We start from the raw sequence: 118,239 nt of genomic DNA, 5'->3' as shown, positions 1-118,239 counted from the left end.
GAGGATTCCTGTTACTGCATCATTTGTTCTACGTTCAGCTCGTGCAGATGAGTGTTGCAGGCCGTGTTTCAAACCCCTGCCCTGCACAGCTCTGTCTTTCAGAAAGCGCCTTCTTTGGTCACAAACTTGGGCCTTGGTTCCTCCCTTAGTGGGCAGAGGGCAGTATGACACTACTGCTTGTCTGTTCTGAGGCAGGGGAGGGGGGGAGGGAGTAAAGTTACTGGTAGGTGCATTTGGCCTTTTAACAGCTTGGGGAAGAATTCAGTGGGGACAGAAGAATCAAAACTATGGATGATCTTGGGGCCTTCACGAGTGAGTTTGGGGTAGGAAATAGCAAGTCCCACATGGCAGGTACCCAAATAACTAAGCAACTGTGAGGATGGGAAGAAATACAGGGATACAAAAAAATCTATTATGAATCTTTTACCTAAAATCTGGATAAAATCTTTGTCATACATAGTATCAAACAGCATGATACGAGATGGGTGCTTTTTGTACTTTTGAAATTACTATACAAATGATTGCACATTAACTTTTAAGCAAACTTGTTTCCATTTAAATTGTTAAATTACATATGATTTCTAAGAAGCCAATTGTATAAATAGAAAAACTGGAGTCAGTAGAAAACATCATGGCAAATTCTCCCACTGTTGGGTCTTCCTTTGTACGAGTGGCCCTCCTATTTGGAATCATCAGATCATCCAACCACAATTTGGGGTCACTTCCTGGCCCTCTACTTCATCTCCCACTCTCCTTGAAATTGTTTTTCACATATTTTCTATTTACTCATGTATCTGCTCTACCCAGCAGATGTAAATTCCATGAGGAAGACCACCCACCCAGCCTTATCCCACCCCATTCATAGCACCTTGCTTATTAATAAAAGGCTGAGTGTAATTGTTAGTATGAATTGAAAGATATTTTTGCTTCAGGTATCCAACTGGAACAGCCGTTGTTGAAGTGATGTGAATTTTATGCTTTTTCCTTTTGTTCTGCCCTCTGTTCTGGTGAAGGTTTCTGAGCTGTAAACAAGTAGCCAAAAGGTGGGACCAAGGAAGGAGAATACCTGTTGTTACAATTCAGGGACAATTGTCAGTTTAGCACAGAAGGGAGACTGATCCAGAGATCTAGATTTGAATTCAGAATATCTGAGTTTAAGCCCTCAATTTAATAAGTTATTAAAGTCATCTAACTCCTCTGACCTTCACTTTCCCCTCTGCAATATGGGTATATATATTTTTAAAGCACTTTAAAAGGATAGCCATCAATGATAAAAATGGACTAAAAGCTGGAGCTGGAGCTTCAGAAGCAAAGGAAAAGGACTAGGTGTTTATCTAAGCAAGGTTGATCCACTTTCTAAGCCTAAGGAGAGACTGAGCTCAGAGGTTAAATCCAGGATAGACTTGAGAATGGTATAAGCAAAAAAACCCAAACTCCAAAAACAGGTAGAGAAGGCCAGAGTTGGAAGGGGTTTGGTCCAGGAATCCTTTAGAGATGGAACACATGCAAAGGCAGAAGTGACTCACTTGGGATCAATTACTCTTTGTGAAATGCATGGCAAATTTAGGTAAAAATGAACCATAAACTTTTGGCTTTCAAGAACTGATTCTGGCTGTGTTTTTAAGTAATGCAAAAAGCCTTTTACAGTCTCAAAGATTTGGCTACAAATGGCCATAAAATAAGATGCAATAGAGACTAGCTCGATGGAATATTAAGCATTATCTGTAGCTGCTGCTACCTTTTTGAATCTAATTGAAATTCAGTTAGGTGACATAACTGACATTTTAGTACAGATAAGAGGGAATCAGACAATTCTAAACCTGTCTGCCAAGATTCTAGAGGTAGCAAAAAAGAAACGTGTTACTGGGAAATTGAAAGGCCTTTTGCAATAATGATGTTATTTTCCAGTTGTGTCTGAATCTTTGTGATTCCCACTTAGGGGTTTTCTTGGCAAAGATACTGGAATGTCATTTCTCCAGCTTATTTTGCAGATGAAGAAACTGAGGCAAACAGGGTTACGTTACGTGATATGCCCAGTGACAAAGAAGTGTCTGAGGCTGGATTTGAACATGAGCTTTTCTTGATTCCGAGCCTGGTACTCCGACCACTACACTACCTAGTTGTCCAATTGTTTAATGAGGTAGAGTTTATTACTCATTTAATTCTGCAGTAACGTGGAAAGTGACTAGCTTAGAATCATCTTAGATGATGTTGCTGGCTGGATGAATTACAGACTATAAAGGCAGGCAAATTTTTAAAACATATGCCTACTTTTACCTCAATTAGAATCATGAAGCCTATGAAGAGCAGAAGCCAGTATGTGGGTTTTCACTAACATTTTGTTAACGATGAAAATTATCCCATTTTGAGCAAAGCATTACAAATACATTTGAACAAAGGAAATGCAGTATTACAAAGAGAATTGCAGGTGTTGAGGTATTCATGAAAGGTAGTTAATGTAAACTCGAATATACTATGCAAATAGAGACTGTTAGAATCAACTCTTGGAATAATGGCATGTCAATACATTTTATTCTACAGCAAAGATTACTGTTAGATGAAGTCTTCACCATCAATTTGAGGAACTAGTATCTAAAAGAAGCAAAGCAGCTCTTCCCTCATGCGTCATCCTTTTCCACTGGTATTAATCCAGGCCCACCACAGGACCTAGGTTCATGATGGCTGAGAGACCCTGGCCAAATGACTAAATCTCTTGGTGCTCTCTGAGTCACAAAGTGCTAAACTGCATTGGAAGAGAGAAGTTTCTTTCCCCAAGGATTCACCATAAAAATGAAATCACAGAGATCCACTCTGTATCCTCAGAGCATTTAATGAGCCACACTTTGAGAAACACTTCCCAAGAACTCAAAGTAAATTAGAATAAAGGGAGGGTTGGAATAAGTTGAAACACTATAAGAGGACACTAAAGCAAGCAGATCTAAAATATTTTAGATCTTTGAAAAATCCTTTTGTCAGCCCAAAAGCAGAGTTAGAAGTAAGGAAATTTATGAGGAGTTAACAGTTAACTACTTGAGTCTGCACCCTATTGAATGTTCACTTTTTTCCTGCTTTACCAATTTTATAGTACTAAATAATGAATATGTAGACAAAGGTTGAAAACAAAAGGATATAGCGCATTCAGTTATTCAAAATAAAACTCTTGTTCTGCAATCAGGAAAATGCCATTACCAGATTTGTTACAGTAAGATTTACTATAATGGGATTTGACCTGAATCAGTAATGGCAAAGATCATATTAAAATTTGCAAGTGAAAAAACATTTGAGTTTGATGAAGCTCTCTCTCTTCATGGGGAGAAAAATTCCAATTATGGATACTCGATACCCAAGTAGAAGAAAAATGCAGAAAAACCGAAAGATTGGGGTTGGAGGAAAGATGGTGAAAGCTAAACTGAACTCTTCAAACAGCAATTATGAACAAGTCCTAAAAAACTAACATAGCTCTTATATTGTCAGGGAAGTAATGTTTTTTATGTGATTCTAAAAAGACGTCATTTGGAAGCTGACAAAGGGTCAATAGAAGAAACAAAGGAATGTAATACAAGATAAAATGCCAATAACAAATATTAAGTATTTTTGGTCATTTTAAGATATAACATTTGGATATCTTCCATGTTTTCACACAATTTAAAGGTAATAACTTACTTGAGACTGAAAATATAATTGGTCCCAGACCTTGTAATTAAAAAACTTACCAAAAAAAAAAAAATCCAAAACCATTTCCAATAAATCAGTAATATATAGCCTAATTTACACAAAAATAACAATAAAAAACATTTAACTTAAGTAATAATCACAGTGAAGCATATTAACTACAAATAAGTGCTTTCATGTAGTTAAGAGTTTTTCTCCTTTCTGCACCCTTCACCCCCAAATATTTTCTACACTGAATGTGATTTATTGGCAGTTGATTGGAAAGCTTTTGTTTAGTTTTCAGCCTTCTTAAAGGCAATGTTCCTAACATTTGGAGGCCAAGGCAGAAAAAAAAATGGAACTGGATTGGTGCCAATCACCGCCCTACCCCCTGAACACATTTATACATTTTAAAATATCAACCAAATATATTTTTACTTTAAAATATGAAAGCAGGGGAAAAAAAAGATGGAATTGGAATAAAATAATCATAACAGTCTAATGTAGCATAGGAAACATTTTTCAAAGAAAGCTATAGAATCCCCATATTCCATTCATTTAATATTCCCTTGAAGGAAATATTCACTTTAAATATTAAATTGCCCTTCCCTAATAATTCCAAAATAAGTTTTTGAGACCTGGCTGGAATCCTTTCATATTTCAATTCTCACCAAACAGTTACTTGTATTTCTACCTTGTAACCACCAAAAGGGCTGTTTAATTAGTGAAAGGGGGACTAAAAGAAAAATTATGTAAAGGGAAAACCAGAGTAGCCTATGAGAGGAAAATCAAAAGTTAAAAAAAAAGTTTCATAAAAATGGAGAGGAAAAAATCATCAAAGATTATTGCAAGAACAAGAAAACCAAAGGTACTGAAGCAGAGTGGATGAAACAGTGATTGTTCCACAAAATGCCATAAAGGTCAGCCCTTTTGGATCTAACAGTCTAGATCTAAACAGTCTAATTATTGTTACCTTTTTTTCCTCTCTTTAACTCAATGAAATGTTAAGGGAGTTTGAGGGAGGGGGAATGCTTTTTACAATTACCAAACTAGCTAGATCAGAATATTTCCTACCTGGAACTCTGCTTTCTCCAGAAATTCCTGAAGACAAAAACTATTAATTTAAATTTTTTTCTTTTATTGCCCTTTTTTCCCAAATCCTGGTATTTCTATTCCTTTCTACACAAACACATCCCTTCCAATACTGTACATCTTGGCAGTGAAATGAAATGGCAACTTAGAATCCAAACACAGAGGCTCAGATAAAACGGGCATGGGGATAGGAATCCTAATTTAAAACAAACAAACAAAAAACCAAAAACCGGAGGATCCTGCTGTCCTACAGTCCTACAAACATCCTTAAGGCTCGAGAAGCAAAAATAATGCCTAGATTTAGCCTTTTCTGAAATTGATATGGAAAAAATGGATTCATGCCAAGCAGACAGGAAATACAAGAGAGTTCAATGGATTCCTTTGAACAGACACATCTCATTTCAGTCAAGTTAGCAGCAAGCCTAGGCCAGAGGCTTAGACTACCCCATGAGAGCTGCACTGCCAAGAAAAAATGGAATCCATTGGCATTATTTCAGTTGCCTCTTGAGTTCTGCTGGTCCCAAAAGATCCTTGGATCATTAATAAAAGCTGTGGATCTCCACATATGAGATTTCTCTGTTACAGAGAAAGAAAAGACTGCCATATTTCCTAAAATATACTAGGCTTGGTATCAGATGCCTCAGAGCCAGTATTCTCTTGCTGAATACCACACTCCTTTCTTTATCTAATGGAGTGAAAGCTGGGGACAGCTCAAGAATACCCTTCCCCCAATACCAAACCCTCCCTGATAAAGGGGCAGAAGCACGCCCCGTGGGCATTAGGCAGGTGCTGCTGAGGGCCCCATGTTAGATCAGAGGGTCTCAGCTGCATCACTTCACAGATCAGGTTATGGCTTCTCTTGGATAGCTGGTCTTGAGAAGGAAGGGCGAGAACACAACACTAAGAGCCCCACAGATTATCAAAGCAGTCTCAGGATGGGGCCAGGGCCTCCTGAGCTTCTGTCCTCTGGTTCTCGAGATGCTTTGGTCCCGGAGCAGACATCACGGTTCCACCTGCACCCCGATTATGGGTACCACCTCTTCTATCCACAGCAGGTCCAAGGGGGCAGAGGCTCCGGCTTGGCGACGGTGAATTCGGCGTAGCCGCAGAACGTACAGAACGATAGCCAGCAGCACCACCAGGATGCAGGCAAAAAAAAGGTAGTGGTTGTACACAAAGGAGAGACGCAGCCAGCTACCGTGGACCTGCCGGACGCCCTCCTGTCGTAGATCCCTGTGGGGAAACAACAGGAAGTTGGGAACAATAACGTTTACTTCCTAAGGCAAAAGCTTATTCTGGGCTAGAGACCTTCCCACCTCATGGGATCCCCGGACACAGGCAGGCGCCAAAGCTGTGAGGCTGCTGAGACCCAAGGGCCACAGGACCCCTCCAGGGTCACTGACACTCTTTTTGGCCATCCAGGCTCATTCTAACCAGCCTCTGGGCCTGATCTTTAACAACCCCCTTTGGCCTAAGGCCAAGCAGAGTTGGACAGATGACCGACCCCAAGCTCAGGAAGCACAGCACAACTTAAACCCCAATAAAGGTGTCCAGCTCTACCTGAGGGGGAGGAAACGTGTCTTATACAAAATGGCTCCTAAGGTCCACTGCACCTCCCGGTCATACACCAACTGGGCAGTTTGCAGGTTTGGGTAATCATATGGGAAGTGGAATCCTTCATGGAGGACTTGGTACATCCAGGCTGACTTAAAACACTGATATCTGCAAAGAGAACAGACCTATTTTTCATATCTTCCATCTGAACCCAATGCCAGAGAAAGGTGTCTTCCCCTCGCCTTCTTAGCTTTCCTAATTCTGAGTGAAACCCCCTTTTTACAGCTTTCCCATTCCCCCAGGGCCACCACCACCAAGGGTTTCATCTTTGCTTTTCTCTCACTAGTCCGGGATTCCTTTGGATGAGTTCAGGGCTCCCCGAGTCTCCTAGCACATACTCGCTATAATACCCGTTCACATCCTCTGAGCCAACCAAACCCCACCTCCCACCATTAACCCTCCTCCTGCACACAGGGACACGTGAGGAGATTCCTTACTTAAGTCGGTGTTGGTCTGCATGTGATGAGAAGAGGCCATTCTTGAATCTCTGAGTTAGCACAGGCCAGGCCATGCCGCAGTAGTCCTGGGGTGAAAACACAAAGAGGACGTATGACAACTGGGAGGGAAAAATTCCAAAAGGAGGATTGAGTTTATCCCATTTGTATTTATTTACTCTACTGATTTAAAAAAAAAAAAAATATGCAGCACAATGAAGTGGAAAAAGCGCAGAATTTAGAATTAGGAGGGCTGGACTGGAAGGCCAGACCTGCCTCTTCCTTGCTAGGGCTCAGGCCAAGTAGGCTGACTTCTCAGTTTCACCTCAAAGACTTGATAGGAAAAAAAAAAAAGCTTTGTAAACCTTACAATGTCAAGTGAATGCATCACATATACTGCATCTATTAAGCCCAGAAACAAATAACTAGGGGGGAATAGAAGGAAAGGGAAGAGGAAGGGAATAAACATTTATATAGCACCCACTATGTGCCAGGTACTATGCTAACAAGTATTATCTCACTTGATCCTCACAACAACCCTATAAAATAGGAACTGTTATTATATCCCTTTTACAGTTGAGTAAACTGAGGCAGGCAGAGGTTGGGTAACTTGTCCAGAATCACACAGCTAGTAAATGTCTGAGAGGCAGATTTGAAATAAAGTCTTCTTGACTCTAGGCACTCTATATCCACTACATCATGAGTTGCCTTCAAAAAAAGGTATTATACACATACAAAATACAGAGCTATTTTCCCCATGTTTCTAAGGAGGGAAAAGAGGTAAAATCTCCTACAATTATTGCATTATTAGCCAGATATTTTTGCACATTAGTTTTTCCTTTAAGAATGTAGAAATGATGCCATTTGATGCACAATTTTATATTGATATTGTTTCCTCATCTGCAAAGCCTGTAAGCATAATGTCTCAGCTTATTTCTCCTGAGTTGTGAATTTTTATTGTCATTATTTCTAAAATGAAAGCAATTCTACATTAAAGATACAGGAGGCATATTCTTCATTCTCAATTTTTTTTCTTCTATCACAAAAGATAAGACATGCATACAAATAACTGATAAATTTGGAGATGTTAAATATTTAAGAGATGTATAAAGAAAATACAAGGAGAGTTCTGAGATAGGAGAGACTATGTCCAGTGGAAAGATGGAAAGTAGTCTGGGAAGACTTACTGGAGATAAATTTCTCCAAGTAGAAACTGGGGGTTCAGGGATAGGAGGTAACAGCCAAGAGTCTCCATAAACAGGAAACACAAAAGGTGCAAATAAACTTCAATCATGTACCTGAGCAGCCTTGGCAAAGGTTGGACCATGATAGCGACCACCAATGCGCAATACATCTTCTGTGCAGTAAAAGAACTCTGAGAAGCCATAGAACTCGCTGTTGCTGAAGTCGATTGGGGACTGGTAGACACCGTTCAGAGAGGCCTGGCTGGCATTGGCCCGGGAGAGCAGCGGCTGCAGCATTTCCCCACATGCAAGCCAATCCCCTCTGCCTCGGATGTGCAGGACCCCGCTGTTCCTCTCCACCACATCCTCCAGGCCTACAGGTAGGCAAGGATCCAGGAAGGGAGTTTCTGGGGTCAGACCCGTCTGTTGGCCCAACAACCTGTCATAGTAACAGGAGGCACAATATTACCAGTTCTGTGTTTCTGCCCTACTCCAAGAAACACAATGGAGTTAACAGACATCTCTTGACTGTTTTTCTGTGAAGCAGACTGTAGTAGTGACAACAGCAGCTCACAATTATGTGGTGCTTTACAGTACATTTGATTATCACAACCCTATAAGACAAAGAAGGCTAATATCACTGTCTTCGGTTTGCAGCTAAAGAAACTAAGGCTCCTCTTTGTAGTGGCCAGAAACTGGAAACTGAATGAATACCCATCAGTTGGGGAATGGCTGAATAAACTGTAGCATATGAATAATATGGAATATTATTGTTCTGTAAAAAATGACCAGCAGGATGATTTCAGAAAGGCCTGGAGAGACTTACATGAACTGATGTCTGAGTGAAATAAGCAGGACCATTATATACTTCAACAACAATACTATATGATAATCAATTCTGATGGATGTGGTCATCTCCAGCAATGAGATGAAACAAATTAGCTCCAATAGAGCAGTAATGAACTGAACCAGCTACACCCAGCGAAAGAACTCTGGGAAATGACTATGAACCACTACATAGAATTCCCAATCCCTCTATTTTTGTCCGCCTGCATTTTTGATTTCCTTCATAGGTTAATTGTACACTATTTCAAAGTCTGATTCTTTTTGTACAGCAAAATAACTGTATGGAAATGTATACATATATTGTATTTAACTTACACTTTAACATATTTAACATGTATTGGTCAACCTGCCATCTGGGGGAGGGGGTGGGGAGAAGAAGGGGAAAAGTTGGAACAAAAGGTTTTGCAACTGTCAATGCTGAAAAATTACCTATGCATATATCTTGTAAATAAAAAGCTATAATTAAAAAAAAAAAAGAAAGAAAGAAATTAAGGCTCTGTGACTCTTCCAAGATCACACAGCTAATAAGCCTCCATCCATCTTGTGAATGGGTCTGCTCAGTGTACTTTCTATTCTACCAAGCTGCCATCCTCTCTCTGTATTTACTATATTTTAAAAACAAATGACTAAACAAAGCTCAATTCATAATAAGCACTTCCTTAAGAGTCCTAAAATCCTTCCTACAGAAACCCTGATTCAAGCAGAGAAATACTGAGAGATGCCTGTTCTCTCTATGGACAAAGATGGTCATTAAAACAGATGCAGCAAGTCAAATGACAAAGGACTCATTGGGCTTTATTAAAGACCTGTTAAGTACAAGATATGAGTCAGTATTAGCAGAAATACATCTTTGGACCACCCAGGACCTAGTTCAAAGCACAAACCCCAATACGATATTACCTATTTTTGGTAAAGGTTTCATTCAGCACCATATCTTCATAGCGTTGTCGAGCAAAGTTGCCCCCAAAACCTAGAAAGGTGGTAACATAGACCCTGTAGACATGCTCTGTATGCTGTACATCACAGCCCAAATTGAATTCAGCTAGCAGAACTTTAGCAGCTTCTTCCTGTTATTCAGTGAGAAAGGAAACAGCTTAAGTTAGAACACTGATTAATTTCTAGGCAAGGTCAACATGGGCCAAAATGCCTGACTTCAAGACTATGAATATACTTTAAACCCAGGGGTCTTTTTCATTCAAACATTCTTCTTATTTACATTTTAAGTCCTAGAGACCACCCACCACAAGGCCTTTATAATAAGCCCTCTTTAAAGTCTCTTTTAGGGGAATTCCTTTGTGATCCTAAGCCAAGAACAGGAACTAGAGTTGGATTAAGCTCTGTTTTATGGCACCAGAACCAAAGTTCAGTAACGTGCAGCCTACGTTCCATAACACAGCTGCATAAACCTCCAAGTCACACATCCTTCGAAGGACCCTTTAGTCCTCTGTTGCCATCTTGTTATCTATCTCTGAATATTCAGAAAAGACTCATACTCTTGCTTATGGAACACAGGCTTCTTCCCATCTCATTTTCTAGAATCTCACACCATCTGGAACTATTTGCATTTCTTGTTGATGTGTCCAATGCTTCCCCTCAAAGCAAAATCTAATAAGTCAAAGGAGATTTAAGGACCTGATACTATTAAGAGCAGCATTTATACAAAGCTTTAAGGTTTACATTATCTTATTTGGCCCTCACAATATCTGTGGAGTAAGGGGTTAATGTTATCTCCATTTTATAGATAAAGAAATTGAGGTGAACAGGTTAAGAAACTTGTCCACAATCACATAGCTTGTTAGGTGTTTGAAACAGATCTGAACCCAGGTCTTTCTAAGCATAAGTTCAGCACTTCATCCACTGTGCTACCTAGCTACCTCCGTCTGTATAAACTACCCAAACACTGGAACATCCAGAAATCTAAAATTTCCCCCATAGGAGACACGTACCTGTTCTGGAGGAAGGAAAGTAGGAGAGGTGGGAACCTCATAGGCAATTTGGAGAGAAGCTCCTCCCATATCTAGTATCCCTACTGTTCTCCTACGTTCAGCCACCGACTCCTGGGGACCCAGGGCTTCTGTATCTGAAAGAAAAAAAAGCAGTTTAAGAAGGCATTAGAAGAAGAATAAAAGCAATCAACATAGCAATGTAATCAATGTAAAAATAAAACAAGAACCAGGAAGCAGACTCCAGATATAAGTATAGAATATACTCAGAGTGGACCAGACAGATGCCAGTGGAGATTTAATAATCATCAATAGAGCTTTAGTCCCCCCAACGAGAGATCATCCCTTAACCCCTCCCTGGCCCACTTCTCATAGGCCCACACTAAATGAAGCACAAGACAACACTTACCATCTTCATGGTCAAATCTTCCTAACACAAAGTTGATCCCAATCCATGCATAAACACCTGAATGAGAAACAAAAATCTTTCACTTGAATCTCTCCACCTTATACCTGACATCCATTCCCCTGAAATCTCCACCAAAACATTCTTTACTGACAACCTGCCATAAGCTACATTTTCCTTCAAGAAAACATTCTCTCTATATATAATCAGATATCAATAATTTACAGATTTCATGGGAAAAGATGAGAAACTCTGACACCATACAAATGGCAACTATGTAAAATATAAACTCCAGGAAATTTACTCCTTTTTTCTTATAGAAAAGCAATTCGATGGAAACTTGGGTCTATAAATTTAACACCAAAAGTTACATTTTTATTTTCACTAATCTTTAACATTTCCTTTAATTTAAAAGTCTGAGCTGGGGTTCATAGGGTTTTGCCAGCCTGCCAAAGGACCTATGACAAAAAAAATTAAAAGGTTCGGAATTCCTGATGAAGGGGAAGTCATCAAAAGAAAAAAAAAAAAAAACCCAACCATTGCAAAGCAAGTACAGAATCAGAGTAAAGCATAGTAAATAAGTATTTTCTGTGTTCTGACATTTTCTCCTAGTTTGATCTAATTATCCACTTGTCATTTGATCTGGAAATCAATTATTGTTTCTGAAACCACAAGCTGATTCCAAATTTATCATTAGCTAGAATAATCCTCTTTATATACAAAATACCCTCAAGCACAGGGGTTTTAAACACCAGATTAAAATAAGCCAAATTCCTGCCCTACAATAACAATACCTGAAATAAAATGTCAATACAGATTCATATAACCATGGACAGCATGATATAGAAAAGAATTAAGAAAAATTATGCACATACAGAATGACAAAAATTATTTATGAAATGGTCTTGAATGCAAATCAGATACTGTGAAATATTTGACAATACAGCCATTTAAGTGAAAATCAAGTATATATTAAGCTCTAGTACCTTCTTGTTTTCCAGAGATTACTTCTGCTTGAGAGTGTGAAAAGAGGAAGTCAAACTCCAAGGGCAAATCTTTCACTAGGTCAGCCAGAATTGCTAACTGCTTGCTACAGGAAAGACAAGATCCAAAAAACGAACATTAATTAACTTTCCTTGTGCCTCAATCACCTAATCCTCTTATTTCAATTTAACCTTTATGTTCTCAATGTTTACTTTCTTTATCTATCTCTTAACTCCTGAAAAAATGTACCTCTAAGGTTAACAGTCTTTCAACATGGCTTCTACCAATCTTGTCCTAATAGGAGATGCAATAAAGGATTACGTACAAGCTTGGAAAATGAGACCCTGGCTCTGTGCCACCCACAGCCTAAGTTTGAATAAACTGCAGGAAAATGATGGCTCAATTCTCTGACCTATAAAATAATTATACCTGTTCCTAACTACTTCCAAAGAAAGCAGTGAAATCAATATATGGTAGTATTAAATTCATTTCCAGTGCCTCACACAATAAACAAAGTACCATGTCACCAAGTCAGAACCACTGCTTAATTTCATAATTGTATCATCTCCTATATATAACCTAAAAAAAAAAAATCAATCTTTTCTTTCTTAGATAAAAATATCAGCCAATGAGATCCTTTGCATTTTAATAATATGTAAATCTAAAGGTCACTATAACTCTGGTTTCAATATTTTTTTCTTCTAAAATTTTAAGCATACATGGATTATTGGATTCATGGATATTTTCAGATAAATACAACAGTAACACTGGCATATAAGACAAAAAACAATAGGAAAAGCAGAAGTACTCTGTTAAAGTTAAATGGTCTAACATAGGGAAGGTTGAAAAAAACTTGAACACTTGAGGTCAATACCATCAGATTCAGAAATTTAGGATAAGGGCGGGGAAAAAGAAAGGAGTGAATGGTAAAAAGAGTAGATGAAGGGGGGCAGAAGTAAAAAAAATTATTTATAAATTGTATTTTTGGTAAAGGGTTAACACCATATATATATATATATATATATATATATATATATATATATATATATCTCCATAACCTTAACATTATTTAATGGTTCATACATTATTATAATCAGCTCTTATTTCAAAGTTTACAATGTATCTTTTTTGTTATTTAAGTTTTTTTGTGAAGACAAATATATTTACAAATAATCATTAGGCTCATAAGGGAGCAGCTATCAAAATGTCATGACTTAAAAAGTTATCAAACTGTGCATACCCTTTGATCCAGCAGTGTTACTACTGGGATTATATCCCAAAGAGATTATAAAGAAGGGAAAGGGACCTGTATGTGCACGAATGTTTGTAGCAGCCCTTTTGTAGTGGCTAAAAGCTGGAAACTGAATGGATGTCCATCAGTTGGAGAATGGCTGAATAAATTGTGGTATATGAAAATTATGGAATATTACTCTTCTGTAAGAAATGACCAACAGGATAATTTCAGAAAGGCCTGGAGAGACTTACACGAACTGATGCTGAGTGAAAGGAGCAGGACCAGGAGATCATTATATACTTCAACAACAATACTATATGATGACCAGTTCTGATGGACCAGGCCATCCTCAGCAACGAGATCAACCAAATCATTTCTAATGGAGCAGTAATGAACTGAACTAGCTATGCCCAGAAAAAGAACTCTGGGAGATGACTAAAACCATTACATTGAATTCCCAATCCCTATATTTATGCACACCTGCATTTTTGATTTCCTTCACAAGCTAATTGTACAATATTTCAGAGTCTGATTCTTTTTGTACAGCAAAATAACATTTTGGTCAGGTGTACTTATTGTGTATCTAATTTATATTTTAATATATTTAACATCTACTGGTCATCCTGCCATCTAGGGGAGGGGGTGGGGGGGGGTAAGAGGTGAAAAATTGGAACAAGAGGTATGGCAATTGTTAATGCTGTAAAGTTACCCATGTATATATCCTGTAAATAAAAGGCTATTAAAAAAAAAAAAAACTAAAAAAAAACAAAACAAAATGTCATGACTTCTTAAACATTTTGTTAACTGTTAAAAAAGAAAAACAGAGCAAGGAAAATGTAACCAATAACAAAACAAAATGGCTAGAAATAGACAATCAGCTCAGGATACAATCATTAACCCGAGTTTCAGTTAAGAACGACCCTTAAAACTGGAACCTATTTTAGAAGCAACTGGATACAGTAGGCGCTCCCAGGGCCAGGCCAGCCTCTGACAAGTCCTGGCTGTTTAACATCCATGGGTCCTCCGCACTAATTCTCCCAAGACTTAACTCACAGCAAATCTGCCAAGCTGCATTAATTCAGGGAATGTCCTCATCCTGAAGCTCCCTACAATAATGAATTCACAAGTCCAGTTCCTGTCCTTAACAACATCAAATGCAATGTTCCTTATATTTCAGTATTAAATATTATCCACATTAGAAAGATACCCTGAGGGCATTGGGCTAAATAGCTATTCTCTACTGGATTAAACCGCCAAGGGGGCGCCACAGTGCAGAGTATGAGCCTGCACTCAGGAAGACTTACGTTCCTCAGTTCAAATCCTGCCTCAGACATTTCCTGGCTGTGTGATCCTAGACAAATCACTTAACCCTATCTGCCTCAGTTTCCTCGCGTGTAAAATGAGCTGGAGAAGAAAATGGCAAATCTCTCTCCACTTTCTTTGCTGAGAAAACCCCAAATGGGGTCACAAAAAACAACTGAACTGAGTCATGCAGAGAATTTGGGAAACAAAGCCATAAAACTACAGCATCTAATAGCTAGAAAAGGCCTTAGAGGTCTGAATCACACAGCTCTCGGGGAATTCAGATGACCTTGCCCAATGCTTTTATCTCACAGACAAGAGGATCCATTAGCCATGACAGGATAGCATCAAAAAGCTGCAGAGTAAGAATTCATATCCAAGTCTTAGAATCCCAAATCTGGTCTTTTCCCACTACCCCATGTGCATCACAATCTAGCCTGTGTACACATCATCTGTCCCTACTAGATAAGCTGTGGGAGGCTGGTCTCATTTATCTCCATATCTCCCCTAATATTCAGCAGAGTGACATGGCCTCCAAATGAACAAACTTCCTTCTAAGTTACTACAAATGTGCAAATCTTCTACAAGGAGGCTGGTGACATATTAACAGGGAGGTCACAACCAAGGCAAAAAAAGGACTATTTTTTTTTATAAGTCCCTTGTTAATTAACATCTATATTCAATGTTTCCACTTTAATGAAAAAAAATTACCATTCAAGATATGTGAATTTAATATAACATTATTGTTTTATACAAAATGAAGGGTAAACTCAAAGAAACATGGAAGAGTATATATGAACTTGTTCAGAGCTACATAAGCAGAATCCAGAGGATAAACAAAATGACTGCAACTACATAAGTGAAAAGGCACTAAAAACACCAAAAATGACCCAATGAACATATAATGGGAAAAAAAAAAAACACCTCAGAAAAGTGTGAGGACTAAAAAGATAGAATGTTGCATGCATTGTCAGATGAAGTCATTGAACTGTCTTTCTTTGTTATATTAGGGAGAAAAGGGATTGTTTCAGAAATTACTGTGATATAAGAACACAAGGTATAGTAAGATTTATTTGTGAGAAATGAAATTTCTGGCTCATAAAAGGTAATGAGGTGCAACAGGAAGGAGATTGCAGCAGGACAGGCTGAACAGCAGCAGATGACGTGTTCCTCCTCTTCACCTTTTGTCCTAGTCATCTAAGACGTGGAGGTGGCTGTGCCATTGGCCAAAGTCTCCAGATTCAGCACAGCCCCGCTGGCACACTCTCTTCCTTCACTAATCTTCTCTATCAACTACCTTCCTTCCCAGGCAACAGAATCTTGGGCTGTTGAGAGATGAGTCATGGGTTTCACTCTTACTCTTGTCAGGACTCTCAGTCTTTAGAGGCTACAATGACTTTCTTTTAAGACTGCTGGAGCCAATACTGTTACTGCATAATGAACATCTGGAAAATTCATCATCATACCTCACTTTCCCTCAGAAGTAATTTTAAAATCTTTTAAGATCTCAAGGACATCTCAAAGACATCTTCAAGAGATGTTCCTACTTCCTACTTAACCAAGAAAATGGCGATCAATAATAAGCTACCTTACTCCAGTTCCAGAACTCAAAAACTCCTTTATTAGCTTCACTTGCTCTAGACACACAGGGAACAAGTGTACTTTTGGTCAAAGTCAAACCCTCTACTTGTACCTACAATCCCATCTCACTAATCTGCTCTGGAAGTGGTCCCTTCAAGACAAGACAAAATGGTGGTGCTTGCCCAATCTGCCCCCCAACCTCTCCAAATTCCTCTAAATAATGACTCTAAACAAATTTTAGAGCTTTAGAATACCCCCGAAAACAAAGCAGAACATTTTCCAGCCAAGGACAACTTAGCAGAAAAAGTCTGAGGCACTAGGGTGGGAGTCTCGAGTGCAGGCTGGTCAACACAGCCCTGCCTCCTACGACAGTAAAAAGGACTCTATTATTGTAGGATATTAGATCTTACAGCTAAAGTGGGCAGGGACACTCCTAACAGGTTCAGAGCAGAAAAGAAGGCTTTTGGTCATGTCTCTAAAAGTATCTTTGAAAACAGCTGCACAAAATCCCCAAAGCTTGTGGCAGGGCCCCCTTCACCCTGGAAACAGAGCCCTACTTTAATAAAGAGTTAAAAACCAAATAACAGGCTAAGAAAATGAGCAGACAGCAAAAAAGTTTCTAACTATTGGAAGTGGCCTCTTCAAACTCTCTCCTCTTCATTTTTCCCCTTCCTCATTTGCCCACTTATCTACAATGTCTTCAAAAACAAAAACCTTGCCTTAATTCTGCTTGTTCAGGCGTCCCTTCCCCTTTCACTGCTAATTTTTAGAAAGGATCATCTCCACTTAAAAGTTTCCACTTTGAGACCACCCAGTTACTTCTGATTCTCTTGAAATATGGATTTTAACCCTATTGTTATTGAAACTTTTCTTCAAGACTATCAATAATCTCATACTAGTTAATTCTGATGAGCTTCATTCTAATTGTCCTTCCAGGGCTTCTTCTTTGATTTCTGTGATAATTAACACACATATACACTCTATCTCTCTCTTCCTTTTTCCATCTTCCACCCCCTCTGAATCGCTTTCTGACCTGTTTGCCTCCTGGTTTTCCTATCCGTTTCACCATTCTTTCTTCATGCAGTCATTAGAGTGTAATGGAAAAAGAGCTACCTTCGGGTTCATATCCTAGTTTTGCCATTTACTATTTTAGTGGCCACAGGCAAGTCAATGAAACTTTTCAGAAACCCATTTATTTATCTTTACCAAATGAGAACTAGCAGATATCTACAGCCCAGCCCCTTCACACTCTAGATCTGTGACCATTCTATCTATATCAAGATTGCCATTCATGCCCCGGGGATGATGTGAGATGTGGTATAGATAGAATCAACAATGGATACCAATAAGAAAAGTGAATCTCAGAGAGATTAGGCAGGATAGAAGGAAGATTTGAACCTCCATCCTCTCTTCTACTTTCAGCAATCATTTTCTGGCTCTCTCTAAATTTGGTAGCAATTATTTAATTTAAACCATGTCAGGAATTGTCAGGAATGACTTTATGACTTACTCAGGTGAACAAACAGAATTTACAATCAAAATTGACCTTACATTTTCCACAGTGGGGACTTATTCCAACAGTCAACATAGAACAGATTTAAGAACTCAAGTAGGCAGATTATGCATCTTAGATCGTCAGGTTCTTAATTAACCCCCCCCCCCCCCATCCTGAACTTTCTTTTTTTTTTTGGCTAAAGCAATTTGGGTTAAGTGACTAGTCCAGGGTCACACAGCTAGGAAGTATTATGTGGCTGAGACCACATTTGAGCTCAGGTTCTCCTGACTTCAGGGCTGGGGCTCTATCCATTGCACCACCTAGCTGCCCCAAACCCCCAAACTCTAGACAAAAATTAGTAATGATAATAATAGGTAACATTTAAATGGTTCTTTAAAAGTTCATAAATTATTTAAATCTTATTTGCCCTTCACCTAAAAAGATCAAATATATTTCTGGTTCTCTTTTCTTCATCCCACTACAGCCAATCAATAGCTTTAAATTTCTTTTGATTTACTCTCAGGTAACATCAATTTCACTTCCCTCAGATCTACTCATTCTGCCCCTCATATAAAATCTTAGTCATCTCTTATCTGGCTACAAGAAAAGAGGCCTAGTTGTCTCCCAGTCTATCAACAGTCTCCCCCCATTCAAATCCACCCTTTACAGCACTTTGTCAAATTCCAATAGAGATCTCTGAGGGGACATGTTGACTTAAAAAGTCACAAAGTTAACATTATGTTGTACTGTATTTTTACTTATTTTGCTAAACATTCCCCAATTATATTTGAGTTTTGTAATGTTCTGGTTGGTTTTCTGGAAGTCTTGCAGCAGCCTTCATTTCAGCAGAGTAATCACCACAAGAATAGTCAGGGATAAAGTCCAAATTCTTTACTGTCTCCTTGCCTGGGGCCCAGGCTAGCTTGGTCTCAGTGGAGGAAATGCAGGAGGACAGGCCAGCCATCACGGTGGTGTGAAATGGAATGAATCTGTGTCTGAGTCCGAGGGCTTGTGCTCCAGCCTCCAGCCACCACAAAGGTGGGAAATGGAACGAATGTGTCTCTCTGGCTGAGTTTGTCCCAGCTTATATGGAGTATATCAAGTATAAACCAATTCTTATATCACTACGACACCATTATTTGTTATAAGATAGATTAAATCAATCATACTGAACTAGAAAACTATTAATCACCATGCTAAACTAGATAAACATTGTCTCATCAATTCCACTGACTTAGCATCTTGTAAGAATCCTTGTTTCAAGTACAGAGTTCTAGCCCATAACAGAGTTTGGTTTCAGTAGATTAAAAACTTGGGGATTTAGAAGGTCCTTGCTACCAGTCAGTCTGACACTACTGCTTTACAGAGCTACTAAAATTTTCTTCCTAATGTTAGGGTCTGACTATAGCACTTCTCTAACTACTGCCACTCAAGGTGCAATAAAATACAATTTCCTTCTCCACAACACTACAACTACCCTTCCAGCTTTACTTCTCACTGCTGTCCTATAATATTAGCTTTATGTAGCATTTACTATGTGTTGGAATACATGGGAGAGCTGTTGGAATACACAGGAGCCACCTGACAGTGGCTGCTGGAGATCCAACCCGGAATGGATCTCCTCTTGTGAGATGATACAAGGAGACTGAGAGGCAGTTGCTGTTCTCTGACCTCTCTCCTCTTCCCTCTTCCTCCAATTTATCTCATTTCCAGTCTGAAACACCTGTGTCAGCAAAGGCTGCCTTGCAGCTCCTTCAGATGCTATGATCCACAGCTGTGGAGGTTCTCAGAGAATTGACCTGTCTCTTAACAACTATGTACCAGAAACTGTGCTAAGGACACTTTGCAAGTGTCCTTATTACACCCTTGGGAGCAAACTGCTATTATCCCCATTTTACAGATAAGGAAACTGAGGCAGACAACTTAAAGTGATTTGGGAGGCAGGTCAAATAGCTACAGGCGGCTAAAGTCCATTTGAACTCATGTCACCTGTCTCCAGGCCCAGCACTCTATGTACTTCATTACTGAACTTCCAAGGGACAAGACTAACATTTCTGTGATCTCATCCTACATCCCCCATATCCTCATTCCCTTCTCATCCTTATCTCTTGAAATTCTTGTCTTCCTCCCTTCAAGACCCCACTCAGGTGTCATGTCCTCTAGGAGAGCCTATCTAGACTCTCTATCCCTATACCACATCCACAGTTGGAAGTGATCTCCTTATATTTTTCTGGAGCATTTTGGATTTCTCCTTTACCAACTAGAATCATGAGTACATGTTGTCCTAATCTGCCTCTTGATGAAAAAACCTCTCATTTTTTCTCATTTTTGTACCTGCAGCAGCCAGCACAGTTCCTTACAGCTGGTAAAGGCTTAAGATATATTTATTGCACTGAACTGATTGTGTTTTGGCAAAAAGAGCTTAATTAGGGAGAAATACCAAGAAATGTAAAAATAAAAGGCCTTAATAAACTTTTTAAAAAAGATGTTGAAAAAAAGGATACAGGTGTGGCTTTTTTTTTTTTTTTTTCCCCTTTTGGTGCGATTTTTCTTGTTTAACCTGACAAATTTGGAAACTATGTTTAAAAGGACTATATGTTTAACCTATATCAGATTGCTGCTGTCTTGGGGAAGAGGGAGAAAAATTTGGAACATAAAATCTTACTAAAATGAAAGCTGGATACTATCTTTCTGTGTATTTGGTAAAATAAAAATCTATTGGAGGACAGGTGGGGGAAGGAGAGAAAATATTCTGAGGGTACCTTGAAAACCTCCAGAATAAAACAAAAAACATCTGTTGGTTTATTTGGTAAAGACCCTTTTTTGTAGGAAACAACTTCTAGGGGCCTCCTTAATGGAACAAAAATGGAAAGGAAAAAGAGAGACAACGGTTGAGAAAAGCCCAGGGGGGTAGAGAGGATTGGGTCCAACCGTGGCATGCGAACGTTTGCTCTTTAAAGGAGGCCAGGCCGAGTCTCAAGATCCATCAGCAGGGGGAGCAATATTTTCATAGCAGACCAGCCCCCTTCAACATTCTACATAAAATGGCTAAGTTCTTCCTAAATTCCTCACCGGCCCAAAGACCCCCGTTTTCCCCTCCCCACCCCACCCACCCCTGCTCTTCTCTTATTCTTTTAGGGGCCGACAGTCCCAAGCCATGCCGGCGCTCGGGAAACGCCAAATCAGCCCTCTTTCCTCCTCCTCTCCAATCCCGGGGCACTTCTCAGTCACCCTTAGCTGTCGGGGTCCCTCAGGCTTGGGTTTCTCCTCTCTTCCCTCTGTCTACTTGCCTCGGAGAGCTCAGCAGCCCCTAGAGATTTAATTACCACATCTCCGTTGAGGAGTCTCCAATCTCTCTCTCCTGCCCCAGTCTCTCCGCGGATTTACAATCTCTTAACTCTAAGGGCCCTTCGATATCTCCAGCGGACGCCCAGCAGATGACAAACTCAGCTTGTCCAAATGAACTCATGCCCTTTCCCTCCTACACCCTCCCCGCCTCCTAATTTCAGGAGAGGACTACACCCTTAGTCCCAGGCTCTTGGGCCTCCCCCGGGGAGTCCCCCTTCCCCCATCAGGCCCACACCCATGCTGCTGCCGCGCCTCCTTTCATCTCTGCCCCATCTCTGGAGCACAAAGCCTTCTCTCGGCCGCTGTCCTCAGCCAGGTGCTGGCCCTCCTCACTCCGTGCTTGATTACTACAATAGCCTTCCGCTGAAGCCTGCCTCCAATCTCTTCTTGCTCCAATCCATCCCCATTCAGCCACTAAAGTAGTTTTCCTAAAAAGTAAAACACGTGGCCCTATAGCTACTCTATGGAGTTCAATGGCTCCCTGTGACCTCCAGATTGCATACCGAATGCTCTGTTGGGCACTCAAACTCCTTCATAATCTAGCTTCCTCCAGGCTTACAGCTTCTTTCTCAAAACGTGCTATTTGGCCTTCTGGCTGATCCCTGAAGAAGACATGCCATTTTGTCGGCTCTAGGAGTTGGCTCTGGTTGTTCCCCATACCTGGAATGTGCTCTCTCCTCATTCTGCCTACTGCTTTCCCTGGCTTCCTTTAAATTCCACCTAAATCCTATCTCATTCAAGAGGATTTTCCCAACTTTTCTCTCTGGTAATTATTCCATATTTATCTTGGATATAATTTGGTTTTATTTGCAATTTGTATTTATTTGCAATTGTCCTTCCCTATTAGCGAGCTCCTAGTGCAGGGGACTGACTTTTTGTATTCCCAGTGAATATAAATTAGTGCCTGGCACACAGTAGGCACTTATTCAATTTTATTAAATGACTGATTGGACTAAGGTGACAAGTCTTCCCAGGGAGTATTTTCATCACAAAAGCAGAGCAGAGAATGCAAAGCAAACTGCAGTAGATGAGATAAGAGAGGTTGGGTTTAAGCAAAAGGCCTTGCAGGTGCTCCAGGCTTTCTCTAGACAATCAAGATCAATTCCCTTCTCCACAGCTAGGCTAAAGGACTCCAAAACATTGAATCTACATTTTAGTTTAAATTCTTCCTATTCTCACCTCTCAGGAAGAAGTCTCATGCCGGCTGTGCAAAGGATATAAAGCGGTGTCTCCTTGTGTTTCTTCACAGGCACATGAGCAGCAGCAAAACTCAGCAAAGGGCGAAGGTAATCACTGGCATGTTCTGGAGTTTCTGCCATTGCAGAAATCCCTAAACAAAAATGAAAATAATTTGTCACACATCAACATAATAGCTCAGTCCCAAAACACTTACAATTCCAAGAATCCTTCAAACTTCCCTGTCTATGAAGGGCATCACCAGCCCCTAAGAAGCCTCCTTTTAACTTGGGATCATTTTCCACTCTTCCCTTTCTCCCACCCTCTACATTCTATCAACTGGCAAGTCTCATCTATTCTTCCTTGGTAGCACCTCCCCTGTCTCTTTCTTTCCACTTTTCTTTGCCCTGCTGTTTAGGTCCTTATCACATTACACTTAGGGTAATTCAACAGCCTTCTAACTGGTCTCCCCTCACTTGCTCTCCACACAGCTGCCAACACATTATCTCTTAGGCACCACATCTGAAGTATTCAATGGTTCCCTATGGCCTTGGAAGAAAAAACAAACTCTTCATCCTAGAATTTAAGGCCTTCACAAATGGCTCCTGCCATGGGAAAAATGGATCAATTATTTTAAATTTAAAATTCTTATATTGATAAAACTAATGTAGTCAAGATTGAAGTAGAAAATTGGAAAAAAAAAACTTTCGTAGACAATCTCTGATAGGAGATAGTTGTGATGGAATACCGCTGTGATATAAGAAATGAGCTAGTTGATTGTTAAAAAAAAACTTCCACAGAAAGAACTGACAAATAGAAATATGCATGATATGGTCTTCCATATATGTACATGTCCATATGTGTATGTTTATAGTTGTATATGGATTTGTTTAAGGCTTCTGAAGGGAGGGTTGGGCAGGGAAACAAAAATATAATAAGATAAAAAGTACATAGCAAAAAAGAAAAAGAAAACTTAGAAGGAAGCACAGCTGAATGGCTTTGAAAATAATGTGCAGGATTTATTACATAGATTTTGTAAAATGGAAAGTTATTGTATGGCAATACTTCTTTCTTTTCTCATTTTGTATTTAAGTTTAAATGAATAAAAAATTAAAAAATAAAACCAAAAACCTATGTGCTAGTTCTTATCTCATGATGGTTCCTTTCATACAATCTTATGTATCAACCAAACTAGACTACCAGTTGTCCAAATTCAATTTTACATGTCCCAATGTGCATCTGCACAAACTAAGCATTTGCCTGGAATATTCTCTCTTTTCCTCAAAATCTAATCCTTCAAAGATCAGCTCATGTACAGCCCAGCTGTTAATTCTCCCTCTCTTTAGAATAACTTCTATTTAGTTATCTAGATACAAATTCTATTAGAATGTAAACTTCTTGAGGATGAGGATACATATTACCAAGATCTAGTGTGTAAGGCCTTGTAAGCAGTAAGTGCTTTAAAAACTTGCTGAAGGGGCAGCTACGTGGCATAGTAGATAGAGCACCAGCCCTGAAGTCAAGAGGACTTGAGTTTAAATTTGATCTCAGATACTTAATATTTCCCAGCTGGGAGACAAATCATTTAACCCCAATTGCCTCAGTAAAAATTAAAAGTTTGCTGAATTGATTTAAAACATAAATTTATAAGGATGCAGAACAAGAGACCTACTTTCTCTCCCCTCTCCCATAAAGCACTTATGAGGAGAAAAGACAGATTCCTTTTTTCTTTTCCCCTATCCAGTCCTAATTAATGTGGATATTTATCACCATAATAAGAAAATAGTCAAATTAATACCTGGTTTTATTTTTTTAACCACTGGTTGGCTGTTGCGATCTCTCATCTGTTTGATATCCAGCAAATCATGTGGGTTCCCATTATGACGTGGCCAGAAATAAACAAAAATTCTGGAGCCACTGCTGCCACAGTCAACCACAAGGCCATAATTCAGAGTTAGGTCTTCAGTATTTGTAGCTTCCAGTTCTCCTACTCGAGCTAAATACCTGAGAAAAGGGAGAGAAGGAGCTAGAGTTGAGCAGCCATGGAAAGCAGGAGCCAAATCCCCATATATTTAGAAAGCACAGCAAACGAGGGTTCCTGGAGTGGATTTCAATATCGATAACCGTACTGATGGATGTGAACATAGATTGCTTTACTGTCTACTCCTTTCAAAGCATTTTTACCAAGGGAATTCCCACTACCTTTAAAACTATTGTTCACTGACCTCTATGAATGGATATAAAGTAAAGTGAGAAGAACTTATTTATTCAACAACAGCATTATAAAGAAAAACAATTTTGAAAGACTTGATTTCATGAGTCAGTGTGCAATGACAATTGCAGAAGACCAAAGATGAAGCATGTTACCTGCCTCCTGACAGAGAGATAAAAGACTTAAAATGCAGAATGAGACCTATCTTTCCAGACATGGGCAATTTGTTCCACGTAACTATGCATATTTGTTTCAATGTTTTGTTTTTCTTCCTTTTTTGAAAAAAATATTCAGGGGGAAGGCAAAAGAGAAAAATAAGTACTTGTTAATAAAAATATACAATCAACTTTTAAAAAAAGGAGAATAGCTCAATTTGTACCACAATTGCAATAGCTATTACAGAAATCTTTTTTACCCTACACCACAGAGTACATAGCAGCCCCTAGTTAACATCATGTTTATGTGGGGATCTTCTGACACTCTTAAGAGGAAATATTTCCAGAGATGTGTATAAGGTATAACCTGAGAAATATGAAATAGAGCTAGAAGGTGACACTCATGTGACCTGGCAGGATTAAGAAAACAAGGCTTTCCTTTGGAAAGCACCATTTTGAAATAGTAAGGCCAAGAGTTCAAGCAAAGCCAGAAAACTGACAGCTCCCATAAATGACATCATCATTACTCTGAGATAATACCATGACTGAAACTGTTGCTTCATTTAATATTTCAGCTTTCTCAGAACCCAAGTCAAAAAACTATAACTATTGCAAATTCTTTTACAAAGATTTCATTATCACAACCTAAAAGTTCTCACCATGTGGCTCATATGTTGACAGAATTGGCTCAGTTGAAAGATAAGGAGTTTTTCACATTAAAGTATCTGCCTCCTCTCTACTAATTATAGATGGCTGTGTCTGGAAAAACCTAGCACTTAATAATAGTCAAATCTAGAAGACAAGTAATTTATTAATCCGTTTGCAAACCTCTGCATAGACATAAGAAGTGACAACAAAATATAACCAGGAAGATTTCCTTAACTTTTCATTGTTATTAAACTGTAAAACAGTATTATGAGTAGGTAGTATGTAGGATGAAATTACTGTTTCAACTTTACCAATGGCCTTTTTTTCTGGCCTTAAATAAGTTGTTAGGTATCACTGCACAATGGGTCCAACATATGCCTTTTTCCTACTGGGAGAGTGGAGTTTCCCATAAGTGGAGTTTCTGAAAAGAAATATAAGTAAACAAAAGGAAGCCTACACTCTTCTTCCCAATACAAAGTACAGACTTTGTATCAAAAGACTCACATCCCAGAATTGTTTACTGTCACCTTCAATGAATGTTGAAATATTAATCATCATAATTGAAGAATTTAATCCCCAAATATCTACGCCTTCCTCACTTCCCTATTTCTGCTATCCTTCTAAGTCAAATTTGCAACCTTAAAATCATACTTGCATCCTCTTTCCCCTGTTTTTTTATGTGGCTTTAATCATCAACGAATATAAGCATTCCAATATATAAACAACATGATAGGGACATAGTATAAGAATCTGTGACCTTCTGTTACTGTAGCACAGAAATGGATACAAAGTTCCAATTTATTGGATAATATTGCTGTGGGCCAGGATATTGATGGAAGTGGGAAGGCAGGAGTTAATCCTAATACTCCCACCATGCCAGCTGGTACAACTGGAAGCAAATGGTATAAGTGTGGTTAACTACAATCTTAGGCAGATCCCAGGTAGCCCATTCTGGGATCCAGCAGTAGCTTCTGTGAGCCAGAAGAGCACAAAAGCCCTTCTCAAGAACTTTGGCAGACAGTTCCTAAGATCCTGGGGGACCTCCTTGCTGATGGCTTTTATTGGCTTTTAGCTTCCTAAATTTAAACTTCATTTACTCCAGGACAGCAGCATATGTTTCTAGTAAAAGGACTGTTTACTTGAACCCTAGGGTCTGATGATTCAGTATAAGATGTGGAATGACCAAACAAACTGTGGTACAAGAATATAATGAAATATTTTTAAAAAATCATAAACCCCAGACATCTGTGACTCTTCCCATGCCCTCATATCCCACATGTAATCAAATGCCAAAGGTTTGTCAATTCTGCTTTACAATATCTTTTTGTGGCAGTTTCACTGTATCATACAAAACTATTTGCTCTTAAAAGACCTTCATAAATTGGCTTATGTACTTCTTCAAATATATTACACATCCCCCCCTCCCCCCCCAACACACTCTATGTTCTAGCTAACCTGGCTCATTTGATGCTCCTTGTACAATATCCAGAGTCCATCTCCACCTCTGGGCCTCTCTCTGCACAGAGTTCCCCTATTTGTGGAATGCATTCCCTCTTCCCCTCTAGTACCAGGATCCCTAGGTCCCTTCAGATCTCAGTTTGAGGGTCACATCAAGTTTCTCCTATCTCCCACTTCCTAGTCCCTGAATTCCTGAAATTGCTTTTATTGATCTAATATATGCTTTAAATCTACTTTTATTAGAACATGTTGTTCCCCTTGATAGAAAAACCAAGATCCTTGAGAGCAGACTTTCATTTTTTTGTCTTTCTATGCCAAAGAGCTCTCATGATACCTGGTACACAGAAGGTACACAGAAATAAATGTGATGATTGGCTTTTCCACAAGTAGCAAATTCTACGTGGATTTGCTCTAGATCACACAATCCTATGATGGCAAATGCTGTGACACTAAAACATACTCTTATTACCTACTTCTCCTACTTCCTTGGTTTTCAGCTTCTTTCTGTGGATTTTCTTTTCCCATGAGATTATAAACTCCTTGAGGGCAGGGGCTGTTTTTTCATCTCTTTTTTGTATCCCCAGGGTTTAGCACAGTGCCTGGTACTGTGCTAATAATAACTGACCTAGACTTCAGAATAATTTAGTCTGTGCTTTTTTGGTTTTGTTTCAGATAATTCAAGTTTCAGACAGTAGAGTTTATAGTCCCCATCAGGAAAGGGAACTCCTCCATTCCCCATTACTATTACTTAAATATAAATCCTGAAATCAAAATGGCCAAGTAGAAACAGAAATGAAGGGATCTTTCTTATTCTCCAAAAAACACATTTTTAAAGAATATATATTCATGTTCTAAGTAATTTAGATTATGTTAAATTAAAACGAGGGAAAAATGACAGAGGAAATTATTTCATAGTATCTACTAATCTGAAATAGGACTCATGGGAATGAAGCAGCTGGCAAAAATCTGTTGATGCTGAAAAAATCCAGTGTTCTTCACAGTCCTCAGGATTCCATTTCATCAGATTTTCCAATTCACCTTTGAGGCCAAGTTTCATAAGTTCTGTACTCACTTCATAGCCATTAAGGAATCACCCAATAAAAACAAAAAGGAGCTTCTGCTCCGCCCTCCTCCAATCAAAGAGCCAATCAAAACTCCCATTTTAAGTCTTCCCTTACTAGGTAATAATAATCAGGAGTCATTACTTTCCCAGATTTCTCTGAATTCTTTCTTTGGACTGTCCCCTGAATTGGGAGCCCATCCCCTTCTCAACTTATTACTATTCTGCCTCTTCTATAACCATACTCTCTCTTCTCTCTTATGTGTTATAATGAAGGTAACAACCATGCTCATCACCTCCTTTCCCTCCCTACCTTCTTACACCTGCACTAGTGCAACAACTTCTGAGGAATTGTACGCCTTTTTGGGAACATGGACCTTTTGCTCACGGTCCAGGGAAAGCCTATGGACCCCTTCTAAGAATGTTTTTTAAATGTATTAGATGAGAATACAGAGGATTAAATACATTGAAACACAATTGTCAAAGCATTTGAAAAAACAAGTTCATGGGCCCAGATTAAGGATGCATTAAATCCTGTCTCTCTCCTCTTCTTCAATCTACCCTTTTGATATACACCAATTAAAACCATTTCTTTAAATATTAGACTCCACGGATACTTCTAGTAATCTTCTCCTTGGACCCTAGGATTTAGAAATGGAAGAAACCTTAGGGGTAATTTAATCCAAGCCCTTTTTAAGTTCTACACACATCTTTAAAAAACTCCAATGGGATCTGAAGGCTTGCCTTTTAATTTTTTTTCCCACTCCAGAACACCTGCCTTCTTTTGCTGTTTTATAATTCAAAATGCTACTTTGGGTCTTTTCCAGTACTTATCTGTCTCCAATATTAGATTACAATAAACTCTAGGAGGACCATCCACACCTTAAATGAAATTAACTTTCATTTTCTCCCTATTCTTACTTAGTAGGGCATTCTGTTCACAATAGTGACCCTACAGACAGATGTTCATGATTGACAGATTTGATCATAGGATGTACTGAAAAGGGTCCTGGTCTGATGATAGCTTCTATTAAGTCTACCCAAAATCTCTCTGTCTTATTCATGCAAAGTTTCCTTAACTTGTCTTATTAGCTTCAGGTTATTTCTGATAGATCCTAGTTAAACAAACAACTGAACATACTCATTTGATGGAATCTTACTTACCATTTTTTCCTATTCTTCTAACTATACTTAGCCATAAATATCTGAACTATAGCTGGAAAGCAAGGAAATAAAACAAACTCTTTCACTTTCCACACTCAAACACTTTCCACTCCATCACAAGACTGAACAGATGTTACTAGCATCCATAGAATACCAAAAAAAAATCATGATTGTAGTATTAGCATCTTTGATAGCTGAATCTCTACAATATAGCTGGGCTTCTTTATATTTACCTAACTGGAAGCCTCACTCTGCCTATACTTTTTTTCAATGGCTTCTCAAGCACAGAATAGATTTTGTTACTAATAATTTTGTGAGGCAGACATCAGTGCTTCTTATCAGCATTAAATACTTTTGCTGATACTGCATTAGGCCAATTTCCAAAGTGAAATGAGATTCTAGAAGGAAAAAATGTACCAAAGCTTTAGGATCCCTTAAGTCCTCAAGTAGCTTGGACTTTCTTTAAAAGACATTGATCGCTGCCATTTGAAAAGCACAATTTTTCTCTATTCAGCTGAGTCAGTGAAAAGGTGCCCACTCATATACATCAGCATACACAGAATTGGAAAACAATGGCTTTTTAGTATCATTATCCTGAAAACATAACAGGATTAAACTGAACCATTACCCAGTATACAAAATCAACACCAATTATACCCCCCTTGGGGGGCTCAAACAGAAATCAATGATAGTATAAAACTCAATTAAAGTGGCAACTTATCAACACTTGGCAACCACCTCTTCCTGTTTGCCTGTTGGTGAGTCTGAACTGTCACCTTCAATGGAGCTCAGCTTCTCTGTATCCAGAGCTAATCACACTGTGGCTCAAAGTATGGTACACATTTATTATCTAATTTTAACAAAGTTAACTTAACCTCCTTGGGATTCAGTTTCTTCATCTGTCTAATGGAGAAAGCAACTAAATAAAAGCTGGCATTGATGTTGTGCTTTAAAGTTTGCAAAACATTTCACAAAGATGGCCTCAGTTGAGTCCCAGAAAAACCCTATAATGTAGGGAATAGATATTATCACTCCCAACTTAGAGATGAGAAAACAGAAGCTCAGGGACTTTTCCATGACTACAAAGTTAAGAAGTGTCAGAAGTAAGATTTGAACCCAGATCTTTCCGAATCCACTATGGCAAACTGACTTTTATGTGTACATCTATCTCAAAGAGCTTGGGTTGTATATCAAGTGAAATAGTTTACATAAAATTGAACTTTTATGCGTACCATCTATCTTAGAGAGTTGCAGCAGAGATCAAATGAAATAATTTACAGAACTGCTTTACACATGGAAATAAATAAAAATAAAGCTTCGGAAAGAACTCAGGACTTGGGAGTCAGAACACTTGGCTTAAGTTCAGGTGATGCTGTTTGGTCATGTGACCAAGGCCAATCACTTTCTCTCAAAGTCCCTGCATTAGATTGTTGGGATACCAGGAGCCATCTGCCAGTGGCTGCTAGAGGTCCAACTCAGACCTGTAAAATGGATCTCTTTATGTGAGAAGACGTTGACGATGATACAAGGAGACTGAGAGGCAGTTGCATTGTCTGATCTCTCTCCTCTTCCCTCTGCCTCCAATTGATTTCATTCTCAATCCACAAGGAACATGTATGTAAGTAAAGGTTGCTTTGCAACTCCTTCAAGTGTTATGATTCAGAGCTATGTATGGAGGCTCTCAGAGAATTGACCTGCCCCTTCACCCAGTTATGGTCTTTAACAATTTTCTGTTTTTTGTTTTATGAAAACATTTCCCCCCTCCTCCACTCCCCACAGCATGGTCAGTACATTTGTTGCATTAGCCGTTATCTGAGTCCGCACACTGGAGAATGCAAACAGCACTATCACTTCTGGATGGTTGTAGGATAAGACAACCTATAGCAGATGCTATAGGATCTTATCTTTATCTTCAGCAATGAAGATAAAAGGGAAAGAGAAATACAGGAACACTTCAAAAGTGGGGATTGAGAATAGGTGTAAAAAGATAGTGCATGTTCATGGTATAATGAATAGTTTGATTTGGTTTCAAATAAAAGAATGATAGGCTAGATGGCTACAACAGTAGGCTATTCCTCTGGAAAACTAACTCAGATACCAAGCCAAGGAACTGAGACTTTATTGACTAGGGAAGATGAAAGCCACTGAAGCACTGGAATATATCTTAGTGAGACAACATCTAGGCAAAGTTGGAAAGAAACTGAAGGTAGAAAGATTACTTTAGAGACTACTACAACAGTCTAGATTAGAGTGTTACCAGCAGGAATACAAAAGGAAAGAGCACAATGGGACACCAAAGAAATAGACTCAAAAGAATCTCTGGACTCATTGCATGTAAAAAAAAGGTAAGGGAAAAGGCATCAAAAAACACCCTCAAGTTTTAAGCATGAGTAGTTGGTATAATGGTAATGCCAAAGAATCTTTCATTTTAATCTTGAAATTCAACCCTGTTTCAAAGAATCTCTCATTTTAATCTTGAAATTCAACCCTGTTTCCTAGTCAAAGGAATGCTTCTTTTCCTGATGCATTGTAAAGAAGGGAATCCATGTTACTAACATCTACCCACACTACCTACATAGTCAAGCATTAACATTTTGCAAAAGACACTTTTCACTCTCCTTTCTCAACTACTCTTCTTCCCTTAACCTCAAGTCTCTAATCTTCAGCTCAACAATGAGTCTTGTAAGATCCTTGAGGGCAAGGACTGTCATGCTTGCTTGTATTTGTATATCTAGGACTTAGCACAGTGTCTGTTACATAATAGAAAGACTTCTCTATTAAGCTAAAGGAAGTAGGAGGCATCATTACACTAGCAGTCTTAGAACAAAGCAGTGCTTCAAATTATACAGAAATTTTCCTTCTCTAGGGAAAAAAAATAAGGCTATTGGGCAGGGAGCAATATTAAAAATGTTCCTTCTTAACAATAAAAAAGAAAAAAATATGCTGTGTGCAACTTAAATGGAGATGAGCATCTATCTCTAGACTTAGGATAGACATCAAACAATCAGCACTGGTCGGCCACCAAGATTTTCCAGCTTTGTAGGGTTTGTCAACACTTTCCCTCTGTTGCACAGTCTTAGAGAATTGTCACCTTCATACCACAGGGAAGCACCAGAGCAGGATTTTTGTGAAAGGGTTGCTCGTTATTATTATTATTATTCTTTGTTTTTATTGTCAATTAGAGAAATTCTAGATAGTCTAGACTGGAAATTCTACCCTGTGCCCTAGTTGGGAGGTTCTTATGATTCTGCTTTTTGGTGTCTAATAGCCACTCTTTCCTTTCACATTCCTGCTGGTAGTACTCTAGACTATATAGAATTTCTCTAATTCTAGATTTCTGATTTCTAACTCTAATTTCTCTACTATAGAATTTATCCTGTTGGCAATAATGACAAAATTTTGTGAGGGTATCTTTTGTCTTTACATAAGTTAAAAGCACTTTCTTATAACAGCAAATATACTTGATACATAATACAAACTATCCCCATTTTACAGAAGTGATTTGCTCCTAGTCAGTTAGTGCACCATCAGTAGGACTCTCATGCTTAAGTCTAGGGTTCTTTTTAGTATTTTACACTGCCTCACTAAACTATCAGAAAGGTGAAGTGCCAAATAAGCAACCATTAAATAAAATGAGGTATCGCCACATGTTTGAGACATTGTGTGTCTCAAACTTGAATTGTCAGCAGGCTAAAGATTAATGAGGCAAGAAATCTCATTAGCCTGTGTACAACAGTAGAAAGATGCAGAAAACAGGGTTTAAAGTTTCTTTGCCACAAATTAGATGTGTGATTTGGGCAGAACATTTTACTGTTCCCTATCTGTTGCCTCCTTTATAAAGCAAAGAATTTGGACAAGACAATTTCTAAGATTACTTTCAGTTCTAAAATTCTATAATTGTAAAGCGTCCAATAAGAAGGTTGCCACAATCTTCATAACTTAGAAAAGTTAAATAAAATTAATCAATCCAATGGGAGTCAGAGATAAATGGTTTGAAAAAGTACTAAAGTGATTCTTAAGTTCTGAATATAAGCTTTCCATGATAGTGTGAATAATATATTACATCCATATACATTATAATAAAATAAACATGTTAAGATAAGACGTATCAAATTGAATGATCATTGTCATAAAGTAAAGCTCCTTCCCTCAAAAATTCACCATTTCAAGAACATGAAGATAAATTCATGCAGGCTTCAGAAAGAAAAAATTAAGTACAGTATTTCGGTTATGTTCAGAGAAGCTCCAGACAGTAGTATCTTACAGATTTTAGGGTTAGTTTTAGGGTAATAGGAAAAACCTTTTGTGGCAGTTGATTGTATAAGAAAAAGTAATATTTCAGAATGTTTCATAGAATCATAAAAGGTTACAGTTTAAAAATTTTACAATGGAGTAATGGCAGGCCTTCATTTTATAGATAATAAAGAAATTGAGATTAAAGAGTTTAGGTAACTTGCTCAAAGTAAAAAGTCAAGTTAGAAGTGAGAGAGGTAAGAATTAAAATCCAACTATCCTGACTTCTGTCTTAGTGTCCCTCAGAAGTTGTATGTAATAAAAAACTAAAACTAAACATTATGTAAGTATAATTAACATGTTTGGCCCTGAAGAAGAGGTAAGAAAATTCTTTATCCTCTTTTCTTTGCAAAAGTTGGAGGCTATAGATGTGGAATATTGCATATACCATCAGATACGGCTGATGTGCTGGCTTGCTGAATTGCATTGTCTCTTTAAAAATCTGTGTTACAAAGGATGGTTCACTGGTTAGGAGAAAGAAGTATATATTTAAAAATAAAAATATTATTAAAAAAACAAAAGATACTATCAATTAAAAAATAAGGTTAAAATATAACTTCTTTTATCTTGGGAATAAAAAATGCATTTGTACAAAATTCAAATAATTTAACAAAGAAATATAAAGTCCAGTTATCTAAATGAAATAGCCTCAAAAGTATTCTTTGCCAGGAAAGAAAAAGGATTTTTTGAAGATGACTAGAACATCTAAACATGCCAAAGAATACTTTTAACTGCATTGCTAGCTACATCAGAAACTATAAAATATATTAAAATGGATATAACATTTCAAGGTTGTAAAGTATTTAACATTGATTCTTGCAACAATCCATTATTATTTCCATTTTGCAATCAGACTGACATGCTCAGCATCATACCACTAGAAAACTATTTGAGGCAGGCCTCAAACTCAGACCTTGCTGATTTCAAATCCAGGATTCTATCCACTCAATATACTACCTTCAAGGTCATATGTAATAAAATAATAGCAAAAAATAAAAGAATGAACTCTTTATTAAAAATTTTAAAAGTTAATTGTGAGCTTTCCTTATCTTTTTCCAAGGGGGGAGGGAAAGAGAGAGAATAGTATAAATAATTTTGAACCTTAATCCCTAACCTAAGAAAATTAGTTTTAACATTTGTATGAAAAATTGCATTAAATTTTACTTTTTTAAAAAAAGGCATCCCTAGAAAAGGTCAAGGGGCATAACTTAAATAGCTTATTAAGTTATTTGCTCTTAAAGTATTACTCTTAGTGACAAAGCTTACATTGATATGCTGATGATGACTCACCTTTCATACTGTCTATCTTGAGGTGAGGTAGAGCCCCAATGTCGAAAGTCCATTAAAACCATAAGTAGAAGGAGGCAGGATATGAGGAAAAGTCCCAGAAAGGCTACCCGCTGACGTGCAAATGGACTCACTGTAGGCACAGTAAAATACCAGGAAGCCGGGCAGAAATATGAAAAACTAATCCTGAAATAAAGTAAACCATTACAAAAGTTTAAAAAAATTCTTATGATTCATTGATGTCAATGGAAAATACTAACTCACACTCCAGTATGATCAAAGTCCTTGCTACAGATCAATAAGCTAACATTTAATAGGATTTAAACAATATTTTTGCCGCTTACAATGGGAAAGGCAATGTACCATAATAGACAATTAACCTGGAGGGGCAGGAAGACAATGTCAAATAGCATCTTGGACTGGCTATCTTGGACCCATGGCAAGTCACTTAACTACCTGAGGACCCTGGCAACTCTCTATAACAAAAATTAGCAAGAATAGCTGCCTATCTGTATTTGGTAATAGGAGTTTTTTTTTTTTAATCAGGCATTATACTTCACTAATTACTTTACATGATCTGGAATCTCCTGGCATATAACACAACATTCTGGTATAACTGAGTAACAAATATGATAACTGACTTACAGAGCCTATCAACCTGCCTGCTTACTTGCTGAACTTTCAACCTAAGCAGTAGGCACAGAGATTTGTCCAATTAGTGTATTTCTCACACTGCACAGTTTAAACAGCACTTATTCCATACTGTATGATGAGAACACAAAGATACAATGTGATCCCTGCCACCAAAGAAAGAAGTTCGTATTTAATAGGAAAGATGAAACAGGTAACATTAAAAAGATGCTCTAAGGTTCTCAGAAAGCTCCAGAGGGAGAGATCTTTTGGCTCGGGGAAGTCTGGGAGGAAGTCATAACTGAACAGTCTTACAAAGGGGTGGGTATGAGGGGATGGGGGAAGGAAGGCAGCACCTTGCCACAGGCCTGGAGTAAGCAAAGACAGAAGGTGGGCATACATTAGCAGTTCAAGCTTAGCAGCAGCAGCAGCACAGCTAGGTGGGAAAGGGGTCCTCAGCTAAAAGCTGAGGCTGATCCTGAAAGGGACTTTGAATGCCAGGTTAAGGAGTGTGTAACCTGCGATTGGAGGGACACACACTCACACGCACACATATAGTCTGGGACCCACACACCCATAGATACAATCATACAATACTCATACATCACACACTGTCTCACACCCAGACACAATTACACACACTGTCTGATACCCACAGACACAACTATACGATACAACCACACAATCGCGCCCACCCACACGCGACCCACATATAGACTCTCGATCACGCTCCCTCCCTCCAGTCACACACACTAGCCCACCCTGACACAAAGCCGATCAGCCAGATACAACCACACCACCCACACACACCCACACACACACACTCTCATAAAACTCGATCAGACATACCCAAGTTCTGGCACAAAGACCCCTCCTTCTCACACCTACCTGGCCATGAGCTCCCTCGGGGCGGGGCGGGGGGCTCAGCCCCTGTCACCTCCTTTTCTTTTTCCCTAGACAAGGAGGCTTCCTCGTCCCGGGCATCTCCACCTGTGCCAGCCTGATAGAAGACAGAAGGGGAAGGGCCTGGGCCGCAGAGCCCCGTCGGCGCGGCCCGGCTTCCGCGGCTCCTACGCCCACTCCTTGGGGAAGCTGTCACCAGCCCACCGGCGACCCTTCCCCGCCGCCTGCTTCCTCCGTCGGTGCCGAGACTCGCCTTTCCGCAGGCCGCCACACGCCGCCGCTCGTCCCCGCACGGAGGCCCGAATGCCGACTCAAAGCATCCCAGGTAGCAACACTCCCAACCCAGATGCTTTTATCGGATTCCCGGCCGGAAGAAGGGCCCCGACCGGCCGCGGCGCCACGTCCCCAAGGAAACGGTCAGGCACCAATGAGAGGCGGCCTCTCCCTCCAAAAGGCCGGCTCTCGCTAGACAGAACGCTGAGTAAACGGTCCGCAGCCAATCCACGGGAGATATTTTCTACAGCCCGCCCAGAAGAGCAACTCCGGCCAATCACGGAGAGCGTAACGGAAGCAGCTGAGAGCGTGGGAGGAGCCAGGGGACAGGTCTCCGGGATTAAAGACCTGCTTCCATTCTTCCATTTCCCCTTTAGAGCGCTCAGTCTGCCCTGGTTTGCCGGGTCATCCCTAGAGCGGCCCCGCCCCCAGCTCCCTCTCCCTCTCCTCCTCCTCACGATTCCAGAGCACCCTTCTCGGGAGCCGGGATGTGCAGGGGCCGTTCTGCAGGTGGAGTTCTTCCATCGAGTTTCTCCAGCTGGGAAGCCGCGGGCCAGGCCCCTGTTTTCCCTGCCGGCTCCCTAAAGAGGATGCACCATCTAACAACGTCTTGAGAATGATTCAAGTACAGCCGCGTGTTCTTACCTCTGGTAATCTGATAACTTAGGTTTTCAATAGAATTCCTATCCATCCACAAGTTAAAACAGATAACATTCACTAGAAAGGCGATCAAGAATAGCCTCCTTTAACCCAAGTTGCTATCAAGTTGCATACCCTTTGTTCCAGCAGTGTCTCTACTGGGCCTGTATCCCAAAAAGATAAAATGGAAAAGAACTCATATTTGCAAAAATGTTTGTGGCAGCCCTTTTTGTAGTGGCCAGGAATTGCAAACTGAGTGGATGCCCATCAGTTGGGAAAAGGCTAAATAAGTTGTGGTATATGAATATTATGGCGTATTATTGTTCAATAAGAACAATATATTCTTCTATAAGAGCAGTAGAATGATTTCAGAGAGACCTGGAGAGAATTATATGAACCGATGCTAAGTGAAGGGAGCAGAACTAGGAGAACATTGTACTTGGCAACAAGATTATTTGATGATCAAATGATGGAAGTGGCTCTTTTCAATAATGAGGTGATGCAGGCCAGTTTCAATGGTCTTATGATGATGGAGAGAGCCAAATATCAAAATAGTATTTTCACTTTTTGTTTTTTTCTCATTTTTTTCCCTTTTGATCAGATTTTTCTTGAACAGCATGATGAATATGGAAATGTGTTTAAAGAAATGAATATTTTAATCTATATCAGACTGTTTCTGTTTATGGGGGAAGGGAGGGAGAAAAATTTGGAACAAGAGGTTGTTGAAATATTGAAAATGTTTAAATGTTGAATGTTGAAAACTATCTTTGCATGTATTTGGAAAAATAAAATACTATTAAAAAATTTTAAATACCTTTTTAATTTAATCTTGTTAACAATAATTACTTAACAAATGTGTCACATATCTGTCAAATCTCCAAACTTCTTTTGTAGTTTTAAAAATCAAAGATGATCTATTTCTTTGTTCATTTGGTAAGGACTACATGGACTACTAGTATATCCCTCAGATTTTTATTAAAGGGTTACAGGTTTGTGTTCCAGTCAACAGAAGCAAAAAATAGGTTAAAATCATGTTCTTTCATCTATTGTGCTAATGAACAGAAAATCTTATAAACCAGATTTGGTCCTTTTTTCACCCTATATTGTATAAAACATGCTGTAACATATAGAACTCTAGATTTTGAAACTGATTTTTAACCACCTTTTATTGAAGACACAACTACATATGTAGTTGTAATTTTGTCAGGATGTTTCTATTCTATTCTCCCTATTCCTAGGCAAAGTCATCACCATTTTAACAATAAGCAGTGTTCATTTCCTCCCTTCATCTTCACCTAGGGAGTTAAGGGGTTAGAAGGAGTTAGACAAAACAAAACTAAAATAAACATAAAAGTTCAGTGGGAAGTACTACTAGCAAAGAGGGAACTTTTGAAGGACCATCTAAGTTAACTTATCTATCCTCATAGCTCTAAATGTGCTTCATGACAGAGCAAATGAGGAAAGAATCAGAGTTAGGGATTTTAGGAATTTAATCAAGGAGGAGAATAAGAAAAGATTAGGAATACAAAGAAAAAGAGAGAAGCAGCAAAAAGAAAATTGAGTAAATTAAAGGGGATAAAGTAAATTCAGTGACAAGGAAAAGAAGAAAATGGAGGTAGAAGAAGGGATGGTAGTTACACTAAGCTATACACACAACATGGTTCATAACCACTGGACCTGTTCAAATCTGCTACTTCTTCAGCATCTGGAGTCTGCAAAAAGCCAAAGACAGGTGAAAGGATTTGTCATAAGAGAGAATTTCTAGGCATATGTGTGTATACACACATACACACACATGTATATATACATACATATACCTTTCTAAACAACGTAATAAAGAAATCCTCGAGTAGGACAAATGAACTAAAATCAGAGCAACTATCTGGCTCTTTGGCAGAAAGGTGTTGCATACTCTGGCCCATTCTAAAATAACTTATGATTTTAACTACTACAATCTCTTCACTGTTCCCCCAAACACACCAACTTCATTTCACTTTGAAGGTTTTGCTTATAAAATGTCTTTAGCTTACCGTGCTTTTTCCTTGTCCACCCACACTTCTGTTAATTATTTTCTATTTATCCTGTATATAGTTTGTTTTCTATATACTTGTTTGCATGTTTCTCTCCCATGAGACTATAAGGTCTTTGAGGGTAAAGACTGTCTTTCGCCTCTCTCTGTATCCCCAATTCTTAGTACAAGACTTGTCACATAGTAGGCATTTAATGTTTATTGAATAACATTCAAGGCCCAACATATCACTTTTACATTATATTCCCTAACCATTCCAACTTATATTGCTTCTGTCTTCCACCTCCTATAATAATACTTGCTCATATGCTATCTTGTATTATTTGAAAAAATACTTGTCAAATATTATAAAAAAGTGGTCATCAAAATCATTTGGTACTGGCTAAGAAATAGAGTAGTGGATCATGATATAGGTTAGGTTCACATGAACAATAATCAATGACAATGTTTGATAAACCCAAAGATTCCAATTTCTGGGATAAGAACTCACTATTTGACAAAATTTGTGGGGAAAATTGGAAAACAGTATGCTAGAAACTAGGCACCAACCAACATCTACATACCAAGATAAGGTAGAAATGGGTTCATGATTTAGACATAAGGGGTGATACTATAAGCAAATTAGGAGAACAAGGGTTAATCTACCTCTCAGATCTGCAGAGAAGGAAAGAATTTATAACCAAACAACTAGAGAAGACTATGAAATACAAAGTGGATAATTTTAATTATGTAAAATTTTTAAAATTGTACAAACAAAATCAATGCAACCAAGATTAGAAGGGAAGCAGACAACTGGGGGAAAAATTTTACATCCAGTGTTTCTGAAAAGGGCCTCATTTCTAAAATATATAGACTCCTTATTTACAAGAAGACAAGCCATTCCCTTTCAGGTATTTTCACCTTTTTTGTTGTTACTGTTGTTGCTTTGTTTTTTTCTTTTTTTCCTTTTTGACCTGATTTTTCTTGAGCAGCATGATGGATATGAAAACATCTTAAGAGGAATTGCAACGTTTGACCTATGTTGGTATTATTAAATATACTGTCATGAGAATATACAGGAAACAGGCAGGAAAACCTGGTGGAGATCTTTGGGGTAAAAATAAGCTATTTCTGTCAATAAAAAGTTATAAAAAAATAAGGTATTTTATTATCTGCCAAAATATTAACAGCTGATCCAGTTAGCAGACATGATGGTCCTATGGTATTCCGCCTATTGACAGAATATATCTAGAATACTGTATTCAATTCCTGAGATTGTCCTTTAGGACAATGACAAAACAAAGAGGTTCCATAGGAGTGAAATCAGAATAGTAAAGTGCATCATATCTATCAAAAATGAAAATATATTGAAGGACCTAGGGATGCTTAATCAAAGTTAAGACTGTGGAAAAGGAGAATATGGAGAGAAGGGGTTCTGACTAATAGCTATTTTCAAAGTATGTTAAATGTTAATTTGACAAGGAATTAAATTTACTGTTGGACCCCAGAAGACAGAAGTAGGAGCACTGGATACAAATTATAATTTAAGTATCTACTATATATCAGGCTATGTTTCAGATATATGATCTTATAAAAACTATAACAAAGATGAGATAGCTGCTTCTGGATAGTAAGTTCTTCCTTACAGGAAGGCTTCAAGCAAAGGCTGGATTAGTATTATTGGTTGTGGAGTAGCACAGATCCTTTTGTCGATAAGACTACATGGCCAATGAGGTCTTTCCCAGCTCTGAAGTTCTATAAAGGTTATTCCTGTGCACATGTGCACACACACATGTATAAATTAAGTATTTACACACATATTCATATACACATACATACATATATGTTTAATCAACTGTGTAATTGTAGAATGAGGAAGAGCTGGTTTAACAGTGGATCATGTGGGAAGATCTGGCAGTTTTAGTTAACCACAATCTCATTATGTGAAGTAACAGAGTGATAAAACTACCCCCAAAGTTAATGAAATATTAGCTGCAATGAAAGTTGTGGAGTCTCATTTCCTTTCCTTTATGGAAAAATGTTTTGCAACTGTAGCCTACACTTAATGTATCTACTAAATACCTGCTAGGTATTTAGGCTGACCCTGTGCTAGGAGCAGGGGATAGAAAGACAAGAATGATCAGATATGAGAAATCTGTGAGAGAAAGCACTAACAAACTTTTTGAGATCAGCAATGCCTGGAAAAGAGGTAACACTGAAGATGACTAATGACTGCTCAACTAGTCTATTCATCCAGTAGAGATTCTGAAGGATAAATGGGAGATAGTTATGTGTCTCAGGCAAGGAGAACAGATGCAACATAAAAGATAAAAGATGAAGATGAAACGTAGGGCATGGAGAACATCATTCCTCACCACCCACTCCCCAATCCCTTGGAATCCAGTATCATCTTATTGAAATGGCTTTGGCCCATAAATGTATGGCTAGAGTCCCTGCTACTGGGGAGGCTGGGGCCAGTAGATAAGCTCGAGTTCGAGAATTCTGAGCTACAGAGGGTCAGAGTCTACGTGGAGTCCACACGAAATATTTTACCAATGTGGTTAAGTACCAGGGAGAAAAGGACCATCAGGCTGCTTGAGGCGTACAATAGCCCAGGCCAGGAAAGAACCACAGGGTAAAGCTTCCATACTGCTCAGGACTGGGATTGAACTGTGAAGAGCTCCTGGGTGAGATAAGGACACACACTCTCAAAATACATATTAAAAAAAATTTTTTAAAGAGATTAATTTTTTCAAAGATCACTAAAGACTTCCTCATAACCACATCTGATGAGTCTCTGCTTCCAAATCTTTGGCTGACAAAGTATAGAGGCATGGGTCAGAACAGAGTAAGGGAAAGACATTGCACATTACAAATAGTTGGGTTTATAAAATGAGTCCCAGGCCAAAAAGAATCACAAGATACATTCTCAATGCTATTGTTGAACTTGCGGTATCTGAAAATTGCCCTTGAAAAATTCCTGAGCTGAGGGATAGAAATTTAAGATATTTAACTGCGAAGGCAGAAAACTTTCAATTTTACTGAACACACACATTCCATACATTTTATAAAAACTCAATTTTTGTGATTATTTATTATGATATTCCATATATTTTGACAATAGTTTAGGTATATCTACAATTACTGGACAAACTTTGTTGAAATACATTTAGGATTTAAAACACCCTAATTCCACACATATGGGATGAGAAAGCTCTGACTTGGCAGCATCTTTGGAAATTTAACCCCCAGAACGTATTTGTGGAGGACATACCGTAGCTATCTTTCAGATGTTTGAAAAGTTTTTCACTTAAGAGAGAAAAGAGATATATTGCTTCTGAAGGCAGAGCCAGGAACAAAATCTATTAATTACCAGGAAAGCAGATTTTAGCTCTACAAAAGAAAAATTTGACATCCCAAATGGACTACCCCAAAATGTCTAAGTAGTGATCTTTACACATCACTAGTTCAGTCCAAACAGAGGCTGGATAATCATGGCATGGATATTTCAAGATTCATCATTGCGTAGGTGGTAAATGAGATTATTTTCAAAATCTATTTTTACCTTTCATTTTACTGAGTTTGCAAAAGGCAATTTCTATTATATTTCCTTGATTTATGTAATGCTGCCACCTGCTACATATGTGGCCACACAGGTTTTTATTCTATAGGGAAGCCCACTCTCTTAGGGGGAGATTAACATTGTAATAGCATGATCATTAAGAAATGAGGTGGATTTTCTAATGAGTTGTGGAAATCTCCTTACTTCAGTTATCATTCCTCATCTTGGGGTAGTAAGTTGATCTATTTCCATGCTAGCCAGGCTCCAACCACATAAGTGCTCTCACACTTGCCTAGATTTTTGGAATTTGAGAGATGGTGACAGGGAACAGATAAATTTTAGTCTTATACCTGTCCTAACTGCTAAAAAATGTACAGGAGGAGATAAGGTGTTAGGAGCAGGAGTAGAAAATACTATATTAATTCAGATAGATGTGCTTTTGCCACCACCAGCAAGGAGGGATGACTGTTCAGGTCCCATAGGAAAAGCCATTGCTTATAAGATTATGGTTGTTTTGTGAAGACAAGAATTTATCAAATGGTTCTAGATTGGTTCTGGTTACTATAGTAGGTGGTCCACTAATCAAGCAAGCATTTATTAGCTGTATACTATCATGTATTGTGTTAGATACTAGAGACATAAAAACAAAAATGCAACATTTCTTGGCAAGAAACTTACATTCTATTAGGGGAGACATATACATATATAATTATATAAAAATTTAATTACAAGGTAATTTTGGGGAGAAAGCACCAGCCTGTGTATAAAATGAATTTGAAGGAAACAAAGAATTTTGAAAGGAGATGGGTAGGAGGCAGTACATTCCAAGCACGGGACATAGCTGGTACAATGCCATGGGGAGTCAAGATGTAATGAACAGAAGTGGTGCTTATTGTTTTTTTTAATAGAATGGAGTCGATAGAGGCAAGAGTAGTGAAAAGAGCACTGGATGTGGAATATACAGACAGAATCTCAGCTCTGCTGCTTAAAACATTTGTCACCTTAGGTAAGTAAGCTAAACTTTTTCTGGGCTACTCTTTCTCCATCTGTGTGATAATAATGTTGGACTCAGTCATGTCAAAGTTCTCTTCTAACAAAATCCTATGATCCAAGCATCCTGACATTAAAAAGACCCAACATTTAGAGGCAGTGTAGCAAATAGAAATCAAGCTAGTCTCAAAGCTAGGTGACTCTGAGTTCAAATACTGGCTGATACATGCTGGTTGTACGAAGTCATGCTCTGGGCAGCTAAGAATATATGGTACTAGTTTGCACTGGCGAAGAGAGAACTGGAAAAGATGCCAATTTGCATTGGCACAAAGTTCCTGACCAGATGTTTTCTGAGCAATGAAATCATGGATCCCGTAGCTATTGCTGAAGCATGTTCTTAACCAGTCCCTCTCCTGAATCCTCAGTCAGCACCTTTTATTGTAATTCATCATTAGTCCTTATAGTTAATTCATCTACATGTCTCATTCCTCTCACTAAGCTATAAAAAAATAGTCTTATTCATCTTCCTTAACGTCTAATACATTAAGTTACACATTGGGAGCTCTTAATTCAATGTTAGCAAGAGAGGGGAGGAGGAGATGACATAGAGATTTAAGGAGAGTCTCTTCTTGCTCAATAAATTCTCCAAATGTCCCCAAATCAATACTGCTCTCAAAATAGTTATATACCCATCTAAGTTAAAAAAATAAATTGTCACTGACCAACATCATTCTTAAGAGGGCACCCCTATCTACTAGATTTGGTTAAATGTGGTGTTGTCAGGTCTTCAAAATTTCTCATCTAAACTGTATTCCTATAGACCATCCTTATCATTCCTCTTTTCTTTCTCTTTATTAACAAAAAGGAAGAGGCAAAGAGAGGGACAAATGGGAGACATGGATATATATTTGGTCATGTTAGGAGAAAATGAAAAAGTAGACCCGAGATGGCATGAGAAATTATGTATGTCTGGTGGTCTAGGCGTCCTATTTGGCTCCCCAGCATGTTAGCTGGCTCTTTCAGTACTTTCATTTCAAAGAAATCCAAGCTAGCCATGTCTTCATTTCTCTTTAGGCTGCCCCTCCATGCTATACCAAGAAAATCAGACATCAATTCCCTAACCCATTCCCAGATTCCTGAAATTTGGGAATACTGAGTTTGGCAAAGGTTCAGTCTCTCTCCTCCCTGCCTTCTTATTCCATCCAATCTTTCCTCCCTCTTTTCTGAACATCCACCCTCCTGCACCAAGCAAGTTCTACAATCACCTAGTTTCACAACACAGATGAAAACTGTCCCTTTATGTTGTTCTCAGGATGGCAGAAGTACAATGAGTCAGCCTACAATTCACAAAAGAAGTACATCTGGAAGGTCAACTCTCCTGCCAGGAAGAGCTGACAGACACAGCTCGGTGCCATGGGGCAAATAATAGTTGATACTTGTATGATTTAAATACACGACACTATCTTCATGCCTTTTCGTGGATATGGAATTCAGTAACTCAGCACTTCCAAATGAGAATGCTTATGCTGTTCCCTGTGTTTCCAACACACTCCTCCCTTTTTACCTCATAGAACCCCTAGTTCTCTTCAAAATAGCCCAAAAGACACCTCCTTTCCCGATTCCCCAGGTCCCCATCTCCTCAAATTACCTAGCTGGAGGTTTTGCATTTGACCTCCTCATCAAACATTAAGGACTCCCTAGGCAACTAGGGGGCTCAGGGGACGGAGCACCGGGTCTGGAGACTGTTAGAGCCGAGTTCACTTTCTGCTTCAGTCACTCCCTAACTGTGCAACTTAATTCACTGGGAAAGAAACGGGAAACCCCTGCATTATCTTTGCCAAGCGCATCCCACGCAGGGTCAGACGCTGCTAAAACCCGCCGCGTGCACACACGTGCTCCCCGCCGTCCAGGTCTCCCGATCCGGAAGGGGCCGTCCAGACGAGACAGATGCAGTGGGAACGGGGGTACGGCCCCGGCCGAACAGGCATCGGAAGCGCCTCCTCCTGCACAGTGGCCAAGGGAAGCGGGCGCGTTCCGGGGCCAAGCGGAGCTTCTCGAGGGCAGCTTCCCAGCGCTCGGCCCACGGGAGGCGCTGAATCGCGGGGGAGCCCCACCCCCGGGGGCGGCGGTTCACACAAGCCTGCAGGCCACGCGGTGCGTTAGGGAACCGGCTCTAGGTGTGCGGCCGCGGCCGGAACTTCACAGATAGCCCGCCGGCCGGCTCTTCGGCACCGGGAAGGGGCGGGGCCTCCCCTCCCGGGGCCAGTCCTCCTCCCTACCCCACCCCCAGCCCATCCCCGGAGCGAAAAAGGGAAGCGGCGCCGAACTGGCGAGCGCCGCCGGAGTAGCAACCGCTCGAGAGGCCACAGTAACGGCATCCCTAGGCGGTTTGACCTTGAAGCCCTCATCCCGCCCCTTACGTCATGCCGCCCGCAGCGCCGGTCGCAGAAGGAGCCACTAAGAAACCCGCGCCCGACTCGGCTTCCTCTCAGCGAGGCTTCCCTCTCTTTCTGGGGCCAACCAGATATCGAGGTGATGAAGTCCAATGGCCGCGACCAAACCTCCTGAAGGCTTGAGCCTATCAGTGCTCAGCGTGAAGTTCTCCCGCCCTCCAGAGGGGACAGAGGAGGGTCACTTGCGGAGAGGATCCAATCAATGGCTAATAAACAAGAAGCTCCGAAGATCAAAGGGGAAAAGGCGGATCCTAAACGCTAGCAACGCCTCAGGATGAAGGAATGACGGGTAGGTTCACCAATGGAATGCGCACGATTCCGGGACGCGAGGGCGGGGGTGGGGCTACCGCGGCGGCTGCGCCAATGGTTGGCTGGGGGGCGTGTCCGCGGGGGCCAAGCGGGAGCCGGAGGCCCCGCACTCGCTGGGCCGCGGCTGGAGCGGACACGGCGGGGCCGAGGGGAGGTGGCTGCAGCGGCGGCGGCGGCGGCGACGGCAGCGGCGGCGGTGGCGGCAGGGGTGGGAGCCGCAGCTGGCCCGGGTGGATGGAGCTGGAGGGGCGGGGGGCCGGCGGCGTGGCGGGGGGGCCGACGACTGGGCCGGGGCGGAGCCCCGGGGAGTCGGCGCTGCTGGACGGGTGGCTGCAGCGGGGCGTGGGCCGGGGGGCCGGCGGCGGGGAGGCCGGGGCCTGTAGGCCCCCGGTCCGGCAGGAGCCGGAGCCCGACCCGGACTACGAGGCGCTGCCCGCCGGAGCCACTGTCACCACCCACATGGTGGCGGGCGCCGTGGCCGGGATCCTGGAGCATTGCGTGATGTACCCCGTCGACTGTGTCAAGGTGAGAGCCGGACCGGGATCCCCCACCAGCACCACCTGGCCCCGACTGAAATCTCGGTCCCGGGTCTGAGCCGCCCTCCTGGCCGGCACCCGCCTCCAAGATCCCATTCGAACTGAGACCTGATGCAGGGACCTGATTTGAACCGGGCTGATGTCCGAACCAGGCCCGAGAGAGAGGTTGTGTCCAAAATGAGACCCGTCGGTTAAAAGGCCCGAGGTCTGATCGGGGAGCCCGAGGGGGGAGGGAGAAGAGACACCCCCGCCCCCAGTCTGCCTCGGTGATAGCCCCTCAAGCTCCCAGGTGGGGGGAGGGGTCTTCCAGCTGTGGGATGAGGAGGAGTGTCCCTCTCGCCCCTGGGCAGCTCTCTGCCTCCCTGCCTCTCCCAGGGTCTGGGACTTGGTAGCAGGGGAGACTCTTGGACGGTCTTGGTTTACTCACTGTAGGGACTGGGAGTCGGAAAAGCAGCCGGAACTCGAGGGTCCCCTTTGCATAGCCTGAGGAGGAGGGGGTCCCTGAACCTAATGCATTGAACATACTGTGCTGGACATGAAATTGGGCCCGAATCAGAACCTACATAGATGGATGCAGCTCCAACCGGGGAGGTGGGCGGGGGTGAAGGTGAGGAGAAGCCAGCATGTTTGAAGCATATTGATCGGGGCGAAACAGAGTATCTGAAGTCTGATTCACTTGAAGGCAGAGTCAGCCCCAGCAGAACCAGCTCCTGACCCCGCAGGCTAATTAATGAATCGAAAGTTAGATCCCCTGTAGAAGAGAGGCTATGGAGGCCGGCCGATTCTTACTATTTATTGGCTGTGGCCCATGAAGGAGCTGCCAAGGTGATGAATAAGAGGAGGGCAGAATTGGGAAAAACACTGTCAAATGGTGGGAGGAAGAGTAGTGATGACAAAACAGCAGGGTCCTGAGGTCCGCTTACAGCGCAGTCAGACGGTAGTTGACATCTGACCAGTGCTTTTCTCCATGTAATATTCCTTAATAGGGAAATGAAATTTAGACTACACTATTCTTCTATGTAAGTGGAGGATTGGGTTTTAAAGGTAACCTAGTTTTACATGTGTGGAGGATGCATGGTAAACAGAAGGCTCCAGGCCTCTCCTCTTGCGCCAATAGTGTTTCATATTTTCATTTGTAATCTGGACAAAGAAATAGAGAATGTGCTTATTAAAGCTTTATGAATGACAGTGAATGGACAGGAATAGCTAGCCCTTTGGGAAGTGATGCCAAGTGTGAAATAGAAGATAACCGAATGTTACTTGGGTGGAGAAGATTCTCTGCTAATTATTACCTCTGTGAACTTGGGCAAGTTATGTCACTTTCTGGGTCTCAGTAAAATGTAAATGAGAATGTTAGACTAGATGATTACTTGAGGTGATTTCCAGGTCAAAATCTCTGATTTTTGATGCCACAAATGTTAAAGATTCTATGTTATCTCAATAAACTGGAGAAATAGAAATGAATGCGTTGAACATTGTCCTAGGAAACCTGGGTGCTAGGCCCAGATCCAATCTATACCACTAACTAGCTGGGTGACTTTGGATGAATATTTATATCTCCTTGGACCTCAGTTGTCTTTATAAAGGATGAGGTGATCTCCAAAATCCCTTCCCAACATTCTATGCCCCTGGGAGGAACAAGTACCAAGTAGGGAACTACCAAAGAAATGATCATATACATACAGAACAGTAAGAGTCTAGATGAAAAAAGATTCAACTGGCCCTGGAGTCAGAAAGAGTTGAATTCAAATTCAGCCTCAGACACTTGACACTTACTAGCTGACCTTAGGCTAATCACCTAATCCCATTGTCTTGAGGAAAAAAGATTCAAACCCTCTTTGAAGTATGTTAGGCTAAAGATTAAGTCAATAATTAAGTTTGAAAAAGTTTGGGGGAATGGAATCCAGCTATAAGATAATTGTACTATACTTATAGGTTACTTTACCTAACTAAAGGTGCATTATTAATGCATTAAGGAAAATTAACTAGGCCAAAGAAGAGCAGTGAAAATCATTTGACAATTCAGAAAATAACTAAAATGAGTAAGTCTAAAATGAGATTTTTTTTTTCACAAGCAGACCAAAATGCCTGTCTTCAAATGAGAGGTGTCATCTTGCAAGGCTACTTTTGCCAGTTAATGCCGCCACTACTCAGAACAAGCTCCTCCAAGAATAGCTGTTGGGTCCCTCTGTCTTTTGAAACACCCTCCTAGGTGCAAAATCTGGGAAATGAGAGGTTGTCTTAAGTCATTCAGAAGAAAGCTTGGGGACCATCATAGTTCTTAAGTCTGAGTAAGACTATTTGGAGATGATAACAGACAAAAGGCTGATTTTTTTGTAGCCCAGAAACCAACCCTGAGGACAGCTTCCAGGCAGAAGTCCCCCAGGACTTTAAACAATGACAGCACTAATCAAGGGTATAGACCCCAAGGTGATTGTTTAAGGACAGTACTCGTTTTCAGATGGATGAATTCTAGAGTTTAAGAAAAGTCTCACCACTTGCTACTCTCATCTTGTTGATTTAGAGAAAATAGAAGTCCTCAGGGAAGTTTTACTGCCTTCAAAGGCTATTTTATGTAGAATCATTCCTTTTTCTTTCCCCTCGTGCTAGATCTTAAGTTATTGGAGAGAAGTAGGTTAAACATAGATAACATTTTGTAAGTGAGTGTTTGATCCCATTACAGAAGGGAAATGCAGTTCTCTTCCTTTCTCCTAGAAGTTTTCCCTGACAACTCTCACAGCAGACACATTTCAAATGGAAGAGGAAAAACAAGGGAAACAGCCCTCTTTCAACACATCCTTACCCCACTATGAGAGAGAACATTTACAGCAACTCTATAACTGAAAGCTATCACTTCCTCTTGGCATTCAAACCTGCACAACTCTCACATGCTTTATCAAGATCAGGTCAGCTTGAAATCTTATAAGGGGCATGAAACAGAAGATACCCAGGCTTATTGTGGCACATCCACAGCAAGGCAGAACCAGACATTCCACTTACAGCCCTGTATCTCACCAACAGTTGAAGGGTGTGTGATTTGGGTGTAGGAGCCAAAGGAGGATGGATCAAATGGTGTCCAAATCCTGTGAGTCTTTGGGCCTAAGAAGTGCTGGTTCCCATCTTTGTGTCTTCAAAACTAGTATATATTTTATCAGTGGGTCCTAGATTTTCATCCTACCCCCATAATCGCCATTATCTGGGCAAATGCCCACCCCCACCTTCTTCCTTTTGGGAATCCCTGGAAAAGAACACTGGCTTGGAGTAAGAAAGTTTGAGCTCAAAATCCAGCTGTTCTTTGTAACCATAGGCAAGTCACAACCTCCCTGGCCCTTAGTTTCTTCTATAAAATGAGGGTACTAGATGAGATGAATTCTATTGGAAATAACATTCATAGAGGTTGTTCATTAGTCCACTGATAATCAGCCTCATTTGAGGTGTAAACTCATCAAAGATGTTTTCCAATGGCATGGAGAAAGACTGTGCAAAGATTAGAATAGGGAAAGGCAGCATGGTGTGATAGAGAATGGATCTAGAATCCAAGAATTTGAGCCCATATGCTAGCTGTTACTATGATTTCTATGATCATAGGCAAATCACTTATGCCCGTGTGTTTAGGTTACTCTTTCCCTGGACTAGAATATCTCAGAAGTCCTTGTAGCATTCATTTTATGATCTTAGGACCTATCCCATACAAATCCTGTGATTCTCTATGATTATACTAACAAGTTAAGAAAGAACACACTAAAATCTTCCAGGTGATATAGTAGTGCGCCTGGAAGTAGAAGGCTACAAATTGCTCCCAAATTCAAATATCAATAACATATAAAATCCAAAGAATATGACTTTCTCCTTTGGTATTCTGGTTATTTGAATTTTTTCACTTATTAAGTTAAAAAAAAGTCTTTTAACATAAGAACAAATCCAAAATTGGGTATTTCTTTAAATTCAACAGGGTTATTGTTAAAATGTTAGGTTATTCATCCATAATCCGAATATATCTAATGAAATTACTTTTCATTATAAGATTAGGAGGCAGAGGAAGCAAATTGGAGTCAAGAAAACCTGGGTTTGGATTCTCTGTTAACTGTGTGACCATAGACAAATTGTTGGATTTTTCTAAGGTCTGACTCATCTCTGAAGTAATAGCAACTACATCACAAGGTTGCTGTGAGCCGTTAATGAGATAACATGTAAAGCACTTTGTAAATCTTAAAATGCTATGTAAATATCAGCTACAATGAAACCCCAGTTGGTGAAAAGAGGGAAATTTCCCCTGAAATGGTCGCATGACTGGAGATCTCACTTTATAGTCCCACTGGGCTTGAACAAGTATCTATATTTTACATTTCTAAAATGTTGAAGAATGGGAATTTAAATACATGTCACCACTTCAGGAGATTCACACTAATGGGGCCCTTCCTGGGGTATTAATAAAGATACTAGGTGATGGCTTTGAGTACTGTATTAACCAAGGCAGTTTTCTTCAGAGAAGCCAGAAGGCACTTTCACACTGAACACTTCAAAGTTCAAGCCCCTTCTTTGAGTCCACTCTTGGATAGGCCTCCCTTCACTTTCATGAAAGCTTGGACTCATTTACTTATAAGTTTGCATAGCCACATTCATTAGAGACCTTTTTCAGATTCTAAATGAGTCTACTCAGCAAGTGTCCACATTCACTAGAATGAGTCTTTTGAATGGACTTTAGATGTAGAGGGAGAGTCAATTTACTTATATTCTGATTCTCCTCTTCACTCACTCACTCCCCCTCCCCCCACCTTGTTTTGGTAATAATTCCTCAAAGAGAGAGTCAAAATAAATTATCCAATTACAAGTTCACCATAGTAAAAATAAAATTTAGAAATCTTACCTCCCCTACTTTCTTCCCAAATTGAAGAGAAGAAATAAAATGGAAAGAACACTGAATGTAGAGGTCAAATCAGGGTTCACATTCTGTCTCTGTAGGCAAGGCCTTTAACCTATCTGACACTTGTGTTCTTCATCTCTAAAATAGAGGATTAAACCTGATGTTCAAATTATATTCCAGCTCAAAATCTTATTATCTAGTGAACTAATGGCTTCTTACTTCCATTGATTATGACAATTTTATATTTATTTTTGAGGAGCTGTCTTTTTGATCATCTGGCTTATTATTCATCTTGTGCACCAGTTACCCTGTTCACTCAGTGTCATTTAGCTACTTAAGCTGTACATCTAAATAGTTCTTCCTCTAGGTGATCTGAAAAATTAGTAAATGTTTTCTTGTGTTTTCCATGGAAAAGAAAAAGCTTATTGTGATGGATGGTTCAGTATATCTTTGTATAATCCTCTGGAATTCCATCCCTCTAAGGGGTTTCAGCCATATCTATAGTGACCATTTGGAAAGGACTATAGAGGAATGTGGATTGCTGAGCACTCATTAGTGACCAGTTTATCTAGTTTCTCATAGACTCCACTTGCTTCTTCTGGTGATACAACTTTTGAATTACACCGAACTTGCACAAAGGAGCCAACTTGGCCCAGTGATTTGAAGAGAAGAAACAAAGAGCTAGGTTTTAAAATGTAGCGGCTTTAAACAGAGTACCATATTTAGACACAATTTGATTCATTGATAAATGTGCCTGGTGTCTTCTAAATCAGTGTCACCACAGTTATGCAATATAAAGATGTGATAGTTAAGTTGATTCCAGGTTCACATGGTATTTCATGTTTTCAAGTCAATACCACAAACATTTATTCAATGACTCCTGTGTGCTGGGCCCTGGGGTGAATATAAAAAGATGATTGAGATATGGTTCCTGGCCTCCAGGCATTTACTTATAACACTTATACTTACAACACACAGATGAACAGGCAGTGGTTTGGGCTGCAGAATGCTCTTCAGAGGAATACCTGCCAAGAGGATATTGTGGTCTGCAAGGGTTTTTTGGTGAAATTAACTTCTTAACTTACATTAACATTTGCTCATGTACCACACAGGAGGATTCTTAACCCATGCCAAATAGCTTTTTCTACCTATTTTCGGTTCACTGATGGCATGGATGAAAACTATTAGGGTTTTTGTTTTCCAGGGCCCCCAAAATCACTTTGGCATTTGGCCAACTAGTAACAGAAATTTCAGTGCAAATTCATTAAGAGCTGGGAAAGAGAGGCCATCTAGTCCAACCTATATACCATAGGAATCCCCATGCTGACATGTTCCACTTGAAAGACTAAAGGGAAGATGCGTATACTCCCTCCTGAGGCAACCCCTTCCTCTTTGGAGTGTTCTCATTGTTAGAGGAAGTTTTTCTTAACATCAGGTCTGAAGAGGCCTTTTTGGCCATTTCTCCCCGTGGCCTTTGATTCTGTCTCCTGGGGCCAGACAGATTAAATAGAATCCCTCCCTCACCCAGAAGCTCTTCAGATGTTTGAAGATAGTTGTTTTGACTTCCCTGAGGATTTTTTAGGCCAAATATGCCTAGTTTGTACAAATGATCCTCATGTGATATGGACCTGAGGATCTTTACCACCCTGGTTGTCCTTCTCTAGAGTGTCTCCATCTTATAAATGATCTTAATCTGTAGTAACTAAAACTGAATAAACACTCTGACTGATAGAGGCCTACACTACAGTAGGAACATCATCTCCCTCTTCCTGGAAGCTCAACCTCTTTTAACATAGCCTGAGCCCATATTATCTTTTTGTTTCCCACATCAACATCTGTACTGGCTCATTGAGCCTATAGTCCATTAGAACCCCCAGATCCTTTTCAGAACAATTGCTCTCTAACTACATCTCTCCTAACTTGTACTGGTAAAGTTAATTTTTTATATTCAAGGATAAGACTATATTTATCCCTTTTTCATCTTGATTGGTCCAGTTCATTGCTCCAGGCTATCAAGAGCCTTTTGAACTCTTTCTAACCATCCTCAGTTTTGTGTGATTCTGAAAATGTGATGAGCATACCATCTATACCATTGATAAAAATGCTCAACAGGGCCACATGTAGATTCTTTGGATACTCTACTGGAGACCTACTATACTGCCACTGAACCATTAATAACTCGTCTTTGAGTCTAGTCAGCCAACCAGGTCTGAGTCTTAATTCACATCCAATCCATATTTCTCCATCTTCTCCATGAGAATGATATGAGATATTTTATGATCTAGAACTGATTTTCAGGTAAAAGTAAATCACTTTTAGAGTTTCAGGAAATAGGGTTTCTGAATAAATCAGACCTATGTATCTTTTCTCCTTCTATAAAACAAAGTAGAATTCTATCTCTGTCAAGGTAGTCCCTTGGAAACCAAATTGCTATCTTGAGCTTTTACTTCTAATCCCAGATAAACTGAGGCATCTTGCTGCTTGTCAAAACCATTAGCCATTTTCTCATTAAATAGCATATGTGGGCAGAAACTAGGTGCTAGATAAGTATTTGTCAAATTGAACTGGAAATCCATTTTGTAGAAGAGCTCTCAGATAACTTGAGTTTATTTGAATATCAAGTATCTAATTCAGTTAAAGCTGGAGGAAACTTCCCTCTGAATTCCAAGGAACCTCCTTGCTCTCATGTGTATAATTCATTTAGAGATTCTCCTAAGGGATATATCTACAAAAGCTCAGCTGGCTAGAGCAAGAATGGATGCAGGGTTCTGAAAGACTGGACTATTTGGAGAGAATTGGATCCAGGAGCCAGGGGTCACTCTTGAAGACCAATAACAATTGGCACAGTGTGACCTTTCCACTAAGTGGGAAGCTTTGTGTTTCTTGAGGTCAGGTAAGGATGCCTAGCTCTGTGACATCATTACATCATTCTTCTTCTATAATTTCAGACCCGGATGCAGAGCCTACAGCCAGACCCAGCTGCTCGATACCGCAATGTGTTGGAGGCCTTGTGGAGGATTGTGAGAACCGAAGGCCTGTGGAGGCCCATGCGGGGGCTGAACATCACTGCAACCGGTGCCGGGCCTGCCCATGCTCTGTATTTTGCCTGCTATGAAAAGTTAAAAAAGACATTGAGTGATGTAATTCATCCCGGGGGCAATAGCCATATTGCCAATGGTATTGATCTTTCCTGTGCTGCAACCCCACCCCACTCCCAAGCTTTTCTTTGGTCTTTTTGCTGCTCTCAACATTTAACTGCTTCAAAACATTTTTGAACTGAAGTTTTGGGCAAGATTAGGCCAGATTAGAGGGGAAGCGCCAGCAAACCTTGAATTTCCTCGTGTGTTCTTAGAAAACCCATTGGCTTCAACAACAACTAGTAGTCTTTCCTTTTCCCTCTTCCCTGCACTCCATGTTCCTTTCTCATGGAGCCAGAGTTTCTAGTGCCATGCTAACTGTGGACACTCATGGAATGACCCATCTTTGTATCATTCCTTAAATAGGCAGTTGTCATGTCTCATGGGCAGGAGTACTTACAGGAGGCAACCAATTAGCACAGTACTTGGTGCACACTAGGTCCTAAATAAATATTTATTGACTGTACTTAGGAAGTAGGAGCTAGAAAGACAAGAGGTTTAATGTCCTGAACAATGACATAACTCTAAAGCAAGTTTTTGGAATAAATGTCAAAGCAATTTATAGGACAGGTAGTAAGACGTGTGTGGGTTATGTGAAAACAAGGACTTTGGGATATGAAGGAAACAAGCCAGATTAGGCCATAGCTTTAAAGTATGCTGAAATTTAAGAATTGATTGTGGCATATGCTAGGGAGGTTGTGGTTTGAGGGGTGAAGGAGAGCTACGGACAAAAAGACTCCCAGGCAGGAAAATCTAGGAATAGGAAGTAAGTGGTCAGGAAGCTACAAGGTGAGTCCTTTCCTTTGTGAAGTTAGCGTTACCCAGGAAGATCACATCCTTTCACTGAGATAATTAAACCAGCTCTTGGGTAACTCATGTGGCTTCTGCAGGGTCACAAGCTGTTTCAGTTCTTAAAAAGGTCTTTTCTTGGCACATCTTTGAGTAGTTTTCATTGGCTCTCCCTGGACCTCTTGACAGAGATTTGGCAATGCCAGGAAGGATCCTTCCCAGAGGACTAGATCAGCTGACTTTTACAGATGCATGTCCTTGTTGAGTTGTTGGGATCCTTCCATTCTAGATTTTAAAAGCTATTGATTTCTGATTCCTTGCCTCAGTCTAGCCTCACTTTCCCTTTTCTCACTTTGGATCAGCACACTGGATGACTTTTGGGATACAGTGACTGGTGTTTGGGTCCTACTTCATCCTAGGCTCTCAGTAGCTTACAGTGATATCCAGATAGAGGTATAGCATTATCTCTAAACTCTTTAAAGTTTGCAGCGCACTTGTTATTCCCCTCACTTTACAGACAAGGGGAATGAGGAATAGAGAAGTGAATTGTCCAGAGCCACAGAGCTAGTCAGTCCGAGGTGGGGTTTGAACCCAGGTCCTCCTGCCTCCAGCTCCAGCACTCTGCTCACCCTCTCCTGGCCTCACATGTGGCAGTTATTTTCTTATTTACAGGTGCAGCAGGGTGTGTAGCAACATTACTCCATGACGCGGCCATGAATCCAGCAGAAGGTAACAATTTTCCCACCTTTCTCCCTGACTAGGGAGTTGGTCTCTGCTCTTCTGGACTCCCTTGGCTTCTTGAGGGGAAGAGAGCTGGTGGGATCTCAATCTTCCACACCCTTATTGCACCTTGGGTCCCAACAGGACCGCTCCTTCATGTTGTCTGCTTGGTGGGACAGTCTCCTTGGGCAGTACCACAATGTGTTTCCCTGCGTCATTGGGGGGAGTCTTTGACAGGGGAAATACTGGACTTTGTAGAGCCTCCGTGGGGTCTATCTATGGGGAGGAAGCCTAGGTATAAGCATCCATGGAAGCCCAGGAACATCCTACTATTTTCTTCAGATGAGAAGTGAAAATAAAATCTTGATTCCTTTTCTTAGAGGAATATGCTTAAGCCCTTAGTCAGGGAGGTCAGTAGGGAACAGAGGCAACCACATAGCTATAAATAAATGGGGCTTTTCTGTGGCACAGTTGGGTTTACCTTGTGTTGCTGTAGCCCTTACTTGCTTGGGCCAAGGCCAGGTGCTGGGAATGTGCAGAGCTTAGCAACTTTGATAAAAGGTCAGGAGCCGTGAAGAGACACACACAGCTCTCCACATTCTCTCTCTGGGCAGGGGGAGGTGTTCTGATGTCAGAATTAGGTCCTCTGGTTAACTGCTCTTTTCCTTTTGGTACCAGAGTTCCTTCATGCAGCTTCTCCAGGAGGGAAGTAGGCTCTGTATTCAGAGTTAGCCGCTCTTATATCTGGAGAAGGGATTGTGTTTATTATTATTGTTACCAATAATAATTTCTTATAGAGCGCTTATTATCACAAAGGTCTTTACTTACTGTTTGCTATCAGTCTTTACAACAGTACTCTGAAGTAGGGAGTTAAGTACTAACCCCATCTGGCAACTGAGAAAACCGAACTTCAGAGAGATTGGGATGTGCTCAAGCTAGTAAGAGATAGAGCTAGGTCCTGAGCCCAGATCCAGTGACCCTCCACCACAAAGCCTTTGTTGCCTCTGAGACCATGCTTCCCCTATGTTTCTAGCTTGGATGTGGGTAAATATTAAAACAAGAGTCCTATGTTCTCCACAAGACAGCTTAGTCTTAAGTGATAAAGTCCATGAACATTAAAGATTCTTTAATTGGCCTACAAGTATTTGTAAAGACATCGAGTTAGAAGTGAACGAAGGATCTGCTACATCTCTGCCCCAGTCTCAGTCTCTCCTTACTGAATTGGTAGCTTATCCGTCTCTGTTTTTCTTCTCTTTCATTGGCTGTTCCGTTGGCTTGGGAATCTGAACCTGGATGCCACCTCTGCTGGGTCGGTTGCCTTCTCCTTTCTCCCTTTGCCATCACCAGTGGTCAAACAGAGGATGCAGATGTACAACTCACCATACCACCGGGTGACAGACTGTGTTCGGGCAGTGTGGCAGAATGAAGGGGCTGGAGCCTTTTACCGCAGCTACACCACCCAATTAACCATGAACATCCCTTTCCAAGCCATTCACTTCATGACCTACGAATTCCTGCAAGAGCACTTTAACCCACACAGACAGTACGACCCCAGCTCCCATGTCATCTCTGGGGCCTGTGCAGGAGCTGTAGCTGCTGCCCTCACTACTCCTTTGGACGTTTGCAAAACACTGCTCAACACCCAGGAATCCTTGGCTTTGAACTCAAATCTTAGTGGACATATCACAGGCATGGCTAGTGCCTTCAGGACGGTGTACCAAGTAGGCGGGGTGACCGCCTACTTCCGAGGGGTGCAGGCAAGAGTCATTTACCAGATCCCCTCCACGGCCATTGCATGGTCTGTGTACGAGTTCTTCAAATACCTAATCACCAAACACCAGGAGGAACGAAGGGCTGGGAAATGAGGCGACATCATACCAGGGCTTGGTACTGCCCTGCTCCTTCTGTCCTGTTACCCCATCTGTGGTTGGCGTTAGTCTTTCCGGGTCATGCTGGAGGGAAGGTGGAAAAGGCTCTTCTGAGGCTGTGGGTGTCGTCACCAATGCCACTTCTTGCCAGTACCTGTTGCAGCTCTCCTGCCTTTCCTTGCCCAGCAGAGCTTCCCCCAAGGAAGGGCAGTGTTGCACATAGCAGCACAACATCCACAACTTCTCGTTCGTCATCCTTAGCCAGGTGTCCTGCTCCAGATTATAGAGCAAAAAGTCAAGCTCCTCCTGGTTCCGAATAAAGAGGCTTCTTTAAATTAAATGGTTTTGTTGGGTTTGTCTTATAAAAGGAAGTAAAAAGTTGCTGGCCACTTTTGCTTCCATTCCAAGCAGTGAGTTAAAGGGGCATTGACTTTTGCTAGTGTTCTTCCTCGGCTTGTTTTTGTTTGGAGGAGAGAACTTGGGATATTAAGACTGCTGGAGACAAAGTCATTTGGTCTCTATCTTATTTTAGGATTTTTGCAGGATTTTAAGTTTTACTATGAAACTTGGAAGTCCTCTGGGAGAGCGTTCTATAATATCAGAGGCTTTGTGTATTTATATTTACATTGTTTTTTACTAGATGGTACGCTGAGAAGTTGAGCTTTTTATTTTAGATAATACCTAAGTGTCGTTAGGTAGTTCTTTAGTTTTTTGGTTTATATTGACCAGATTGCTGTGGAAAGCAAATTAAATGTTGGACTTGCTTCAAGGACCTGGGAAATTTGAGGAGCCAAACTTTTGGCCCCAGAGTGAAGTTCTTTCAGATTTGCAATATTAGGCCCCCTCAACTAGGAGAAAGGGTTTGGTTTTTTTTGTTTTTTGTTTTTTTTTGCCTATGGTGACTCAATGTGACAAAGATGGAAAGTGACTTGACATTTATTATAAAACAGCATTCTTTTGATTTTCTTTCCAAAGCCTATTTTGAGCCATGTTCTCCCATTAAAAAGTACTAAGGAGAAGAAGATAAGAATTCCAAGTAGTGGCTACAGGAGTTTTACTTATTTTTGAACGTGATGCTAGGTGACTTCTGGGGATTGGCTATGGGGTTGACGCCAAGGGAGCAGCACCAGGTGTCTGGTCCCAAGTGGCTTTGTGGAAATGAGCAAATGGGAAAAATGAAAAACTGAAATTCTTGGTTTTAGAGAAGGGGTTCTTAAATCTTTTTTGTGCCATGGACTCCTTTGGCTATCTCATAAAAACCTTTGGATCCCTTCTTTGAATATTGTTTTTAAATTCATAAAAAGCACAGCTAAAAAGGAAATATTAAAATAGTTATCAATTAAGTCCATTGCCCCAGTTCTAGAGAACTCCTCTTTTAGAAGGACTCGACTTTATGTGGCCTTATCCTCAAAAAGACAACCTGTGCCTAGTATATGATACTAAGTTTAGAAAGAGTGGTGATGAAAGGTTGTGGAGGGAGAGTTAACAAAGTTTGGAAACTGGTTAAACAAGGGAGAAAAAGGGATTATGGATGATTTGCAATAAAAAGCCTAGGTACTATTCTTGACAAATCGGGAGGATTAGGAAGAGGATGAGTTTCGGAAGATCATAATATTCTCAATTTAGAACTGGTAAGGATTTCTTATTTTACAGTGAAAAGAAACAGGGACAGAGTGAGTTAAATGATCCATCTAGTGTCACACAGTAAGTCTGAGTCAGGGTTTGAATACAGGTCTTCTCAACTGTAAGTCTGGTGCTCCATGCTGTCTCTGCTAATGAGTCTTAACATAATCTACCCTGGTCAAACAAAATATGAAGGATTGTGTACAAATGCTTTTGAAAATGGATTTATAGTTAAACTGTTTGTAATTTTTAATTTGCAAAACATCAACAAACCTGAGCATTTCTATAGATATTGTGAACAGCTTATTTAAACATACACACACACACACACACACACAAATATTCAAGTCAATATGAAAAAGGTCACAGAACTCTTTTCTAGATCCAGAAGTGTCCCTGTAACCTTTAGTTAGAGTTCCTTGCATTAGAGTTTTGAGCAGGAAACCAATTTTATGTGCTTTGAGGCCAATCACTACTGTACCCATGTCCAGAATGTGATGATGTCACAAGGCAAGGGAAAGCTTGAAATAACTGATGGTGCAGAAAGCCTCAGACCTGTGTTCAAGTCTCGCTTTTGACATACTGACTAAATGACCAGGTCAAGTTATTTAACTTTTCAGAGCTCTTAAGCAGATCCCTTTTAAGAATAGTTTGCATTGGTAAGAGTTTTCTGAGTTTCCATACTAGGTATTCTCTACACTAATGAAATTTCAGGTTCAGACCCATAACCTTCCCAACTTTTTACCTCTCTCCTCGCCCTTGTCCCCCCAAAAAAGAAAGGTGGAAGACATGAAGGTGAACTATTATTGTTGGTCATTTAGTTCTAGTCTAGCATTGGGATATAAATTTATCTCAACCAAAAGTATCTTGTTGGCTTTGAGTTGTCCCCAGAGCTGAGCTATTCCTGGGAAGCCATATTTGTCTTGGAAGTTCTTGGGTATCCAATACCAGTCAGTCAACAAGTATTTAGTGAGTTCTTTCTGTGTAGCCAAGATCTTGCAATGGAGTATTTAAGATAAGAATGACTCACAATTCATGCTTCTGGAATGGGAGGCCAGACTTCTTGGAAGATTGCAGAAAAATAAAAGATTAAATGATAAAGGGCTTTAGAGAAGGAGAGATGATGAGAAGGTAGACTAATTAGAAAAGATATATAAAAGGCAGGATTTTAGCTGGATCTTAGAGGATGATTAAGACTTGGACAAGCAGGAAGAAATGCACAAGAGGCAAAGATGAGGAAGGGAGGGGCATAAAAAGAATGGTGGAAATAAAAATATAGAGGCTAGAATTAATATACAAAGGGAATCTAATCTCAAAAGATCCTTGTTGGGTAGTTGTGGGTTAAGTGTGGCTATGTTGAATTTCAAATTGATTACAGAAATGTAGACTCTTAGGGTACCTTAGAGTTTATTTGTATCTGCTTCCCTAAACTGCAAGAATCCCCTCTTTAACTCTGCTGAAAGACAGCTTGATGGTACAGCATAAAGAATGTGGAACTTGGAGTCAGAAAGGCCTCAGGAAGTTCCTAGCTATATGACTTGGGGCAAGTCGCTTAACCTGTTTGTGAAAAGAGCAAACCATTCCAATATCTTTGCCAAGAAACCCTATGGGCAGAGGTCCGTAGGATCATGAAGAGTTGGATTGAATGACTCAACAAGAACAACATTGCTGAAAGATAGTCATTAGAGATCACTACTTTTTAAAGGTAGGATCTTCCAGTGGCTACTTATCCTTATTATTGAGCCAAAAGCTATCCTCCTGAAACTCCCGCCAATTGTTCCTAGTTTTTCCTCTTGAGTCACACAGTATGTGTAGTCTGTCTTTCACATAAAACCCTTCAAATAGTGTTTGAAAATAGCTATCATATTATTATAGGGTGGGGCCAGATTATGAAAAGACTTGAAAGCTAGGGCAGAGCAGTTTAGACTTGACTTGGTCATTAAGCAGCTATTGTAGCTTCTTGAGCAAGGAATGACATGATGAAAGTGTTTGGCGAAGGTTAATCAGGAAGTATATAGTACAAGAGGGATTGGAAAGGGAGAAATTGAAGGTAGAGAGTTCAGCTAAGACACTTGCAGTTATTCAGGACAGACAATTTCAGAAAGACAGGGAAGAATTAGTCAAATTTGGTGATGGATTAATTTTATTTAGGGATTTAATCCCAATCAGTGCCTTGCCTTGTCTTATTACTTACCTGTTTTATCTGAGTATTGTCTTCAAATTTAATTAAAAACACGAACTTCTCATATTTCCCCTTCCAGCAACTTATTCAATGCTTTATACATATGTTCAATAAAGACTTTCTGACTGACAGATTAACACAGGATATGAGTAAGGGGGATAGTCAAAAAGAGAACTTTTGACATTTCTAACTTGAAAGATGGGAAGAATCACAACACCATTGACAATGGTGAGGAAGCTATGAAGGGAAGCCAGTTTCCCTAGGATGAAACGATGAATTTTTGAATAGATACGCAGAGTTTGAGATAGAAGCAGGAAATTTAAGTGTATATATAAGATGCAAGAATTGGTGAAAGATAAGAGCTGGAGATAAAGTTGTAGAATCATATACACAGAAGTGGTCTGAGACCAAAAAAGAAAAAAATACATGGGAGCTTTCTGAGGAAAACAGAAATGCAAAGAACCAGAGAGAGTATTATAGTTACAGGGCAAGACAGGAAGAAGAGGAAGCAATATAGAAGATTGACGAGGGGTTGCAGAGTGACTATCTGCCCTCAGAATGATCTCTCCTTCCAAACAACTTCTAGCCCACTACAAATTGGTAGGAGGCCAACCTTCTTGAGGTTATGAGCCTCCTAGGGTTGGCCTAGAACCAACCCAAGTCCCAGAGTTGTGGGCCACTGATAATTTTACTGTGGAACAAGAAATCAGAATTAACCAAAAAATTACCCTATCAATACATAGATATGGAAGAAGGATTTCTGACTTATTACCTACCAACAGGGATTTCTTGATATGCAAAGCATATTGTCCACTTTGAGGCTCTAGAAAACTGGGCAATTATATCTGAATAAAGAAATCGATGAATCACTGAAGGTTTACCCCTTTGTAGCCAACAACTAAAAGCTTTAACTGGGTGTGGGAGAAAGCAGGAGCCCTACCCTTAATATCTCCAACATGAGTCTTCATTTAAGAGATGAACTTCACATCTGAGTGATTCCTGCCAGTGAAATGGTTCCAGAATGAGTTTAAGGGATTAACTAGAACCTGAGCAGACCTTAGCAAGCACTAATAGCATACTAACCCATATCATTAGTATGGTTGGAGAGATATAAGAAAAAAACATAGAGGCTTGTAAATGTCTGCAAAATTAGTAGAAAGCACAAATCAGCACATGAACATGTGCAAAAGAATATTACATGGGTGAACTAAATGTATGAATGTTGAGGAGCAATCAGTGAGTGGGACTAACTAAGGGAGGCTTAGTAGAAGGGAGGAATATGTAATTAACTAGGAAGGATACGGCCTAGTGGAGAGAAAGAAGGGTAGGAGAAAAGAAGGCCGTGGTAACAATGATATATTCCAAAAATGCCCACAGAGAGACTTTTGGGTAAAACTAAGGAGTGGACAGTTGGTTGTGAAGGCTAGGCTGAGTTTGGGTTTATAGAATAGAATCTTTTGCAGGAGAATAACATCATGGAAGTAATTCAGGAAGATTGTTCTAACAACTGTTGAGAGGCTAGTGCCATTTTCCAGGTGAGTTTTTTTTTTTTTTTTTTTTTTTAATCAGGACTGGTGGTAGAATGATGAAAAAGGGAGATGAAAGGAGGGGGAATAATAGAAATATTGCAGATGTAAAATCTATAAGACTTGATAATGGATTAGACATAAGGATTACAAAACACTAGATTTTTAACTATAGGAAACAGGATGAAAGGTGTCAGTGACAGGAATAGTGAAGTAAAAAGAAATAGGTTTAGGTGCAACATGGACAGATAATCTTGGTTTGAGACATGGTAAGTTTGGGGTGCTTCTGAGACACTCAGGTTGGGCTACTCTAGAGGCAGCTGAAAGTATGGATCTAAAGCCCCAGAGAAGTAAACTGGGGTATCCTCTATGAAAAAGTGAGAGTTGAAGCAACTGAGTAAATGACATTGTCAGCGGTAAGATATAAAGAAAAGCAAATATGGAATCTTGGAGAATACTCCTTAAAGGGTCAAGAAGAGGATTAGAAAAAGAAAAAAGTGGTTAAGAGATAGAAGAAGAACCAGGCAATACATTATCTTAGAAGCCAAGAAAGAAGAATATCTAGAAAGAAGATATGGCCATCAGAGTTCAAAGAGGATCATCAAATATGATAACTAGGTGATTTTTGAGCAGTTTCATCGGGGCGGGGGGGGGGGGGGGGGGGGGCGAAGGAGGGGGAAGAAAACAACTTTGCAAGGGTTGAAGGTAATGAGACAATGTAAGCATTAAGCATAGACAATTTCTTCCAGAAGTTTGGTAGCAAATGGGAGGAAAATTATGTGAAGGCAGCTGAGTGAATAAAAAGTCAAGGGAAAGCCTTTTTTAGGATTAGGGAACATTTGTGTAAGAAGATGGGAAGGAACTAGTAAAATTATGAAGAGGAAAAAGGAAGAGGCTTGAGAAAATATAGTTGATTAATGAAGGTCCTGGAGGAAACAAGGAATGCAATCTATCTTAGCAGAGTATAAGGTGTTGGAGGAAGCAAGAAATCGAATTGGTCTTAGCAAAGTAAAAAGATTCCTTTACCTCTAACAGGGCAGGGGGAAACGATAGGTGTTAGGCTGAGAAGTTTTGAGATACACTGAAAACTGAGGGAGATCCTATTAGGAAGGGCAAAAAAAAAAAAAAAAAAAAAAGATAGACATTGCAGGAAAACTCAGTGAGATTTGGTGATTTGGTATAACTCAGGAGAATAAGGAAAAGAAGAAATTAAAGGTGACTGGAGGTGGAGGAGGACAGCTAGAATATTGCTGGTGTCACTGATAAGAATGAGGAAGGTGAGCAAGACAGCCCACTAAAAAGAAAAGGTAAGCTGGGAACTTGCTGAATTTGAGTCAAGCACAAGGTAATAAGCAGAGAGATTGGAGGCAAAGTTCTTTGGCCAAGATCAGGTAAGATTATTGGTTTGGGTCTGAGAAGATAGGTCTTTTTCCTGCCTGGCTGTTCTCTAGTCAAAGACAGTGTTCTGAGGGGAGAGGATTCAGTGAATAAACACTTATTAAGCTTCTGCTATAGGGAGCACAGTGGATAGAGTGCTGGCTAGAAGTCAGAAGAATCATCTTCATGAGTTGGAACCCAGCCTCAGATACTTATTAATTGGGTGACCTTGGGCAAGTCAATTAACCCTGTTTGCCTCAATTTCCTCAATGGCAAGCCACTTCAGTATCTTTGTCAAGAAAACCCCAGAAGGCATCACCAAGAGTAAGACATGATGAAACAAATGAACAACAGTGTGCAATGACTGTGCTAAGAAGGGGTTTCAGCCCTCTCATCCTGGTTTATGGACTGTGAATGTGAGTCTGCCATTTTGTCTTTGTTCATTTTTGTTGTAGATAAAGGAGATTGAAGATGGTTATAATCTTGTTAGATCTGACAGGACAGAGAAATTGAGCCACCAGAACTGAGTCCAGGAGCTGGAATCCATTCTAGGATGTGCCAGGAGCCAGCCAGGGTGGAGTGAAGAGGACTCATCCACTCATTGACCATGACACTTTTGGAAGTAAACCCAATGTTATGTATTCTACATTAAGTCTGAACCCAGAGACTAAAGTGGAATAAGAGAGGGTGGGTCCTTAACAGGAAAGGTTTGTACTTCCCTTTTTGCTCTATTTTTTTCAGAAATATTCCTTGGTTGAAGGAGACACTGGAAGGCCCCACAAGCCATCTGGCCCAACAAAGGCTCATTTTCATTTGATAGATGAGTAAACAGGGGCTTAAGGAGATAAAAGTACTTTGCTTTAGACCACACAAGTAGTAAATAGCATAAAACCCAGGTTTGTCTGATTCCAAAGTCCAGTGTTCTTTCCATGATGTTAGAATGTAACTAGTGAAGATCCTATCATAATTACTCATTTTTATAGCACTGTTAGGTTTATGAAGAAGCTTCTTTAAAAAACAAAGCTTTTTATTTTCCAAACTTACGAAAAGATAATTTTTAACATTCACTCTTGCAAAACCTTGTGTTCCAAATTTTTCTCCTCTCTTCCTCTCACTCCCTCCCCTAGACAGCAAGTAATCTAATATATGTTAAACATGTGCAATTCTTCTATACATATTTCCATAAATATCATGTTGCACAAGAAAAATCAGATCGAAAAAGGAAAAAAAATGAGAAAGAAAACAAAAAACAAGCAAACAACAAGAAGGAAAATGCTTTGTTGTGGTCCATACTTAGTTCCTACAGTCCTCTCTCTGGGTGCAGATGACTCTCTCTCCATCACAAGATCATTGAAACTTGCCTAAATCATCTTGCCGTTGAAAAGAGCCATGTCCTTCATAGTTGATCATCATAAAATTTTCTTGTTGCCGTTTACAATGATCTCTTGCATCAGCTCATGGAAATCCCTCTAAGCCTTTCTGCAATCATCCTGCTGGTCGATGAAGCACCTTCTCCACAGCAACACTGCAAGGCTAGCATGCCAGCTTATTTTCATGTTACCAATGTAGAAACTGAGGTTTAAAGAGATTGTGACTTGCCTACAGTCACAGAATTCAGGAGCAGAGATGGGACTTGCATGTGGACTCCTTTCTCCAAATCTGCTTTTCTCCCCCCACATATTTTGATTTTGCTAGCTGTTCATAGGACCAAGCAGCAAAGAGATGGTAGAATTTTAACTTGAGTGCTGGTAAGTAAGTCCAAAGCACTAAAGGTGTAGAAAATTAACATTGAGGACCTGGCAGGAAATTCACAAAATATTAGGTAAGCAAATAAAAACAATTAGACACAGAGCCAACACATGAGAAGGCGGGTTTGCAGTTTGAATGACTCAGTCTCTCTGACTTTAACTTATTGTCATTACAAGCTCAATTACAAAAAGGGATAATTTAGCACAATCTTCTCTGGCTTTAGGCCACTCTCCCTAAGAAAATGGGTATGTGCACATGTATGTGAATTGTGTGATTTCAAAGACCTTCCAGCACTCTCCCAGTTGAAATATTCCCTTTGGTCTTTCTCTTAGTTCTTATTAGAGCTTGGAAAAACTATTTGGAAAAGATTTGAACACTAAGTTCTACTGTCCCTCTTTCCTTACCACCACCATTTTACTGTCCTTAGGTGGCTCCCTGATCACTTGTGACTTGATGGAACACAAAATAAATACCTACGTGTCAGGGGAAATAAGTTTTTTTTTTGACAAGTATCTGTGTATGTGTACATATGTGTATACATATATGTATGTTATGTGTATATTTTTAATTTTTATTTTAAAAAGCATAATAAAGGACTGACTTGTGGGCCCTGGCTATTGTAGACTCAGAACTAGCTGAACTTGCCCTCCTCTAATACTGAATACTCCTCTTACCTCTCTTTTGAATTACCCTCTTCCTTTCCTCTCTAGTTGTCTTAAGAACTTAAAGCTTTAGGAAATGAATAAATGGAAGAATAATGAAATTTCTGACCCTCCATGATTAGGTGAATTTAGGTTTTAGAGTAGAGAGTATCCAAAAATTCAATCCACCCCATTAGAGCATTAGCAATAGATCTCCATGGCAAGAAAAATGAAATGAAGCTTCATCAAAGTTGAGCTCTGCTTTCACTTCTCATCTCTCCTTTTCTATTTCATTTGGTGGATTTAGTGGGCTGACTGATGTCCATGCTCTGTCCTTGGGGGAAGGACTAGGAGTGGAGGGATCTAATTCCCTCATCCCTTCATTTCTCCCCCCTACACTACCAACACTAGGATGAATCAATTTCCTTACCTCCCCCTCTCTTTACACCTTTACCAAACTCCAGTGCTGGCTCATATTTGCCATGTAATCAAGCTCTATTAGAAACTCCAAACCACTAGTTAAGTTGGACTTGAATTGTTGCTATTAAATCCTTTCAGTTATATCCAATCTTCATGATCTCATTTGGGGTTTTTCTTGGCAAAGTTATTGGAGTGGTTTGCCATTTCCTTCTCCAGCTCATTTTACAGATGAAGAAACTGAGGCAATCAGGGCAAAGTGATTTGTCCAGGGTCATACAGCTAAGAAGTATCTGAAGTCTCATTTGAACTCAAGACTCTTTGCCAGGAAATCCCCAAAAGGGAGTCATGAAGAGTCAGTGTTGGTTACCCTCAACCCAGTTTAGCCTGTCTGCCAAGGTAGTGTTACCAGGGTGTGGTTTGGTATACATGCTCCTGCCTCTTAGAGTCACTCCTTAGGTAAACACCAAAGATGGATGAGCAGAGCTGAAGTGGGCTCTGAAGACCCTCACACCAGAGGTACTTAGTCCTCCCTGAACACCCCACGTGCCCCATTCTAACTCCAGCTTTCAACTAGGTAGAATTTTACCTGGTGAAGGTAGAGAACGGCAGGAAAAGTTATTCTAGGAGCAAGAAGTAGCCAAGTTATTGATTCAGTAACTGTCACTATCGGTAAAAGCAAAGCCAAGCCATAACTAAGGTGTGGTGACTGGAGTTTTGTTCCAAGGCACCAAAATTTAGAAGATATTGACAGCATGCATCCTCTAAATTTTGACAGTATGTGTATTTGACACTTATTTGCCAAGAATAATTAAAGAGACAACATGGATTAATAGATACAAGGCCAGCCTCAGATTAGGAAGACCTGGTTCAATCTTGTTTTCTTGGCCTCTTTGTGATACTAGACAATCTCTTAAACCAACAGTATCCCAGGTAAATCCTACTTACATTGAAAGAATAATAATTAGCAATTATAAAAGTAATTAGATTTGAAGATGTAGATCTGAACAAAAAAAATTAATTAAAACGGTCTATTTCCTCAGTTATTACTCTTTTGGATCCCATGTTATTTCCTTCCCAACATTGCCCTCTGCTCTTTTCTTATTCCTCAGCAGTTGGATCTTGTCATGCTCCAGTTGGGTCCCAGATCTCCTACCCTTTCTATGGGAGGAAAGGGGAAGGTATAATTCTGGAGAAGTCACATAACTGCCCATAACCTCAGTTTCCTCATCTGGAAAATGGGCATAACAATAATACAGGATTGGAGTGAGTTCAAATCCCCTTTCCCCTCCATAAGGTGAATGTTATCTCCCTCCCTACAACAGATCTATATACAAGGCTTGAGCATTCTTTCAGATGTATCCCCTCTTACCCCTGTACCCACCCCCCAACCCATCACTCCATTTCAATGAAAGTCAAAATTGGTACTTAATGGCTCCAATGACAAGTAGTTCAGTCTGGTTGGACCTCATAGGACTCATGAAAAGGGCTGAAGAACTTGTGGGAGACTGTGGAATTTCATGGTGCCTTAGTTTGAATCCCCAATTACTTAAGAAAAAGGCCCATGATTAAGTGTCTTTATTAAGCCCAGAGAGACTGAATCCTTCAGACTGGAACCTGACCCTTCTTCAATACCAGACCTACTTAATTTCAGCAGGAAAATTGGTTCTTAAAAGAGATAATGTAATGGAAGAAAAAAAAGGGGGGAAATAATCCACAAAGCCTATTTGGTTAATTACTAATTTCCCCCTTCTTCCCTTTCCCCAAAGAAAATCCTACAAATAAAGCAAAAAACAGTCATTTTACTTCCCACTTCTTTCTCCTTTATCACCCCCACCCACCCCACAAAAGTCTTTAAAATAAATAACAGGTTTTTACAAAAAAAAAAAAAAACAGGAAAAAAGGTGGTCTACCCACACCCTCCAACTTACCCTGATTTGATTTTAACAATTGGTACTCTGCTTTGCTGTATCCATTCCTTATATGACTATACAGACATGAGAATACTCTTTGATTTTTTTTCCCCAAATCCTGCCCACTGTTGATGTGACCATCAATTGTTACAGGATCAGCAATTACACACCCCTACTCCCCCAAACACACTCTCTCTACCCCCAATATATTTATGTTGACAATAAGATTCGAGGAATAATAGCTAATATTTATATAGTGTATGTATATAGTGCTTTGAGATTTACAAAGCCTTTTACACACACACACACACACACACACACACACACATATTTTCCTCATTTTATTATCACAACAACCTTGTGAGTTGAATGTTGTTATTTTCATCATTCCCTTTTTAAAAAAAGAGGAGGAAACTGAGGCAGAGAGAGCTTAAGTTACTTGCTTAGCTAGTCACATGTCAAGTAGGATTTGAATTCTTCCCAGCTGTATTGAGCCTGCAAAATTCCAAGAGTTTCCAAAATTAGATTAAAAGGTTATTGAGAAATATTTATTAAAATAAATAAAAATACAATAAATAAAGGTAATGTTAATTTGTGGTTCTTTAAGTCTATGTGTAGCCTACCAGGATCTGTTTGTATATGTGCCATGTTGTTCCAGATCAAGTTCCCTCATCTTGGTGATTTAGAATATAATAATAATAATAACAACAATAACAATGATGATGAAGATGATTTTATATATAAATATATATAACTAAGTTTAGCCAAGTACAGTACAAATGGGATCTCATTTTACTCTCAAAATGAGACTAAGAAGTAAATGCTTTTTTTATTCTTATTTTACGAATGAGGAAAACTGAGGCAGAGAGAAATTCAAGCATATCCAGGAGCAAATAGCTAATAAGTATCTGAGACCTATCTATTGTATCACCTAGTTATGATACTTATAGGATACTATAAAATCACTGACATTTCATGAAACACTAATGTTTCCTGTGTAAGATAAGGTCTGGTTGTTAATTGATAAACACCATTGCCCCTATGAGTGACAAGGATTGGCCAAACTTAACTCCAAGGGAAACTTCTCTTTCCACTTTGGTGGAGGGTAAAAAGATGCCCTTCAAGGACAGCCTGCAGCCCTGTTAGGGAGTAGCCAAATCCAGAACTCCACTGGATAGGACATCTCTCCTTAATTTTCTTATCTCCAAGAGAGGTATTGGGGCAGAATTATATCTATATACCACAGAACAAATATCTATAGTCTAATAGTATGATAAAGAATTTGCAGTAGAAATTGTTTTCCCTGAGTGACCTCGAGGGGAGGGGACCAGCTTAGCAGCACAATCATGGACTCATGGCCTCTCAGCCAATCAGGAGTCATATTTTCCTCCACTTGGGAAAAGTATGGGGTTTTCCCTCAGGAAAGCCACTCAGGCTTGGGCAGGACTGAGGTTATACTCACCATTTCAATTAAAATCTCTAAATTTACAAGAGGTTCCCATTTACTGATAATCATTTACTTAGCTTAGCATTGCCCTCTCAACTTAACAGCATTCTATTTTTCCAATTACATGTAAAGATAGTTTTGGGCCTTTATTTTTTTGACAATAATGATAATGATGTTTATTAGCACTTCAAGGTTTGCAAAAGATTTTTACATTGTTTATTTCATTTGATCCTCACAACAACTCTGGAAAGTAGGTATTGTTATTATCTTCATTTTACAGATGTAGTACTTGAAGCAAACAAAGGGTTAAATGACTTACACCACATCACAAAGTCAACATTCATTTTTTTCATTTAATTTTTTTCTCAACAGTATTTTATTTTTCTAAATACATGTAAAGATGGTTTTTAATATTCATTTTTGTAAAATTTTGAGTTTCAAATTTTTCTCCTTCCCCAAGACAAATTATCTTAAATAGATTAGACATATACAATCTTTTAAAATATATTTCCTTGTTAGTCATGTTGTGAAAAAAATCAGTACAAAAAGTAAAAGCCATTAGAAAGAAAAAAACAAAAATAAAGTGAAAATAATATACTTTGATTTACATTAATTTCCACAGTTCTCTCATTAGATGTAGGTAGTATTTTCCATCCCAAGTCTATTGGAATTGTCTTGGATCACTGTATTGTTGAGAAAAGCTAAATCTGTAATACTGAATCATCACACAATCTTTCAGTTTAGCACTTAAGGGCATCAAAAAAAAAACAAAAAAACCTCAAAAGGATCTTAGATCAAGATTATTCCCCTCATTTTATCTAGTCAGTAACTGGGACCAGAATTGATAATCAATGGGTCTCAATATCTTGGGGTTTACTGACTAGATTTCTTTCTTCAGAAAGGCCTTAAACCAAAACCAATCTGTTTTCTAATTGACAACTAATAGCTAAACCCTTTTTGGTCATTGTTTGGGTCCTTATTGACTTAGATCAAATGTAATTAGCAGACTTTTCTGATTTAGCCAGAAACTCTAAGGGGCTTCCCCTCCCAGATTAATTTTTTTTTTTAGATTTTTTTTTTTGGACTAGGTGAAAGAGTTGATTCTTTGCCTCAATTGCTACCTAGCCTTAATCACCATCAGCCCTCAGTCAAACTGACTTTGAAGACTTTAGTTTTAAAAAGGCCAAGGTCTCCCATGCATCCAGGGGCATCTCCAGTCATCCTAATCTATGTCTGGTCACCAGGCCCAGATGGTTCTGGAGAGGAAGCTGAGGCAGGTAACCTTATACAGCCCTCCCTCACTTAAATACAATTCATTTGCATGTCATGGCATCCCCTCCCAGATGTCATGGTCCTCCTGGAGACTTAAACAACAAGTTTTATGTCCTGCAGATTATTTCTGTCTAGATACACCCTCTCTCCCCAAATGACAACTCAGCTTTACCCATTTTGGACATTTTCATGCCCCATGATTGCTAAAAGGTGGGCACATACTTTGGACAAATGCCCCCAAGGTCTTCCCGTCCATGACATCAAAGATAGGAAACAAATCAAATGTGCCCAAGCAAGACCCCATCCCTACCTAAGAAGCCCCCCACTCCCTAAGAAGCAAAGTCTAAGTTGCTTTGGTGGGAAGAAAACCATCCTGATGTTCTTGTGAAATCAGGAAGAGCCTGAGATGTTAGTGTATGTAACCTGGGCATTACAAATCCTGAGGGCAGTGTAGACAAGGCTCTTCTTCCTCTTCTTACCATGGCCCTCAACATCCACCAGCTTCCCCCTGCTACTGAGAGCTGGCTGTATTCTTTGCCCAGGACCCCTCTTTCCCTGCTTTGCTCCTTCACATCCCCGTGGTCTCTAGTTGGTCCCTAAGTCATTTTCTTGGGGGAAACCGCACTCATAATAAAGACCTCTTGTTTTTGTTTTTTTACATCTTCATTTGCTAGCCTGTGCCTCAAAGTAAAGCAGCTGTAATAGCCTGAGACAGCATCCTTCAGCTTTCTGCAGGGGCCAGGATGACCCAATACACTACAGACACCTCAGCTTTTTTAGTGATATTAACCCTGCTCCCTCCAGCTTTGCAAGGACCATCCAACTTTCTCCTTCCTGGAGGAATATTCCAGCAATACACCTGTTCTTCCTATTTGTTCCAGATGATTGGTAGAAGCACCATGCTCAGCCAAATGCCAAAGCTTCCCTACTCTAAAAAAGTAAAAACAATATTTCCGCCCCTCTATCCGAATAAATTCAGGGGTGCACTTGAGGTGTATGGGTAGAAGGAAGGACTTTGAGAAAATAAGGTCAGAATAAGCAGGACAAATTTCTTGGTTTCCTGCCAGATACAAGGGTCCTTGAGAATAGAAAACATGCTTCCTCCAAAAGACATAGAAGCCTGTCTCCCAGGTCAGTTCAACCCTGTGTCTAATTAGACCTAGCAGGAGGTTCTGAACCAATTTACTTATAACCAGGCAGTTGATAAAGTTAGGATTATGCTCTGATATGAGTATCTAATTGGGTTTTAGTCCAGGATCAATGGTTCAAGTAATTAGGGACAGAGTCATCACTAGGAGGAGAAAACTGGGGCAAGATAATATTTGTAAGACATTTAGCCCAGTGTCTGACACATATTATTGTTGTTCAGTTATTTGTCATGTGCAATTTTTTGTGATCCAATTTTGGATTTTCTTTACAGAGAGAGACTGGAGTGAGTTCCTATTTCCTTTGCCAGCTTATTTTACAGATGAGGAAATTGAGGCAGAGTTAAATGACTTGTCCAGGATCACACAGCTAGTGTCTGAAGTCAGATTTCAATTCATGAAGAGGACTCTTTCTAACTCCAAACCTGGCATTCTATCCACTATGCCACCTAAGGATTACATAAAGGTTAACTATGATGATAATGCCTGGGCTATGGATTCCTCATTTACTTCCTATGGTCTGGAAACTGAAGTCTCCATGCTTCATGTAGATCAGTGATGTCAAACGCAAATAAAAATGGGGCCATTAAGTTTTATTTAAAGATCCCTGTGGGCTGTATATTGACTTAGAAAACCACATATTGACATTTTCTATGTTCTATTTTGGGGAAGGAAATGGCAAACCACTCTAATATCTCTGCCAGGGAAACTCCAAATGGGGTCATAAAGAATTGGACATGACAGAAATGACTGAGTGACAACAAATGTTCAATTGCATTTTATTTATTTTGCTAAATATTTCCCAATTATATTTAATTTATTTCAGGCTTGCATTTGGAAATGTGGCCCATTTTATGTTTGACATTCCTGATAGTAAAAGGACAGGTTATCTTTCCATTGGATCTAAAGTTAGATGGTCCTGTCTATCTGTACTGCTATTCCTCACCCCTCATCTTTTTAAAAATTTTTATCCAAAGTAAAAGATTTTCTAGTTACAGCTATCCACTGGGAGCCAGAGGAAATGAATCTGTCCAGTGTTCCCCATAAGTCAATCAATCAACATTTATTAACTATCTACTATATGCTAAGCACTATGCCAAGTGCTGGTCAGGATCAAGGCAAAATCAAGTAAAGGGGCAAGGGGAGAAGGGTCGCTAGTCAGAGTGGTCTGAACCCTAGTTAGAGGGCCCATGGCATAGCTGAGGAACTGGGGCAGTCGGTTAAGGCAGCAGGGCTCCTAAAAGTCTGGTGTCATAACTGTCAGCTGCACAGTTGCCTTGACAAGTCCTTGGAGACAGTTGTTGTGACAAGTGGGGGAGAGTACAGCTAACTTTCCTGGGTAAGAAGTTCTCTGAATTTAAAGGACCTTCGGTTATTTTTGATCAGGCATTCTTCTCTGGGGTTTTCAGCAGGTTTATATCATCAGAACTGGCAGAGAAGCCTTTGAGCCACAGAATAATCCCAAGCTCTGAGGACAGGCCCCAGCCTCTGTTCTGGGGCACAAGGGCCTTGACAAGGAACAATACAGCTCTCTGTTTTCTCTCACCCTGGTTGCCAACAACTGGTGGGAATAAAGGAGTCAGTAAGATCCCTTCCCCCTTTAGCTGCTGAGATTTGGGATTGGGAGATAAGCCATCAAAAGGTCACTTTTAACTCAATAAGTAAGAAGATAGCAGTCCAAATCATAAAAACATCAAAACTGGGAGAGACAGTGAAATAATGGTGGATAAGAGTGCTAGGTGTGGAGTCAGCACTTCAAGTCTCATCTTGGACACTACTATTTTGTTTCTCCACGTGCAAATCATCTTAACTTAGACCTGCACTCCTAGACATAGTTTCTAGAGATCTTGCATCCCTGCTTCCTTTTTTCAAGTCCCCCTTCTCCAAGTCAATCTATTGAGCTTTGGAACCCCACACTGGGGCTGAGCCTTCCTAACTGGTGAATGAGTGAATACAAATTCTTAGCCCACTATAAAAGGCCCCAGTTTATGTTTCATGTCCCATTCAGCCTAGGCATCTGTTCTGCCAAATCTTGTTCTGGGAATCAAATCGGTGTGGTTATTGCTTTTAGTTTCTTTTTCCTTTAAATTCAATTTTATTTCATTTTCAGTTCTAATTTCTCTCCCTTCCTTCTCCACATACCCCACCCATTGCAAAGGAAAGAAAAATAAAACCACTGCAAATATGTATGGACATGCAAAACAGATGTTCACATTAGCCATATTAAAAAAAACACACAAGAAAAAAAGAGAAAATATACTTTAATCTCCACTTAATCCATCAGTTCTTTATTTAAAGATAGATAGCAATTTCAAAGAGAACTTTGAAATTATGGGTAGTCATTGAGTCATTGTGTTGAACAGAGTCACAAGTCTTTCAAAGTTTGATTATCTTTGCAATATTGCTGTTACTATAGAATTCACCCGGCTCTACTTCCTTCATTCAGCATCAGTTCATAAAAGTCTTCCTAAGTTTTTCTGAAACCATCCTCTTCATCATTTCTTTTCTTTCTTTCTTTTTTTGCTAAGGCAATTGGGGTTAAGTGACTTGGGAAGTGTTAAGTGTCTAAGGTCACCTTTGAACTCAGGTCCTCCTGATTTCAGGGCTGGTGTTTATCATTTCTTATATAGCACAAGAGTATTCCATCACATTCATATACCACAACTTGTTCAGCAATTCTCCAATTGACGGACATCCTCTGTTTCCATTTCTTTGCTACCACAAAAAGAGCTGCTATAAATATTTTTGTACATATGGGTAGACACAACAGTTTTGCTGAGTCATAGGGTATACACAGTTTAATAACTTCAGGCATAGTTCCAATCCAGACATTAGTTGTGCTAGCCTAGGCAAGTCACTTAATTCTGTTTGCCTCAGTTTCCTCATCTATAGAATGATCTGTAAAAGGAAATGATAAATAGTTCTAGTATCTTTATCAACAAAACCCCAAAGTAGATCACAAAGAGTTGGTTACAACTAAAAACAACAAAACAATAAATAGTTTTGAATTACTTTTCTCTGAGGAAGTTGCTTAATTTTGCCACTGCTCAAGGTAACTCTAAGAATATTGATTACTAAACAGATGCTGATCTGCACTAATAGGGGCAATCTCCTCATTGGGAGCTATTACCCATTTACTATTAGATGTTTAATAAATACTTGCTGACTGAAACAGAGAGAAGGAAGACAGAGGTCTTTTTCATCTTGGGGAGATGGGAGGCTGTCTAGGAAAATTATAAGCAGAAGAAGTTGAGACTTAAAGAAAGGAGAGGACTAATTTTTGTTGTGTTGTATTTTGTTTTGAATTCAAGTTTGAGAAGAAACCATTATGATAATTTGGCTACAATATGATTACAGTAGAATTAATACCAGAGTGTGGAGAGACAGAGACAGACAGATAGATAGAGAAAAAGAAAAAAATGAAAAGGAGAAAGGAAGAGTATGACTTCTGAATGGGATTTAAATTGTGGAAATACCTAAATCCCTTATTTTAAACATTTATGTAACAATAGCTAACATTTATATAGCTCTTTAAGGTTTATAGACTAGGTCATATAGGGAGCCCTTGGAATTATAACAATTTGGATTTCTTCCTGATTCTTGAAAAGTTCACAGAGCTCAGCCTATCATCTCACAGTCTCCCAGCGTAAATCTTTGTCATCTCTGATCTTAGCCCTTGATATGAAGAATAAATTTAGGGACAAGATAAAATATTTCCTGCTCAAAACTCTCTGATGCTTAGCACAATGTCTGGCATAAAGCAGGCGCTTAATAAATGCATATTGCTTGCTTGTTTCTCTGAAGTATTCGCCCTGATTAAACTTTTTTTTTTTTTAATGTGGATACAAAAGACAATCAAAAGGTCAAGCAGATTGCCAAAAGAAAAGGATGTTTTAATGAAGGAGGAATAGGAGGAACTACACATAGAATCATAGATTTAGAGATGAGAGAGACCCTATGTCTTATGGAAGTCATTTGTCTACGTTCACACAAGGAAAAAGCAGCAGAGATAGGATTCAAACTCAGAACCTTCCTCCAAATCTTGCATCCTTTCCACTATCCTAATGTAAAAGGCATTCCAAAAGTCTTGTGAGTCAAGGTGCTACAAATGGGGAAACTGAGTCTGAGAGGTTTAGTATCTTGTCTAGGATCGCAAAGCTAGTCCACTGCCCTAGTTGAGCTGCTCTGAAGGAGGTCACATGCTCATAGGAAGAGATAACATATAGAGGGGGAAAGAGGTTTCAGCTACAAGTCAGAAGGAAGGTCACCATGATCCTTAGGGTACAGAAATAAGAGATAATAATGCATCTCCTTTAGCGTCACTTCCATTGCCAAATTCCCATCAGTTTGTGATGTTGGCCCACTTGTCGGTGCCAAGGATTTTGGTGATAAGAACTATATTTACAGCAAAGTTGGCTGCTATAGTCATTGAGGAAGCGGGGCCTCCAATGTCTGAAGAAACATTTTTTGGCCAGGTCCCATCACCACAGGGTTTGCTTTGCTGCATACTGACTGTAGGGACTGGGCGAGAGAGATGCAAAGTAATATTTTTCTTTCAAGAAAAAAAAGATCGCTTCCATCTGGGGCAAAATAGATCAAATAATAAAGATACATTATATCTATAAAGCATTTATTGCTTACAAAGTATTTTTATAGCCATTAATAATGATATTAATAGCTGATATTTATATAGTATTTACTATGTCAGACACTGTGCTATGAGCTTTGCAATTGTATTATTTAATCTTCACAACAAGCCTGTGAGGTAGGTATTATTATTGGTATCCGCATTTTATAGATGAAAAAACTGAGGGAAAAGAGATTAAATTACTATTATCATTGTTATTGGTTTTATTTCTTCTTCACTAAGCAATTGGGATTAAGTGACTTGCCCAGGGTCACACAGCCAGGAAGTGTTAAATGTATGAGCCTAAAGTTGAACTCGGGTCCTCCTGACTTCAGAGCTGGTACTCTATTCATTGTGGCCACCTAGCTGCCCCTATTATTCATTCTTGAAGACAACCATAACATCAAAAAGGTAATGCCATTTTGTGCAAGTGAATTGAATTTGAGTGATCTGTGCAAGGTCACCAGCCTTTTTTTCTTTTCCAGAGTCATCTGGGTCCAGTGGTCAGAGATAGATCAAAACAACTGGAGATGATAACAAAGGAACTGGAATTTTCTTATTATTCCCACATGAGGAACTCTGTAACTTCTAATCTTTAAAAAATTTTTTTTCGATAGTATTTTATTTTCTAAAAACATGTAAAGATAGTTTTCAACATTCATTTTTTGTTCCAAATTTTTCTCTTCCTCCCTTCCCTCTCCCCTCCCCAGGAGGGGAGTAATCTGGTCTCAGTAATCTGATATAGGTTACATATATGTGATTCTTTTAAACACACTTCCACACTTGTCATATTGTACAAGAAAACCAGACTGTTAGAATCGTAGTGTTAACTCAATGGAATCGGTAGAAACAATGCTTGAGTTTACACCTTTGAAAATTCACACATTGGAGTTCACAAGTATGGGAGATACACAAAACTTTGTAACTTTGTGAATTCACACCTCCCATAATCCCACTCTCAGAGGAAGAGTCAATCTTTGGGTTCATACCTTTAAGAGATCATATATAAGAAGCTTTTAGAGCTTCAGTCAGTGAGTCAGTGAGTGGAGGAGATTGAGTCGGAGTTGAGCTAGAGGCACAAGCTGGAAGAGCCAAAAGACAAGCTGCAAGAGCTCTTGGAACCAAGGAGGGAGAGAGGCCTCTAAGAAAGCTACCTGGGCCCAAGGAAAGAGACAAGACTTGGAAGGAGAAAATAAACGTTTGGATTTTATCAGCTGGCTGCATTTGAAGTGATTAGTACTTGGAACTGAAACTAAGGCTGCCTCCAGAAAACCTCCCCAAGAAACCTGCTTCTCAGGACCATCATATATTATATAAAAGAAGAGAACAGTACACCAGACCACATAGGAAAAAAACATGAGAAAAAAAACAAACAATAAGTGAAAATATTATCTTTTGATTCATATTCAGTCTCTAATAGTTCTTTCTCTGAATGCAGATGCATTTTCCATCAGAAGTCAATTGGTATTGTCTTGAATCATGTCATTGTTGAGAAGAGTCAAATCTATCACAATTGATCATCACATAATTGTTGTTACTGTGTACGATATTCTCTTGGATACTTATTTACTTCACTCAGCATCAATTCTTGTAAGTCTTTGCAGACTTTTCTGAAATCATCCTGCTCATTATTTCTTATAGAACAATAATATTCCATAACATCCATATGCCATAACTTATTCAATCATTCCCCATCTGATGGGCATCCACTCATTTTCCAGTTCTTTATCACTACAAAAAGTGCTGTCACAAATATTTTTTGCACATGTGGGTTCTTTTCCTTTTTTTATGATCTCTTTGGGATACAGGCCCAGTAGAGACACCGCTGGACCAAACAGTTCCATAATTCTTTAGGCACAGTTCCCAGAAACCCTTTTAGAGGGTGTGTGAAGTCAAAACCATAAATAATAGCAGTGTTTTAATCATGATCTTAATACATTTTAATTTCTGATATGGTAAATGTACTAGATATAAACCACATAAACAAAAACTCTTTTGGGGGAAAGGTCCCCAACAATTTTTTTATAACAGCCTTTTATTTTTCAAAATACATGCAAAGATAGTTCTCAACATTCACCCTTGCAAAATCTTGTATTCTGTATCTTCCTCCCTTTCCTTCTTCCCCTTTTCCTAGACAGTAAGCAATCTAATATAGCTTAAACATGTGCAGTTCTTCTAAACATATTTCCACATTTATCATGTTACACAAGAGAGGGTAAATGAGTCCTGAGAGCAGAAAGTTTGAAAATTCACTGTCTTAGAGAATTGCCAAGAGTCTTGAGAGATTAAGGCCATAGCCACACAGCCATCATTTAACATTAAATCAAAGTTTTTTTGGTCCCAAAATCAGCTACCTACTGTTAGACCACTCCAAATTTCCCTAACACAAGAAATAACAAAAATGATTTATCTTGCATTGCCATGAAGCCATCCTTCCAGAATATAAGAACCATCCACTGCCTTGACTGTGACACTTTCTTGCACTTTTTTTCAGAGGTGACCCTATAGACTGATCTTAAAGAGAATCATGCAGGTGGCAGATCTGTCATTTCAGAGCCTGAACATTAGCTTGATCCTAGAATGGAACAGGAGAGCAACAAATCAAAGAAGCTTTTTCCTTTCCACGTTTGATAGCATTCCTTCTCTCATGCACAAGGGGAGAAATTGGATGATAGGATAGTGAAGTCATAGGAGAAGTTACTAATGTTATATGTAACTTATGAAGAGTTTTGCCACAAGGCTTCTTTGCTGGAGAAATGTTTAATGTTAGTGCCTCTTATAGTTGAAAATCACAAAGATACAGAGACCCAAATGAAAAAAGTACAATATTGGCTGCCCTTTCTAAATCACGATACTTATTTTTCCATCTCATTCAAAGAGCTTGCAAAGGTTTCTGCTGAAATCTGGTTAGTAAATTTCCACTTTCCCTAATGTTAATCAGAAGGTCTTTGATTTGCATATTTTTAACAAATGGGTTCAACACTGAAATTCTTTAGAAGATTTTTAAGTGGATTAGAAAATATTGTTTCCAAGTTTAGTTTTTTTTTTTTAATGTGCACAATGAGGATTTTTAAGAGTAACGTGTTAATATAAATTTCAGCAACAAAAATCTACATTGTATTTAAAAAAATCATTAATGACAAAATAGGGGATAGAAATGACAAAAAATTAGGTAATTTAAATTACACAAAACTGAAAAGCTTTTACACAAACAAAAATGATAAAATAATAAAAATTATTTATTTTATTTATATTTATTTATTTTATTTATATTATTTATTTTATTATTTATTATTTATATTAAATGGTATTATATAAAGGTATAACTATAAAATAGTAAAATTAATTTTTCAGGAAGAAAATATGAAAGAAAAGTATACTAGGATCAGGGGCTTAGTGCCCCCAAAGTTTACATTTAAAAGTCAAAAATGTAATTCACAAATCATTATAGACTCATACTATAAATAGCATATATCTAACTCAGGTCTGAGTTTATTGTTATTAATTATAGACATGAATTATTATTTCTAATAATCTTGATAATTTCTGTTTTTTTTTCTTCTGAGTTATTGACAGATTTGATGAAATTGTTGTTTTTATGTTGAAACTTGCCAGTGGAATTAACAGCTTTGCCATTTTTCTTATTGTCCAAAACCCACATTATCTGTGTTATCTTTATTCCAAGATTTCTTTATAGCAATCTTTTAAATCCACTTATCTATTTTATGAGCCTTAGTTTAGAGAAAACCAGATAATAGGATCTAAACCCACTTGACCTGTACACATAAACTGCCAAATGTTGCAATAACTGAAAATGGAAGAGGCCTGGCCCTATCTTAGCTCCTTTATATTGTGGATCTCCCATTATTCCCTCAAGATGCCTCACATCTTGTATAGAAAATGTGACTGTCTTTCTATATAGACCAAATGAGGCTTCCAACATATTGAATATATATTAAATATTAATAAAATTTAATTCATTAAGATAAAATAGAAATTTTTATATTTTCTTCATGTATTCCAATGTATCATTTACCCCTCTTCTCGTTGTTTAGTTGTGTCCAACTCTTCATTATCTCAATTGGGGTTTTCTTGACAAAGACACTGGAGTAATTTGCCATATCCTTCTCCAGTTCATTTTACAGGAACTGAGGCAAACAGAGTTAAGTGACTTGCCTAGGGTCACATACACTAGTAAGTGTCTGAAGCTAAATTTGAAGTCAGGAAAATTAGTCTTCCTGACTTTAGGCTTGGTATTCTAACTACTTCACTACCTAGCTGTCCTACCTCTTTTCACAGGCCTATTCTATTCTACTTCCCCTTATTTTTAATTAAATTTTAAATTATTAAGCTTTTTTTTTCTTCCTTCCTACCCCCATCTCACATTGGAAGGAAAAAAGAAAAATAAAAACAAAGCCTTTGTAACAAATATGTGTACTCAAGCAAAGAAAATTCCTTTATTAGTCATGTCTAAAAATGTGTATCATTCTTTAGATGATATATTTTCTTTGTCAGGAGATGAGTAGCATTTTCTGTCACTAATCCACTGGAATCATGGTTGGTGACTTGTTTCTGCAACGTTTCTACAATTTAAGTCTTTAAAAACTGTTCATTTGTACCATATTGTTGTTATACTCTAAATTGTTCCCTTAGTGTTGTTCACTTCATCCTGCATCAGTTCATACCAGTCTTCCCAGATTTCTCTACAAACATATCTTTCATCACATCTTAGAATAAAATTTTATTACATTAATATAACATAACTTATTAAAGCATTTTTCCCTTAGTTTCCAATTCTTTGTCACCACAAAAAGGGCTGCTGTAAATATTTTGTACATATAGGACCTTTTCCTCTTTCTTTGATCCCTTTGAGTATCTCTGATCCTATTTTACAGATAAGGAAACTTAATTAAGGTAACAATGACTGAATTAGAAACTGATGTTTAAAAGTGACCTTCTTGTCTTCCATCCTAAACTTTCCCTTACCTCCTATCTCCCCTATTACTGTAGAGTGAAACACTATACTCCTAGTCTTTTGGGCTCACCCCCTAGGAGCAATCCTGAATTCCTCACTTTCTCTCCCATCCCTTAACTTGCTAAGATCTTCAGATTTCATCTTTGCAACTCCCTTCAATATACCCTCTTCACAAGCAGACTGATTTCAGAAAAGCCTGGAAAAACCTACATGAACCAATGCTAAGTGAGATGAGCAGAACCAGGAGAGTATTGTACACAGCAATAAGATTATTTGATGATCAACTGTAATGTCTCTTTTCTATATAAGGTGATTCAAGGCAATTCCAATAGATTTGTGATGGAGAGAGTCATCTACATCCAAAGGGAGAACTATGGAGACAGAATGTGGATCAAAGCTTAGTACTTTCATCTTGTTGTTGTTATTATATGCTTGTTTTTTTCTTTTGTTTTCCCCCCTTTTGATCTGATTTTTCTTGTGCAGCATGATGAATATGGGAATATATTTAGAAGAATTGCACATATTTAACCTACATTGGACTTGCTGTCTAAGGGAAGGAGGGAAGGGGAAAGAGGGAGAAAAATTCGGAACACAAGATTTTGCAAATGTGAATGATGAAAACTATCTTTGCATGTATTTGGAAAAATAAAATACTATTAGAAAAAAAGAATATTCCTTCTTCTCTCTTCTGACATTGCAGTGCAGATCCTCATCACCTCTCTCTTAGATTACTGCAACAGCCTACTATGGAAGTTTACCTGCCTCAAATCTCCCCATTCTACTCTATCCTCCATTCAAATACTAAAGTAATTTTCCTAAAGCATAGGTCTAATTATGTCACCTCTCCATTCAGTAAACTAAATTGACTTCCATATCCCTCCAGGATCAACTACAAAATGTTCTGTTTTGTAATCAAATGAAACCTAGCCCCCTCCTACCTTTTCAGTCTTCTTACTCCTTGTTTCCCAATTCATAAACATACATTGACACTTTTCTCCTGCCTGTTCCTTGAAGAAGATCCTCCCCATTTCTCAACTCCAGGCATTTTCTCTAATTATCTATCAAGCCTGGAACTGTTCTTCTCCTCCACTCCAACCACTGATCTCCCTGGTTTCCTTTAAGTCCTAACTGAGCCCCACTTTCTTTTATTTTTTGATTTGTGCATGAATTGGATTTAAATGAGGCAGACCTATACAAAGTCCTCAGTCTCACTTTCTCTTCCTTTTTTTAAAATTAAAGCTTTTTTATTTTCAAAACATATGCATAGATAATTTTCAAACATTCACCCTTGCAAAATCTTGTGTTGAAAATTTTTTCCCTCCTTTCACCCCCCTCCCTTAGATGACAAGTAATCCAACATATGTTAAACACATGCAATTCTTTTATACATATTTCCATAATTATCATGCTGCACAAGAAAAATCAGATCAAAAGAAAACAAAATGCAAACAAACTAATAAAAAAGTGAAAACACTATGTTGTGATCTGCACTCAGTCCCCGCAGTTCTCTCTCTGGGTGCTTCATCACAAGTCCATTGGAACTGGCCTGAATCACCCCACTGTTGAAAAGAGTCACGTCTATCAGAATTGATCATTGTATAATCTTGTTGCTATGTACAATATTCTCTTGCTTCTGTTTATTTCACTCAGTGTCAGTTCATATAAGTCTCTCCATGTCTCTCTGAAATTATCCTGTTGATTGTTTCTTACAGAACATATACTATAACATAATATACTATGTTATAACATAGTCATAACATTCATATACTATAATTTATTCAGCCATTCCCCAACTGATGGGCATCCACTTAATTTCCAGTTTCTTGCCACTACAAAAGGGGTACTACAAACATTTTTTTGCACACATAAGTCTTTTTCCTTTCCTTTCTTAATAATCACTTTGTGATATAGGCCCAGTAGAGACACTATTGAATCAAAAGGTATACATAGTCCATTGGTCATACCAATCCCACTTTCTACAGAAAATTTCCCCCAACTCCTCTTAATTCCAGAGCTTTCCTTCTGTTAATTATTTCCTATTTATCCTGAATATAGATTGTTTTGTATATATTTGTTTGCATTTTGAACACTCCCACCCCCCACATACTTGACTATAACCTCCTTGAGAATGAGCACTGTTTTTTCTTTTTTTATATCTCCAGTTACCCCAGTTATAACTCCAGTTACTACATACCACCTAGTTACTTGTTGACTGCCAAATTAGGAGCCAAGCCTCCTGATATCCAGACCAAATTATTTTTCTAATTTACTATTAATATTAATATGGGTCAATCCTATCAGTTCTGTTCCTGCCTTAAGCCAAAAGCAAGATTCATAGAAATTTATAGCTAGAAAGGACCTCAGAGCTTATCTACTCAATAGCTAATTATTGACATCCATTAAACCCTTGCTACATTCCAGGTACTATACTAAGTGGGTATAAAAATAGAGGTATACAAAAAATTATTGCCTTCAAGGATCTTACATTATAATGAGGGAAAATAACACATAAAAGGGAGCTGAAAAGGTGGACTTGGTAAGGGAAGCATGGTGGCAAAGTTAAGAGAATGAAGCATGGTTGGTTTTGGTCTTTCCTCAAAATGAAGGTTCTGGGAAGAACCTACTAATTTGTTGCAGGGAAAGATGGAGAAGGCAACCGAGGCATGGTGGCAAAGTCTGAAGAGTGAGGCATACCTGGTCTAGTCTATTCCCCTAATTTTATATATGAGGAAACTCACATCCATAAAGGAAAATGACTGAGGAGTAAGTAACATAAAGGAAAATGACAGGAATAAGTAACATGAAGAAAAATGACAGAGGAGTAAGTAACAAAGGAAAATGACAGGAGTGAGTAACATAAAGGAAAATGACAGAAGAGTAAGTAACATAAAAATGAGAGGAATAAGTAAAATAAAGAAAAATGAGCACAGCTATTTGATGCAGTGGATAGAATACCAGTCCTGAAGTTAGGAGGACCTGAGTTTAAATCTGGCCTCAGACACTTAACACTTCCTAGCTGTGTAACCCTGGGCAAGTCATTTAACCCCAATTGCCTCAGCAAAAAAATAAAAAAATGACAGAGGAGTAACATAAAGGAAAGTAACAGAAGAGTAAGTGACATAAAGGAAAATGGCAGGAGTAAGTTACATAAAGGAAAATGACAGAGGAGTAAGTAATATAGAGAAAAATGACAGAGGAGTACATAACATAGAGGAAAATGACAGAGAAGTAAGTAACAGAGGAAAATGACAGGAGTAAGTAACAAAAGAAAATTACAGAGGAGTAAGTAATATAGAGAAAAATGACAGAGGAGTAAGTAACATAGAGAAAATGACAGAGGAGTAAGTAACATAGAGGAAAATGACAGGAGTAAGTAACATAGAGGAAAATGACAGGAGTAAGTAACATAAAGGAAAATGACAGAGGAGTAAGTAACATAGAGGAAAATGACAGAGGAGTAAGTAACATAGAGGAAAATGACAGAAGAGTAAGTAACATACAGGAAAATGACAGAAGAGTAAGTGACATAAAGGAAAATGACAGAAGAGTAAGTAACATAAAGGAAAATGACAGTAAGAAATATAAGGGAAAAAGACAGAGGAGTAAGTAACATAGAAAGACATTCTGAACTTATATCTCACACCTTTTCTTCTGAATTGTTTCTGGCTCATATAAATGGGGACTACCTATATATAAAAAGCAGTATTAAATAGTGCAGCGAACAACTGCCTCTCCCCCAGGGATCAGGAGTTACCAACATTCTTGTTCACCAGGGAATCTCTTGGCAGCTCTATGGCATCTCCCTGATTCTCTGAACCCTACATGCCTCTTCTAGAATGATTCTTTCCTTTCTAAGTTGAAGCCCTGAACTTGGCTCTATTTCTGCCAAGACATGCAATGTCATTCTGACTTCTTTCATTTTGTGGGACTTTTTTGGACTTCTTGCTTTATATCAGTCATCAATTTGGCATGACAACTATGCAAGTGCACTGGTGATTAAAAGTCATTATTTTTTTTAATAGTATTTTATTTTTCCAAATACATGTAAATGTTAAGATAGTTTTCGATATATATTTTTGTAAGTTTGTGTTCCAAATTTTTCTCCTTCTGTTCTTTATCTCCCCCCTCTCCAAGACAGCAAGCAATCTGATATGTGTTAAATATATGCAATCCTTTTAAACATACATTTTTGTCATGTTGTACAAGAAAAATCAGACCAAAAAGAAAAAAAAATTAGAAGAAACAAACAAATAAACAAAAAGTGAAAACACTATGCTTTGATTCACATTCAGTCTCCATAGTTCTCTCTCTGGATATGATTGAAATTTTCCATTCCAAGTTTATGGGGATTGCTTTGAATCATTACAGGTCATTCTTAATAAGCCGTTGTCAGTGTCAGACAAGGAGCAATGTATCTAAGAGAAGTTGTTAATGGTCATAGATACAGGCCTGATACCATCTTGCATGATGGAAGGATGTTTGTGATAAATTTACAGTTATATTAAACTGAAGCAAGAAAGTGCCAATTTAGGGAGCTAGAAGGAAATTCCAAAAGATTGTGATGAGCAGGAAGATCAAGCACATTTTTTTAAAAATGGGTTACAGATCCAGCTGAGTACAGCGTAATTTGCAAAAGCATGGAAAAATAACTGAAAATATAAAATATGGTTCCCACAAGCTTTGGAGGACTTAAAAGTGAGTCTAATTTGTATTTTATATTGTATTTTATTTTTTAGGTTGTTGGAAAATTATATGTGACATTTCTTTTTATTCCCTGCTCTCTTTGAAGAAAGAAGGAACAATCTACTTTGTCAACCAAGTGATGTGGAGCTGGGAGTATACCAAAAAAATATACTATGCAATTCAGAATCAGTTTAATTGGCTGATAATGGGCCAAATGAATCTGACCTAGCACAACCAGTTCATGTCATTTGTGATTTGAATGATTCCCAAATTGGAGGGTGGCTTTTTGAACTAGGTCAGACTTGCCATTCTCTTCAAAAGTCAAGAGAAAATCATTTAATCCAGAACTAGAGAATCTAAGCTAGATCTAGAAAATAGGAGAGAATAGATATTAGAGTTTTAGGCATCCAAGGTCTGGATAGTTTTATTTATATTTCTAATCATCTTACATTGGTGCATTATTTATGAAGCTATATATTCTCTTCAGGAATATACTGGTGGGTTTGAAGTGTGAAGGGGTAGAGAGAAAGGAGAAATAACTAAGTATCTATTACAGTGGATGCTGTCACACCCTGCCTATATCTGCTTTGACATTTGAAGGAAAAACCTTTTTATGAAGAAAGATTATCCTCATCTGGGGCAGAAGAACCAGGTTCCAATTTCATCCACCTTCAGGAAGTCCAACAAACTCTTGGCTATCAGGGACTAACAGGTTAGGTTATTATTTCAATCCTGGACCACAGTTATAAATCCTTAGTTATACAAAACTTAACTGAATTTATGAGACCCAGTGTGCACACAGAAAACAATTGGCTTCTTACTGTGATACAAATTAGGTCAACATGCCACTTTATCTTTCTGGGCCTTGGTTTCCTTATGTAAAGTGAAAGAGTGAGACTTCTTGGCTTGTGAGGTCCCTTCCAGATCCAGGGTCATGATACTATGATAAGGTAAACTAAAGTCACACAACTAGTAGGAGGTAGAACAAGGAGATAAAATTCACTTTGAACAGAATGAAGAGAACAAAGTACACAGGTACAGCAATATTCTAACACTGATCAAATGTGACAGACTTGTCCACTTTGATCAATACAAAGATCTAAGACAATTTCAAAGGACTCTTGATGAAAAATACTAACCACTCCAAAGAGGTAGAATGCTAATGAACTCAGAGTACAGATTGAAGCATATTTTTGTCCTTATTTTTATGGTTTTTTTCAGCATGACTAATATGGAAATATATTTTGTTTAACTTCATATGTATGATTGATATTGTATTTCTTGTCTTCACAATGGGTAGGAAAGGAGTTGGAGGGAGGGAGAGAATTTGAAACTAACATAAAAATTAAAATAAAAAAATCCTGAAGATCTATATGTCTAAAAAAATTTCTCACTTTGAGCCTAGTACTCCTTCCATACGCCACTCAAAAGTCCTTTTTTTTATTAAAGCTTTTTATTTACAAATATATGCATGGGAAATTTTTCAACATTGACCTTGCAAAACCTGTGCCAAATTATCCTCTCCTTCCTCTCCCCCCTCCCCTAGATAGCAGGTAATCCAATACATGTTAAATATGTTAAAACATATGTTAAATCCAATATATGTATACATATTTATATAGCTTCTTGCTGCACTAGAAAAATCGGATCAAGAAAAAAAAAGAAACTGAGAAAGAAAACAAAATGCAAGCAAACAACAACAGAAAGAGTGAGAATGCTATGTTGTGATCCACACTCAGTTCCCATGGTTCTCTGTCTGGATGTCTATAGCTCTCTTAATCACTGAACAATTGGAACTGGTTTGAATCATCTCATTGTTGAAGAGAGCCATGTCCATAAGAATTGGCCATTGGATAGTCTTGTTGTTGCCGAGTATAATGATCTCCTGGTTCTGCTCATTTCACTTAGCATCAATTCATGTAAGTCTCTCCAGGCCTCTCTGAAATATTACTTCAGCAGTACTTTTTTTTTTAAAATCAATTTTATTTTGGTTTCAATTCTGAATTCTTTCCCTCAGCCTCTTTTTCCACCCCCTGAGAAGGCAAGAAAAGCAAAACTCATTACAAATATGTAGAGTCATGCAAAACAAATCCCAGCACTATTGATTTAGTCCAATTAAATTAAGAATTTAAATTAAAAAAAGAAAGGAAAAAGAAGGAAGGAAGCTACGTAGAAAGGAAGGAAAAGAGGAAGGAGGGAACAAAGGAAGCAAGGAAGAAAGAAAGAAGGAAGGAATGAAGGAAACAAAGAAAAAAGGGAGGGAGGGAGGAAGAAAGAAAGGAAGAAGGGAAGGAAGGAAGAAAGGAAGAAAAAGAAAAGAAAAACAACAAATGTTAACCTGCATTTGTGAATCCATCAGTTCTTTCTCTGGAGATGGGTAGTATTTTTTACCATGGGTTCTTTGGAATTGTTTTGGATCACCGTATTGATCAAAATAGTCAAGTCTTTCATATTTAATCAGTGTTAGAATATTGTTGTTCCTGTGTACATCGCTTTCTTCATTCTATTCAAAGTGAGACTTGTTCCTTGTTCCACCTTCCACCTCCTATTAATTGTATGACTTTAATCATAGCATAGCCATAGAATTGCAAGAGATCTCAAGGGCCAAGAAGTCTCACTCTTTTACTTTATATGAGAAAAGCAAATCCCAGAGAGATAAAATGGCTTGATGACTTAATTTATACCCCTAGTAAAAAGCCAATTGCTTTTTGTAACTGAGGTAGGTCATTGTGATGATCAGAGTTCCTAAGTTTCCCAAAGTTGATAATTTTGACAATATTGATGTTAAATTGGTCCTGTGGTTCTCTGCTTACTTGACTATGCATCAGTTCATATTCTGGGGAATTACTCCTTTTCTTAATAAATTCAATTATGAGACCCCATATGGGATCACAAACCACAGTTTAAGAATCTGGGCTCACCAACAACAGATTAATCTACCTTTAGCACCATTTTCCCTTCCTCAAATCATTTTGAAAGGTTTTGTGTCACTGCAGTTTGGTGACTATACTATACAGTATAGTGATTGTACAGTATAGTGACTATAGGTACCATATAGTACATAGTATAGTATGCAGTAGGGCTATAATTAAGGCAAAACAATGTCCCTGAGGGCTGAATATAATAATAACAATTTATAAGGGCTTTAATTTTTGCAGAGTACTTTATGCATATTATTTCATTTGATCCTCATGATATATAAAAGAGGAAGGAAAAATAATAGGAAATTCCTATTATTTTCCTTGTTTTACAGATAAGATTGGTTGGTTGGTTGTTGTCCTTTGTTCTCAAAGAGGACCAAAATGACATCAGTATGTTACAGTGTGTCCAACTAAGGCTGATCAATTAGATCAATATAAGCTCAAAATACCCTACCATAAATCCTCCCTGTGAACATTTGGGGTAGATTCTTTAACTATGCACATCTCACATTTCTTTTGAGCTAATTCAATTCTGCTTTGCTCATAGAGCACAGCACCTTCTTTGATGAGGGTATGCCATTGGGTGTGCCAGTATTTCCCATGTTGCGCAATCAATTCCAAAGTTCTTAAGAGAAACTTGGAAAGTGTTCTCGTATCACCTTTTTCTGACCACCATGTGAGTGCTTGCCCTGTGTGAAAATGGTCATTTTGGCAAGCGGACATTTGGTATTTGAACAATATTGTTAGCCCAACAGAGTTGCATTCTGCAGGGGAGATAGTACAGATAAGGAAACTGATGTTGAAAGAGGTTGAATTACTGGCCCGGGTCACTCAGCTAGCAATCTGATGCAGGATTCAAATTCACATTTGCATCACTCCTGGACTAGCCACCTAGCTGCCTTTAAAAGGTATTTAGAGAATCTAATCTCCAGGAGGAGAAATAGCAGAGCTTGATTTAGCACTCAGTTTTAGTGAAAAGAATTAGGAATGATTACACAAATTGTGATTCATGACTATAAAATAACTAACCTATAAGAAGCCATAAACATGATGAATACAGAGAGATAGTGGAAAGAAATAAATTGTTGCAAAATAAAGAAAAATGGAATATATATACATAGATATGTACATATACATACATATATACACAGTGAGAAAGAGACACACAGAGAGAACAATATAAATGGAAAGAATAGCAAAAAGGAAACAACCAAATCTGAATGGAATGAAATTGTAATGTACAAGTTTGGTTCCAAAGAAGAGTTATGAAAAGGCACTTCCCTCAATTCTTCATAGAAGCAAAGGACTATGGGTGTGGAGTACACTCTGTAATGTTATTTATTTTTTTGGTTAGCTTTGTTAAACTATTTTTCCCTCTCCATTTTTATCCTTTGTTATAAAGGACAACTCTTTGGAAAAGGAATACATTGAGAAATGTAGGTAAAACAAGATATCAACGAAAAACATATTTTTGAAAAATAAAAGAGGAAGCTAACAGTTGGCTAATCTCCTTCCTCTCTCTCTACCCTGCTTTGACTCTTTCCCAGATAAGCTCCTCCCAGGCCTCAGTTTTTACTAATAGGCCAGTGAATTTGTTTGAAGGACACACTGAACCTCCTGCCCTAGGTACATTTTATGTTACCACAGGAACAAAAATATCTAGTGATGACCCTACAAGATATTGTTCTGATTTCTCTGTCTAGAATATAAAGCCTTCCATGACCTAGTTTTATCTTACCTACCTGACTTCAATTCCTTTGAATTTTAATATCATTTCCTGTCCTGTGCTCCAGCTACTTTAGTCTTCTCACCACTCTGCTTAGCTCACCCTATTTATTGCCAATTTTGCATCCTTTGCTCATGTTGTTCCTCCTAGTCGAATGCCCTCCTTGATCCTTTCATAATGCTCCTTTCCCTGAGCCTTATTTTCTGTATTTTAAAACCATGTTTTCTCTATTGATCCTAGAACTTCCCTAAGTGCCTAGGGACTCCTTGCCCTGGAACAATCTACCACCCCTGGGGTCTGCTCACCCTGGAATGCTCCTCTGCAAGGTCTATCCCCTTTCTCCCATTGGCGACTTCTTCCCGGAGCCTCCATTTTGTGGGAAGGCCCAGGTTCAGCTTGATATCATTCATCTCTTGGACCTACTTCTGACTTTATGGATTTCCAGTCTATGGGGATGGGAGTGGAGTAAAGAACTTTCCCCTTCTTTCTCCCCCTTTCAGTTCCTTGCAGTGTATTTTCATCCATAAGAATGTCTTTCTTTTTGCTTATATTTCTATCCCAAGCACTTAGTGCCTGGCACATAGTAAACACTTAATAAATCCCTTCTCTTTCTCTCTTGTTTTCTTTCTCCCTCTCTTTCTCCCTCCCTCCTTCTCTTCCTTCCTCCTCCTTCCCTCTCTCCATTCCTCCGTCCCTCCCTTCCCTTCTTTCCTTCCTGCCTTCCTTCTTTCCTTCCTGTCTTCCTTCCTTCCTTCCTTCCTTCCTTCCTTCCTTCCTTCCTTCCTTCCTTCCTTTCCTTCCTTCTTTCTTTCCTCCCTCCCTTCCTTCCTGACTTCCTTCCTTCCTGCCTGCCTTCCTTCCTGCCTCCCTTCCTGCCTGCCTGCCTGCCTGTCTTCCTCTTTCTTGTCTCCCTCCCTTCCTCTTTTCCTTCCTCTTTCCTTCCTTCCCTCTCTTCCCTCCCTTCTCTCCTCCCTTCCTTTTTTCTTGCTAATTCCAAATTCTACCCAAGATATGTACAGGATAAGTAGGAAATAGCAGAGGGAAGATGATGTGGTATATAGCCCTTAGAATGTAGGATATAGCAATTTGGCCCTGGGAGTGATATAGTTGGAAATGATGCCATCCACACCATCAGCAATGATTCTATGAAAAGCTACAGGTCATGGATTTGGGGAAGAGTCAAAATTTGGATTTAAAAAAAATAAGAGCAAAGTAGTAGGTTGAACTCAGAGAAACATTCAAGATCCAGAAGCTTACACAGACCTAATAATCTACCTGTGACTTAGGAACACAGATTTAGAGTTAGATGGGACTTTATGAAGTCAATTCCCTTATTTCACAGATAGGAAAATTGACTTTTCTGACTTTCAATTCCCAGATAAAATTCTAGTTTCTGAAGGAAGTTTCTTCTAAACCCTCTTAATTCTAATATCTCTATTTGAATTCAAGGGGGACTCCAAAAATGTTGGAGTTCAAGATTGGCTCCTACCCATCTCCAAGTCACAGGGCAAAATTTATTATAATTGTAATGCCAATTAAAGTGGACTAAATCCCAAAAGAAGTTAGCAAAGACCCAGGAGCAGAAAATTAAATTTATAGGGAAAAGTTAGAGAAACCAGGGGCTTCATGTCACTGATATGCTCATTTTATGGTTTAGAGGTGGAGTTGAGGAGTGTTATGGTTCTGACTTTGTACACAGGTGCAATACCCATAATTCTCTGGGCATGAGTCAAAGAGTCAACATTTCTCCTATTGACTTGAGGCATACTCTCTCACAAATATATCCATCAATAGAGAAAAGAATAGATATACCCTAAAAATCACACAGAAAGGGGGGAATTCATAGGCACATATGAGAACAGGGCACTTACATGGAAGGAAGAATGTACAGGAGAACTTTCCAGAGGTGAGTTTTTAAGCCTGAAATGTTACTAGGTAAAGTGACAGACACCCAATTTTGTTCTGCTCATTATTGTTGCTCATTAGTCTCAGAAACCCTGTTATCACAGACCACCAGGCTTATCTGCCAACCAGCAATATTTGTGGGCTCAGCATTCTGGTCATATATAGTAATCTGGGACAGGATAGGACAGGAAGAAATACATCATTTCCATCTTCATCATTCCCAAGACCAGGTGAGTTATTGCTACATCCTAAGTGCTATACCACATCACCTTTCCTCTGTTATTTCCTACTTATTCTGTACATATTTTGTTTGTCTAATTTTTTAACATGTTGTTTTCCCAATTAGATTATGAGCTCTTTGAGATTAGGGACTGTCTTTTGCCTTGTTTTGTCTCTCTGGTTCTTAGCCCAGTGCCTGACACATAGTATAGAATTACACTATACCACACATATGGCAATTAAGTTATCATTTAATTGTTTTGAATGACCCTTTAACAAATTTTTAAATTCTGTGAGCACATCTACTTCTATTAATTTTTTCCCCCTGAGGCAATTGGGGTTAAGTGACTTGCCCAGGTTCACACAGCCAGAAGTGCTAAGTGTCTGGGGTCAAATTTGAACTCGGATCTTCCTGACTTCAGGGCTGGTGCTCTATCCACTGCACCACCTAGATGCCCCTACTTCTACTGTTCTTAAAAGAGTGATGAATACATAATAATTGCTCGATAAGTATTTGGCTAATTAATTTTAAAACAATGGCTTTATCCCATGATTAAAATTCAAGATGTTTCAGTACTCTAAGGACATGTGATTTTTATCTGTATGATCACAACCCTTGCTGAAGCAAACTCAATATTTTTATATGTTAGAAGACACCATTTTTGTGACTTGTCATGATAAAGTTATAAAGGAATATAAAATGGCCAAAATTAAAAAAAAACAATAAAGGAGAAATCACAACAAATGGAGAAGAAATAAAGAAAACTATCAGATTTATTACACATAGTTATATGCTTTTGCATATGGTAGCATGTCAAACTAGGAACTGCAATCAAACACTTGGGCAACCAAAAGATGAAATCCAGAAGCTGGTAGCATTGAGAAGCTCAACAGCCATGAAACTAATATACTATTCATTCTTCCTTCTATATAAGTGCCCTGGTCTCATATGTGCCTATGAATTCCCCCCCCCCCCTTCCATGTGATTCTTAAGATATATCTATTCTTTTCTCTGTTGGTGTATATATTTGTGAGAGAATACGCTCCAGGTCAATAGGAGAAATGTTGACTCTTTGACTCATCAATGAATCAATCAATAAGCATTCACTAGGTGGTTACTATGCATCCAGTAAGGTACTAAGCACTGGGACATGGTTCAAAGAAAAGGCAACAAATGGCTCCTCTGCTCACAAAATTGACTTTGTAGTGAGAAAAGGGACATACAAAAATCAGAATAAGAAAAGATAAATTGTAGAGCACAGTTAATATTAGAGGGAATGACATTAGACAAGAAAAAGCCTCCTGGAGGAAAATATGGTGCTTGGTGAGTGTTAAAGGAAGCCTGAAATTCTAAAAGTCAGAGATTGGGCAAAGAATATTTCCATCATGGGATGCCAAAGTATGGATATGAGAGATGGAATGTTGTGTGTAAAGACAGTAGTAAGTAGACCAGGATGGGTGGATTATAGAGTGTGTGAAAGGAAGCAAAATGTAAGAAGATAAGAAAATAAGATCTTATGATAATGTCCCAGTTGGGGTACTGACGGCAATAGCTTGTACCATTTTTTCTTGCCCAGATTAAGGAGAAGTCTGTCCATCTTATGTGAAGCTATTCCTTTTTTCATCCACTTGTGACCCTGCTGATATATTATTTTTCTTACTTAGTGTAATTATTCTGTATTTGGTAAAGGATATCTAGTCCTGGGAGCAGGAGGTATCTCAGATCAGATCAGGAATATCTGAGTTCTACTTTATTAGATGAGACCATAGACCATTTAATGAAGTACCATTGGCTCAGACCTCTATCTCAGTCTGTTATTGTATGTGGGAAAATTTTAATCTCCACACAACCATAAATACAGAGAAGCATGGAAAGACTTTTTAAAAATGTATTTATTCAAAATTTAAAAGTAAAATAAGAAAAAAAATAGAAAAAGAAAAAAATCATGTAGCAGCATAACATGAGGGAGAATTCAAAATATGTAATAATAAATTTCCACTTCAAGAAAGCATATATAATTATAGAAGACATTATATTTATGACTATTAATCTTTTCTCTGCTTTCTTGTAGATTTTCTTTTGTCCTCTGCTGTGCACTTTTAATTTTATTCTCTTTTTCCCCTTTCTTTCCCTCCATCCCGATTTCCCCCTTTCTTTCCCTCCACCCCCATTTCCCCCAAGCAGGCTACAGTCTATATTTATATATATATATATATATATATATATATATATATATATATATACTTGCACACACATAGACACGTGTAAAGTGTGTCTTTTTAAATATTTTCATATATATACATTTACACACATATATACATATGCATACACATATATCTAAAACAATATTAATATGGCTGACAGTGTAGATTTCTTTCTTGATTGAAACATTTTTAAAGTTTGATTTTGTTTGAGACCAATGATTACTGCCCCTAATTTTTTTCTAATAAAGTCTAGTCCTGATCATTATTATTGTGTTTGTGTAGATCTATTATTTCCCATCCCTGCTAACTCTTCTACTTTCAATTTTCCTTGCTTTTTACTTCATATTTCCTCTTTCCTCTTCTTTCCTCATCCTTTCCTTCCCTCTTTACCCTGTCCAATTAATTTATGCACTTCATCCCACTCCTTTTAATCTACATATCCTTCTATACCTAACTTTATCCTATTTCCCCCCATTATTTCTTTGTAGAATTTTTTTTAGGCTATCATATCCTTCTTGGTGTGTGTGTGTGTGTGTGTGTGTGTGTGTGTGTGTGTTATGTGAAGTTCCCTCTTTAACCCATTCCCAATGTGAGTAGGTTTTCACAACTACCAGTCCTCCTCCATCTAATTCCTCTGCGGAGTTTCTTGCTCTTGCACCTCATTCTTACAGCATAATTACTACTTTAATTTCTTTCCAGACAACTTTACTTTTTAAAGTCACATCATATTTATCTCTACACCATTCTTTCTTTTGTACTACCCAATTACTAATGTCAGTTTTAGATATATGGTTTTTATTTCCACCTATAAGACATAAATAGTTTTTCTTTATTGAGTCTTTTGATATTAGACTTTGAAGTTGGCTCTTACATGCTAAATTTTCTATTGAGTTTAGATTTGTCTGAGATAAAATCCTGAAAATCACTAAATGTCCATTTTTTTTCACTCAATATTATACTTAATTTTGCTGGAGATATTTTAGGCTGCAATCCTGGTTCTTTTGATTGTAGATATGGTATTCTAGAACCTTTGGTCTTTTATTGCAGCTACTGAAAAATCCTGTACAAGTCTGTTTGTAGCTCCAGCATATTTGAATTAGGTTTTTGTTGTTGTTTTTGTTGTTGCTATTGTTTATAAAATTTTCTCTTTGATCTGGGAGTTTTGAAATTTACCAGTGATCTCATATATTTTCTTTGTAGGCTCTTTTAGAGTTATGGTTGTTTTGTTGGGTTTTTTTCTGTCTCTATTTTTCTCTCTTGTTCTATAACTTCAGGACAATTCTCTGATTATTTTTTGTATTATTGTGTGAAGGTTCTTTTTTTTTTTTTTTTTTTTTTGGTCATAGCTTTTAGGTAGTCTCATTATTCTTGTTTTCTCTTCTTGTTCTATTCTCAGATCTGTTGTTTTTCTTATAAGATGTATCCCTGGAGGCAGCTAGATGGCGCAGTGGATAGAGCACCAGCCCTGAAGTCAGAAGGATTCTGAGTTCAAATCTAATCTCAGACATTTAAGCTTCCTAGCCATGTGACCCTGGGCAAGTTACTTAACCCCAATTTCCTCAGCAAAAAGAAATAAAAAATTAAAAAAAAGATGTTTCACATTCTTTTCTATTTTTTCATTATATATATATATATTTTTATTTCTTGGTCTCACAACTTCACTGGCTTCCCCTTGCCCAAATCTAATTTTCAAAGAGTCATTTTCTTCTTCAAAATTCTGGATCTCTGTTTCTAGTTGGTTGACTTTCTTTTCATAATCTTCTTGGGCTTTTTTTTTTTTTTTTGGATGTAGTTTTGTTGTTGCTGTTGTTTTTTAGTTTTCCTCAAACTCCCTCATTTGATTTCTAAAATCTTTTATTTTTTGAGTTTTTCTTTTTGGGTAAGAAGTAACCATTTTACATTACTCTTTGGGATAGGAGAAGCTTTTTAATTTCAGTATCCTCTTCTGATGATGAACTTCCCTATTCCCCTAGTGACTTTCTATGGTTGAGTTCTTTTTTTTCCTACTCATTTTTTAAAAAATAACTTATTAGTGAAATCACCTCTAGTCTTAGGGTAGGGGAGATGCTATCTCTTCACTTTAGCTCTCCTCTCTGACCTGGAACCCCAAACCAATAATTACACTTTCCTATAAGTGATGGCAGCCAACAGCATCCTTGCCTTGCTTCTGATGCATTAAATGTGCTGGTTTCTTCTTGATCAGGGCTGCATCTCAGTAGCAGAGTTGGACCTGGTGTTCCTCATCAGCAGAGATTCACTCAACCTTCCTACTCAAAATATCTATTTCCCAAGCTGTCTGAAAAGTAAAACTTCCTGTGGCTCTGGCTGAGGCTATAGCCAAACCCATCTGGCTCCTGTTTGCTGTTCCTGTGTAGCTAGCCTGGAGGTATTTTCACTTCGGACTGGTTATATTCCTATCCTGGGAACTTTCTTCAGGTCTTTTCTGGTTGTCCTGACCTATTCTGCCCTAAATGTTACTTTATATGTAATGGGCTGAGGCTTGAGTTGATGCACTGAGGTCCCAAGCACGAGAGGCTAAATAGTAATTAGACTATACTCTATTAATATATATGCTTGGAGAAAGAATGGCCCCCGCCCACTCTCTGTGCAAGTCCTGATGTGTTGTATAGGAAATGACGATTTTGGTGGGTGGAGGCACAGGGGCAGGAAGAGAGGCTGAGAAAGATTGCTGGCTGGGTTCTATTCTGGTGGCTGCTGGTCTCGTGGCTTCTGGTCTAGCTAGCTTCTTGACTCAGCTGCACACATTGCTATCGCCTATTCTCTTCTACCTCCGATCTTTCTTCATCTCCATTGAGAATAAAGATTGACGATTTTCCCCTAACCTGAATTCCTGACTCCGGCTGATTTTAAAATACGCGGTCATCACATTTATCACTAGCGTATATTTGCTTTGAGGTGCAATTTTGTTTTGTTTGTGGGGGATAGCTAAAGAACCTGGAATTTCCTAACTTACTTTGCCATCTTCTCAAGATTCTCCCCCTGGAAAGTCTTATATGAACTGATATAGACTGAAGTGTGCCAAACTAAGAAAACAGTATTCATAATGACTGTCACAACATGGTAATGCAAATGGAAAGAACAGTCACTACAAGATAACTGAATATTGCAGAATTCTTGATAAGCATGCCCCCCCCCCCCCCGAAAGATAGGAAAATATATCTTTCTTGAGTCCTTTTCAAAGGTGGGACATCCATGGATATGGAACATGGCATTCTAAAGTTTTTCATTATCTAGTTTGTTCCTTTTCCATTGTATTGTTCCTAAATCTCAGTATGAAAATTTGATTATGTTTGATTCTGCAGTCTGACTATACTGGATTCTCTAGATATATAATCAATGGTAGAAGGGACCAGATATTTTACCAGGCATACTAGGGATGCTTTCTTAAACTGTGGTTTTCCACCCCATATGGGGTCTGATAACTGAACTGTGGGAGTCACAAAATTATGATTTATTATCAGAAAATGTTTGATATATACCTATTTTATATGCATACACACTCAGGGTCACATAAAAATTTCTTCAGCGAACAGTTTAAACAATACTAATCTAGATTGACAGCTTTGGGTGATCTTATGATACACTCTCATTCATTTAGCCCAAATTTGACCACTGCTTGTGAGCAAGGAGCAAATTCTGGGTCTTCCTTTGTACTGTATTCTTGGCTTAACTCTTAAAAAGTCAAAAATGACAAGACTATTTCTACTAAGACCTATTTTTAATATTATGTACTATTTATGCCTTTATTTTCAAGTAGTTCTTTGTAGTATGTCAATATTTTAATACATATTCATAATTGTTTTACTCAATAATTCGTTGCAATATGTCAGCATTTTAATTTTTCATCATTCATATGTCAACAATAATTTTATTCAATGTCCTGAACACAGGAAGTGTTAATCCCTTGTGTTCTAGGTTGTTTTTATTTTTCTAAAAATACATGCAAAGATAATTTTCAACATTCACTTTTGCAAAACTTTGTTTTCCAAAAGCAAGCAATCCAATATAGCTTAAACATATGTATAATTTTTCTAAACATATTTCCATATTCATCATGCTGTACAAGAAAAATCAGATCAAAAGGGGAAAAAATTAGAAAGAAAAAGAAACAAACAACAACAAAAATGTGAAAATACTATGCTTTGATCCACATTCAGTCCCCATCTTTGGATGAGGATGGCACTTTTCATCCTAAATCTATTGGAATTGCCTCGAACTACCTCATTGTTGAAAAGAGTCAAGTCCATCATGAAGCTTTTTTATTTCAGTATCCTTCAGAACCTTAAATCTGGTTTAGTTTTTCTAGAAAGCACTATGTGCAAGAAGGAATACCTGAGATACTCCATACCAAAGGAAATCTTCATAGAATCAGATAAAATAATAACAAGGTTTATATGGAATAAGCAAGAGAATATCAAGGGAAAATCAAGGGGAGCTGAGGAAGAACTTACAATTCTAGGTCTCAAATTATATAACACTATGATTATTAAAATGATTTGGTACTGAATAAAAAATGGAAAAACAGAATAAGTTAGATAACTTAGAACCTTAATCAAATGCATGCTATACATTATTGTTAGATAAATAAAAGATCCCCAGGCATTCATTATTTAGTTTCTTAAAAATTATTGGGAACATGCAATAACAGAATAGTAAAAAATAAAAGAAGATACACAGGTCTCACCATATACCACAACAGATTTGAAATGGATCGATGATTGGAAAAAATAATCAAAAATTACAAAATAATGTGATTATGGAAAGGAACAATTCTTAACAAATCCAAAATATAAGAAATTATAAGAGATAAAACAGATGTTTGATTATTTAAAATAAAGAACTTTTGTGCAATCTAGAATCAAGAGAGATTGTAGAGCTGAGGAAAAAAAATCTTTGTAATAAACAATTCTGGTAAAAGTCTGATGTCTAAAGTCTGTATGGAATCAATAGAAATTTCAAAGTATAAAATCCAGTAGGTGAGTCATCAAAGATTGTGAACAAATAACTTTTGGAGGAGTAAATATAAAATATCAATAGTCAAGCAATTAAATCAGTTACACCCATAAAAACAGGCAAGAGAAAAAGGTAAAAAAACATTAAAAAATTAGTGCTATCTTGTTTGTAGAAAAACACGTATATTATTATACTGTTGAAAATCAATGAATGATAAGAAGATAATATGGAATTATATAATATAACTATATAATCATTTCTGCCCCTTGACACAATGATTCTACTACTAGAGCTGAATTCTAAGGATGTTACTAACAGAATAAAAAGACATTTTGGAGAGATACAAAAAATTTTTTTAGCAGGACCATTCATATAATAGTCTTATCAAATACATGACAATTTATGTGAACTCAACTTCATACATTCAGGAGAAGAGAAAGAGGAAAGAAGAGAAGGGGCGGGGAGAGAGAGAGAGAGAGAGAGAGACAGAGAGTCAGAGAGACAGAGAGAGAGAATAAAGACTTAAATAGTACAGCTGATACTGACTGCTATTCCATTCAATTAGCATGTGCTAGCTAATAAGTGTAACATGGAGGCATGACTATACTATTCCTTAAATCAGTCTCAATTCCTTTGTGTTTATATAGTACATAGTATGATCATATCCCCTGGCAGAGTTTGATTCTGTAATTTCCTCAGATCAATATCTGATTGATACTTAATCAATCAGTTAACTTTTAGTAAATACCTGTTATGTGCCAGGTACTGTACTAAAAGCTGAGGACACAAAAAGAGGCAAAGGATAGTCTCCAAAGAATCTCCATTCATTCTGCTTAGGCAGGTAGTGCTAAAAAAAAAAACATGCTGAGTTAGCATGTCTTCCTAGCATCCCATGTCACCTAAAAGGTATCTGCTATGTTCTCTTTGACTTTCTCTTTTTCTTTCTTGCCTCATGATGGAGCAAGAACAAAAGTAATGGAATGGTGTGATCACTCCTTAATAGTTCCACTTAAGTATGAAGCCCTTTCAAAAACTATTTCCTCCATAATCATCAGTTTTCCTGTCTGCTAAGTTTTTGTTTGTTTGGGTTTTTTTTAAATACACTACAGGGCTTCTTAAAGTATTTCCACTCACGACTCTTTTTTGCTTGAGAAATTTTTACCTAACCCTGAATATATAGGTATATAAATAAGTATACAAACCAAATATTTACTGATAATAAATCATAATTTTGTGATGCCCACATTCAGTTACAAGCCCCCAAATATGGATGCAACCCACAGTTTAAGAAGCTTTGAAGCAGATAAAGGGCTGGCCCCAGTGTCAGGAAAACAGGTTCAAGCCTTCTGATATGTAATAGTCGTGTGACCATAATAAAGTCACTAAACTTGTTGCAATTCTCTAAGGCTACCATTTAGAATCACATAAGTGTGTCTTATACATAATTTTTAAATTGGGAAGCTCCTTACTTTTTATTTAAAAAAAATCTTAAATCTTAAAATATCTTAGTGATATTACCTTTTTGAGTGCATCCATTACACCTAAAAGTTCATTTAAAAGTGAAACATTATCATTGTAATTCTAGTTTAAAAGAAAGTCATAATACAAGTGAGAAAAATTACCATCAAGTACCTTGGTACCAAGTAGGAGGTCATGTTTCTATTTCAGGTGGTTCTCAACTCTTTAAGTGTTATTATTATCCTATCTTATTTTAAAGTAGGAAACAAGAAATTGGCTCCAGCAAACTCAAATCTCACTACAAAGTCACTTGAATTGTATACTTAGTTATTTTGTGGATTTGTGTTGACCCAATACTATTAACCTAGGGAAACACAGCAGAAGACTTGTAACTTTTGTGGATCTTATATTAGAGACAAGACACTTCCTGAGAGACTGGGACACCCATCAATCATATTCTTTTCACAGGAATATTGGAACCAAATTTGGAGTCTAAGCATCTCTCTGTTAAATTCTAAGACACATCTGAGCAGATGAACTGAAGCCAGAGAATTTTCACGGAAGATGAGAGGGGTCATCTAGTGTCTTGTCAAATTAAGAAGTTTCTTTTTGGGGAGAGGAGAGGAAATGAAAGCTGATTTTATTTCATTTTTATTTCTTAAGTCAATTTTATTTTATTTTCAGTTTCAAATTTTCTCTCACTCCCACCCTACTCATTTAGAAGGCAAGAAAAACAAAACTTAATGTGGAAGTTTCTAAAGAATGTTCCAGGTTCAAAGGCCAGCTAGGTAGTATAGTGGATAGAGTACCAGCTCTGAAATCAGGAGGACCTGAGTTCAGATCTGCCTCAGAAACTTGACACTTCCTAGCTGTGTAACCTTGGGCAAATCACTTAACTCCAATTACCTCAACAACAATAAAAAAAAGTTCCAGATTCAGAGTAACCCAGAAAAACAAGGTATTGGTTATTTCTTCAAAGGATGAGCCTTTTAAAATCCTTAGATCAAAAAAGTTTACTTTTTATCTCTTTGTTGCCTATTTACTTACCTTAAATAATTTCTTTAGTCCAAATAGAAAGTGACAACACAGAATAGAACAGAGGCAGATGAACTGATAGGTTTCCTAGGCATAAGGCAAGGAATTGTGCTGCTGGGAAAATAAAGAGAAAAGTTGAGCTCATCTCTTCCCCCGTGGAATTTTTTCTGTTCAGTGGCCCAGGTGCTCCCAGAAAAGGGAACACCAGAAGCAAGGTTTCTTCTGGAATCCCCATCCTAGCTCTAATCAGTGTGCACTAGAGACAGGGATGAGAAGGAAGAAAAGCTAGCAGTGAGGGAGAGGAGTAGCAAGGAAAGAGTGGGCTCCTCTGATGTATGGATCCATGGGGAGGAAGCATGTCTCTATCCTTCTGAAAGGCTGATACTTTCTAAGAAAACAGAAAAGTGTGATGGACTATGACTAGAAGGTAAAGCCACTAGGTACAGGGAAGAGCTAACTGGCTGTAAGGGGGGAATTATGGGGAGTAATTCACCCAGGTTGCAGCTAGAGGAAAGAAAGAATACCCATAAAAGTATTATGGTATTATTAGCATCCTGAAATTAGATCCAATCTCCTCCTATTTCAAGCTTTTTTTAAGATCTCCACCAATAAGAGAACTATAGTGGACTATAGGACATTTTTGACTCCTATGAGACAATGCTTTCACCTTTCTTAAAAACAAACCAACAAATAAGACTGTTTATCAGGCTGGTCCTGCTACATTAAAACAAGCAAAAGAGAGAAAAGAGGTGCGAAGACATGGTACTGCCTCTCCCATTAATACACGACTCAGTGTGTTGGTTTATTTCTTGCCTTGATATCAGGAGCCCTATATGATCATTCTTTTTATTAAACTTTTTAATAATAGCTTTTATTTTCAAAATACATGCAAAGGTAGTTTTCAACATTCACCCTTGAAAAATCTTGTATACAAGATTTTCCTCCCTTCCTTCCCCCATCTCCTCCTCTAGACAGCAAGTAATCCAATGTATGTTTAAACATGTGCAGTTCTTCTATATATATTTCAACATTTGTCATGCTGCCCAAGAGAAATCAGATCAAAAAGGGGGGAAAATGAAAAAGAAAAAAAATTCAAGCAAACAACAATAAAAAGGTGAAAATACTATGTTGTGATCCACATTCAGTCCCCATAGTCCCCCTTCTGGATAGAGATGGCTCTCTCTATCACAAGACCATTGGAATTGGCCTGAATCACCTCACTGTTGAAAAGAGCCACATCCACCAGAATTGATTATCGTATAATCTTGTTGTTGTGTACAATGTTCTCTTGGTTCTACTCACTTCACTTAACATCAGTTCATGTAAGCATCTCCAGGCCTTTCTGAAATCATCCTGTTGATTTTTAAAAATATAACAATAATATTCCATAACATTCATATACCATAACTTATTCAACCATTCTCCAATTGATGAACATTCACTGTTTCCAGTTCCTTAACACTACAAAAAGGGCTGCCACAAACATTTTTGCACATATGGGTCCTTTTCCCTTTTTTAATAATCTCTTTGGGATTCAGACCCAGCTAAGACACTGCTGGATCAAAGGGTATGCATAGTTTGATAGCCTTTTGGGCATAATTCCATATTGCTCTCCAGAATAGTTGAATCAGTTCACAACTACACCAACAATGTATTAGTGTCCCAGTTTTCCCACATCCTCTGCAACACTCATCATTATATTTTCCTGTTATCTTAGCCAATTTGAGAGGTGTGTAGTGGTATTGCAGACGTGTTTTAATTTGCATTTTCCTAATTAATAGTGATTTTGAGCATTTTTTTATATGACTAGAAATAAATTTAATTTTTTCATCTGAAAATTGTTCATATCCTTTGAGCATTTATCAATTGGAGAATGGCTTATATTCTTATAAATTGGAGTCAATTTTCTATATACTTTATTTATTTATTTTTGCTGAGGTAATGGGGGTTAAGTGACTTGTTCAAGGTCACATAGCTAAGAAGTATTAAGTGTCTGAGGCTGGATTTGAATTCAGGTCCCTCTGACTTCAAGGTCAGTGCTCTATCCATTGTGCTGTCTAGCTGCCCCATTTTTCTATATAGTTTAGAAATGAGGTCTTTATCAGAACCCTTGGATGTAATTTTTTCCCTAGTTTTCTGCTTCCCTTATAATCTTGGCTGCATTGTTATTGTTTGCATAAAACCCTTATGATTTAATATAATCGACTCTTTCCCCCAAGATGGTGCCAAAAGTAAAGAAGGAAGCCGTTGTTCCCTCCAAGACAGAAGTCAAATCTAAGGCCTTGAAAGCCAAGAAAGCCATATTGAAGGGTGTTCATAGCCACAAGAAGAAGATCCAAACATCCCCCACTTTCTGGTGACCCAAGACACTAAGACTTCAGAGGCAGCCCAAATACCCTTGGAAAAGTGCCTCTCGGAGAAACAAGCTTGATCACTATGCTATCATCAAGTTTCTCTTGATTACTGAGTCTTCCATAAAGAAGATTGAGGAAAATAACACCTTGGTCTTCATTGTAGACATCAAGGCCAACAAGCATCAGATTAAGCAAGCAGTCAAGAAGCTGTGCAACAACAACGTGGCCAAGGTCAAGACACTGATCTGGCCTGATGGAGAGAAGAAGGTCTACATCCGCCTTTCTCCAGACTATAATGCTCTAGATATTACCAACAAAATTGGAATCATCTAAGCTGTGTCCAGCTCTCCCACTTCACCTACAATAAAAAGTTTTTCAATTAAAAAAATTTAATATAATCAAAATTATCCATTTTGCATTTCTTTCTTTTTTCTTGTGTTTCTCACTCCCTATATATTTTTTAATTTTATTTTTTATTATAGCTTTTTATATATAACACATATGCATAGGTAATTTTTCAACAATGATCCTTGCAAAACCTTCTATTCCAATTTTTCCTCTCCTTTCCCCCATCCTCTCCCCTAGATGACAGGTAGACCAACACATGTTAAATATATTAAAGTATATCTTAAATACAATATATGTGTACATATTTATACAGTTATCTTGTTGTACAGGAAAGATCAGATTTAGAAAGAAGGTAAAAATAACCTGAGAAGAAAAAACAAAAATGCAAGCAAACAGTAACAGAAAGAGTAGAAATGCTATGTGTGGTCCATACTCATTTCCCAGGATTTTTTCTGAGTGTAACTGGTTCTATTCAACTCAGAACAATTGGAACTTATTTGGATGTTCTCATTGTTGAAGAGAGCCACGTCCATGAAAACTGATCATCATGTAGTATTGTTGTTGAAATGTATAATGATCTCCTGGTTCTGCTCATTTCACTTAGCATCAGTTCAAGTAAGTCTCTCCAAGCCTCTCTGTATTCATCCTGTTGGTCATTTCTTATAGAACAATAATATTCCATGATATTCATATACCACAATTTATTCAGCCATTCTCCAATTGGTGGGCATCCCTTCAATTTCCAGTTTCTAACCACTACAAAAAGGGCTGCCGCAAACATTTTTGCAAATACGGGTCCCTTTCCCTTTTTTAATATGTCTTTGGGATATAAGCCCAGTAACAACGCTGCTGTATCAAAGGGTATGCACAGTTTGATAACTTTTTTAGTATAGTTCCAAATTGCTCTCCATAATGGTTGGATTTGTTCACAACTCCAACAATGCATCAATGTCCTAGTTTTCCCACATCCCCTCCAATATTCATCATTATCTTTTCCTGTCATCTTAGCCAATCTGACAAGTGTGTAGTGGTATCTCAGAGTTGTTTTAATTTGCATTTCTCTGATCAACAATGATTGGAACACCTTTTCATATGACTAGAAATAGTTTCAATTTCTTCATCTGAGAATTGTCTGTTCATATCCTTTGACCATTTATCAATTGGAGAATGGCTTGATTTCTTATAAATTAGAGTCAATTCTCTCTATATTTTGAAGATGAGTCCTTTATCAGAAGCTTTAGCTGTAAAAATGTTTTCCCACTTTATTGCTTCCCTTCTAATCTTGTTCGCATTAGTTTTATTTGTACAAAAGCTTTTTTAACTTAATATAATTGAAATTCTCTATTTTGTGATCAATAATGCCCTCTAGTTCTTCTTTGGTCGCAATTTCCTTCCTCCTTCACAGCCATTTTGCATTTCATAATGTTTTCTAGTTCTTCTTTGACCATAAATTCCTTCCTTCTCCACAGATCTGAGAGGCAGATATAGTATCACCCTTTATGTCTAAATCATGAACCTATTTTGACCTTATCTTGGTAAGGTGTTAGGTATTGGTGAATACCTAGTTTCTGCCATACTATCTTCTAATTTTCCCATCAATTTTTATCAAATAGTGAGTTCTTATCTCAGAAACTGGAGTCTTTGGGTTTATCAAATACTAGATTATTATAGTCATTGACTATTGTGTCTTGTGAACCTAACCTATTCCACTGATCAACTACTCTGTTTCTTAACTAGTACTAAATGGTTTTGATAATCACTGCTTTATAATATAGTTTTAGGTCTGATACAGATAAGGCACCTTCATTTGCATTTTTTCATTAATTCCCTTGAAAGTCTTGACTTTTTGTTTTTCCAGGTACACTTTATTATTTTTTTTCTAGATTTGTAAAATAATATCTTGGGAGTTTGGGATGGCACTAAATAAGTAGATTAATTTAGGTAGTATTGTAATTTTTTTATTATATTTTCTTGGTCTACCGATGAGCACTTGATATTTGTCCAATTCATCAGATCTGAACTTGTGTGGAAAGTGTTTTATGGCTGTGTTCATATAGTTCCTGACTTTGTCATGGCAGATAGAGTTCTAAATATTTTATATTATCTACTGTTACTTTAAATGGCATTTAAAGTATCTTTGTATCTCTTGATGCTGAACTTTGTTGGTAACATATAGAAATGCTGATGATTTATGTGGATTTATTTTGTATCCTTCAACTTTGCTAAAGTTGTTCATTGTTTCTTGTAGTTTTTTTAGTTGATTCTCTAGGATTCTCTAAAAACCATCATATCATCTGCAAAGAGTGATAATTTTGTATCCTCATTATCTACTCAAATTCCTTTAATTTTTTCTATTATTGCTGAAGCTAACATTTCTAATACAATATTGAATAGTAATAGTGATAGTGGGCAACCTTGTTTCATCTGATCTTACTGGGAATGCTTCTAGTTTATCCCTATTATATATGATGGTTGTTGATGTTTAGACAGATGCTAGTGATCATTTTAAGGAAAACCCCATTTATTCCCATGATCTCTAGTGTTTTTAATAGGAATGGGTGTTGTATTTTGTCAAATGCTTTTTCTGCATCTATTGATATAATGATTTCTATTAGTTTGTTTATTGATGTAGTCAATTATTCTAATAGTTTTTTCTAATATTGAACCAGCTCTGCACTCCTAGTATAAATCCTGGTGATAAGTTGCTGTAATCTCTTTGTTAATATTTTATTTACAATTTTTGCATCAACACTCATTAGGGAAATTATTCAATTTTCTTTTTCTGTTTTGATCCTACCTGGTTTAGGTATTAGCACCACATCTGTATCATAAAAGGAATTTAGTAGAAGTCCTTCTTTCCCTATTTTTCCAAATAGTTTTCATAGTATTGCACTTAATTGTTCTTTAAATGTTTGGTACGATTCACTTGTAAATCCATCTGGCCTGGAGATTTTTTCTTAGGGAGTTCATTAATAGCTTGTTTAAAATCTTTTCTAAAATGGAACTATTTAAGTAATATATTTCCTCCTCTGTTAATCTGGGCAATCCATATTTTTGGAAGTATTCACCCATTTTACTTAGATTATCAGATTTATTAGCATACAGTTGAGCAAAGCAGCTCCTAATTATTGTTTTAATTTCCTCTTCATTGGTGGCAAGTTCACCTTTTTAATTTTTGATACTGGCAATTTGATTTTCTTTTTTTCTTTTTCTAATCAAATTAGTTAAACATTTATCTATTTTATAGGTTTTTTCATAAAATGAACTCTTAGTTTTGTTTATTAGTTCAGTAGTTTTCTTACTTTCAGTTTTACTAATATCCCTTTTATTTTCAGTATTTCTAATTTGATATTTATTTGAGGGGTTTTAATTTGTTCTTTTGCTAGCTTTTTTAGTTGCATGTCCAATTCATTGATCTTTTCTTTCTCTATTTTATTCAAGTAAGCATCTAGAGATATAAAATTTCCTCTAAGAACTGCTTTCACTGCAACCCATAAATTTTGGTATATTGTTTAATTATTGTCATTCTCTTGGATGAAATTATTGATTATTTCTATGATTTGTTGTTTTACCCACTCATTCTTTAGTATTAGATTATTTAGTTTCCAATTAATTTTTGGTTTGTTTTTCCCTGGACCTTTATTATATGTAATTTTTATTGTATCATGATCTGAAAAAGATTCATTTACCCTTTCTGCCTTTCTGTATTTGATTTTGAAGTATTTATGCACTAATACATGGTCAATTTTTGTGTAGGTTCCATGTATCACTGAGAAAAAAGTATATTCCTTTCTGTCCCCATTCAATTTTTTCCCAAAGGTCTATCATACCTTTTCAAAAATTCTATTTACCTCCTTAATTTCTTTCTTGTTTATTTTGTGGTTTGATGTATCTAGTTCTGATAGATTAAGGTTGAGATCCCTCAGCAGTATAGTTTTGCTGTCTATTTCTTCTTGCAACTCTCTTAATTTCTCAAAGAATTTGGACGCTATACCACTTGGTGCATATATATGCATATATATATATATATGTATTTAATATTGATATTACTTCATTATCTATGGTACCCTTTAGAAAGATGTAGTTTTCTTCCTTATCTCTTTTAAATAGATCTGTCTTTGCTTTTTGCTTGATCTGAGATCAGGATGGCTACCCCTGCTTTTTTTTTTTAACTTCAGCTGAAGCATAATAGATTCTGCTCCAATATTTTATCTTTGCTCTATGTATATCTTTCTGCTTCAAATGTGTTTCTTGGAAACAATATATTGTAGGATTCTGGCTTTTAACCCAGTCTGTTATCCACTTCCATTTTATAGGAGAGTTTATTCCATTCATATTCAATGTGGTCACTCTTAAAAGAAGTTCTGGATTGATAGGAATAAGAAGGAAACAGTCACAAAGATGAAGTGGGTTTGACAGAACACCTTAGGAAAAACTCTTTCAATTAAACCCTAAGAAAGGAATGGAATGGGAACAAAGGACAAGAAAACCATGGAGAGGTTGGAACAATAATGCATCTATTACCCTGGAAGAAAGTTGGTTAGATTTGTCCAGTTTTACTATGGACAATGCCTACAAGTGCTTCGGTGAAGATGTTGAATAGGGAGGCAAGCATCTAATGATGAAGAGAACCCAGAAAGAAAGTACCCTTTTATGCCAGGCCTAGGCCCATAAGTTACTTGTCATCTACATACTAGTTCAAAAGTTTTCAGTGGCCCCTGTTCCTCCAGACCAAACTCCTCCCACCCATTCAGAATCATCTGGAGTACCAAATTCTCATGTCCTGCTATAGTTCTATCCACTTCTCATGAATGGCTATAAAAATCTGGGAACCCACGCTTCTGTTTCTCCTACCCTTCTCTCTGATTTCTTTTAATTCTCTTTTTATCTTGTTCCTCTGGCCTGTCTGTAAGCATGGACACACACACACACACACACACACACACACACATATACACACATACACACACACACTATATCAGGAAACTAAAAACTATGAGCTCCTGGTTGCCAAAAGTCCATCCAGTAAAGATGGGGTCAGGAGTTCATTTTCAGAGAGGAATCCAGTTTGGCCTGATCTACGTCAAATCAAATATTTTATTCCTGTATCCTCTGTTCAGCTTGCTGGGAGAACACATCTTTGGTGGGATTCAATCTGACAGTCTCTAATATTGGTTAATCAGACTTTCTGAACCATAGGAGGGGAAATGTCTGCAGTTGGAGGGAAATGAAATTGTCAAACACAGTCCTTAAGGAAAGGGAGATTTATAAGGGATAACATACAAAAGCACAGGAATTAAACAAACAAACTCGGAAAGAGCACTTAAAAATTCAACCCAAACAATATATACCACACGCTAGGCTGGGCAGGTCATCCAGAGACCCCAGGTCTCCCAAAGCACCACCCAGTCTTAACTTGGCTTTGCCATTGTTCATCCCCCAACAGCCAAGGACCTTCCCAGAACTTCCACAGGGCCGGAAGGTAAATGAGATGACTTCAGCCAAGGGAAAAAGTCAGAAGTCAAGAGAACCGCCCATCCACACAAATACTTCTTTCTCCCTGTGATGTCTGACTTGCCCCTGGCTCAGGAGAGGAAACTTTCTACTTTTCTTTCTAGTCCCACTATTAGTTCAGAAAAGAGGCAACACTCTCTCTACTCTAAGAAAAGACAAGGTCATAAGGTCAAAGGATTTTAGAGCTGAAAGGAACCCAGTTCAATTCCCTTCAGTTTACAGATAAAGAAATTGAAGCACAGAATCAGCTTGTCCAAGATGACACAGGTTATCAAGGGACAGAAAAGAGTCAATATTTGAACCTAGAATCAGGGGACTTGGAGTTATAGCTATAAGGGGACATGAGGGTCACTTAATCCATCTCCTTCCTTTTTCAGAGGAGGAAATTATCAAAGGAAGTAGCCTGAGATCACACAGAGTCCCCATTTGAAGCTAGACTGATTTCAAAACCATTGCCTTTTCTCCATTCCCTACAAAACCATCATTCCCCTAATGGCTCTGGAACATCCAAGCCCCTAGAACTGTGGCCCATAGCTACAAGACCCCATTTCTTCCCACTTGTACTACCCATATAAGAGTTATTATCAATATACCCCTGCTTAACTCTGACCTCTTACTCTTCACAAACTGATTGAGAAGTGAAAGCAGGCTTCCCAGGTAGGTCTAAGTAATAAGAACATTTCATTTGAAGTGGGGAGTGGTGAATTGTACTACTCACTAAGAGATGTGATTAGTTCACTGCCAAACTCCTGGAACAGTTAGGAATACTTTCTTGAAGATCACTAAATCCTGTGGTTGGGATGTAGGAAAGACTACTGAATTGGTTGTCAGTGATTATTTACAAATAACAATCACTAAAATTTATGTGATAAAAAGTTGCTTCTCTCCCTTTGAGTTATGAGTACAATAGTTTAGGAACTTCTGGTGACCATAAGCCCCATCTCTCTCCCAACCCTTTTTGAGAACTTTGAAGAAGCAACTTGGGATAAATTACATAACCCACTCTGGCTGTCCCAGAGGAAGAGGAAGATGGAAAAACAAGCAGAAGAAAACTTTCCTAATCTCAATGGGATGGATTGACATGAGCAGGAGATATATTGTCCAGGTGCTAAAGGAGAACGTAAATGGAAACAGATTTTCTATGATGTGATATAGAATAGAAAATTTTAAACTTCTGTTATTGCCACTTACTAGCTGTGTGGCTCTGGCTGGTTAAAGCACTGAACTCTGTTTGCCTCAGTTTCCTCCTCTGTAAAATGAGCTGGAGAAGGAAACAGCAAACCACTCCAGTATCTTTGCCAAGAAAGTTCCAGATGAGATCAGGAAAAGTCAGACATGACTGAAGTAATTTAACAACAATAAAAATTGCTTCTAGTACAATATACAAATTCCTGACTTATAAAGCCCTTCATAATCTGTCTCCAACCTATCTTTCCAGAGTGATTTTACATTAACCCCATCTTCTACCCCTAACATCCCTCTACATTACAAACAAATTGGTCACCTTTGGGGTTCTTTGTACATGACATTCCACCTCTTATCTCTCTTCCTTTCCTCTGTTCCTGGTGCAGGTTATCGTCTTCCTGGTCATCTCAATGTCTTGGAACGTCCAGCTCCCGTTGAGTCATTTCCTACAAGATGGCTTTCCTGATCTAACTGGAAATTATTTTTAATTTATTTTGATTGCCATGTGCATTTACTTATTTGTATATGTTGTTTCTTGCCAATAGAATTTAAGCTCTTGAGGTCAGGAACTGTTTCACTTTTGCCTAATATTCCCAACATTTAACCCAGTGCTTGTCACATAGTAGACACTTAACAAATGCTTGTTGAATTGTGTTGAAAATAGAGTCTGAGCAGTTTAAAAAAATAGTGATTCCCACACCTCCCCCAAATTAGTTGGGATAGGTATGGGACATAAAAATCAAACATTTAAATAAATTGGAGCGTTTTATGTCCAAGATATAGAAAAGTGATATAATTACCTTATGATTTAGTTGTTTGAGGTTAGATGGCACAGTGAATAAAAAGCCAAGCCCATTTGTCAGGAAGATTCAATTTTACTGAGTTCAAATCTATCCTCAGACACTTACTAGCTGTGTGATCCTGGGCAAGTCATTCAACCCTGTTTGCCTCAGTTTCATTATCTGTAACATGAGCTGGAGAAGCTCTCCAATATCTTTACCAAGAAAACCCCAGATGGGGTCATGGTAAGTTAGACATGACTGAACAACCTGGCCTCCCAAAAGATAACTGAGAGGAGGGAAAGATGAAGAAAAAAGTTTCTAAGCACAATAAGATTAGGAGCTCTTGCTCCAATTTTTAGTCTTTGCTTTGCTGTTTCCACTCATTAATGCTTGACAAGGCAGTCAGGTTGGTGATAGTGGGGGAAAAATCATGTTTTGAGGGGAAGGTCCAAGCAATGACCAGCTTGTAATTTGCTGGATCAGGAAACAGCTAGAACATGACTGGCTACCTTGATTTAAGTGGAAGAAACAGAGCTAAGAGAAGCAAATAGGTCCACCAGCTATTCCAAATGCTGTTGCTTTCATAATCTGGTGATTCACAAAAGAAAGGAGTCTCTCTAAGGATTCAGGTAAAGTCTTATTATTTTGTATTTTGAAGACTTGTGAAACTGAAAACTTGTAAGGGGAACTAATGACTTTCTTTAAGGGGAATACCAGGTAGTGAAGTTCTCAAAATCTACATAGGTAGAGAGCACTGAAAGGTCCCAAATTTTTATTGCAAAAAAGCCTTTGACATAAGAATTACATTTATGCAAATCTTTAGAAGTTCCCAAACACTTTTGATATACATTATCTCATTGTGATGTCCTATAAAATAGGTAGGGCAAGTGTTATTATCTTCATTTTACAGATGGGAAAATTGTACCCCACAGTGACGAAATATCTTTCCCAAGGTTGCACTGCTAATAAGAGGTTGAGCCTAGACTCAAAGACTAGTGATGTGATTACAAATTCAGCTCCCATTTTCCCTGTAGCCTGGAGCAGAAGTAGACTCAGAATAAGAAGGTGTTACTGTGTGAGATAAGAGACACAAAGATTGACCATGGCTAAATCTTTATACACATATGCAAAATCAAAGGAAAAATCCTTGGTCATTTCTAGAGCTGTAAGTTTTATAATAAAAGCAGTAACTATTGACTAAGTCAGAGGAGTTCTGAGGGTTCTCTTACTAATATCTAGGGCATCCAAGGAGAGAAGTGGGTATCCTAAACTTATCAATATGGGATACACAGAGAACAAGTAGTGAGAGAGTGAAATAGGTACAGGTGCAGGTGAAGAAATGCAAAGTCTTGTTTCTGGAGCTGTGACAAAGAGAAACTCTCATTGTGGAACCTCTGGAATCAACTGCAATTTACTTGTTATAGTAGGCAGTGAGGTATGGTGCAAACAGCATTAGCTTTGGAATTGTAAGCCTCAACTCTGCCATTGACTTGCTTTTACTTTTCCACCATGAGCAAATCATTACATCTCTCTAAGTTTGTTTCCTTATGCATTAAAAGAGTCAGAATAACATTTACATTACCTATATATGAGTTAATAGATTTATAAACTATAAAAGCATTTTATAAATCAGGGTTATCTATTTAGTAATATTAAAAATTATTTAAGTTTTATTCATAAAACTTTCCATTAACACATTTTCATCAACATACTCATGTAATAGATTTGTGTCTGTAGAATCCAGTCAGCTTACTTCCCTTCTACTATATCAGATAGAATTGTGGACTCCCTGGACAAGATATGAATTCTTCCTATTCTACATTTTCTATTGGATTAAATAAAACCTATCTTATATGCAGTGTTGTGTTAGCCTGAATGCTTGCAGGGGAGCTAAATATACTTATAAAAACATGAGTCACATTGATGTTTCCATAGAATATCCTAGGTGGAAGCAAAATGAGCTCCAGGAATTACATTAAGGGGCCCTAAAGTCAGGGATAGAAGCCTAGTTGAAATAAAGGTTATACATAGATTGGATTATTTGCCATCTAAGGGAGGAGGTGGGAAGAATGGAGAGAGAAAAAAAATTGGAATATCAGATTTTGCAAGAGTGAATGTTGAAAACTATGCATATAATTTAAAAATAAATTTTTTTAAATGTCAAAAAAAGGAAATAAAGATTATACTTGAAAATGAAGAGTTGATGTCAGGTTGTTGAACTGTAATTGTAAGATTTCCCTAGATCTCTGAGTATTTCCTGGAGCTAAGATAGTGAAACAATCCTAGAAAATAATATTTTACATTAATATGTCATGTTATAAACAACAATATTATAATATTATAATCTGTAAGTAGGTAAGAACATAGTCAACACATATGGAGAGTCTCTAAGAATGGGTTTAGATAGCTATATGGAAGGTATTTGTTTCTTCTTTGAATTCTTTAACAAATAAGATAGAGATGGGGGGCACCTTAGAGCTCAATTATGAAATATTGGCAAACTCACTCATTCAGGAATACTCATCATGGCATCTTCTCCTAATTTGAGTCCCACTCTGCAGTTTTTTCTGCCTACCCACAGCCACTAATAAACAAGGCTTCTTTCCAAAAATAGAAACAAGACACTGATGCTTAAACCCAGAGTCTCATAGAATGAACAATAACTCTCATGTACAAATAGGAATCAATAGTTACTAAGTGTATGATTGGTGCCAGACACTGGGCTAAAAGGGATACGAAGATACATATGAAATAGTCCCTGCCCTCAAGGAGTTTACATTTTTTTGTGACGTACAGCTTGTGTACATGTCAGTATACATAAAATGTACAAACAGAAGTATTTTTGTCAATTGTGTTGATGTGGAGGTCCGTGACTCTCACAGGCCTGAAAACTGACCTCTGAAACAGTCCATCAAGTCCTATTATAATGATCTGAACAAAGAGGAAGGTCATATCATATGGTGAGCTCTGAGTTTTAGCTTCAGCCATTTTACTGGCTCATTTTAGGGGAGGTTCTTGCCTGATTGTTTCATGCTATTTTTATCTAGGTGTCTGATGATCATTCCTTTTCTCATCCCCTTTTCTGCCTATGCAAGTTTTACTTGCATATCTCAACTTCCTTCCTAGCTCACTGCCAAAACTGATCATTTGAAATACCTGTGAGTGGGTAAGCAATTGCCTTTTTTCCTAAAGGGAAGTCAGAAGCCTTAAGTTCAAATTCTGGCCATGCTACTTAATTACCTGTATGACCTTTCACAAATCATTTCTCTGGGCCTCAGTTTCCTTATTTGTAAAGTGAAGATGGTGGTTTAGGTGATTTCTAACGTTTACCTACTTACTGAGAAACAATATCCATTGAAATCTAACTTCAACTATGATGTTCTCCAATGTTATGGAATATGATATATGCAAAGTTTAAAAAGAAGGAAATGTAGTATGGGTAAAGTAAATAGATATTGGATTTAAAGTTAGAGCTGCTGAACTCAAATACTAACTTTTGTCATTTATTATCTGCGAAATGTGAGAGAACACATTAATACATTATTAGTGGAGCTGTGAGTGGAAAGCAACTTTAGGTAATGTTAAGAAAGTCAATAAAATATTCATACCTTTGGTTCAAAAATCCCACTGCTAAGCACGTACCCCAAGTAGGTCAAAGAAAAAAAGAAAGGTCCTATAATATGCACCAAAATATTTATAGTACTATTGTTGTAGCAAAAACCTGGAAGCAAAATAGATGCCCATCAGTTGGGAAATAGTGAAACAGAGTATATAGTACATGGGTGTAG

General features: G+C 38.3%; 2 protein-coding genes and 1 pseudogene across 4 annotated transcripts; 2 read left to right on the top strand and 1 right to left on the bottom strand.

Moving 5' to 3' along the window:
• Positions 1-2,508: 2,508 nt before the first annotated feature.
• ENTPD7 (ectonucleoside triphosphate diphosphohydrolase 7) lies at positions 2,509-46,074 on the bottom strand. Of its 2 annotated transcripts, none has more exons than XM_031956235.1 (12): positions 45,993-46,074; positions 34,571-34,753; positions 24,089-24,294; positions 22,294-22,444; positions 12,157-12,260; positions 11,174-11,230; positions 10,768-10,901; positions 9,722-9,888; positions 8,090-8,414; positions 6,795-6,880; positions 6,304-6,465; positions 2,509-5,976 (listed from the first exon to the last, which is right to left on the bottom strand). In XM_031956235.1, the coding sequence occupies exons 1-12, from the start codon at positions 45,995-45,997 to the stop codon at positions 5,745-5,747; spliced, it is 1,812 nt and encodes a 603-aa protein (XP_031812095.1). In that variant the 5' UTR covers positions 45,998-46,074; the 3' UTR covers positions 2,509-5,744. The 2 variants fall into 2 exon arrangements, with proteins under 2 accessions (XP_031812095.1, XP_003755262.1); XM_003755214.4 differs by lacking the exon at positions 45,993-46,074 and adding an exon at positions 36,086-37,180.
• Positions 46,075-46,164: 90 nt separating this feature from the next.
• Positions 46,165-58,588, top strand: SLC25A28 (solute carrier family 25 member 28). Of its 2 annotated transcripts, none has more exons than XM_031956237.1 (4): positions 46,165-46,314; positions 54,683-54,911; positions 56,333-56,389; positions 57,728-58,588. In XM_031956237.1, the coding sequence occupies exons 2-4, from the start codon at positions 54,689-54,691 to the stop codon at positions 58,243-58,245; spliced, it is 798 nt and encodes a 265-aa protein (XP_031812097.1). In that variant the 5' UTR covers positions 46,165-46,314; positions 54,683-54,688; the 3' UTR covers positions 58,246-58,588. The 2 variants fall into 2 exon arrangements, with proteins under 2 accessions (XP_031812097.1, XP_031812096.1); XM_031956236.1 differs by lacking the exon at positions 46,165-46,314 and adding an exon at positions 46,554-46,859.
• Positions 58,589-106,487: 47,899 nt separating this feature from the next.
• Positions 106,488-106,955, top strand: LOC100918832 (annotated as a pseudogene).
• The last annotated feature ends 11,284 nt before the right edge of the window (positions 106,956-118,239 follow it).

The sequence above is a fragment of the Sarcophilus harrisii genome, chromosome 2 (genome assembly GCF_902635505.1).
Source record: "Sarcophilus harrisii chromosome 2, mSarHar1.11, whole genome shotgun sequence".
Lineage (NCBI taxonomy): Eukaryota > Metazoa > Chordata > Mammalia > Dasyuromorphia > Dasyuridae > Sarcophilus > Sarcophilus harrisii.
Note: the sequence above shows the minus strand (reverse complement) of the source record. Positions and strands in the feature narration are given on the sequence as shown.

Coding starts and splice junctions, on each gene's coding strand:
- ENTPD7 (XM_003755214.4), bottom strand. Junction 11,231..12,156: donor AATCTCTGGAAAACAAGAAG/GTACTAGAGCTT, acceptor TTTCTCATTCAG/GTGTTTATGCATGGATTGGG. Junction 8,415..9,721: donor GAAACCTTTACCAAAAATAG/GTAATATCGTAT, acceptor TTACTATGACAG/GTTGTTGGGCCAACAGACGG.
- SLC25A28 (XM_031956236.1), top strand. CDS start 46,569: ATGGAGCTGGAGGGGCGGGGGGCCGGCGGCGTGGCGGGGGGGCCGACG. Junction 46,860..54,682: donor ACCCCGTCGACTGTGTCAAG/GTGAGAGCCGGA, acceptor CTATAATTTCAG/ACCCGGATGCAGAGCCTACA. Junction 56,390..57,727: donor GGCCATGAATCCAGCAGAAG/GTAACAATTTTC, acceptor TGCCATCACCAG/TGGTCAAACAGAGGATGCAG.